The 131,476-nt window shown below is 39.3% G+C and overlaps 1 protein-coding gene and 2 pseudogenes across 1 annotated transcript; 2 read left to right on the forward strand and 1 right to left on the reverse strand.

Moving 5' to 3' along the window:
* Positions 1–13,479: 13,479 nt before the first annotated feature.
* Positions 13,480–68,477, forward strand: EDA2R (ectodysplasin A2 receptor). Its single transcript, XM_037045987.1, has 6 exons — positions 13,480–13,522; positions 29,657–29,753; positions 62,384–62,562; positions 63,117–63,202; positions 65,105–65,266; positions 67,989–68,477. The coding sequence occupies exons 2-6, from the start codon at positions 29,667–29,669 to the stop codon at positions 68,363–68,365; spliced, it is 891 nt and encodes a 296-aa protein (XP_036901882.1). The 5' UTR covers positions 13,480–13,522; positions 29,657–29,666; the 3' UTR covers positions 68,366–68,477.
* Positions 68,478–94,723: 26,246 nt separating this feature from the next.
* Positions 94,724–94,823, reverse strand: LOC118986954 (uncharacterized; annotated as a pseudogene).
* A 7,497-nt stretch (positions 94,824–102,320) lies between these two features.
* LOC118986936 (PDZ and LIM domain protein 1-like) lies at positions 102,321–103,351 on the forward strand (annotated as a pseudogene).
* The last annotated feature ends 28,125 nt before the right edge of the window (positions 103,352–131,476 follow it).

The following is a 131,476-nucleotide window of genomic DNA, read 5'->3' on the forward strand; positions in this document are numbered from 1 at the left end:
GACCTTACAGGCAAGAAGGGGCTGGAAAGAAGTATTCCAAGTCATGAAATCCAAAGACCTACAGCCAAGATTGCTTTATCCAGCAAAACTTTCATTTAGAATGGAAGGACAGATAAAGTGCTTCTCAGACAAGGTCAAGTTCAAGGAGTTCATCATCACCAAGCCCTTATTATATGAAATGCTAAAGGGACTTATATAAGAAAGAGATGATGAAAAATATCAACAGTGAAAGGACAGCAAACTCACAGTTATTACCAACCACACCCAAAACAAAAGCAAACCAAGAGGACAGCTAGATCAGGAGTGGAACCATAGAAATGAAGAACACATGGAGGGTTAGAAACAGGGGGGTGGGAGGAGGAGAAGGGGGGAGAAGGCACAGAAAATAGCATAGATGGTAGGTAGAAAATAGATAGGGGGAGGGCAAGAATAGTGGGGGAAATATAGAATCTAAAGAAGTTGAGACACGTGGTTATAAACTAAGGGGGGAGAAGGGTGGGGGAGGGAGTGTGCGGGTGGAGGGGAATGAAGGGGGGAATAGAACAACTGTAATGGTATAATCAATAAACTATATTTAAAAAAATGAAGAGATGGAGGCGAGAATAGGAAAGCAATGTTTGTGGAAACCCCTTTCCATAATCTTGGCCCAGGATGGAAAGACAGGGTTTAAGGGAGACAGGCGCAGGAAGATTGGGAAGATACAACATAAAGCAAAGCAAAGTAAACCCGGAGGAATGGACAGAGATAAGGAGATTAATCTGGGATTGTAAGAAACTGAGATAAGAGGCAAAGATAAGCTTGAAGTGGGGGGATCAGAAGTTGTTTAGAATGTTCTAGCCTGGTGCACTTTTATGGTCTCACTAAAACTGGGGGTGAAGTTGTCTATTACATTTCAGGGTAGGATGTATTCGTGTTGGATGATTGAAAATAAGAAATGAGTTTGAAATAACCACCTTAGGCAGATGGAAAGAAGATGATTAAGCATGAGAGACGGGATGGGAGTAATAGACAGAAAACTGTACTTGAAAAATAATTAAATAAAAAAATTGGGGAAAAAAAAAGCATGAGAGAAAAGACTATTGAAATAAGCTAAGATCCAAGTGAAGTTTGAAAACTCCCAGGATGGGAGCAACCCTTTCTTATATCTCAGTTTTCTAATCCAGAAGATCCAAGCTTGTATAAGCCATTGCCTTAGAAATATATGGCAAAGGTTATCCACACAAATTCCACAGGCTAACTAAAGGGTAACCAAGAGCTGATTTTGATCTTCAGGGACATTCCTAGAGATGATGGATTCCACAGGGACTGACACACAAGCTTCAGTATCCCCTGGTGCCTTCAGTTTCTGTTTCTTCTCTCTTTTCCAAGTTTCCAGAAAGACTGTAAGGGCTCCATTCTGCCTGGATAATGTGGAGGCTCTCCCATAAGAGGCCCTTCTGCCTGTGTTGTATTCTGAAATTAGAGGTTTTCAGGCTTCTCTAAGGCAGAGCCAAGGCCAATAGTCTCCTAAGTGACCCTAGGTGACCTGTGAGAGAGACATAAAGGTGACATCCGGGAGCTCTGAATGTTTTACTGGGCCTCAGAAGAACATCTCTGGCTCCAGAAATACGGGAGGTGGTGGTCGGGTAGGGCGGAGGAGGCTGACCTTATCTATCAAGCTGTCAGGTCAAGCTGATTCCAGCAGTGAAGTATAATCAGAGAAACCCTCTACCTGGGAGGGGGTGGGGAGAGCTCCCGATTAATGAGCTAATTCAACCTCACTTCAATTTCCCTGACACTTGAGGCCAGAATGGCTCTCCCACAGACAGCAGTGCTGAGAGCCTTAACTCTGCTAAACCACACATTGTACTTCAGGTCCTTAGGGCTGGTTTTCAGGAAAAGTCCAAAAGGCCCTGGTAATCCTAGTATCAGGTTAATTTAGGAAGTCCTCTTTGATGAGGTGAAATTTAAACTGAGGCATGGAGGAAGTGAGGGAAGGAGACATACAGATATCTGGGGGAAGAGTTGCCCAGGATGAAGGGACAGCAAGTGCAAAGACTGAATTTAAAGCATGCTTTGAGTGTTCGAAGAAACAGCAAGGATGCCAGTTCGATTGAATATGGTAGTCCAGTAGTAGTGTGGTAAGAGATAATATTAGAAGTACAGAGATAAAGTAGTTCGGAGTGGGATGGAGCAGATCAGAGTACACACTGATATAGACTGTTGTTAAAGATTTGGGCTTTTAATATGACTAAAAACCCAGCAATTGGAATGGTTCATACATACTTGGGCTGATTTACATTTTCAGAGGATCACTTTGGTCGCTCTGCTGAGAATTGACTGAAGTGACATGATAACAAGAGCAAGGAGACCCGTTGGAGACTATGACAATAATCCAGGTATAGAGTGACGGTGGCTTGCAATAGAGTAATTGCAGTGAAGGTGTAGAGAAGTTCTGGGATTCGTAATGTATTTTGAAGGCAAAGCTGATCAGTTTTACTGGTGGATTAGATGTGAAATGTGAAAAAAGTAGCTCTGACTGGTGTAGCTCAGTGGATTGAGCATGGGCTGTGAAACAAAAGATCGCCGATTCAATTCCCAGCCTAGGGCACATGCCTGGGTTACAGGCCAGGTCCCCAGTATGGGGTGCTTGAGAGGCAACCAAACATTGATATTTCTCTCTGTCTTTCTCCTTCCCTTCCTCTCTCTCTAAAAATGAATAAATAAAATCTTTTAAAAATGTGAGAAAAGAAGAGACATGGATGGTTCCAATGTTTTTGGCCACATAAAGTTTCTGTAAGGATGAGTTTAATTAATCCATGCAAAACACTTGGAACAGTGCTTAGCTTGTGTTTGTTGAGTTTTAGCCACTAGTATAGTGTTATTGGACAAGTTATGGTGGAGGATAGTAGTTTCATAGTTGCTGCTTGAGATTGTTTTCCCAATAATATGGCAATAGCTTTTGAACTTTGAATTTTCCTTGGTACCTTCACCTCAGGCTTCCTCCTGTCCTCAGGAAGCCCCATGGATTACAAGGAGCTCCTTCATCTGTAAGATGTGGGTAGTAATCCCCATCTCAAAGGGCTGCTGTAAGGTATGAAGGGAAACATTTGAATGATTTATAAATACTTATTCAATGTTGTTCCTTCCAATCTTTTCTTCAAACAAGAATTCTGATGGTGCTGTCCCCTTGCTTGCCAATACACCAGCAAATGCCTTTCCAATTTAGTGTAGTCAGATTAAGTGTTGTCAGTAGCATAGCATTGCTCTCTGTTCTTGCACTCAATTTGCTGAGCAGAATCAAAGGAGGTAAAACAGTGCATCTGAGAGCAGAAAATATTGATCGAGGCTGGGGTTGTGGGAAGGTTCCTAATCCTATCCTTAAAGGATGTCCCCATGTCAGTTGAAAAGGAACTGTTTTAAAAATAAAAGACGGTGTGGTTGTTCCAGGTGAGAGTGTCTATAGCCTAAAGGGTCCTTTTTATTTCAGTTTACATTTCTTTACCTGCAAAACATTTACTCATACAGGCTTTCTTGGCAACTTAAATTGAACATTCAAAGCCTTCCTGGTATTTCCCATTTTGTCCTTTGCACCCTGGTCCATTTGTTAATTTGTTTATTCTTTCAACTGTATACCTGAGACTCCTTCCCAGCCCTTCCACTTGCTAGCTTTTTGACATTGCACAAGTCAGTCTGTGTCTCAATTTTCTCATCCCTAAATTCTGAATGCTACTAGGGTAGTTAAAATGATTAAATAAGTTAATATGTGTAAAATATTGAGAAGAGTATCTGGCAGATAGCAAGTGCTTACCACTTTAGAAGTGGTAACTATTAAGTATTTGCTCATTGTGTTTGCCAATTAGTAGAAGGGAAATAACAGACATTAAACACGTAAGAAAATTAATTAATTAAATGATTACACATTGTAATTGAGTGCCAGTAAGGAAATAAACAGGGTATAGGGACAAGGGGGAGGACTGGATGAGTGAGGTTTATATGAGAAAGTGACTCTGCCATGAAGACAAAAAATCTTCCCTTGATACCACAAATGGTAACTTCACAATCTTAACTGCACAATCTCTCCCGCTTCCATTCCCTTTTTTCATCATCACAGATCAGCCCCTTATTACCTCTTGCTTTGATCCATAGCAGTAATCTACTAATCCGTATTTACCACCAATCTTCACCAATCTATTGCCTACCCTGCAGCCACAACCATCCTCCAGAACTCTAGGGACTAGAGTATCTTTTGAGCACCTACTCTATGCTACTGCTTTATGAACCTTAGGCTCTTCCACATTCACAACAACATGAGGAAAGTATAGTTATCTTCTATCTGCAGATGGGACAACGGAAGCTCAAAGAAAATAAGTCCTTTGCTGAAGAGCCAACAGCTAGTAGATATTATAGCCAGAGTTGGAGTAGAGGTCTCTGAATTCTAGAGTCTATATGCCTTCCATCTGTGTCCCTGGACATTTATTTTATTCATCATGTGATGAGAATAAAAATACCCAAAAGAATAATGATAGCAGATACTTATATAACATTTACCATATGCAAGACACTGTTACATGCATTCACTCATTCAATCCTCAAAACAAGTCTATGAATAGGTACTACTGTAATCTCTATTTTAGATATAAAAAAATTGATGTACAAAGAACTTTAAAAACTTGCCTAAAGTTCCACAAAGGGTTCAGGGAAATGACATAACCCACCACTTCCCTCTGATTCCTGTGTGCTTAAAATACATTATAATAATACATGTCATTGTAGACTGTTGCTATTATAAGTATAGTCTGTAGTCCAGCAGCAACAGCATCACCTGGGGATTTGTTAGAATGTCATAATCTTGGCTCTACACCAGACCTACTGAATCAGAATCTGGTCTTTAATGATATCCCTGGATGATTTATACACACATTAATATATGAGAAACATTGTTGTGGAGTTTCAAGGTCATCTAGTTTTTTTTTTTAAGATTTTATTTATTTATCTTTAGAGGAGAAAGGAAGGAGAGAGGGAGAGAAATATCAATGTATGGTTGCCTCTCATGAGTCCCCTGCTGGGAACTGGCCTGCAACCCAGGCATGTGCCCTGACTGGGAATTGAACCACGAGTGTGTGGTTCACAGGCTCGCACTCAATCCACTGAGCTACACCAGCCAGGGCTCAAGGTCATCTAGTTTAACAATCTCTTTAGGGACAGGGAAGAATGAAAAGGTACATAGATTAGCTATTTTCATTTTAGTGTCACAGATGACATAAAGGGCTACAAAGTGCCTCCTGGCATTTATTTATTTATCTATTTTTACATTTACTTAAATTCAATAAATACTTATGTTAGTATGTCCCAGACACTTTTAAAAAAGATTTTATTTATTTGTTTTTAGAGAGAGAGGAAGAGAAGGAAAAAGACAGGGAGAGAAACATCCATGTGTGGTTCGCTCACAAGTGCCCCTTACTGGGGACCTGGCCCACAACCCAGGCATGTACCCTGCCTGGGGATCAAACCAGTAATCTTTCAGTTCACAGGCCTGTGCTCAATCCACTTAGCTACACCAACCAGGGCCTGGACACTGTTTTAAGTTTCTTATACATAGTAACATTATTTTGTATATTATCTCATGTAGTCCTGAAAACAACCTCATAAGGAAGGGATTATTATTGTTCCTGTTTTACAGATGAGATTAGTGGATCTCAGAGTAGTTAAGTAACTTGCCCAAGGTCACGCAGCTAGCAGCCCAAGACAGAGGATTCCAGCTCATGCAGTTTTCTCTCCTTCTAGGCCTCAACTCATAGTAAAAGTGTCAGAGGTCTCATTCTGTGCCCAGATCTAACCAGGGACCATATATGGAGTTCACTTAAGACCTATTCAAAGTTATCTCATGACCTATTCGGCCTTTCCCCCCCCCCCACCAAAAACTGCTGCCCCTATACTGACACTCTACCCTAAACTCCTAGCATACAGTTTTTGCTCACACAAGGTGGGGAGTCTGATCATGGCACATTTCTTGGTCCCCTTCTCCACGTCTTAGCTGAAAACTTCCAGCTACCCATAATGCTGTTTGCTTTTCCATGTTGTTTTGGGGTTTTTTTTGCCCTCCCCCTACCTCCATCTATCAAACAGCATTTGCCTTGCCCGCATCTTACCATGCCTGGCTACATCTACATTCATATTCTCTCTCTCCCTCTCTCTCTCTCTCTCTCTCTCTCTCTCTTTCCCCCTCTCCCTGCCCATTCATGGCCCTTCTAGCCTGTACCCTGAAGTTTAGCTATAAACTATATTATTATATAATTATTATTGTATCATTATTCTCTACTGCATTCTGTTCTTTGACTATGCAGTTTGTCTTATCTCCCCAATTCCTCTGTAAATCCTTTAACATCAGGGCCTACTAATATTCCAAGACTTCTTTACTGCTGCCTCTGAGATAATAGACTCATAAATACCCAGAGTGTCATTGCTGGAAGAGCCTTAGGGGCTACCTAGTTCATTTACTTCTTTGATCAGAGACTCTGGGGCCCGCAGAAGGCGATTTCAATCCAATTCTCCTTTATTTTCAGTGGTCTTTTCTCTCCTTTATGTATCCTCTACTCCTCCTATATAAATCCTACCTACCCTTCTAAAAGGAAGAGTTTAGTTTTTTTTTTTTTAAGTCAAGACCAGACCTGAGAGGTGCTTTTTCCACAAGTCTGAAAATTGTTACTTTTTCAACACTAATTTTCCCTGTCAAACTCCAGTCCTGCTAACACCAATGAACAGACCTTTTTAGGAGCTGAGCTGCATCCTATTGTGAAATTGTCACAAGAAATGGAATCTGTGAGATGCCTCCAACCACTTGACCTTCCCTCTGTTTCTATAGACTAAGCAGGACCTGACTCTCTGCCCATCTACCTTCTCGCCCCTGCTTCTGACCTGGAACTTTTCAGTTCCTGCCATAGGAGTGGCTTGGTCACTATTTACCACCTCCCCTTTCCCACCCTCCCCACTGTGTTCCTCTCAGGGGCGGCACTTCTTTGCGAAGCCACGCCTAGACACTTGAGTAGTCCAATAGCTGCCTCCTGAGTCCCACAGAGGTGGAGAAGTAGGCATAACATGAAAGGAAAAGAGATGGGTTTGGGCTGTTGTTGCTACACGTGGATGTGAACTGAATCAGAGAGGAGCTTTGATTGCAACAGATTTCATCTACTGTGAGTGTTGTATGCAGGCTGGGGACTGAGGGGTGGGGGCTTGGTGGGATGGCTGGCCTGTCCTGAGGTACATTTGGCCAGGAATTCAGATTGTTGCAGCAAGATCCATCTATCCATCCATTTACAGGGTAAATATGGGAAAACCTCCTTGGCATGGCAGGGAAGTTCAGACCTGTGAGAAATAAGGGTGGAAGTTCAAGATCGAGTTAAGATGACTCTGTTTAGACTCTACAAAGTCAGAACGACTGGGAAAGCATCTGTAGCCATCTGTTAGTCTATCCATCTGTATCCAGAGAGTGCTGTTTCAGGTGACAGGGGCCTGCCGTAGTGTTCTGATGGCCTTGGCAGCAGGTTCTTTCCTGTTTAAGCTTTTGCTGGACTCCCGTGGCCTCTGGGAACATGCCTGGATATGCCCAACCACCCTGAGCATCTAAAGTTGGGAGATGAGGAAGAGAGGGAGTCTGAGAGCTTAGCAGAGGGAGGGAGAGGTTAGATCAGATATGTGAAACATTCAGAGGGAAGTTGAGCTGCCAGCCCACCCATGTGGCCCCTGGGCAAGTCAGGGCTTGTGGAAAGAGTACACAAGCTCTATTTGGGGGCTTTCAGTCTTCCCCCTCACCCAGCCGGCTGGGTTTCACTTGATCCCTCACTCCTGGCATCTAAGCCCAGGGCAGTGATATTTTGATCCTGCCTTACCCCAAACACTGGCCAAGGCTGAGGCAGCTGTGAGAACTGGGAAACAAGAAGAGACCTGCCAGAAACCGGGCTGAGAAAGCAAAGACATCCAGGTCTGATTTGAACAAGTGTTAGCATGTCATGCAGAGTGACTAAGGCAGAAAAGTGAGGAACATCTTCTCCTACATAACTTTCCTATTCCCTCCTTCACCTTAACGTACCTTTAATCCAACATAAGAGACTCACTGAACATCTATACTGTGTCATCCCTATGTGACACGGAGAAATGCTTAAGATATAGCCTGTGCTCATTAGGACCTGACAGTCTGGACATGAGTATAAGAAAAAATAAATAAATATAATATAAGATAGTCTTAAAACCTTCAGCCAAAATGTTTTGAGGTTATCAAGTAAGGAATATAACAAGTTGAACCAGGGAAAATCAGAAGGGGGTTTTGACTATTTTCTGAAATTGTAATACCTTTCAGGGCTCCAGAGCTAGACTACTTGAATTCATAGCTAATTTCCACCATTTATAAGCTTGTGTGACATTGGACAAGTAAAATTACTTCCCCCTTTCTGAACCCTGACTTACTCTAGGCTAAGATGAAGATAATAATAGAGCTTACTTCATCACATTTTTGTAAGGATTAAATTAGATAATCCATATAAAATACTTGTACACACTTAGCACACTGGCTGAACCAAAATAAACACTCAATAAATGTTAACTATTATTATTACTTAATATGGACCATAAAGCACAGATGGGATTTCAACAGGTGGAGATAGAACAGAAAGCAGTCTAAGCAGAAAAAAAAAAATGACAGGAACAACTGTTTGGAGGCAAGGAAGCTCAGGGCATGTGAAAACAATACTGGCTGAATGGAATTTTAAAGTACAATGAAGGAAAAAGTGGGAGTTAAAATTGCCATGGTTAGATTGAGGCAAACTAGAAAACTTGGGATGCTGTACTTTCTGTTTGATTTGGCAGTTAGTGGAAAGGCATTATAAGTATCTGAAAAAAAAAGTAAAATCTGTGTTTCAGGAAGAATAACCTGGTAAATGTGAGTGAACTGCATTAAAATAGGGAAACATGATAGATTTATAAACCAGAGGCAGAAAGAGAGTAAGTTCCTGGAACTGAAGTGGTGGCTATGGGAATAGAAAGACAGCAGTGTATTTAACAAGGCACTACAAAAGTCTAATCTACAAAACTTAGAAGTTGATAAATTATTTGAGACTGAAAAAGAAGGAATGAAAAATCTGAACCTCTTGGGATTGGCTTAGACTTTGAAAGGTTGTGCATTGCAATCACACTTTCATCCACTTCTGTGGATAGTGCAATAAAAAGGATATCCACCTTCCGAATTAGACAGAGCTATGTGTAAGTCCTGGGTCTGCTGCTTAGCTGCTGTTTGTGATCCTAAACACATTAATTATCTCTTATGCCCAACCAGCATTGCACTTCCATAGGGCATTTAGAAATATGTGTGAAAGTATGATTGATTTTTGCACAAATACTGAGATTCTACTGCATTTATTGCCAATGAACTTGATACAACAAACAGCTCTTCTTCCTACCCATTTATACCAGTAGTAAGCCCAGTGAAAAATACTGAACTTCTCTGATTCTTAGTTTTCTGTACTGAAAAACAGGGAGAGTAGTACCCATGTCATGGTGTTGATGGGAGGATTAAATGAAATAATCCCTGTAAAGTATCTAGCACAATATCTTACACATAGTAGGCTTTCATGAATCATAATATTCTTTCACTTTAACTGACTTCACCTTAAAAACACCCTTGATAATCTCTGCTTTGAACACTCCCAGTGGCAATGTTACTTACTGATCTCTGAAATCCATTCCCTTCATGGGAAGCCTTGGCTCTTCAAAAGTTCTTCCTATTGTTAAAGGGAAAACAGTCTTCCTGTGGCTTTTACCCAGAGATCCTAGTAATTCTCCATGGGGCCACTTACCATAGTTTAGAGACCTGAAGACCGGAGACCACATCTTCCTGCATCCTCCATTCTGAGGTTAAGCAGCCTAGCTCTTCCACTATTCCTCATATGGCACGGTGTCAACTCAAATAAGACTCTGAGGTTTTGAGCTATATGAATTGGGGTGATGGTCATGATTTCAAAATGATGGGAAACATTGCAAAAGGAACAGAATGAGCAAATGTGACAAGTTGCTTTGTAACATACCATTCTTTTTTGTAACATACTATTTCTTTTTAAAAATATTTTATTTACTTATTTTTAGAGAGGGGGGAAGGGAAGGAGAGAAACATCAATGTGTGGTTGCTTCTCATGCACCCCCTTCTCGGGGGAACAACTTGGGTCACAACCCAGGCATGTGCCCTGACTGGGAATCGAGCCAGCGACCCTTCCGTTCGCATGCCAGTGCTCAATCCACTGAGCCACACCAGCCAGGGCTTGTAATATACTATTTATTAAGTCCTATTATGTGCCAGTTTATTTCAAATCTAGCACCCAAATGACTCCTTACCCCAGCTCAGAAAGGTACAAGTGTTCTTGTCTTAACTTTACCAGTGGCAAAACAGGTCCAGAGAAGATGAAATTTGCTGGAGATTGTTTAGTTTAGATAGTGTTTGAACCAAAACTGGAAGCCATGTTTTTCTTACTCCCAGGTCAGTGGTTTTTGTTTTTTATTTTTTTCATTTTCTGTGGCTCCTTGGATTTAAGGTGCAGACTGGGCAATTATGCTAACTTTGGAAGTAGAGGAGAGATCCACTAATTACCTTATACTAATTATTCCTTCTTTGAGGGAACTCTTTTACAGAAGCTGTTTAAGGGGGACAAAAGGTCCTAGTTCCAGAGGACAGTCAAGCAATACCTCTCTACCAAAGAACACAAGCCAGGCCAAAAAAACCTACTTAAGATGTCTTCTTGAGCTGCTCCCACATGAATGCCTCCTGCAGAGAGAGAAACATCTTTTGTAGCTATTCCTCAGAACTGAAGCTTGATATTAAATGATAAGCACTTTTTTCTCTGTTTTTTTTTTTTCTGGAAACTAGTCCCATTCATCAGTTGTCCCTTTGAGGTCTTAAGAAGAGGGATGTGAGTCAATTTTACCACCATTCAGTAAAATGGAAGGAATATTCTTATGTGCTCATGTGAGATATGAGGATGGCTAAATTTTGTCTTGGATTACACAATTAACTGCATATGTTTTCTTATAAAACTATGATTTCCTAAAGGTAAAGAAGATGGTTTATTCAGCTCTGGTCTTTCCTCTTGTCACCAAGTCCCACTAGAATGACTAGAATAAAAGTTTCTTGCCAAGTTTTTTTTTTTTTTGAGTGCCCAGATAACCATTCTTTCTATCCCAGTGTGACTACAATTATGATATCTCTCAGGTACCCCATAATACATCATAATATTCTCAAAAATAAAGGAACTGTTGAGTAACATATGTGGGAGAATCAAAAAGTAAGTTGTTTTCACTTTTAGGAGGTTGTTAGTCACCATGCACATTAGCCAAAGTGAGTGGGCAGCACCACTTTCTTTCCATGGGCCACCTCTCCCTGACCCAGCCCACCCTTTAAAATTATTCCTGTTGAGGGTAAAATAAGCCAAGATTAGGCTTTATAAATGCAGAAAAAAAAGAGAGAGAGGAACTAGGGCCATGGCAATATACTCACTGAGTGATCAGTCCTGAACTTGGACCTACCCTCTCTTTAATTATAGAAAGTACACAATCCACTGGGCCCTGGATTTGGAAACTTGGATTCTAGTCCTGGCTCTGTCACTGACCAACTACATTACTTTAGGAAAATTCTAGTCTTTCCCTGGGCCTCAGTTTCCCCATCAGGATCATCAGGGAATAGGATTAGATTATCTTGAAGAATCAATCCTTTTGGGGTTTCATAGTAATATGTTTCCAATTATCTGGTGGTTTGAAGTTTTAAACAGTTCCTGAAGAGAAGAAAAATAAGTGATAATGAGTTGTCTTGTGATTTCTGATGTGGCAGTTACTGAAAGAGTTCAAGTAGAGCTGAGTGGTATTTTTTTAATTGGACAACAGGAAGCTGGGACTAAGATGAGTTTTCAACTCTCTTTTTAAATTTTTTAAAAGATTTTATTTATTTATTTTTAGAGAGAGGTTAAGAGAAAAAGAAAGAGAAGGAGAGAAACATCAGTATGTGGTTGCCTCTCAAACACCCCCTACTAGTGACCTGGCCTACAACCCAGGCCTGTGCCCTGACTGGGAATCGAACTTGCAACCCTTTGGTTCACAGTCCTACTCTTAGTCCAGTGAGCTACACCAGCCAGGGCTCAACTCCCTTCTAACTCCAAGATTGTAGGATTCTGTAAATTGTCTTACAGAATATGAACTTATATATGAGACCATAGGCTTTTTATTATATCAGTTTCACCCTTCCCCCACCATCCTCCAAGTATTATACCTTTTTTCTTGTTCATCAAAAAAAATGCAAGGATTATTTTAGTATCAGAATCCCATTATGTATAGGCAAGCTTCATTCTATGGACTGATTCTCACATTACAATTGTTTAACAATAATTGGTCCTGAACTATGTTTGCATTCATTTGAACATCTGCTTTGTTATAATATTTCATTTCCTGGCCTATGAGGCAGAAATGTTGTGCCTGGTAGAATTTAGATTGCTATGGAAGAAAAGGCACTGTTCATATTGACATCTTCAAAGAGATAGAGCTATTCCAGATTGCTTGATAAATTAGGGTGGAGAGAATGTGGGGCAAGACCAAAAAAACCTTTAATAGATGTCAGAAATTAGTACACATGACTGAGTTTTACCCAGTTCCAGCCCTGAAAAAAAGTTATACTATTAATTCAATTTCCAGCTGGGACAACTCAGCCAAAAGCATAACCATCTTGGGAAGTCAATTAATATCCACTCTCAGTGCTGCTAGTGGGATAACTAATTTTTGATGATACCATAATTTTATGGTATCTTATCATGCTTGATATGTGAACAAGTGAATCACTTTGGCAAGGGCCACAGCAGAGCAGTGAGTGCTTCAGTTATTGTCTGAGTGTTCATCTGGACTGTGGCTTATCTCCAATGTCCTTTGCTCTCCAGCTCTGGGTGGGATAATAACATCACAACAACCCCTTACATGTGTAGTACAACCCAGAGTTTCCAGTGCACTCTCACATACATTATCTCATTCTTCCCTTGAACATCATCCAGGGGAGTTTCTCTGCCTTTGCTCCCACTTGGGAAGACTATCGGCAATCACTAAAAGAATATTTTCCCATCATGTTCAGCCCAAAGTTTGCTTTTATTAATTATATCACTATTGTCTTGGCTACACAGTCTTTTTTCTCCTCACTTTCACAATTCCTCCTAAGCCATTGCCAGGCACTAACCAAATATTTATATACTTGGTAGCTCTTTGTCCTCCTCAATTTAGAGTCCTTTAAGTCATGTTTGCCTCTCTAAGTTTGTACTTTTTGTTGTGAATGTTTGTGCTCACACATGTTTTAAAGGAGAAAGAATGTAACTCATATGGTCAGCATTTGGTTTTGGCTGAATGTAAATGGCTCAGTTCAATTGGTTATTAATTGTATCTGTACAGTAACAACTGCTTTTAATATTCTTCTTTTTTCACCCCAGCACCTTTATCATTATCTGTTGTTCTGTACATTCAAATACAGAGCAAGGTAAGTAGGTGAAACTTCTTTAATTTTGCATGGCTTCCTTCATTCTCCTCTGCTGATATAGTAATCTTAATATTAGTAGAGTAGATGATACTATCACTATCATTTGACATTTTTGGGCCACTTTGGAAATGGAAAGAGAAGCCTGCTGTAAATTGTAATAACCATCTGTGGTTTCTTTTTTTAATTTTATACATTTAAGGTTTATTTAATTTTTGTTAAATCATTTTTATTGGTTTTCTATTACAGTTGTCCCAATTCTCTCCCTTTGCCCTCCTCTACCCATCCCACTCTCCCCTGCTCTCACATTCAATTCTCACACTGTTGTCCATGTCTGTGGGGCATTAATACATGTTCGTTGTCTACTGCCTTCCCCTTCTTTCCACCATTGTCCTCCTACCCCCTCCCCACTGGTCACAGTGATCCCACTGCTGGGATTATACCCTAAGAATCCTGAATCACCAATTCAAAAGAACCTATGCACCACTATACTCATACTGGCTCTATTTACAATAGCCAAGTGCTGGAAACAACTTAAGTGCCCATCAGTAAATGAGTGAATCAAAAAACTGGTACATTTGCAGAATGGAATACTATGCAGCACAAAGAAAGAAGGAATTCCTATGTTTGCAACAGCATGTACGGAACTGGAGAGTCCTGTGCTAAGTGAAATAAGGCAGTCTCTGAAAGCAAATACCATATGACCTCACCTGTAAAGAAGAATCCAATGAGCAAAATAAACTAGTAAACAAAATAGAAGCACAAACATGGAAACATGGATTAGACTTACAGTGGTAAGACGGAGGGGAAAGAGGAACAATAGTGGAAAGACATGGAAGGGACTAGACAAAGAACATGTATGAATGACCCACAGGCATGGATAACAGTGTGGGAACTGACTGTGGGAGTGGGGGTGTGTGTGTTGGAATGGACAGAGGAGGGCAAAGGGGGTAAATTGTGACATCCATGGTTTCTGAATTATTTCTATTCCACGAACATATAATATACTTGAATATTAAAAAACATTTTACTTTTATCACATGCCTACAAAGTAAAATTGAAGTAATGCATCCCTAATCCTGATGCCCATTCACCTCCCTGTACCAACAACTGACAGTGTTGCTTGCCCCCTTTTTTTAAAATCAAAGACATTCTCTTATATAACCACAATGCAAATGTGTCAAAATCAGGTAATTAATGTTGATAAAATACTTCTCCAACCCACAGACATTATTCAGATTTCACCCATTGTCTTACTTGTCCTCTGAAGTAGGAATATTTCAGGTCCAGGATCCAATCCAAGGTTACCTGTTACATTTTAGTTGTCATACCTCTTTAGCTTTCCTTCATCTGGATCAGTCTAAGCCTCTTTATTTTGTCCTCTCTACTTTGACATTTTGAAGAGAAGCGCCAGTTATTTTGTAGAACGTACCTCAATTTGGGTTTGTCAGATACTTCATTAGATTCAGGTTATGCGTAGATTGCAGGAATACTCCAGAGGTTATGTGACGTTCTTCTCATTGATCCTATCAGGTGTCAGGAGACTGACTTGTTCCCATATTGGTGATCTTATCTTTGATCACTAAATCAAGTTTTTCTAGTGTAAAATTACTATTTTCCCCTTTGTATTAAATAACTAACCTGTGGGGAGATTACTTGAAGTTATGTGAATATTGTGTTCCTTACAGTAATTGATGGCTCATGCCTGAATCAAATAATGATTGCCAAATAGTGATTTGTAAAGTCTATTATTCCTCCTGCATTTACCGTTGACATTTTACCATGTAGGTCCTTTCTTCTCCCATACTTATTTACTTCTGTCAATATGGATCTATGGATTCTGATTTTATTCAAGGGGTTATAATCCACTACTATCATTACTTATTTTGATGCTCAGATTGTCCTACATTTGACCAGTGGGAGTTCCTTCAGGCTGCCATCTTTGTCTGTCATTCTTTGAATACATTCTACTTCTGGCACAAGATGGTCTAGGCATACTCTCCCAGCCCCAGTCCTGAACTCAGCCATTTTGCTAAGCACCCCTGGATCTTTTTAGTGGGGAGTGTTGTTAGAATCCAACGTCTGGAAACTAGGTGTGCTCACTGCCACTGAACTGTTATCACTCATGTCCTTGCAGTGGGCAGATTGGAGAAAATAGCCATTTTATATTATCTTTGCCTCTCACCATTTTATATTTGTAGCTCCTTTCTCTTACCGCAAGAAGCCTGGCTCTCAAGAAAATCAATATATTTACTTCTTTGCTCAATTCTACAATATACATAAACTTTGTTTCAGAATTACTACACTCACACTGCTATTAACAATAAACCTGCCCTGGCTGGTGTAGCTCAGTGGATTGAGCGCAGGCCTGCAAACCAAAGGTCACAGTTCAATTCCCAGTCAGGCCACATGCCTGGGTTGCAGTCCAGTTCCCAGCAGGGGACGCACAAGAGGCAACCATACATTGATATTTCCTTCTCTCTTTCCCTTCCCCTCTAAAGATAAATTAATAAAATCTTTTTTTAAAAAAACAATAAACCTACTAAGCTGTTAAATCAAATTGAAGTTTTCTTTGTAGCTCTTTTGGTGCTCATATCTTCAAACTGAGAGGAGTGAAAGTACTGTAGCTAAAAGTTACTCAGATTCTTTCCCACTTTTTAAAATTATGGTTGCTATCCCCTTGGTGTATAGTTAAGTTTTTTTGTTTCTGTTTTTTTCCAACTTTTTAAAAAGATTTTATTTATTTATCTTTAGAGGGGAAGGGAAAGAGAGCGGGAGAGAAATTTCAATGTATGGTTGCCTCTTGTGGGTCCCCTGCTGGGAACTGGCCTGCAACCCAGGTATGTGCCCTGACTGGGAATTGAACCGTGATTCTCTGGTTCGCAGGCCTGTGCTCAATCCACTGAGCTACACTAGCCAGAGCTGTTTTTTTCCAACTTTGAAGTTAAAAAATCCTTTTTGATTTAACTTCTGACATTTTAATTATGATATGTCTTGGTGTGGGCCTCTTTGAGTTCATCTTGTTTGGGATACTCTGTACTTCCTGGACCTGGATGTCTGTTTCCTTCATCAGGTTGGGGAAGTTTTCAGCCATTACTTCTTTAAATAGGTTTTCTATCTCGTTCTTTGCCTCTTCTCCTTCTGAACTCTCTATGATTTGAGCATTGTTACTCCTATGTTGTTCCAGAGGTCCCTTAAATTATCCTCATTTTTAATTTTTTTTCTTTTTACTGTTTCAATTTGGTTTTTTATGCTACCTTGTCTTCCAAGTCACTGATTGGATCCTCTGCTTCATCTAATCTACTTCTGATTCCATCTAATGTTTTCTTTTTTAATATATTTTATTGATTATACCATTACAGTTGTTCTATTCCCCTCCCCTTCATTCCCCTCCACCCGCACACTCCCTCCCCTACCATTCCCCCCCTTAGTTTATAACCACGTGTCTCAAGTTCTTTAGATTCTATATTTCCCCCACTATTCTCACCCTCCCCCCTATCTATTTTCTACCTACCATCTATGCTATTTTCTGTGCCTTCTCCCCCCTCCTCCTCCTCCCACCCCCCTGTTGCTAACCCTCCATGTGTTCTTCATTTCTATGGTTCCACTCCTGATCTAGCTGTCCTCTTGGTTTGCTTTTGTTTTAGGTGTGGTTGTTAATAACTGTGTGTTTGCTGTCCTTTCACTGTTCATATTTTTCATCTTCTTTTTCTTATAAAAGTCCCTTTAGCATTTCATATAATAAGGGCTTGGTGATGATGAACTCCTTGAACTTGCCTTTATCTGAGAAGCACTTTATCTGTCCTTCCATTCTAAATGAAAGTTTTGCTGGATAGAGCAACCTTGGATGTAGGTCTTTGGATTTCATGACTTGGAATACTTCTTTCCAGCCCCTTCTTGCCTGTAAGGTCTCTTTTGAAAAATCCGCTGACAGTCTGATGGGAACTCTTTTGTAGGTGACTGTCCCCTTATCTCTTGCTGCTTCTAGGATTCTCTCCTTCATTTGAATCTTGGCTAATGTACTTATGATGTGCCTTGGTGTGTTCCTTCTTGGGTCCAACTTCTTTGGCACTCTCTGAGCTTCATGGATTTCCTGGAAGTCTATTTCCTTTGCCAGACTGGGAAAGTTCTCCTTTATTATTTGTTCAAATAAGTTTTCCACTTGTGACTGTTTCTTTCCCCCTTCTGGTACCCCTATAATTTGGATGTTGGAATGTTTAAAGATGTCCTGGAGGTTCCTAAGTCTCTCCTCATTTTTTTGAATTCTCATTTCTTCATTCCTTTCTGGTTGGATGTTTTGTTCTTCCTTCTGGTCCATTCCATTGATTTGGGTCCCAGTTTCCTTTCCATCGCTATTGGTTTCCTGGACATCTTCCTTCATTTCAATTAGTTTAGCCTTCATATGTTCTTCTCATTTGTGACTATAATCAACCAGTTCTGTGAGCATCCTGATAAACAGTGTCTTGAATTGTGCTTCTGAGAGGCTGGCAATTTCTCGGTCACTGAGAGCTATTGGCTCTGGGACTTTGAGTTCTTCTTGCGCCATCTTTTGGGCTGTTCGTGCCTGTTCTGTAGCAGGATCGGAGCCCTAAAGTGTTCAGTAGAGCAGGGCAACTAAGTCGCTGGGTTGTGACGTTGTATGTGGGGGTGGGGTCAAAGAGGAACACTGGTGTCTCATCTGCCGCCTGCTGCCACAGCCCCCACCGGCGCCACAGCCACCACCGTCCTCGGGCCCACGCGTTTCATTCCACAGCACGCGAGTGTGCCACCGCCGTCAGCCCTCGCCCCCTGGGACCTGCGTGGTCCATCTCACTGTGCGTGAATGTGCGACTGTGGTCAGTCTGCCCCACACCCCAACTGGTTCCGGGCTGCCTGCTCGCCTAGGTCGGGGGATCTGTCCTGTCCGACCCTTCTCCGCTGCTGGCTCCATCCCTCTTACCGTCCTCGTTGAACGGTTCGTAGTTGTCGGACTTCCGTATAATTCAATTTTATGGTCTTTGGGTGTGTCTTTGTTCTCCAAACCTTTGTTGTAGTCAAACTTGGTTGTGGGAGAAGGCACAGTGTTTCCACCTATGCTTCCATCTTGGCGGAAGTCTCCTAATGTTTTCTTTATTTCAGTTAGTGTTGTCTTCATTTCTGACTGGTTCTTTTTTAGTTTCTTATCTCCTGTTCTATGTTTCTTATCTTTTTGTTGCAATACCATTGAGATCATTGGGGATCCTTATAACCAGTGTTTTCGACTATTATCTGATAGATTCCTTGTCTCTGTTTAACTCAGTTCTTCTTCTGTGGTTTTGTCCTGGTGTTTCATTTGGAACATATTTTTCTGTGTGCTCATTTTGGCTGTCTCTTTGTTGGTTTTTATGAATTAGGCAAAACAGCAACCTCTCCCATTCTGGAAGAAGTGACCTTGTGTAGGAGTTACTCCTTTGTAGACTACATGTGTTAGGTGTCTTTGGCAGGCCATCTGAAATGTGCATGGGCCACAGGGAGTGGCGGGACGGAGGTGGATCTAAGTCTTACCAGGACCTAGAGCTGCAGGTAGAATGAGCTCAGGTTTCAGGTAATCCCAAGGGTAAGCCACACCAGAACCTGGAACCAAAGCTAGAGCAGGTGCAAGCTATAGGGATTCCTAGAGGTAAGCTGCTGGGGCTGTAGCTGACACTGGGTTTTATCTGCAGGAAGTCCTGGAGACAAGTCATACCAAGGTGGAAGCTGTAGCTAGGCCAGTGTGAGTTGGGGGATGTCCCAGGAGAAATCACATGGCTAGAAGCTAGAGCTGGAGCAGGCTACAGAGAGACCTGTTTCTGTGTGGTCTCTGTCCCTTTATTGTGCAGAAGCTATTAAGTCAGCCCTTAGTTCTTCAGGGGGAATTGCTCTGTCCGTAAGTGTAAATTTGATGTGTTTCTGGGAGGAGCTGAGTTCAGAGTCTTCTTATGCTACCATCTTTGACAACAAGCCAAGCAGTGGAGAAATGTGCTCCCAATATTGACCTCCCCACTGAAACACATGTTTAAATAGACACTTGCTTTGGGAGACTCAGATGGGCCTCACCCTTTAATTCTTAAAAGGTTGTCCTATATTATCCTATTTAAGCTCTGTTCTTCTTTCATAGGTTACCCTTCTTGGTTGCTGCTGCCTATTCTTTCTCTTCTAACTTCAAATATGGACGTCCCTCAATGTTTTGTTTGCTTTTGGCATTTTTCTCTGCTCTAGGCCAGCGATTTTGAAGTGGTATGCCACAGGACTTTTTAAAACATACCATACCTGTTTAGTCAGGAGCACTGACCTTTATTCCCCTAGATTATCAAATAAAAAAAATTAGTATAGCCAACACAACAGTAGCTGTCTGGTGTGAATGAATCAAAATCATACCTATTTTACTTTTCTAGAATTGGCAAAAAAAAATTTTGGTATGCCACAGAATTTTAATAACTAGTTTATGCGTATCATGAGATGAAAATGTTTAAAATTGCTGCTCTAGGCCAGTGGTTCTCAATTTCCCAGAAGTTTTAGTTTATTTGGTCTTAAGATATAGGTATTATTTTAAGGTTCCCCAGAGGATTCTGATGTACACCTATGACATAGACTTTTCATGCATTTGATTTGTCTTTAGCCCTGACCTATGTTCTATGTATTTTAATTGCCTGCTGGGCACCAGCACTGACATGCTGCAATTCTACATACTCAAAATAATTTGAGAAACTGAGCATGTTGTCTTTTCTTTTAATAAGCAACTTCTCTTTCATGCTCTTCATAGCCCTGAGGTTCTCCTGGTTTTCCAAGCAAAAAAAAACCTCTCAGAATCTTCTCTGATTCATGTCCTCCTTGGCTCTCATATCCATAGAATTGCAAGGTCCTATTGCCTTTCTTTGTAAGATCTGTATCTCTCATCATCCATTCCTTTTTATTCCTATTGCTACCACCTTTGTCCTGGCTTTTATCTCTTAAGGCTTGGGCAGCTACTCTGCATAGGCATTATTTAAAGCATACTCAGATTAATGTTCAGAAAATTCATTTTTCCTTCTTTTTACTTTTTTATTTATTAACATTTTAATTACTTTATTGTTGTTCAATTACAGTTGTTTGCATTTTTCCCCACCATTCCCCCACACCCCAGCCAAACCCACCTCCCTCCCTATTTTTTTAACATTTTTTGTTGTTCAAGAACAGTTTTCTTCCTTTCCCCCCACCCTCCCCCAACATAAAATGTTACTAATGAAAATGTTTTAATTTAATATTTTATTTATTTATTTTTAGAGAGAGAAAGAAATGGGGGAAGAGAGGGAAAAAACCATCAATGTCAGAGAAACATCAGTCAGCTGCCCCTCATAAGTGTACCAACCAGGGATAGGACTGGCAACCCAGGCATGTTCCCTGACTGGGAATTGAACCAGCAGCCTTTCATTTTTGTCGGACGACACCCATCCAACTGAGCCACATTTGATGTAGACACTAGCCCTCAGTGTCTGTGGCATTGTGGATAAGATACAAGACAAATTCACATGGACTACTGAGTCCTGTGGAGGAAGAGGGATGGCATAGCTGCTTTCTCAAGGGGAGAATGCCTTGGAGCATCTTGGCCACTCTCTTAAGAGGAGAGCACCCCGACCCTTGCCTTGACAGGCTTTTATTTTATACAGCCTTGACAGGCTTCTAATAGTATACATCAAAGAAAGTTTTCATTCATTATATTTAGGTTTGCTTTAGGTAATTACTTTTTACAGATAGCAACAGAAAGAATGATACTGATTACTTCTTACAGAGTAACAATGGAAAAATGCTGCAAATGCAAGGGAACGATAAGAGTAATTGGTCTGGTTACACTTTAGTTCTTGGGAGAATTAGCACAGACTTAAGGAAGTTACTTTAAAGATATGCAGTAAGCATTTCCTGCCTCAACTCAGGATGAGAGAGTTTTAGCAAGAGCAAGTCACAAAGCAGCCTAGGTATAATGCAGGTCTGGTTTCCCACGGGAGAACTGATCTGTGGGTTTGGCTCCTGCATGCCACAATGCACCTATTGGGCTTTTCAGTAGGGCTGAGCTACAATTGTCATTGCCAGGCAGATTGGTCCCCTACACACCCTGGTCAGGATGAAAAATTAAATATCAATGACAGGCTAGCAGTACCTCATTCCCTACTTTAGGGTTCACTACTACCTGAGAAATTACATTAAACTCATTGATCTTTTAAAAAAGTTTTTATTTATTTACTTCTTAGAGAGAGGTGGAGGGAGGGACACAGAGAAGGAAAGAAACATCAGTATATGAGAGATACATAGATTGGTTATCTCTTTCATGCCCTGAATTGGGCATCCTGGCCTGCAACCCAGGCATGTGCCGTGAATGGGAATCAAATCTGTGACTTTTTGGTTCCCAGGCTGGCCCCCAATCCACTGAGCCACACCAGCCAAGGCTAAACTCATGGATCTTAAATTACCTGTGAATTCTGGTTTTGTTTATTACTAGTTAAATAAATTTAGAGGAATCTTTTTCTCTTCAAATTTGTTTTTTTCCAATATCTATTAAGTGGTACTAATAATCTCTGACTTACTTTTAGGGTTATTCTAAGTATCCATTGGGCTAACTGATGTGAAACCCTTTAAAATGTGAAACCTTTCACTCAAGCAGAAGATTGTTACCATTATTTTGTATATTTTTTACCATCTACTCAACCAATGAATATTTATTTAGTGTCTATTATGAGGCAGGCACTCTTCTAAGCAGGGAAGATAAAGTAGTGAACATTACATAATAGTTGGGAGAGGAACCAACAATAAATAAATAAATATGATATATTATGTCACAATGTCATAAGTACTATTGAGAAAAATAAAATAGGAATGGGAGATAGGAAACATGGAAGAAAGTTGCAATTTTTTTCTATTTTATTTTTATGGTTTATTCTATTATAGTTATCCCAATTTTTTGCCCTTTTGCCCCCCTCCACCTAGCTTACTCCCTCCTCCCACAATTAATCCCTTCTCTGGTATCCATGTTCATGAATCATTCACACATGTTCTTTGACTAGTTCCTTCCTCTTCCTTCCACCATTCTTCCTTCCCTCCTCCCCTCCTGCAGCTATCAATCTGTTCCATATCTCTGGTACTATTTTTCTCATTAGTTTATTTTGTTCACTAGATTCCACTTTTAAATGAGATTATATGGTATATGTCTTTTGCCAACTGGCTTATTTCACTCAGCATAATACTCTCCAGTTCCACCCAGGCTGTCGCAAAAGGCAGGAATTCCTTCCTTGTTTCTGCTGTGTGGTATTTCATTATGTAAATGTACCACAGTTTTTGAATCCACTCATCTACTGATGGGCACTTAGGCTGTAGTTACAGCTTTAAAAGACTGATTAGAGAAGCCTCACTAAGACAATGGTATAATAACAAATACTAAAGAAGATGAGAGAGATAGCCATATGGATATCTGGAGAAAAAACATACCTGACTGAGGGAACAGTAGATGTGAAGGCTGAAAGTGGGAGCATTTCTGGTTAAGTTTGAAGAATAGCAAAAAGGTCAACATGGTTGGAGTTAGAAAAAGTAGAAGAAAAATACTATATCATGGGATCAAATGGTAATGGGTTAAGAGGAGATAAGAAAATCATATAAGGCCTCATTGGCCAGTATAAGATCTTTAGTTTTATTGAGTGAGGTGGAGAACCATCAATGGATTTTGAGGTTGGAAATGATATGATCTAACATGTTTTCAAAGAACCACTCCATCCTTAGCACCTTTATCACCCATTCTTTCTAGAAAAAAATGGAGGGGCCCCAGGTTACTTCCTTACCAAGTTCCTTCTGAATGTGGGGAAACAGAAAAGCCTTTTTCTGATTGTGTGGGGACTTTTCCTGCACATTCCCCTGACCACCACGGATGAAAGTAAACAAGACAGAGATATGATGTGATCTGCTTGGGGAGGAGGGGTGGCCAGTTTCTCAGGGGAGACAAAGGCCAGCAGCGAGGAGAAAAGGCCTTGAGCCCCTTGCTCCAGGGCCTTTCATTGGGTTCTAATACACAGGAATACAGGGTGGCAAGGATCAAACAGTAGATAACATTTCAAAGAAATCTGAGGGCTTAGTATGAGTCAGAGTCTGTCAGGAACAGAGTTTTAGGGTTTCCTGCTCAAACCCTTAACATATGAATGAAAGCACTCTTAGCAGAGCAGATTTCACAGGTTTATCAGCAAGTCTTTGTGATGCCAGATTTTTCCCCAGGACACCTCTATCAAGGCAAGGAGCTGCACCTCTCCCCATCAGGTATTCAGGCTTAAGGGGATTAGAGCCAGGAAGCGGTTCTCCCAGAGAACATGGGGACTTGGGCTTTGTCAAAGCTAGGGGTGAGAGTCCATTGCTCTTTGTTGCAGCCTCCCGAGTCCTTCCATGAAGGCCTCTCATGTGATAGAGTCTGGCTTAGGTTGCCTCCTGCTGTGAGGGGTCTTACCAGTCATTGACTTCCGACCAAGCTTTGGGGTCAGAGAGAGGAAGGGTCAGGGAGAGGAAACTGAGGCAGCGTTTGCTACCAGAGACAAGCTTTGTCTCCTGCGGCTCACATTCCAGTGGTAGTCGCTCACTCATCCTTAAGCCACAAGGGGTAGAGAGTTATAAGTCCTGAAACCAGGCAGAGTGGTCCACAACATGATTGTACCTTATATTCAGACAAAATAAACAGAGCCAAAAAGAGCCCTCAAAACGGTGATTTTAAAAGTTGGGTGCACATGAGAATAACCTGAATTTTAAGATTCCAAAGTTTCAGGTTACACCTCTAATTACATCAGAATATTGGTAATAGGTCCCCAAAATCAGTATTTTTGAGGGTCTCAATGTGCAGCCTATACTGAGAATTACTAGTCAGGAAAATTGGCCAAACCCTCATGGTACAAATGGGAACCTTGAGTCCACCACTGCAGAGGAACATGCTTCTAATAGCAGAATTGGGCCTGGGGCCACTCACCATACTGAAGAATGAAAAATTTACAAATACTGGGACATGGAGAAGGTAATGTTGTTTAATAGTTTGGAAGCAGGTTATGGGCAAGAGAAATCTAGGATAGGAATCTCCCTGAGGTAGGCCAGGGAAGGGAAAAATGAGAGAACAAGCACCAAATGACACAGCATCATTTGGACTATAGGCCAAACATCTATAAATAATGAGGGTGCTATACAGACAGAAGCTTGATTATGAAATAAAGTAGCATTTTCAATGTCAAGCTGAGCAACTGCTTTGATTTGTGCCAGTCCTGTATATGTAGGAAATTGAGTAGGCTCACAGGAGAGGAATGGGCAGGGCATGGGCCGGCCACTGTCTTTTTCACCCTGTTTAATCCGACACCTCCTGCACTGCCCAGGCAAAGCAAATATCTTCCCAAAGGCCCAAATTCTTAATTTAGCCCTGTCATCCTGTCCTGTCTACCCATTCTAGATAGAGAGAGCATGTTTCACCCCACTGGCATGTGCAAATTGAGAACAGCAGCAGCCGTAATGCAGCCAGAGGCAGCTGCACGACCAGCAGCCTAAGTACCTTACATCCAGCAGAAACTTGGCCAACATTGATTATTCAGGGCAGAGTGAGCTAATGTAGGGATTATTATTAAGGTCAGCCTCATTGCTTCTTCTCTTCCCAGTCTACTTGCATTCTTATTCTTCTAGGTTATATATTTTTGGGGCCAATCAGGACAGGTGGATGGGCAGGCAGAGCTGCCACATGACAGAGATAAATGAAATGAGCAGACACTAGTAATTTTGCCATTTGTCACCCTCTTTGGTTAAACCCAATGAGAATACCCAAATAGCACTTACTAGCATCCATGTTGTAGCATGTATCAAAACCTCATTCCTTTTTTCTGGTTGAATAGTATTTCACTCTATGAAAAGACCATATTTTGTTTATCCATTTATTAGTTGATGGATATTTGGGTTGTTTCTACTTTTTGGTTATTATGAGTAATGCTGCAAGGAATATTCATGTACACTTTTTTCAATATTTATTTAGTAGAGATATTAGTAAATTGAATTTTTGTATTTAATTATTGTTCAAGTACAGTTTTCTGTCTTTTACTCCCATCCCAGCCCACCCCCCAGGTGCTCCCCCACCTCTTTCCCATTTCCACCCTTCTTAGTTGTTGTCCATGTGTCCTTTATACTTGTTCCTGTGAATCCTTTCCCTTTTCCCCTAAAATTCCCTCCCCTCTCCCCTCTGGTCCCTGTCAGCCTGTTCTCTGTTTCAGTGTCTTTGGTTATATTTTGCTTGCTTGTTTGTTTTGTTGTTTAGGTTCCTGTTAAAGGTGAGATCATATGGTATTTGTCTTTCAACACCTGGCTTATTTCACTTTTTGTGTGGATATATATTTTCAGTTCTTTCGGGTATACACTTAAATGTGGAATTGCTGGGTCACATGGTAACATTTTCAGGAACTACAAAACCATTTTCCAAGGTGTAAACCACTTTACATTCTCACCAGCAATATACCCCAATTTCTCCACATGCCTGTTAACACTTAATCACCCCTTCTTTTTATTATAGCCATTCTAGTGAGTGTGAAGTGGGATTTTATTGTGATTTTGATTTGCATTCCCCTAATCATTAGTAAACTAATGCTATTGAGCATTGTTTCATGTGTATTGGCTAATTTTATATCTTCTTGGAGTAATGTATATTCACTTTGGCCATTTTTAATTGGGTTATGTGTACTTCTTATTGTTGAGTTATAAAATTTCTCTATCTATTCTATATGTTTGTTATCAGATGTCTATGACATACAGTTTTTTCTCCCATTGTGTTAGTTGTCTTTTTATTTTTTGATAGTATCTTTTGAAATGCAAAAGTTTTAAATTTTGATTAAGTATAATTTATCTATTTTTTCTTTTATTGGTTGTGCTTTTTTGGTATCTTTTTAAAAAGCACTACTTAATCCAAGGTCATAAAGATTTACACCTACATTTTCTTATAAGAAAAAATCTAAAATGTATGAAGATTTATATTTTCTTATAAGAAAATTCATAGGAAGTTTAACATGTAGGGCTTTGTTCCATTTGAAGTTAATTTTGTGTACAGTGTGACATAAAGGTCCAATTTGATTCTTTTTTTTAATGTGGATAGCCAAGTTATCACAATATCTTTTTTTTGAAAAGCCTATTCTTCCTCCATTATATTATCTTAGTACACTTTTTGAAAATCAATTGAACATAGCATAGCAACTTTATTTATAATGGCCATAAGTTGAAAATAGCCCAATGGTCACCAACAAAAAAAATGTATAAATATATTTTGGAATATTCATACAATAGGCTACCTAACAATGGTAAATAACAAATGTTGCTACACACACACAATAGATAAATCTCACAGATGTTACACTGAGCAAAGAAAGTCAGAAACAAAATGTGCTCTTATATATCTAATGTACATGAAGTATAAGGACAGGTAAAACTAATGGTGATAGAAGCCAGAATAGAAATTACTTAGGAGAATGTGATGGCATTGATTGGGAAGGGGCATAAGAGATATTTCTGAGGCAATGGAAAGGTTTTTATATCTTTATCTGGATAGTGTTTATATGAGTATAAACATATGTAAAAATTTTATGTCTGTGTATATTACAGACTTATCCAGCAGTTTGGAGGATTCAGCCACATCTCTGTGACACTACAGATGATTACCTAGCTCAGAGTAACTCTGATTTTCTTAATTTACTTATTATCTTAACATAAAAGGCAGTAATCTGCCAAATCACACTTCTGACCACAGGGAATAATTTGGCATGAGTTCCAAGACTGTCCCTGAATAATGACATTTAACCATTATTAGACAATTTTACCCCATATACCCAGGTTTCTTGAGAACATCCAGAGTCTATGTGATTTTTGTTCTCTTTAATAAAGGTAATTATTAACTTATAATGACAGACAATTTAATTTGTTTGCTTTATATCAACTTTTTGACCAAAAAAAGAGGGGAAAAAAGCCCTCTGTTCATTTCCTGGGTCATAATACAGGGATTTGGCAATAAGCCTACCTTGTTTAGATATAGGTCTCAAAGCTAGGGTTAAAGGGAATGTGTTAAGATTCATGCCACATGATGTTTATTAGACGAATGAGGCTCTGGAAACCAAAATAGGGTGCCTCAGACGCCCAAAGGCCAGAAGCAGCTGCTATGGAGACTTCAGATGCCTACATCAGAAGCTTATCTTAAGGGCAGGGCTGCACTTTGGCTTCTGTCAGTGTTTTTCTGTTTTGTTGGGGTTTTTTTGTGGGCAAGAAAAGGATACAGGGGAGTTGTTCAGGCCAGTATGCTGGACCTGTGCCCATGACACTTAATTCCCTTGTCATGAGGGCTGTGAGACCACTGACGGTTTTATTCCTTAATAAGAAGTGTGGTTAGAGAGGGGAACATGCCTACTAAGGCTAACACTGTAGGCCAATAATCAGAACAACACAGGAGGAAGCATCTTCGGCTTGTGAAAAAATGGGTTGTGTAGCCCATTTTCTTCTGAATAAAGAATGAAAAAGAAAGGCCCTATTGATGGTGGGAAAAGGTGCAAGCTTGCCAGACAGGGTGACTCACTCCATTGCCATTGGGGAGTTTTGAGGGGAGGAGTGATGGCCTCTCAAGGTCTACATGCACCCTATCCTATCTCCTGACTGGAAGTACACACTTAGGACATTCATACTTTGAGAAGCCACCTGAGGTTCACCTTGGTATGAGGTTAAAGAGTGAGCAAAGAGAATCTTGCCCCAACTTTCTCTTTGAGGAGCATATATTCTTTGTATCAATTACTTGAGTCTCCCTCATTAAAATTCATCTTTGTAGAGAACTCTCTCTGCATACCTAATTCAGTCTTATTTTGCATAGTTTTTCACAGCCTTCAGAATGGTTTGATGGGGTATAGGTCATTTAATTCTCCCAAGAGCTATATAAGTTAGGCAAGAAACATATTGTCTCCTTTTTTTCACATTAATTGAAGCCAGAAAAGATTAAGTAACTCATGCAAGGTTATAACTTGAAAGAAGAGCTATATAAGTTGACCAAACATTCCATGTTGCCAAATACTGTCCCACTTTTAGCACTGAAATTCCCATGTCCTTGGGTAGCCTTTTATTCCTGAACAAACCTGAGTGATTGGTCACACCTATAGCCAGGATTAGAACCCATATCTCCCAACTCTCAGACCAATACTAGTGCTACATCCCCATGCCATCTATATTCCAAGAACTTATCTGAGTAGTGATTCCCCATCTTTACACCTTGGTGCACCAGGACATTTATTCATGTTGGGTCTTTTTCCCCTTCTATTCTGCCTAGGACAGAAGCAATAGCAGTTAGGTGCCCTCAAAGGCACTTCACACAATTTTCATGAAAGAATCATGCTTCAGCTTTATCAGCCACAAATGAAAGATGATATTCCTATGTTGCTTAGTTCACATGGGTGTTGCATGGAACAAATAATATTGGATGCGAAAGTGCTTTCTAAACTCTTTTTTTAAAAGATTTTATTTATTTATATATCTTTAGAGGGGAAGGAGAGAGGGAGAGAAACATCAATGTATGGTTGCCTTTTGTGCGTCCCCTGCTGGTAGTTAGCCTGCAAGGAACCGGCCTGCAACCCAGGCATGTGCCCTGGCTGGGAATCGAACTGCGATCGTCTGGTTCACAGGCCCGCGCTCAATCCACTGAGCTATGCCAGCCAGGGCCTCTAAACTCTTAATAGTCACGTGAGAGATTGTGGTTATTTTCTGCGCCCCTCCTCCAGGTAGAAGCCAGCTTCTTGTTTTATCATTCTCTTTCCAGTCAACCAAGTGATGTAGCCACCAACTATGCGAACTTTGGCCAAGTATTTGGCCTCTCTGCTTTAATTTCTTCATATTCAAACTAAGGATAATAATCATCCCTTCTATGGTTGTTTTAATGATTTAATTAATTATTACACATAAAACACTGTACAAGGTTGCTGGCACATGGTCAGGACTATATAAGCATTAGCTGTCTTCAGTTGTCTTCCCCAATATTTCTACCTTAGAGAGAGACAAGATTAAGAGGACACATAAATCAAGTGACATGGAAGCAACTACTTATCTTGCAGTCTCTTTCCACTAGTTCCCTAGGTTTTTTTTTGTGTTCTGTACCCACAGTCCTCCCATCATGGATTGCCAAGAAAATGAGTACTGGGACCAATGGGGACGATGTGTCACTTGCCAACTGTGTGGGCCTGGACAAGAGCTATCCAAGGTAAGTCCCCATGGCCAGAACACTTTTTCTGTTATGTCTTGGAAACCATTTGGCAATTGAGAGTGTCCAAGATTAGGATAGCCCCACCTGTGGCTAATACAGTTCAAAGGGCAAAATATGGAATCCAAGGATTATGAAAATAGCAGTCACAGCTCCAACAATAAGTTGCCCTGGCAAGGGTCAGAGGAGTGTTCTGTGAGATAATGGAGTACCTCAAGAGGATATGTGAAATACAGAGGCCTAGGAAGACTATTTGGCATTAGGAAAATCTGTCAATAAAGCAGGGCCCATCCACTTGAGGTTCAGGAGCCAAATATCAGGTCTTGGGAATAGGAGAGAACTAAGACTGAGGAAGTTGTTCAAAGGAGGATTAAGGAATAGGGAACTAGGGATGGTCTAGAATCTCAATTGGTAGAAAGGGTAGAACAAAATGACCAGCAAGTCGGGCGCCTTTTGCTGAGCCCTAGTTTGGAAAGATACAGCTGCTTTTTTTTTTTGGCCTCAGGCCTCCGTTGGTTCCAGAACCTGGGGGTGATGTTAAATTTAGGCTGCAGTTGGGCCCAAAAATGTAGAAGTAGACAGCTAACAGATGTTTTCTTCACACATATCTTTTTTTTAAACTTTTTAAAAAGATTTTTATTTATTTATCTTTAGAGGGGAAGGGAAGGAGAGAGGGAGAGAAATATCAATGTATGGTTGCCTCTCATGCGTCCACTGCCGGGAACCGGGAACTGGCCTGCAACCCAGGCATGTGCCCTAACTGGGAATCGAACTGCAGTCATGTGGTTCACAGGCCCATGCTCAATCCACTGAGCTACACCAGCCAGGGCCACACATATCTTTTTATATATTTTATTGAATTTGTCAGGGTTACATTGGTTAATGAAATTATATAGTCATCAAGTCTACAATTATATAAGAGATCATCTGTACAAGGCATGGACAAAGTATGTTTACAGTTGTTCAAATGGAAAATGATACGCTAATTAATAAATAATAATATCAGAATAAGCATTGTGTTTTACATACAACTGTAGACCTACTTTTCTCCCACCCTGTATATTGTATTGTGTGTTCACCACCCAAATTCTGGTCTCTTTTTGTCATCATTTATTACCCCTTTACCCTCTTCTACCTGCCCCCCTTTCTCTCTCGTGATCACCATACTGATGTCTTTCACGCTCACATCTTATTTTCTGCCATCATTCAAAATTCAGCCATCACTTATTGAACACCTCCAAAGTGGCACATATTATTGTAGGCATAGTACATATGGTAAAACAGATTCAAACCTTTGCCCTGATGGACCTTGCCCTTTATTTAGTGAAACAAACAACAAATAAGACACATATATAAATAAATAATTTAGATATGGAGGTATGATGCGAATTAAATTAGGATGATCTGATACAGAGTGATTCGATGGCTACTTTAGATATAGTAGCAGGGAAAGGCATCTCTAAAGGCATCTCCAACATCCCTTCTAGGGAAAGGATACAGCTAATGCAGATGTCCAAGGTGAGAATGAACTAGGCATGTTGAAGGAAGAGGAAGAAGATTAGTGCAGCTGATGAGTGAGAGGTTAGTGAGAGGGAGAGTGGTACACAATGAGATCACAGAGAGAGGTGTGGGCCAAACCATGTATAGTGTTAAAACTATTATTAGACTTTTACATTTTTTTTCTCTTTTTTAAAAAGAAATATTTGTGTCATCATTTGGACCCTTGCATTTTTATTAGAATGCTTTACAGATATGCACAGCATATCAATTATTTTTGGAGGAAATGTTCTGTATTTATTTATTTATTTATTTTTAATTTATTTAATTATTTTTCAAGTACAGTTTTCTGTTTATTACTCCCATCCCATCCCACCTCCCTGTGCTCCCCCTTCCCTCCCACTTCCACCCTTCTTAGTTGTTATCCATGTATCCTTTATATTTGTTCCTCTAAATCCCTCCCCTATTTCCCCTGAAATTCCCTCCCCTCTCCCCTCTGGTCGCTGTCCCCCTGTTCTCTATTTCAGTGTCTTTGGTTATATTTTGCACTTTTTTAAGTGTGCAAGGAATGCCTTAAAAGGTTCGGGGTAGGAGAGTGATATAATTTGGACATAATCCTCTGGTTGAAGGAAAATAAAACTATTATTTAGTCCACCTCTTTCTACCTATTTGTTTCACCTATGAAGAGACTGAAGCTTAGGGATGTCAACAGATTCAAGCCCTAACTCTAATTTTAACCCTTTACACATAACATTCTGTACCACAGTGGGGTGCTGACATGGTTGAAAAGGGATCCCAGGACCAAGGAAACATCATCAGAGGTTAGGTCATGCTGGACATTAGGATGGACCTGATGAAATCTTTTTTTTTCTTTTTGCTTTAACTTTATAATTTTAAAATGTATTTAAAGCTTTCCACTTAAGATCAGAAACAAGACAAGGGTGTCTGCTTTCACTACTCTTATTCAACATAGTACTGGAAGTTCTAGCCACAGTGATAAGACAAGAAAACAAAATAAAATGCATTCAAATTGGAAATGAGGGAGTAAAACTGTCGTTTTTTGCAGATGAAATGATAGTATACATAGAAAACCTTATAATCTCCACCAAAAAACTACTTCATCTATGTTTTTCAATTATTGTTTACACTCAATATTATCTTGTATTACTTTCAGATACACAGCATAGTAGCCAGACAATCATGTACTTTACAAACTATTCCCACTGATATTTTCAGTACCACCTGGCAACATACATAATTATTATAATATTATTTTTAAGATTTATTTATTTATTTTTAGAGAGAGGGGAAAGGGGGAGAAAGAGAGGGAGAGACACATCAATATGTGGTTGCTTCTTGTGTTCCCCCTACTGGGGACCTTGCCCACAACCCAGGCATGTGCTCTACTTAAGAATCAAACTGGCAACCCCTTGGTTTCCAGGCCCACACTCAATTCACTGAGCCATACCGGTCAGGCTGTTATTATAATATTATTATTCACTATAATCCCTATACTGTATTTTACATTCCCATGACTATTCTAAAACACCAATCTGTACTTTTCAATCCCTTCACACTTTTCACCTATTCCCCCAATTCCCCCTGCGCTGGCAATCATTCTTGCTCTCTGCATCTATAGATGCATCTTATTCTGTTTTGGTTTATTTATATACTTCTTTAAATTCCACATACATAAGTGAAATCATATGGTATTTGTTTTTTTCTTTTACTGACTTATTTCATGTAGCATACTACCTTTTAGTTTCATTCATGCTATTACAAATGGTCAGATTTCATTATTTTTATGGCTAATATACAATTGTATATATGTACCACCACTTTTTTTATCCACTTGTCTATGGATGGGCACTTGGGTTGCTTCCATATCTTGGCTATTGGAAATAAAGCTACAGTGAATATGGAGTTGCATACATTCTTTCAAATTAGCATTTTGGGTTTCTTTAGTTATATACCTGGAAGTGTAATCACTGGATCATAAGGCAGCTCCCTTGTGAATTTTTTGATGAACCTCCACACTGTTTTCCATAGTGTCTGCAAAAACCTGCATTCCCACCAACAATGTACAAGGGTTCCCTTTTCTTCACATCCTCCCCAACACTTGTAGTTTGTTGACTTATTGAGAATAGCTAGTCAGACAGATGTGAAGTGATACTTTCTTGTGGTTTTAATTTGCATTTCTCTGATGATTAATGATGTTGAGCATCTTTTCATGTGTCAATTGGCCATTTTTATGTTCTCATTGGAGAAATGCATATTCAGGTATTTTGCCCATTTTTAATTGGGTTTTGTTGTTGTTGTTGTTGACTTGTATAAGTTCTTTATAAATTTGGGATATTAAACTTTTACCAGATATATCACTGGCAAATATGTTCTCCCATACATTGGGTTGTCTTTTCATTTTGTTGATGGTTTCTTTCACCATGCAAAATCTTTTTAGTTTGATGTAATCCCATTTGTGTAGTTTTTTTATCTTTGCCAAGGAGATATATCAAAATAATATTTCTATAAGAAATGTTCAATATGTTACTTCCCAAAATAATTTACTGAAATAAAAAAACATTATTTCAATGTTTTATTCTGGGAGTTTTATGGTTTTGAGTCTTACATTTAGGTCTTTAATTCACTTTGAGCTTATTCTTTTATATGATGTATAAAAGTGATTTGGATTCTTATTTTTGCATGTATCTGCTCTATTTTTCAAACACCAATTATTGAATACACTGTCATTACCCCATTGTATGTTCTTGCCTCCATTGTCAAAGGTCAATTGATCATATAGGCAAGGGATTCTTTCAGGGCTGTATATATCTTGTTCCATTTAATTACATCTCAGTTTTTATGCCAATGTCATGTTGTTTTGGTTACTGTAGCCTTGTAATATAGTTTGACATAGAGGGAGAAGAAGGGAGAGAAAAATTGATGTGTGATATATCCAACATAGTTATTTTTCAAAATTGCTGTGTCTATTAGAGGTCTTTTGTGGTTCCATATAATTTTTTTTTATACTTAGCCTATTTTTTTCAGTGTCTTTCATGCACCTGTGTTTTCATTTCTTTTTTTAAAATATATTTTATTGGTTATACCATTACAGTTGTTCTATTCCCCCCTTCATTCCCCTCCACCCTGCACACCCCTCCCCCACCATTCCCCCCTTTAGTTTATGACCACGTGTCTCAAGTTCTTTAGATTCTATATTTCCCACACTATTCTTACCCTCTCCCCTGTCTATTTTCTACCTACTGTCTATGCTACTTATTTTCTGTACCTTCTCCCCCTTCTCCTCCTCCCACTCCCCTGTTGCTAACCCTCCATGTGTTCTTCATTTCTATGGTTCTGCTCCTGATCTAGCTGTCCTCTTGGTTTGCTTTTGTTTTAGGTGTGGTTGTAGATAACTGTGAGTTTTCTGTCCTTTCACTATACATATTTTTTATCTTCTTTTCCTTAGGTAAGTCCCTTTAACATTTCATATAATAAGGTCTTGGTGATGATGAACTCCTTGAATTTGATCTTATCTGAGAAGCACTTTATCTGCCCTTCCATTCTAAATGAAAGCTTTGCTGGATAAAGCAATTTTGGCTGTAGGTCCTTGCCTTTCATGACTTGGAATACTTCTTTCCAGCCCCTTCTTGCCTGGAAGGTCTCTTTTGAGAAATCCACTGACAGTCTGATGGGTACTCCTTTGTAGGTGACTGTCCCCTTATCTCTTGCTGCTTCTAGGATTCTCTCCTTCATTTTCATCTTGGCAATTGTCATTATGATGTGCCTTGGTGTGTTCCTTCTTGGATCCAACTTCTTTGGGACTCTCTGAGCTTCCTGGATTTCCTGGAAGTCTATTTCCTTTGCCAGACTGGGGAAGTTCTTTATTATTTGTTCAAATAAGTTTTCCACTTGTGGCTGTTTCTTTTCTCCTTCTGGTACCCCTATACTTCAGATGTTGGAACGTTTAAAGATGTCCTGGAGGTTCCTAAGCCTCTCCTTATTTTTTTGAATTCTTGTTTCTTCATTCTTTTCTGGTTGGATGTTTTGTTCTTCCTTCTAGTCCATTCCATTGATTTGAGTCCCAGTTTCCTTTCCATCGCTATTGGTTTCCTGTGCATTTCCCTTCATTTCAATTAGTTTAGCCTTCATATGTTCTTCTCATTTGTGACTATAATCAACCAGTTCTGTGAGCATTTGATCACCAGTATTTTGAACTGTTATCTGAGAGGTTCACTATTTCTTTTTCACTTAGAATTATTCGCTCTGGGACTTTGAGTTCTTCTTTAGCCATATTTTGGACTGTTCATGCCTGTTATGTATGAGGAGCGGAGCCCTAGGTGTTCACCAGGGCAGGGTAACTCAGTGGCTTGGTTGTGATCCTGTATGTGGGGACAGGGTCAAAGGAAAGCAATGGTGGTTCCCTCTGCCACCTCCCGCTGCTGGGGCCATGCGGTCTGTCCCACTGCATGCAAACGTGCGACCATGGTCAGCCCACCGCCTTGTGCACTCACTGGGTTTGCTGCTGGAACCTGCGCGGTCCATCTCACTGTTCACTCCTCTGCTGTTTTATCTGTACTCGAATGTGTGACTACGGTTAGCCTGCCCCGCACCCTCACTGGGTCCACACTGCTACCCTCGCTGCCTGCGCACCTGGGTTGGGGGATCTTTCCTGCGCAACCCTGCTCCGCTACTGGCTCCACCCCTCTTACCGTCCCAGTTGAATGGTTTGTTGTTGTTGGACTTCCATATAGTTCAATTTTCTGTTCTTTGGCTGCATCTTTGTTTACTAAACCTTTGTTGTATTCAAACTTTGTTGTGGGAGAAGGCACAGTGTTTCCACCTACGCCTCCATCTTGGTGGAAGTCCTCTCCATATAAGTTTTTGGATTATTTGTTCTAGTTCTGCAATATGTACTATTTGTATTTTGACAAGAATTGCCTTAAATCTATAGCTTGTTTTGGGTCCTTTGGATACTTTAATGATGTTAATTTGTCTACTCATGAGCATGTTATATATTTCCACTTATTGGTATCATTTTCAATTTCTTCAGTGTCTTACAATTTCTCAAGTACAGGTCTTTTTAAAAAGATTTTATTTATTTATTTTCAAAGAGAGAGGAAGATAGGGAAAAAGAGGGAGAAAAACATTGATGTGCAAAGATAAATACTAATCAATTGCCTATTGCACATCCCCAACTGAGGAACTGTCCTGCAACCCAGGCATGTGTCTCAAAGGGAATCAAACCAGCAGCCTTTTGCTTTGTAAATCAGCACTCAATGCACTGAGCCAAACCAGCCAGGGCTCAAGTACAGGTTTTTTAACATCTTTGGTTAAATTTATTCCTAGGCATTTTATTTTATTTTATTTATCTTGTGGTTTTTGTTTTTTTTTTCGTAGAGAGAAAGGAAGGGAGAGAGAGAGAAATTGATGCAAGAGAGAAACATTAATTGGTTACCTTCCCATTCACACCTGGACCAAGGATCTTACATGCCTGGACTGGGACCAAACCCACAATCCAGGTATGTGACCTGACTGGGAATGGAACCCACAACCTTTTGGCTATGAGACAATGCTACAATCAGCTGAGCCACACCAGCCAGGGCTTAATTGTACTTTCTTTGATGCAATTGTAAATGGGATGGTTTTTTTATTTTGCCTTTCTGATAGTTCATTTTTTAGTATGAAATGCAACTATTTGTTTATTTTCTGCTTTGTTTCCAGTGTCTTAGGAGATATATTGGCAAAAATACTTGTACATTCAATATTTGAGATATTACTCTTATTCTTCTAGAAAATCCTAGAAGTAAAATCCTTTTCTTCTAGGATTTTTATGGTTTTGTGATTTACATTTAAGTCTTTTATTCATTTTGAGTTTATTCTTGTGTATGATGTAAGTTGGTGGTCTAGTTTCATTTCTTTGCATGCACTAGTCCAGTTTCCCAACACCATTTATTGAAGAGACAGTCTTTGCTCCATTGTATGGTCTTGCCACGTTTGTCAAATATCAATTGCTCATATAGACATGGCTTTATTCCTGGGCTCTCTGTTCTATACCATTTTATCTGTACATCTGTTCTTGTGCCAGTACCAGGTTCTTTTTATTACAGTAGCCTTATACAAGGTCTGTCTGGAAGGTTTCTAGCCATGCAATATGAAAAATTGAGACATTTATTGAAAAAAGATAAAAGATAGAAGAAACTTTGTACATAGGACAATGATGCCTCAATCTCCTTCAAGATAGGCATCTTGGGACCTCACACAATTCTTTCCCAATCACCATCAGCTGTCCTGTTGTATTTTCCTGAATCTCATCAATAGTCTGAAATCTCTTCCTTTCAAAGGTGATTTTAATCTTGGGAAAAGCAGAATTTGCTAGGTGCCAAAACTGGACTGCAGGGGGCAGAAATGTGATGCGAGAGTGGGCACACTGTCATGATGAAACTGCAATGACCAGTTGCCCATAGCTACAGCCCTTTGAATCAGCTGAATAGTTTCCACAGAGGAATGATCAAGCTTAAAGCAAAAATTTGATGCAGATTCATTGCTCTACTTGCTCAGTCATTTTGTTTGAGACAGCCACAGAGTTCACATGCTCACTCAATGGCACCTAATGCCCTCCCTGACTAGTAGTACAGTGAATTTGTCAGTGTTCATGCATGTGCATTCCAGTCTACTCTTCTTGGCTGCCAGGTTACATTGATATCATGCAAACCATTCTCATTATATATTAATAATGGCTGGACATTTTCTGGACGTATCTGGTAATGTAGTTTAACATCAGAAGTTGTGATACCTTCAGCTTTGTTCTTCTTTTGTAAGATTGCTGAGGCTCTTCACATCTTTTTTGGTTCTGCATACATTTTTGGAATATTTGTTCTTTGGTATTTTAATAAGAATTGTATTGAATGTATAGATTGCTTTGAGTGGAATAGCCATTTTAAGGATTTTCATTCTTCCAATCCATTAACATAGTATATGCTTCCACTTATTTGTATCTTACTCAATTTCTTTCTTCAGTGGCCCATGGTTTTCAGAGTACAGGTCTTTTACTTCCTTGGTTAAATTAATTCCTAGGGACTTTATTTTTGGTTGCAATAATAAATGAAATTGTTTTCTTAGTTTCTCCTACTGATAGCTTATTTATTACTGGTGTATAAAAATGCCATCAATTTCTGGGTATTAAATATATATCCTGCTATTCTGCCAAATTCATTTATTAGGACTGGTAATTTTTTGGTGGAGTTTTTTAAGGCCTTCTATGTACAATATCATGTCATCTTTGAATAATGACAGCTTTACCTACTCCTTTCCAATTTGGATGCCTTTTATTTCTTCTTCTCTGACCCCTGTGGCTAGGACTTCCAAAACTAAAATAGGACTACATCAAATTAAGTTTCTCTGCCCTGACTGGTGTGGCTCAGTGGGTTTTCCTGCAAACCAAAGTGTCACAATTTTGATTCCTTGTCAGGGCACATGCCTGGGTTATGAGCCAGGTCCCTGGTTGGGGGTGTGCAAGAGGCAACCAACTGATGTTTCTCTTGCACATCAATGTTTCTCTCCCTCTTTCTCCCTCCCTTCCCCTCTCTCTAGAAATAAATAAAGAAAATCTTTTAAAAAGCATCTCTACAGCAACACAAATAAGGAACTCACTGTATGGAAGAACATTTTACCAATGATACATCTGACAAGAGTTTAATCTCCAAAGTATACAAAGAAATAATACAACTCAATGTTGTGAATACAAACAACCTAATTAAGAAATGGGCAGCCCTGGCTGGCATAGCTCAGTGGATTGAGTGTGGACCTGCAAATCACATGATCGCACTTTGATTCCCAGTCAGGGCACATGCCTGGGTTGCAGGCCAGTTCCCAGCAGGGGACTCACGAGAGGCAACCATACATTGATATTTCTCTCCTTCTTTCCTTCCCTCTAAAGATAAATAAATTTTAAAAATCTTAAAAAAAAGAAATGGGCAAAACACCTGAATCAACACTTCTCCAAAGAGGACATACAGACGGTTCATAGACATATGAAAAGATGCTCAACATCAGTAATCATCAGAGAAATGCAAATTAAAACCACATCAAGATATCACCTCTCACCTCTCAGAATGACTACTATCAATAAATCAACAAACAACAGGTGTTGGCAAGGTTGTGGAGAAAAGGGAACCCTAATGCACTGTTGCTGGGCATACAGTCTACTGCAGCCACTGTGGAAAACAATATGGAATATCCTTAAAAAATTAAAAATAGAACTCCCTTTTAACCCAGTAATTCCACTTCTGGGAGTATACCTCAAGGATCCTGAAACACCGATACAGAAAAATACATGCATCCCTATGTTTATCACAGCACTATTTACAATAGTCAAGCTTTGCAAACAGCATAAGTGCCCATCAAAGGATGAGTGGATTAAAAAGCTGTGATACATTTACAAAATGGAATATTATGCAACAGTAAAAAATAAGAAATTCTTACATTTTGCAACAACATGAATGGATTGGAGAAAACTATGCTAAATGATTAAGCTAGTCAGTGAAAGGAAAATACCACATGATCTCACTTATATGTGGAAACTAATAAACACAACAAACCATGAAAAAAAATAGTAACAGAAGCTTAAGTACATAAGACAGACTGACAACTGCCAGAGAGATGGGGGTGTAGACATGAAAGATGGTGAAGTGATTAACCAAAGAACATGTATGCACAACCCACGGACATGGACAATAATATGGGGATTGACTTGGGGTAGTAAGAAGGTGGGGCTGGGTGGAGGTAGGGAAGGGAAAAAAGTGGGAACAACTGTAATGGCATAAACAATAAAAATAAAAATGCAGCCAAACTCTGGATATTTATTTTGTATCCTGCTACTTTACTGAATTTATTAGTCCTAGTAGTTTTTTGTTGGAATTTTTTTTTCAGTTTTTTTTTAAATAATGTATTTATTGATTATGCCATTACTGTTGTCTCCTCCCCCACCTTCATTCTCCTCCACCCTGCATGCCCCCTCATGTTTTGTTTTGCTTTGTTTGACACTATTTTGTTTATTTCTGATCTGATCTTTATTATTCCCTTTCCTTTACTCACTTTGGGCTTTGTTGTTCTTTTTTTAGTTCCTTTAGGTGTAACGTTAGATTGTTAGAGATTTTTTTTTATTTTGTTTCTTGACATAGGCCTCTAATGCTATGATTTTTTTCACTTAGGAATTCTTTCACTGTTCCCATAGATTTTTATCTTAATATGGCTTATTCCGTAAATTCTTGGTTATAAGACTTCTGTCCAAGTAGTCTTCACTTGATCCGTTAGGTTGATTTTTCTGTTGTAATTACAGTTTGGTCCTGAGGGGAGATGATTATAACTTCCACCTATTCCTTAGCCATTTTGGATCTCTGACAAAATCTATTTTCAATATTACATTGATCTTTGTGATAAAAATTATCTAACTTCCATAAGAACAATCTCTTACAAATGTTTCTATGTTTCTGTCCTGTACATGGTCATTACCTATAAAGCTGCCTGAACTTCTCTAAGGGAGAAAAATAAGTTTTTTATTTGTCAAACTACTATTATCAAGCTCCCAAAAAATGGTCCATGATGAAATGTACATTTGTTTATGCAACTCTCTGGTTGCCATTTTTCTCTGCACCACTAGAAAGCTCAGAGAAAATGAATAAATTGCATTATGCCCCTGCAAAATCTTTATATATAAACAGGTTATACTTACATACAATCTGTACTTTCTAATAAGCTTTAATGTGCATTATTTCATTTAGCTCTCAGTCCAATCAAGGAGATATTATTAGCCTCAAAGGTTTTAGATAAGGAGACTAAAACTCAAAGAGAATACGTGACTTACTCCAAATAAATATGAAATATAAAACACGAACATAAACCAGATACACATGGATTTGAGTCCCGAGTTTGCTGGGGGCAAATTAGTTCATCATTGACTCAATTAGAATATACAAAGTTAAAAGCAACATAGCACATTTATTTATATAAAGAAGTTTAAAGACGGGGAGCTTTGTGGTTGGTTGGACAGGTCAACACTTTGTGAGAGATCCAGGCTGTTTTTTTTTTAAATATTTTATTTATTTATTTATCTTTAGAGGGGAAGGAGAGAGGGAGCAAAACATCAATGTATGGTTGCCTTTTGTGCATCCCCTGCTGGGAGTTGGCCTTGCAGGGAACTGGCCTGCAACCCAGGCATGTGCCCTGACTGGGAATTGAACCGCGATCCTCTGGTTTGCAGGCCTGTGCTCAATCCACTAAGCTACACCAGCCAGGGCTAGGCTCTTTTTATACTTAATCTTGAGCACTTTGCTGTTTTGTCCTCATGCTTGTGGACTCTTGGTTGCTACAACTCCAAGCATTTCATCTTCATATCACAATCAAAGTCAGGAAGAACATGCAGGGAGAAAGTAGCTTGACTTATACTAGGGAATAAGGGTTTTTCTATGAGCTTCCAGAAGATTCCCATTTTTATCTTATTGGCCAGGACTGAGTGCTGTTAGTATCTTTACTCTGCAAGGGAGACTAGTATATGAATACCTGCCAAACAGAAATGGAATTTTTATGATTGACTAAAAACAATCAGGAATCAGTTCTCGAGGTTGGTCATCTTGACACCCAGAATGAAATCAATGTTCTGTTAGTAAAGAAAACAATGGGCAGTGACTTTTGAATAACCAGCTAACAACATCTGACACAGCCTTGGTTTTTATAGTCACTTTTATTTGGTTTTAACGTACACTCATTTGGTTGCACCATAGTGGTTAACAGTATGGAACTTCCTCAGAAAACTAAAAATAGAACTGCCTTTTGACCCAGCAATTCCACTCTTAGGAGTATATCCTAAGAACCCTGAAACACCAATCCAGAAGAACCTGTGCACCCCAATGTTCATAGCAGCACAATTTACGATAGGCAACTGTTGGAAGCAACCTAGGTGCCCATCAGTAAATGAATGTATCCAAAAACAATGGTAAATTTACACGATGGAATACTATGCAGCAGAAAGAAAGAAGGAGCTCCTACCCTTTGCAACAGCATGGATGGAACTGGAAAGTATTATGCTGAGTGAAATAAGCCAGACGGTTAAAGACAAGTACCATATGATCTCACCATTAACCGGAACCTAAACAACATGATGAACAAGCAAGCAAATTATAGCCAAAGACATTGAAGTTGAAAACAGGCTGACAGTGATCAGAGGAGAGAGGGTAGAGGATAATGGGGGAGAAAGGGTGAAGGGTTTACAGAAACAATTTTAAAGGATATATGGACAATAACTAGGCAGGGTGAGAAGGAGGGAAGGAGGCAGGGAGGGCTGGGGTGGTGGGTAGGGGTAGGGGGAGGCAGAAAACTGTACTTGAACAACAATTTGTAAGAATTTTTTGAAAGATTTTATTTATTTATTTTTAGAGAGGAAGGGAAGGAGAGAAATATCAATGTATGGTTGCCTCTCGTGAGTCCCCTCCTGGGAACTGGCCTGCAACCCAGGCATGTGCACTGACTGGGAATTGAACCAGGATCATGTGGTTCGTAGGCCCATGCTCAATCCACTGAGCTACACCAGCCAGGGCAACAATTAAAAATTTCTGAAAGGCAAATAAGGAAAAAACAACAAAGTATACTCATGTGAATTGTAAATATCAATGTAAATAAGTATTTGCAGAAAAATCAACAATATTTCCTCAAGACATATTTCTAGAAGCATAATTACCAAGCTAAATAATGCATACAGTCTTAAGATTCTTAAAATATATTAGCAGATAACACTTCTGATTTTTTACTAATTTCAATTGCAATTACATTTATTTTCAACAGTGCATAGGACTCTTAAATCCCAGAACCCTAACCACACATGAATAATGCATGTTTTTGTCACCTGTTAAATTTATGCTTCATAAATTAAATTACTAATTGATGAAGACTTTATGAATTTTTTAAACTTTTTTTCTCTTTAATGTATTTTCTTGATTATGCCGTTATAGTTGTCCCATTCCCTGCCCTTCGTTCCCCTCCACCCTACACACCTCATCCCCACCATTCCCCCCCTTTAGTTTATGTCCATGTGTCATAAGTTCTTTAGATTCTATATTTCCTATACTATTCTTGCCCTCCCCCTGTCTATTTTCTACCTATGCTACTTATTCTCTGTACCTTCTCCCCGCTTCTCCTCCTCCCACTCCCCTGTTACTAACCCTCCATGTGTTCTTCATTTCTATGGTTCCACTCCTGATCTAGCTGTCCTCTTAGTTGGCTTTTGTTTTAGGTGTGGTTGTTAGTAACTGTGAGTTTGCTGTCCTTTCACTGTTCATATTTTTTGTCTCCTTTTTCTTAGATAAGTCCCTTTAACACTTCATATAATAAGGGCTTGGTGATGATGAACTCCTTGAATTTGATGTTATCTGTGAAGCACTTTATCTGCCCTTCCATTTTAAATGAAAGCTTTACTTGATAGAGCAATCTTGGCTGTAGGTCTTTGGATTTCATGACTTAGAATACTTCTTTTCAGCCTTCTTGCCTGTAGGGTGTCTGTTGAGAAATCAGCTGACAGTCTGATGGGAACTCCTTTGTAGGTGACTGTCCCCTTATCTCTTGCTGCTTCTAGGATTCTCTCCTTCATTTTCATCTTGGCTAATGTAAGTATGATGTGCCTTGGTGTGTTCCTTCTTGGGTCCAACTTCTTTGGGACTCTCTGAGCTTCCTGGATTTCCTGGAAGTCTATTTTCTTTGCCAGAATGGGGAAGTTCTCCTTTATTATTTCGTCAAATAAGTTTCCCACTTGTTGCTGTTCCTTTTTCCCTTCTGGTACCCCTATAATTCAGATGTTGGGACGTTTAAAGATGTCCTGGAGGTTCCTAAGCCTCTTCTCATTTTTTTGAATTCTTGTTTCTTCATTCTTTTCTGTTTGGTTGTTTCGTTCTTCCTTCCACTCCACTCCCTTGATTTGAATCCCAGTTTCCTTTCCATCACTATTGGTACCCTGTGCATTTCCCTTTATTTCAATTAGTTTAGCCTTCATTTGTTCCTCTAATTTGTGACTGTGAACATTCTGATCACCAGTTCTGTGAACATTCTGATCACCAGTATTTTGAATTGTGCATCTGATTGGTTGGCTATCTCTTGATTGCTTAAAAGTATTGGCTCTGGAGCTTTCAGCTGTTCTTCTTGAGCCATAATGTTTTGGTCTGTTCGGGCCTGTTATGTATGAGGGGCAGAGCCTTAGGTGCTCACCAGGGTGGGGCGATTGAGTCACTGGGTTTTGATGCTGTATGTGGGGGCAGGGTCAGAGAGGGGCAGTGGCATTTTTTTCACTCTCTCGGATTTCGCTCCCTTCTGCTGCTTCCCGCAAGCAAACCAGGCCCTTTTGTTGCCGGCTCCCCAGTGTGTGGGCCTGTGCACCCTGCAGGACCCTGTGGGGCTCTCCAACACACTCTCTGTGAGCCTGGGAGCTTCTCCCGGCACATCGATCCTGAGAGTTTTTCCAATTGGTGCTTTTAGGCTTTAATTCCTGTCGCTGGGGCACTAGCCTGTGCGGTATGTCTCACTGCTTACTCCTTCACCTCATTTATCTGCGCGCAAATGTGTGACCGTGGTCAGCCAGCTGCGTTGCACCCCCACTGGGTCCACCTGTTGCCACTCCACCCCTGGGATCTGCCAACGGTTGCCTGTGGTCCTGGGTCAGTCCAGTCCGGCTGCTTTTTCCTGTTCGACCTCACTTCACTAGCAGCTGACTCTGCCCCTCTTACCAGTCTGGCTGAATGGTTCGTTGTTGTCGGATTTTGGTACAGTTCAATTTTCTGTGTTTTGGTTGCATTTTTGTTACTAAAACTGTTGCCTTTAAACTTGGTTGTTTTAGGAGGCACAGTGTTTCTACCTATGCCTCCATCTTGGCCAGAAGTCCTTTTTTTAACTTTTTGATAGAAAAAAATCTCAACATTTTTGTATTTGTCTACTTGTGTTTTCAGCTTTGTGAACTCTTTCTGATTAGTTGCTTTTCTCAGTTTTTATTGTTTATTTCTGACCCATTTAAGGCATCTGGGTAGACAGAATGAGACAGACTAAAGACTATTTTTTAAGATTTTATTTATTTATCTTTAGAGGGGAAGGAAAGGAGAGAAGGAGAGAGCTATCAATGTATGGTTGCTTCTCGTGCGTCCCTGCTGGGGACTGGCCTGCAACCCAGGCATGTGTCCTGACTGGGAATTGTCAAGCCCATGCTCAATCCACTGAGCTATGCCAGCCAGGGCAAGAGTATATTTTAAATAATTTATATAATGTATAAGAATTTTAAAAATCAGACATAGTTTTGAATTTTGTTTCATTTTATCATTTTTTACTATTTAATAAATTTTCCATTTGACATATTAATTAAATGACATATATTACTACATTCCAAAAATGAAAATATCTTACATTCCCAGGATAAAATATTTTTATTGTCATTTGAATTAAATACCCTTCTATGTTTTGAAAAATTAATATTTTTATTATAAATAAATACTTTTATAGTACTATAGGCATCAAAATTTGTACCACAATTGTGCTAACTTTGTAAAATTAACTAAGAAGATCAATATTTTTCTGGTTAGAGACTGGTTACTAGCAAAAGAATTTTCCCTGGCTGGTGTGGCTGAGTGGATTGAGTGCTGGCCTGCAAACCAAAGGGTCACTGGTTCAATTCCCAGTCAGAGCCCTTTCCTGGCTTGTGGGCCATGACCTCAGTAGGGTGCACATGAGGGACAACCACACATTGATGTTTCTCTCCATTTCTCCCTCCCTTCTCCTTTCTAAAACTAAATAAATTCTTTAAAAATTTTTTTTCTGAGGGCTTTATTTGTGAGAATTGCCATTGCCTCCTGATTGGGAAAGATGATTTTCAATATAATACTTTCATGATAATTTGTTCCTTTTTAATTTTTTAAAGAAATGATTAATCCATTTATTCAAGTGACTATTATTGAGGACAACTTGTTGCTGTTTATTTTATCCAATATGCAAATCTCTGCTTTTAATTGTGTATATGGACCTTCTATATTTAAAGGTAAATATTGATATATTACAGGTTATTTCTGCTACTTTATTACTCTTTTGTTTTTTGTTAGTTTGTCTTTTCTTGACTTCCTGCAGGGTACATGAACATTATTTTAAGATTCCATTTTGATTTATTTGTAGTGTTTTTTTATAGTATTTTTAAGTGGTAATTAATATTCCTATTCCTTTTATATCATTTCTTTTATTTTTATTCATAATTTTTATTGAATTTACTGGGGTAAAATTAGTTAACAAAAGTTACCTAGGTTTCAAGTGTACAATTCTATAATCCATCATCTTTATATTTTATTTCTCCACCCTAAGACAAGTTTCCTTCCAACACCATTTGTACCACTATAACCTCTTCTACCTACCACCACCCACTTTCCCTCCGGTAATTATTGTACCATTGTCTGTATGTAGAATTTTTTTTCCTAATCCCTTCACCTATTTCACCCAGTCTCCCACCATCCTCCCCCTGAGAACTGTCAGTCTGTTCTCTGTATCTATGACTTTGTTTCTATTTTGTTTGTTTCCTTATTTTGTCTAGTAGATTCCACATATAGGTGAAATCATATGGTATTTGTCTTTCTATGACTGTTGTTTTTGTTTGTGTTCCTTGTTAGTTCACTTCTTGCTTTCAATTTTATATTTCACATATAACTGAAAGCACATAGTTTGTAACTTTTTCTATCTGATTTACTTTATTTAGCATGATATTCTCAAGGTCCATCCATGTTGCACAAAGTGACAGTATTTCATCCTTGCCTGTGGTTGAGTAGTGTCCATTGTATAGATAGACCACATCTTCTTTATCCAGTCATCTATTAAAGGAAACCAGTTGTTTTCATGTCTTGGCCACTATAAATAATGCTGCAATGAACATAAGGATGCATATATCTTTGCAAATAAATGTTTTTAATTTTTTTGAAAGATAATCAGAAGAGGGGCTGTTGGTCATATGGTAACTCCATGCTTAATTTTTTGACATATCACAAATGAAGCCAGAAGTATTAAACTCCCTGACTTCAAATTATACTACAAAGCAACAATAATCAAAACAGCATGGTATTGGGGATCCAAGATGGCAGAGGATTAGGTGGAAGCTACACTAACTTCCTCCCAGGACCAAGCTGAAATAACAACTAAATTATAGAAAAATCATCCTGAATCACCAACTGGAGATTAGCTGGAGAGAAGTCTTATAACCAAGGTCTTACAGAAGAAACAGCATCACCACATCAAGACTAATAGGAAGTGAGGAGGTGCAAGAGGGCCAGCTGGACTCTCACAAAAGGCAGCTGAAATTCCACAGAGATATTTCGGTGGCTGGGGAGTTCCCCAAGAAGTGTGAGGTCTAAGCCCCAAGTTTGACTCTTTATCCTAGAGTACCAGAAGGTGAAAAGGTGCCCACATAACATTCAGCTATGAAAAATAACCAGTTTCATAAAATGGGTTTTGGTCCACCAGTGAAAGGCAGCTAGAGATGCAGCCACTCTCTTAAGGGACCAAGACACAGATTTCATTTGTAGCCATTTACCCTGGAATCTGATGGAGGAAGGACAGAGAAGACTGCCCTTCCAGAGCAGAGCCAGGTGAGGAGATTCTGGGGTTGGTGGCTCCGGAGGCAGAGCTGAAAGTTTAGTCTCCAGAATCACTGTGTTCACTTGTACCGCATATTGCAGAAGCCATCTTTCTCTGGCAGAGCATATACCTCCACGTGGCATCAGTTTGAGGGGAAGCAATAGTCCCACCCACAGGAATCCCTCTTGCTCCACCCTGTGGAGCTTAAGTCCTCCTGAGGAGTACAGCTGAAGGCTCTTTCAGTTACTTGGTCTAATAGGCATCCTGCAGGTGGAAACAGATCTCTAGGTATTTTGATGCTTTAGGTGGCCCTCCAACAGGCCAGGTGCTGGAAAAAGTCAGTTTGGCTCTTTCCACACACACCCAAGTCCAGCAGAGGGAGCTACAAGCTCTGGATGCCTAATAACTCCAAACAGGTTACCCAGGGCTAGCCACAAAAAGCATTTGACATACTCCTGCACCAGCGTCTTTGCAGATCTGCCCAATACATTGATATAAACACAAAGAGGTAGCCAAAATGTGAAAACAAAGAAACAATCCCCAAATCAAAGAACAAGAGAATTCTCCACAACAAGAGCTACATAAAATGGAGGAAAGCAGTCTTTCAGGTGCAGAGTTCAAAACACTGGCCATAAAGATGCTCAAGGAACTTAGCAAGGACTTCATTAAAAAGACCCAGTCAGAAACAAAGGATGCACTAATTGAAATAAAGAACACTTTACAGGGAAACAACAGTAGAGTGGATGAAACCAAGAATCAAATCAATGATTTGGAACATAAGGAAGCAAAAACAACCACACAGAACAATAAGAAGAAAAAAGAATAAAAAAATTAAGATAGTATAATTAGCCTCTGGAGCAACTTCAAGAGGTCCAACATTCACATCATAAGGGTGCCAGAAGGAGGAGAGAAAGAGCAAGAAATTGGAAGTCTAACTGAAAAAATAATGAAAGAAAACTTCCTTCATTTTGTTAAGGAAATAAACATGCAAGTTCAGGAAGCACAGAGAGTTTCAAACTAGATGTATGCAAAGAGGCTCACTCCAAGACACATAATAATTAAAAGGCCAAAAGTTAAAGATAAAGAGAGAATCTTAAAAGCAGCAAGAGAAAAGAAGTTAGTTAACAGGTGGGAAAGAAGTTAGTTAACAGTTAGTTCCAGATGGGCTGGGGATGGAGGAGAATGGGTGTAGAGGTGAAGTGATTTAGAAGTACAAATAGGTAGTTACAGAATAGCCATGGGTTGAAAAGTACAGTATGGGAAATATACTAGCCAACAAACTTATACACATGACCCATGGACATGAACAAAGGTGGGGGGATTGCTTGATAGAATAGGTGGTACAGGGTTGGGGGGAGGAGAAAAATCAAGACAACTGTAATAGCATAATCAATAAAATGTTAAAAAATTTATGCACACAACAGAGGAGTAGCCAAATATATAAAGGAAATCTTGTTGGCCATAAAAGGAGAGACTGACAAAAATACAGTCATAGGATATTTTAACACCCCATTGACATCAATGGCTATATCTTCAAAGCAGAAAATAAGCAAGGAGAAAATGGCCTTAAATGACATACTACATCAAACGGCTTTAACTGATGTCTTCATAGCATTGCACCCTAAAGCAGCAAAATGTATATACTTTTCAAGTGCTCATGAAACATTTTTTAGGATAGGCCACATGTTAGGACACAAATCAAGTCTCAATAAATTTAAGAACATGGAAATCATATCAAACATCTTCTCTGACCATAATGCTATGAAAGTAGATATTAATCACAAGAAGAAAACTGAAAACTACACAAACACATAGAAGCTAAATAATGTGTTATTAAACAATGAATGGGTTAACAATAAGATCCAGGAAGAAATTAAAAATATCTTGAAACAAATGAAAATGAGAACACAACAACCCCAAATCTGTGGGACACAGGGAAAGAGTCCAAAGAGTGAAATTCATAGCATTACAGGCCTATCTCAAGAAACAAGAAAAGGATCAAATAAACAATCTAACTTTACACTAAAAGGAACTTGAAAAAGAAAAACAAAGTCCAAAGTGAGTACAATAAAGGAAGTAATAAAGATCAAAATTAAATGGAGTGTAAAAAACTACAAAAGATAATGAAACCATGAGCTGGTTCTTTGAAAAGATAAGCAAGATTGATGAACTTTTAACTAGACTCATAAAAGAGAGAGAGAGAGGACTCAAACAAATAAAATAAAAAAACAAAAACAAGGAATAATTAACACCAAAGAAATAAAGGATTGTAAGAAAATATTACAAAAAACTAACTATATGTCAAAAAAATGATAAATTCCTAGAAACAAACAATCTTCCAAAATTAGGAAGAATCAGAACATCTTAATACACAGATTATAACTAGTGAAGTTAAAGCAGTAATCAAAAATTTCCAAACAAACAAAGGCACTGGACAGGATGGCGTCACAGATGAATTTTACCAGACATCCTGAGAAGAACTAAAACCACTCCTTCTCATACTGTTCCAAAAAATTCAACAGGAAGTCAGACTCCCATGCTCACTTTACAAGGCAAACATTATCTTAATTCCAAAACCAGATAAAGACACTACAGAGAAAGAAAATTACAGGCTCATCCCTGATGAGCATAGATACTAAAATCCTCAATAAAGTATTAGCAAACCGAATATAGCAGTACATCAAAAAAATCATAAACCCAGATCAAGTGGGATTTATTCCAAGGATGCAAGACTGATACAATATCTGAAAATCAATAAATGTGATACCACATAAACAAAATGAAAGATAAAAACATCATAATCATATCAATATACACAAAAAAGCATTCAATAAAATCCAACACCCATTTATTATAAGAGGTCGCAGCAAAGTAGGAATAGAGAGAACATAACTCAATGTAATAAAGGCCACGTGTGACAAACTGACTGCCAACATTATATTCAATGGGCAAAACTAAAAATATTCTCCTTAAGATTGGGAACAAGGAAAAGATACCTGTTTTAACCACTCTTATTCAACATAGTACTGGAAATGCTAGCCACAGCAATCAGGCAAGAAGAAGAAATAAAAGGCACCTAGGTTGGAAAGGAAGAATTAAAATTCATTACTTGCAGATGACATGATATTATACATAGAAAACCCTAAGGATTCCACCAAGAAGCTACTAGAACTGATCAATGAATTCAGTAAGGTAGCAGGAGACAAAATTAATATCCAGAAATGAATTGGATTTTATATGGCAATAATAAACTATCAGAAAGGGAGTTTAACAAAACAATCCCATTTACAACTGCTTCAAAGGTATAAAATACCTAGGAATAAATTTAACCAAGAATATGAAAGATCTGTACTTGGATAATTATAAGACACTGAAGAAATTGAAGAAGATACAAATAAGCGGAAGCATATACCATGTTCATGGATAGTAAGAATTAATATCATTAATGTTCATCCTACCTAGAGCAATTTATAGATTCAACACAATTACTATCAAGATAACAATGATGTATTTTAAAGAACTAAAACAAGTATTCCAAAAATTTATATGAAACCACAAAAAGCCCCTCATAGCAACAGTGATCCTGAGAAAGAACAAAGTTGGAGGACTCATGCTACCTAATATGAAACTATACTATAAAGCCACAGTAATGAAAACAACATGGTTCTGGCATTAAAACAGACATACAGATCAATGGGAAATAATAGAAAGCCCAAAAATAAACCTGCACATATAGTCAGCTAATATTTGACAGGAGGCAAAAACACAATGGTCTAAAGATAGTTTATTAAATAAATGGTACTGGGAATACAGGACAAATATGTGCAAAAAATGAAACTAGACCCCTCACAAGAATAAACTCAAAATGAGCCCTGGCTGGTGTGGCTCAATAGATTGAGTACTGGCCTACAAATGAAAAGGTCACCAATTCAATTCCCAGTCAGGGCACAGGTCTGGGTTTTAAGTCCATTTGGGGGTGAGTGAGAGGCAACCAATTGATGTATCTCTCACACATCAATGTTCCTCTCCCTCTCTTTCTCCCTGCCTTCCCATCTCTGTAAAAACAAATAAATAGCCCTGGCTGGTGTAGCTCAGTGGACTGAGCGTGGGCCTGCGAACCACAGGATCACAGTTTGATTCCCAGTCAGGGCACATGCCTGGGTTGCAGGCCAGTTCCCAGCAGGGGACTCGTGAGAGGAAACCATACATTGTGATAAGGGGTTAATATCCAAAATTTATAAAGGATTTTTAAAAAACAAGTAATCCAATTTAAAAATGGGCAAAATACCTGAATAGATACTTCAAAGATGACATACAGATGGCCAATAAATATATGAAAAGATGCCCAATGTCACGAATTGTCAGAGAAATGTAAATAAATGCCACAATGAAATATTACCCCATACCTGTCAGAATGGCTATCATCAATAAATTAACAAACACCAAACACCATGTGAGGATGTGTAGAAAAAAGAACACTCGTGTACTGTTGTTGGAAATGCCTCATAGTGGAATTACCTCATAAATTAAAAACTGGAACTGCCTAATGACCCAGTGATGCCTCTTCTGGGAATTTATTTGTAGAAACTGGAAACATTAACTTGAAAGAATATATATATATATATATATATATATATATATATATATATATATATAACTTGTCCATCAGTAGACAAGTGTACAAAACAGTAAGGGTATATTTACAGAATGGAACTACTCAGCCATAAAAAAGAAGAAAATTTTATTTTGGCACAGCATGGGTAGACCTGAAGATCATTATTCTAAGTGCAATAATCTAGTTAGAGAAAGATAAGTACCATATTATTTTACTCATGTGTGAAATTTAATGAGCAAATTGAACTAATTAACAAAACAGAGACAGACTCATAGAAAGCAGGCTGACAGTTCTGGAAGAGTGTTGGCATGGTTGGGGGATAGAACAAAAAAATAAAATTAACTCCTGGACACATACAACAGTGTGGTGCTGTGGAAGGGTGGTGTAAGTGGAGGTGGAAAGCCTATAGGAAGATAAATGGTAATGGAAAAATTACAATATTAAATGAACTATTTAAAAAAACATGGACAAAAGTGTGGTGATTGCTGAGGGGAGGGGGTATAAGGAGACTAAATGGTAATGGGAAAAATATAATAAATATTACATTTTAAAAAACAGCATGGTATTGGCAGAAAAACAGACACATACTCCAACAGAAGAGAATTGAATACCCAGAGAAAAACACACATGTACATGGGAAATTATTTTTTACAAAAGAGCCAAAAACATACAACAGAGAAAAGAAATCCTCTTCAATATATAATGCTGGAAAAATTGGAAAGCCACATGCAAGAGAATAAAATTAGTCTACTTTATTACCCATATATAAAAATTAACTCAAAATGGACAAAAATCTATATGTAAGCCCTGAACAATAAATTACATAGAAGAAAACATAAGTATTAAACCTATGGACCTTGGTCTTAATCTTACCCCAAAGGTATGGGAAGTGAAAATATAAATAAATGGATGGGACTATGTCAAACTGAAAAGTTTCTGCACAGCAAAAGAAACCACCAATAACACAAAAAGGCAACATAATTATTTTGGATTTGATTTGCATTTCCCTAATAACTAATGATGATGAGCATCCTTTCTAGTACTTATTGGCCATTTGCATATCTTCTTCATGGAAAGTTCTGTTCCATTTTTTTGTCCATTTTTAGTCGGGTTGTTTGTCTTTTTGTTTTGAGTTTTAGGAGATCTTTATACATTTTGGATTAAGCACTTATAGGATATATGATTTACAAATATTTTCTCCCATTCTGTGGATCTTTTTATTCTCAATAATGTCTTTTGATACACAAAAGTTCTTTTTTTAAAATTTTATTTATTTATCTTTAGAGGGGAAGGGAAGGAGAGAAGGAGAGAAATATCAGTGTATGGTTGCCTCTGCCAGGGACACACAATGTATCGTGTGTCCCCTGCCTGGAACTGGCCTGCAACCCAGGCATGTGCCCTGACTGGGAATCAAACTGTGATCCTCTGGTTCACAGGCCTGCGCTCAATCCACTGAGCTACACCAGCCAGGGCAGTACACAAAAGTTCTTTTATGAACTCCGATATATCTATTTTTTTCTTTTGTTGCTTGTGCTTTTGGTATTATTTCTAAAAAGCACTGCCAAATTTAAGATCATGAAGATTTCTTTGTTTTCTTTTGAGATTTTTATGGTTTTAGCTCTTCTAACTAGGCCATTTATTTATTTTGATTCTAAACTTTTGCATGTAGAAATGTGGTTGTCCCTGCACTGTTTATCAAAGAGACTGTTCTATCTCATTAAACAGACTTGGAATCTGCAAAAAAATGGATTGACCATTGATGTATGGGTTTACTCCAGGACTCTACTCTATTCCATTGTTCTATAGGTGCAATATACTGCTACCAAACTGTTTTGACCAATATAGCTTTGTGGTAATTTTTGAAATACAAAAATGTGAGTCCTCCAAATTTTGTAATTTTTTTCAAGATTTTTTTTTGACTACTTGGGGCCCTGTGCAATTCTCTATGAATTTAAGGCTTGGATTCTCAATTTCTGCATGGATGGAATTTCTATGGAGATTCTGTTGAATCCACATGTGTTTTCATTAATTTTGACATCTTAGCAATATTAAGTCTACCTATACACAGACACAGGATGTTGTTCCATTTATTTAGGCCATATTTAATTTCTTTCAAAGAGATTTTGTTGTATTCAGTGCACAATCTTCTCATCCCCTTGGTTGTATTTATTACCAGGGTGATTTTTTAGATGCTATAAAATGTAATTGCTTTCTTTTTCGGTGTAAATGGATTAAATGCTCCAATCAAAAGACATAGGATAGTTGAATGCATAAGGAAACAGGACCCATATATATGTTGTCTACCAGAGACCAACCTTAGAACAAAAAAATACGCACAGACTGAAAGGGAAGGGATGAAAATATATTGTATGCAAATGGAAACATAAAAAGCTGGGATAACAATACTTATATCAGAAAAAGTAAACTTCAAAATGAAGGCTATAACAAGAGACAAAGAAGGTCACTACATAATACTAAACAGATTGATCCAGTAATAGGATATAACCCTTGTAAACATATATGTACCAAATATTGGAGTACCTAAATATTTATGAAGAGAACTAAAAAACCCCCAAGAATTATCTTCTGGAGGGCAGGCTCCTTGTAGTAAAGGCTTTCTGTGCTAGGTGAATGTTCTAGGAAATTATCTGTATCAGTGTACCAGCTGGTGTTGTTGTGAGAGTTTGAATTAATCTTCAGTGAATTTTTTTGAAGACTCTTTCAATGTGTTTGCCCATTTCATGATGGGTGATTAATGAGTGCATTTGCCCACATCATGCTGATTGTTCATCAGGTTTTGACCCTCATGCCCCACCCTCCCTATTTAGTTGATCTCGCCCGAAGCAACTTTTTTTTTGTTTCCTCAGATGAAAAAAATCCTCAAAGGGAAACATTTTGCAGATGTGGAAGAGATGAAACAAAAAACATCAGAAGCACTAAAAGACATCAAAATTGACAAGTTCAAAAACTGTTTTGAGCAGTGAAAAAAATGTCTTGATAGATGTATTGCATTAAATGGAGACTAAAGTTTAAATATGTAAGAATAAACACACAATATTTTACAAATAAATTCTGGGTTTGTTGGCTCCCCCCTCTTAAAGAAAATGTTGATAGACATAAGGGAGAAATTGACTGCAATATCATACTAAAATGAATGGATAGATCTTTCAGCAAAAAAAGGCAACAGTGACCTCAAATGATACACTGGATTAGATGGATTTAATTAATATTTACATAACATTTTATCCCAAAGCAGCAGAATATACATTCTTCTGAAGCGCATATGGAACATTCTCAAAGATAGATCATGTGATATGATACAAAATACATCTTAACAAATCCAAAAATATCGAAATTATATTGAGCATCTTCTCTATCCACAACAGTATGCAACTAGAAATCAACAAAATTAAAAAAAAAAAACTAGGGGGAGGATGGGGGGTGGGACGGGATGGGAGTAATAGACAGAAAACTGTACTTGAAAAATAATTAAATAAAAAAATTGAAAAAAAAACTAAAAAAAATTCAAACACATAGAGGCAAAATAACATTTTAGGAAGCAATTAATGGGTTAACAATGAGATCAAGAAACAAACCAAAACTAACCTGGAAACATGTTAAAATAAACACACCACAACCCAAAATCTATGGGAAACAGTGAAAGCAGTCTTGAGAAAGAAGTTTATAGCATTACAGGCATACCCAAAGAAGCAAGAAAATTCACAAATAATCTATTTAACATAACGCCTCAAAGAATTAGAAAAAGAACAACAAACAAAACCCAGAGAAAGTAGAAAGAAAGAAATGATATAGAGACTTAAAAATATAAAATATCAATAAAACCAAGAGCTATTTTTTAAATCATAACAATATTGATGAACCTTTAACCAGACTCATCAAAAGACAGAGAGAGAGAGATAGAGAGAGAGAACCCAAATGAATAAAATTCAAATGAAATGAAAGAGAAGTAACAACTGACATCACAGAACTTCAAAGGATTGTAAGAAAATGCTATGAACCACTATATATAAAAAAAAATTGGAAAACTGGGCAAAATGGATTAATTCCTAGGAAAATACAATCTTCCAAAACTGAATCAAGAGTAATCAGAAAACCTGAAGAGACCAATAACGAAACTAATGAAACTGAATCAGTACTCAAAATGAAGTGCTTAAGTCCTGGACTCCATGGCTTCACAGGCAAATTTCACCAAACACTCAAAGAAGAATAACATCCATCCTCTTCAAACTATTCCCCCAAAAAATCAAGAGGAAGGAAGACTGCAAATCTGTTTTTATGAGACCAGCATTTTTCTAATTCCAAAACTTGATAAAAAAAAAAAAACTACAGAGGAAGAAAACTGTAGCCAATATCCCTGATGAACATAGATGCTAAAATCCTCGACAAAATGTTACCAAACCAGATCCAGCAATACATTAAAAAGATCATACACTATGATCAAATGGGATTTATTCTGGGAATGTGAGTTTGGTACAACTCACATTGGTACAACCATCAAATCAATAAACATGATACACCACATAAACAAAATGAAGGATAAAAGTCACATGATTCTAACAATACAAAAGCATTTGATAAAATCCAGTGCTCATTTTTGACAAAAACTCTCAGCAAAATGGGAATAGAAGAAACATTTCTCAACACAGTAAATGTTGTATATGACAAACCCACAGCCAACACCATACTCAATGGGAAAAAACTACAAGTGTTTCCCTTAAGAACAGGAGCAAGAAAAGGATGTCCTCTTTCACTGCTCTTATTCAACATAGTACTAGAAATCCTAGTCACAACAGTCAGACAAGAAGAAGAAATAAAATACACACATATAGAAAAATGGAAAACTCATTGTTTGCAGATAACATGATAGTGTATATAGAAAACTGAAAAGATTCCACCAAAAACTACTAGAATGGATCAATGAAATCTGTAAAGTAGCAAGATCCAAAATAAATATCCAGAAATCAGTTGCATTTTATACACCAATAATTAAATACCATAAAGGAAAACTAAAAAAAACCCAGGCCTATTTACAATTACATAAAAAATAATGCCCCTAGGAATAAAATAACCAAGGATGTAAAAGATCTTTATTTAGAAAACTATAAAACACCGAAGATATTGAAGAAGATACAAATAGGTGGAAGCATATACCATGTTCATGGATAGGAAGAATTAACATCATTAAAATGTCCATGTTACCCAAAGCAATGATTCATTGCTATTCCTATCAAGTTACCAATGACACATTTCACAGAACTAGAACAAGTATCCTAAAAATTTACATGAAACCATAAAAGGCTCTGAATAGCCACAGCAATTTTAAGAAAGAAGAACAAAGTGGACGGAATCACACTACCTGATATCAAACTATAAGGCCAAGATAATCAAAACAGTCTGGTACTGGCATAAGAATAGACACATAGATCAATGGAACAGAATAGAGAGCCCAGAAATAAACCCATGCCTTTATGGTCAATTAATATTTGACAAAGGAAGTAAGAACATACCATGGTGGGGTAAAGATAGTCTAGTCAATAAATGGTGTTTGGAAAATTGGGCAGATGAGTGCAAAAAAAAACAAAACAAAACCCGAGACTAGACAACCTTGTTTCACCATACACAAAATGAAGCTCAAAATGGATTAGAGACTTAAATGTTAAAAAAGACTCAAACTAACAAATAAAATAGAGATAGACTCATAGATACATAGAACAGACTGACAGTTTGTTCTATGTATCAGAGCAGAGTGGGGTTGTGTGGTTGCATCAAAAAGGTAAAGAGATTAAGCAAATAAAACCTTATCAATACAAAACAGGAAGGTGACTACCTGAGGGAAAGGGCTCTGGGGGGAGGTAGAAGAGTGTAAAGGGGGGATAAATGGTGATGGGAGGAGACTTGACTTGGGGTGGTGAACACACAGTGCAATATACAGATGATGTATTATAGATTCATACACCTGAAACCTATATAATTTTATGAATGAATGTCACCCCAATAAATTCAATAAAAAGAAAGTAAAGGAGACAAATTAAAAAATGCTTGCACTTGGAAAAATAAGTAAAATTAATTGAGACTTGTAACCTAATATAGCCTATCCTAGATTACTATGCAATTAATTGAGAAGGATGTATATTCTTCTTTTGTTGGGTATAGTATTCTATATATGTCAGTTATATTTAGTTGGTTTATGGTGTTTTTAAAACCCTCTGTGTCATTGTTGAGCTATGTAGATATTCAACTCATTATTGAAAGTAGGATATTGAAGTCTACAACTAGTTTTGTAGAATTGTTGCTGACTTAAGTTCTGTCAAGTCTTGCTTCATAGGTTTCAGGGCTCTGTTACTGGTGTATATGTTTTTATATAATTTTTATATTTTTAATGTAGTTACCCTTTTTGTATTTTTATATTTTGCATTTTTATGTGTTGATGCATTTTTATATTTTTCAGGTATTGACGCTTTATTAATATATAATGTTTGTCCTTGCCTCTTGTAGAAGTTTTTACTTAAAGTCTATTTTGTTTTACATTAGTATAGATACCCCAGCTGTCTTTTTGGTACTGTTTGCATGGAATATGTTTTTCACCCTTTTACTTTCAACCTATTTGTGTCTTTGGATCTAAAGTGGCGCTTTTGTAGACAAGATGTAAATGAATCATATATATATATATATATATATATAATATCGTACAATATATAATATATTATATTGTAATATAATACAATATATTATATTATATGTATATTATATAATATATTAATAATTAATATATTAATTAATAATTTATTATAATATATTATATCATAATTAATATAATATATTATATAATGTATATTATATATTATAATATTTTATAATATATAATATAATATAATATAATATAATATAATATAATGTATGTAATATATATTATATATATTAATATATATTAATTTCAGTCTGCAAAATTGCCTTTGAAGAGTTTAATCTATTGGCATTAGGAATAATACTATAAGGAAATACTTCTGACATTTCACTGTCTTATGTCATTTTGTATCACTTATTTTTTACATCATTGCATTTTTTGTGCTAGTTGATTTTTATTGCAGTGAGAAGCATTAATTTCCCTATCATTTTTGTTGTGTATATTTTAGATATTTTCTTTGTGGTTACACGTGGTTTCCATTTAGCATCCTAAATTTTAACAATGTAGTTTGATCTAATACTAGCTCCAATAACACACAAAAAAACTATACTCTTATTCAGTTCTGTCTCACCTCCCTTTATGTTATTGTTGTCACTTTTTTTGTTATCTTAATCCTTATGTGCCCCATAACAAATTTATAACTATTATTATTTATTTTTCTTTTAAATCATATAGGAAATAAAAGGTATATTTAAAAACCAAATATACAATAATGCTACATTTGTCCATATATTTGTTCATATATTTATCATTACTGGAGATATTTCTTTCTTTCTATAGCTTTGAGTTACTGTTTATTAATAATCAGAAAACTGCCTTTAGCATTTCTTGTAGAACAGGTGTAGTGGTATCAAACTCCCTCAGCTTCTGTTTATCTAAGAATGTTTTAATGTTTTCATTTTTAAAGAATATTTTTGCTGTATATAAAACTCTTGGTTAACAATTTATATTTTTTACTTAAATATGCCACCTTATTGCCTTCTAGCCTCCACAGTTTCTGAAGGAAAATTGACTTTTTAACTTATTAAGGATTCTTCATACTTGACAAGTTGTTTCTCTCTTGCTGCTTCAAGATACTGTCTTTGTCTTTAGCTACCCATGTTTTGTTTATGTCTCAGCATGGGTCTCTATGACTCAGGATGTGTTTATAAACACATCCATAATCCATTGAGCATTGTGGATGTGTTTATGCATTTCATCAAATTTTCAAGCATTATTTTTTTCAAACATTATTTCTTCTCTTGTGTCTCTCTTTTTCCTCGGGAACTCCTGTAGTGTGCATGTTAGTTAATACACCTAACAATGTCTCTTATAGATTATTTACTTTATTTACTATTGTCTTGATCCTTGTGACAACTTTCCTGCCTCCTGCCTCAAAAAATGAGCTTGCTCATTTTTTGTTCTGCCTTCAGATATGCTATTGAATAAATCCAGTGAAATTTTTAAGATTTTGTTTATTTTTAGAAATAGCGGAAGGGAGGGAGAAAGACAGGAAGAGAAACACCAATGTGAGAGAAAAACATCAATCAGTTGCCTCTTGTGCACACCACAACCAGGGACCATGCTCCAACTGGGGACCAAACCTGCAACCCAGACATGTACCCTGACTAGGAATCGAACAGGCACACTTTCACTTTGTGGGATGACACCCAACCAAGTGAGCCACATTGGTCAGGGAAGTGCTGTGAATTTTTAATTTCAGTTATTTTACTTTTCAGCTCCTGTATTTCTGTTTGGTTTCTTTCTATATTTTCTTCTTTATTTATATTTCTATTATGTTTATGCATTTATTTCTTGATTTTCTTTAGTTCTTTGCATTTTTTTTACCATATTTAAGATAGCACTTTCAGTCATTGTCTACTAATTTCAATATCTTGACTTCCTTGGGAACAGTTTCTGTCAATTTTACTGGTTTCTTCAAATGAGCCATATATTCCTGCTTCCTTTTATGCCTTGATTTTGCTATGGTTGACAACTAGTCATATTTTATTATAGTATGGTAACCCTCGAAATCATATTTTCCTTCTTCCTCACATTTAGCTGTTTTTAAAACGAGTTTATTTGTTAAATGCTATAGTAATCTATTTGTTGAGATGTTTGCCCAAACTATAGTTGCAAAGACTGCCATATGTGGTCACTTAAGTCTGTGTTCCTTTAGATTGTGTTCAGCTAATATTTTGACAGAGGTTTCCTTGAGTTCCAAGAGTTAAAAAATCAAACAATGACAACTTAAAAAAAGGACACACACACCTTTCCCAGTCTTTTTAGATTAGTTATGTGCTGAACTGCTCCTTCAACACTTAGCCAAACTTGCAATTAATCGATGGATCAGCCCAGTGTGTAAGTTTTGAGTTTTGTCTGGTATTTTCTAAGCGTATGTCTTGCCTTAGGCATGCATGTGCCTTTCTAAATCATCCCATATGTATGAGCACTTTTAAATGTCTTAAATCCCTAAAGGATTTCCTCCATTTCTAGCTCCCAGGATTAGGCACTCTATTGTGTGTCTTCACCCATTATTTGTTGCCCCAGGCATCTGTGCTTTGTTAGTTTGCTTTGTAACATTTTTTTAAACAAATGCCCAGCCCCTTTTCAATCTGCATTCTGAATTGAGTGAAACAGAAGTAAACACCATATATCACTCCTTCAGGCAGCCCCCAGACAGGTTAGACCACACATACACAATAGTTTGTGAATAAATTTTGCTAAACTCACTGGGAAACAAGGGATAAAGATCTCACACTAAGAACATGGGCTGGCCCTGTCTAGTGTGGCTCAGTGAATTGAGTACTGGCCTGCAAATCAGAGGGTTGCCAGTTTGATTCCCAGTCAGGGCACTTGCCTGGGTTGCGGGCCAGGTCCCCAGTAGGGGGCACATGAGAGGCAACCACACAGTGATGTTTCTCTACATCTCTTTCTCCCTCCCTTCCCTTCTCTCTAAAAGTAAATAAATAAAATAATTTAAAAAATACATGCTACGCACTCTGGTATTTAATATTATTATTTCATTTTGTCTTATTTCAATTTTCAGTGCTGGTTGCAATGTAGTAAATTTATTTGATTACTGGGTAATGGGTTGAAACTTGCTGTTTGTAAACTCTATAAGATTCCCACTTGTCCCAAAGCTGATCTTCTTTCCAAAGTTCCTATACAGCAGTGGTAGTGACTCCCATTTCTCTGCAGGACTGTGGTTACGGAGAGGGGGGAGATGCATACTGCACAGCCTGCCCTCCTCGCAGATATAAAAGCAGTTGGGGCCACCATAGATGTCAGATTTGTATCACCTGTGCTGTTATCAATCGTGTCCAGAAGGCCAACTGCACAGCTACCTCTAATGCAGTCTGTGGGGACTGTCTACCCAGGTGAGCCTGCTGTATGAAATCAAACCATTCTGGGCCTTCTCCAGCCCTTGGAACTCTCTCTTAACATTATCTCTCAGAGCCTAGTTGAAATGTTCTAACTGTCCATATCATGATGACTTCAAGCTCCCACTAGAGAGAAGCAGTGCACTACCAAGATCCCCCTATAAAGTGCCTACGGCATGGTCAGCCACAGATGAGTATTTAACAGCTTTATTATCATGCTAGCATGCTTAATGTGGGCCCAAGCTTCAAGATACAGCTCACTGCAGACACAAAAGAGATTAGAAAGAAGTTGGTATCAAAGTATAACTGCCTTTTCTTGTGATACTAGCTCTCCTTTTGGTTACAGGGTATGTCAAATGGGGGAATACGTTTAGTATCTGGGTCTCTGAGTCAGAATCAGACATAGGGACACAGAACTCATGAGGGATGGTGGTGGGTACTGGCTTCCAGGAGGACAAGACTTCTAAAATCTGCCTATGGTCCCAGGAAGGATCAATCCAGGGGCATTGATTATTTGATCACCTTGCAATTGCTTATTGCCCTGACCACAGGTTCTACCAAAAGACACGCATTGGAGGCCTGCAGGACCAAGAATGCATCCCGTGCACGAAACAGACCCCCACTTCTGAGGTTCAATGTTTGTATCCAGTTCTCTTTTTTAATTTTCCAACCCACTGGGTGACAACAAGACAGAGTAGTAAAGACTTCTACTACCTGCCCATACTCTTTCCTGTAGGGTAGATTGGCAAGTGAATCAGATTTTGAATCTTGGTTACACAATGTATCTGTGTAACCGTCTTCAAATCATTGAAATTTATTGACCCTCATTTTTATCACCTGAAAAAAAATATGAGTCATGACTATCATGATTTTTCATACCTTATTGAATGGCTGTCTAGGTATAATGAAATAATAGATTTAGAAATAGCTTATAAATTATAACATGTGTATACTTGTGGATGATGATGATCATATGAGGTATACAGGAGTCCCTAGTGCTTAAGACTAGTAAAGGTTGAATGAAGTACTAGGATCTAGTCTATGCCTATATCACTATCTGTCCATCTATTGTTTTTGTCTATCTACCATCTACATATCTAATCATGTATTCTTTTAAATTATTGATGTCTTTTAAAATCATAAAATATTTCAAATATGCAGAAATATTTAAACACAGAAAATATAAAATAAAAATACCCAGCAATTAATATCCATAATTAATCGATCTTAACATTTTGTGTATTTGCTTAAGATTCTTTTCAAGAACAAAGATTCTGGAGAGCATTATGCTGAGTGAAATAAGCCAGTCAGAGAAAGACAAATACCAAATGATTTCACTCATGTGAAAACTAATGAACAAACTGAATTAACAAGCAAAATAGAGACGAACTCATAGATACAGAGCAGTATGACAGCTAAAGGGTGGTGTTTAGGGGGTGAAGGGATTGAGCAAAAAGGAAAAGGACTCATGGACATGGATGACAGTGTGATAATCACCATGGGTGGGGGGAGAAATGTTTAAGGGGGCTAAATGGTAATGGGAAAAACACAATTTAAAATAATTTAAAAAGCAAAACTAGAAAAGTAAAGTAAATAAACAAATGAAGATTCCACAGATTTAATGAAATTCCCTTTTTCATGCTCTCTAAGTTACATTCTCTTTCTACTTCCTAAAAGGCAACCAGTATCATGAAATTGTATGTACCTTGGCAATAGGCTATACTACAGTAACAAACCTCAAAATCTCAGTGACTTAATACAGTAGAAGTCTGTTTTTCCACTATGCAGAGATCTTCCTCCATCTTATATCTATATCATCTAGATTATGTGGCTTCCAGATTAATTGGACATGGAAAGAGATAGAGCAGTCATACTGGCTTTTAATTACTTCAGTCTACAAGTATCACACATTACTTCTACTTACAGTCCATTGGCCAGAAGTACTCTGATGGCCCTACTATAAAACTGTATGGGAAATGCAGGGAAGCATATGAATAATTGGTGAGCATTATGACTCTGCCATCTCTCTACCCATGTTTCAATACTTGTATTCTTTTGTGACATATGTATATATTTATAGGCAATAAACATTGAGATTTATATTTTATAATGTTTTATATAAAGGATATCAAGCTACATACTCTTTTTCCAATTTGTTTTCTCCATCTAAATTATTTTAAGTGCTATATAATATTATATCATAGGACTAATCATGATTTATTTATCCTGTGTCCTACAGATGAGCACTTTAGTTTGTTTCTATTTTTCTAGCTTATATAACTAGTAATAACATGGAAATACCATAGAATATGTGAATCTTCAAATAATTGTAGTAATTTATACCATATTAGCAGTTTATTTCAGTTTCTCTGCTTCTTTACACTTTTGCTTTATCTACAGATAAGTAAAACCAGCTTAGCAACCCTAATTGGAAAAGGCCCTAAGGAGAGACCAATGATCTGAGGAAGTTCAGGACCAGTGGCAGGGTGACTGTTGACTGCCCACAATGACTAACCTCCTCTAATTTCTCATCTCACAGGTGCCTTCCAGTTGAGTTTAGTGAAGGCAGATCTACCCACAGTGCCCCCTCAGGAGGCCACACTTGTACTGGTGAGCAGTCTGCTCATGATGTTTACTCTGGCCTTCCTGGGGCTCTTCTTCCTTTATTGCAAGCAGTTCTTCAACAGATATTGCCGACATGGTAAGTATAGCTGCTTCACATATTGCATAAATCAAGAACAAGGCTATAATTAGCAGAAAAGAGGAATTCTGTGGGCTAAGAGCTAATAGGCCTTCCATAGAGTGCTGGAAAACCCCAGAGGTGGACTACCTGGGGGTGACAGGACAAGACTTCAGAGATGCTCGAGGCCAACCCTACCCATTCATGGGACCTGTTTCATTAAAATATAGGTGTTACTTAAGGAATACAACACCATAGGAAGACCTTTAGGAATAAAATTTGCAGACTTAGGTTTTAAATCTACTTCTAAATCACTTTGTAACTTTAGACAAATCATCTAACTTCTTTGGGCCTCTTTCTCCCTAATATTTAAAATAACAGATGGAATTAGATTAGTTGGTTTTGTTATTTTATGATTTTTCATTTCTACTAATAGCTATAGATTTGGTAACACGTCAAAAATGAAGGCAGGCTGGCTGGATTTGAGATATGACTATAATAAAAGTAAAGGAGGCAGTCTTGGGTAACTTATTGGTATAGTATTAACCCAAATGTGGATGGATAGCTGACAGCCCAGTGTCCAGAAGAGCTGGCAAACATAGACTTTTCTCCCAGATAATAAAGATATCCAGAAAAGTCTGCCAGCCAGTAGGAAATAGCCATGTGAAATTCCAGATGGAAGGTCATGTTTAAATCAGGAGTAACACTGTGATCTGTTTTCAGCACAACTCTAGCCATCAACAAAAATGGGGGACAAAATCTAGGTCACTGAGGGCAAAGATAGAGGTGGGGTGGTGGCTGGCCAGGACCAGGCAGAGTGTTAAACCTCCAGCCAAGGGTACTGGAGCTCAGTACAGCTTAAGTTTCATTGAGGGAATGGAAAGCTATGTAGAGATACCAAAGCAGAAACACAGACTAATGAGTGGTGTTGATTTAATAAGGAAGGGCGAGGATAAAATTTATAGGATAGTTGGGTGCTTAAGACTCCTCCTTAGCCCACTGGATACAGGATCCAAAGCAATACAACTTTTACCTGTCTCTGTTTGTATGATAAGATCCTCTTAAATGGATCTACCTTGTTCAGTTTGGCTCTAGAGCCTGCTAGATGATCTTCAAAAAATCTAAGGGATATATTTGACCACATCCCTGGCTTAACTGGAGATTAATATAGCATTTCATGGGCTTCTGGGACATAAGGGGAACACTGTTGTATTATGACCCTTATCAAACTCTATTTCTATTTCTTCTACTCTTTAAAAACTGTGGGTCAAGGTAGATTTATCCTGTATTTGACTTTGGAGGTTAGTTTCTCAGATAGGAGCTGTTGTCCAGTCGTTAGGCATTGGTATGAAACATGGATAATGAAGCATTTGGGCCACAGGGCCCAGAAAGTTGAAGGACCACCTGAGAACTGCCTGTCTACCTTTTCCTGACTCAGAGAAAAGAAATAGTAACCTTTATATGCTTTTTCTGTCCTCAATGTCATGATGTAGTACCCCTCTATGGGAATATGAGGACAGGCAACTCCATCAAGGTGTCATAGGAGAAAGAGGGTTAGACATGTTTTCCATTGGGAAAGGTGTTTATTAGGAGTCACTGTGGTTATATAGGCAAGATTAGTGTGTGAATTAGATCCAATATTAGGTACAATAGAGATTAGTAGGGTTTGTGACAAACTAAAGAATTCATCTCCTCTATGGAAATTTACTTCTCAGCTCCAGTTGTTTGTTACCATGCAGGAATATTCTGTGTTTCAAGATCTCCTGGATTTTCAAGAGAAGCCAAAAATATGGATTTTTGAAATAGTTTTAAGCTCTGATGAGCTCTAATAAACAATAAAAACAAAGCTGCAATGTGCAGATCAAGAAAACATACATAGGTTCTCAGTTTGTCACCTGATGTCAGACCAGACTTAAACATAAAGTACCACAAATTCGATGGCTTCAAATGATTCCCATTTACAATGTCACTATTTTCATAGATCAGAAGTTTTGTAGGTTCAGCTGAATCTCTGTTCAGAGTCTCACAAGGCTGAAATCAAGGAGAGTTGTGTTCCTTTCTGGAGGCTCCAGAGAAGAATGCATTTCCTTGATCACTCAGGAAGATGGAAAAATTCAGTTCCTTGCATTTTGGGGCTGGGGTCTCATTTATCTGTTGACTGTCAGTGGAGGGTCATTCCCAGTTACTAGAGACCACCCACATTCTCTAGCTTATGACCCCGTTTCTTTTTCAAAAAGAGCAAAAATGAATTGAGCCTTTTTGATAACTCATCTTTCGCATACTCTCTCCAATTCTTCTGCCTTCTTCTACTTTTAAGGACACATGTGATTACATTGGGCCCACTTGGGTAATCCAGGGTAATCTCCCTATTTTAAGTCCCACGATCTTAATGCTATCTGCAAAGTGCTTTTGCTGTATAACATACACACAGGCATAACGCCAGAGTGTTGAAGATCATGGGGTTGGGTGTCAAAATCTTGCTTCCCACAGAGGATTATTCTTTCTCTGAAGAAATTGACTCTTTTCCTTGCTTTATCTCCAGGTAGCCTCAATATAAAACCCCACTTTAAGTGTGTTTCTCAACTGTGACACCTCAGCCTGGTGCTAGGTGCTCTGGTTCCCAGGATGAAAATGGGGAGTGCTAGCTCCAGACCCTTTCCTATCTTGTACTCAAGACCAGGTGCCCTGCTGAAAAGAGGCCCTGCCTTTGGATGACCCAGTGGCTTTCTGCTTCGAGTTGCAGGAGGTTCGCTGCAGTTTGAGGCTGATGAGGCAGCGGAAGAGGAATCTCTCTTCCCCATGCCACCTGGCCAGGAGACCAGTCCTGAGTCTCCACTGAGTGAAAGCATCTTTGAGACGCAGCCACTTAACCCCATCCTGGATGACGACCGCAGCTCAACTCGTGGCTTCCCCACCCAGGAGTCTTTTACCATGGCCTCCTGTGCCTCAGAGGGCCACTCCCACTGGGTCCACACACCCATCGAATGCACAGAGCTGGACCTGCAAAAGTTTTCCAGCTCTGCGTCCTATACTGGAGCTGAGACCTTGTGGGGGAACACAGCTGAAAGCTCTGGAGAGAGCCTGGAACTCAATGTGCCCTTTGAAGTCCCCAGCCCTTAACTCTACTGAGGTGAGCTGTAAAGGTGGGGAAGACCAGAAATTGGGACCACCCCAAAGGAATCCTTCTCTGGAGTACTGTTGTTCAGTAGGGCTAGCAGTAAAGGAACAGTAAGCTAGGATCACTGGTGGATGTTAGAACAACAGTAGTGATGCTAATCTTTAGAGCAAGACAGATATCACATTTCTGGGCCTTTAAGGAACTGGCTAGGTTTATGTGGCACTAGTATCTGGCCTTTTGCATGGTCTCTCAGGGTCCCACTATCTAATACTTAGTTATTCAGTGATCTCTCATGTATACATGACAGCAGAGAAATACATAGGTCTTGACCTCTGGGAGCCTTATATTTCAAATCTACCTCCATTCATTAATAGCTATGTGAACCTTGTGTAAATCCCTTTATCTCTCTGAGTCTCCGGCTCTTTATCTGTAAAATGTAGAAAGCACTATTCACCTCATAAGTTCTTGTGAGGGTTGAATGGAAATGCATGTACAAGTGCCTTTTACAGTATCTGGTACATTAGAGATGCTTAGACTATATTAGTTTTTCTTTCCTTCCTCCACCCCCAGTCACAATTTACACATTCCTTCACATCCACTACACTCATATTATAACATCCCTTTAAGGTAAGAAGATCAAGGTTTGTTAGCAGGAACTGAGACACAGAGAACTAAAGTGATTTGCTCCAAGTCAGTCACAGAGCAAATCTGGCAGAACTAAGCTCAAGCCCATGTTTGGGGGCTCCAATTCAGAGGTTTTCCAACTATATCAGTAAGACTATTCCATAGACGATGTTGCTTTCTCAAAGTGTTAAGTAGTGTGAGGCAATATGAGGCAGGCACCTTGGTAGATTCTTACTTTTCAAATAACCAGCTATCTTTCACCACCCATTTCCATATTTTTCCAACTAAGATATTGTCCATGTCCTTCAATGACATGCTCTTTCCTACATTGTACCTGAGAAAATGTTGACAACATGTGGATGAATGTCAAGATTGCTATCAAAACAGTCAAGTCTAACATACCCTCCAAGTCCTCCAATCCATGCTTCCCTTTATAACATCCCACCAAGTTTCTGTGTCATTCTTGCTCACATACTTGCAGTGTAAGTAAGCTCACCACTGCTCAACATATATTGCCACTATGATGAGTGGACTTGAACTCAACATAAAGAAAAACTTTCTGTCTCCCTTTAGTAACCACCATTGGGTCCTGGCTCTGTTCCTTGGCCTGCACAGACCTCATCTGCTTTCTCTGCCTTGTGATAGTCCCAAAGAAGTATGAAGATAACCTCTCCTCTCTGAAAAGTGTTTTTGGTTCCTCTAAAGTATTTGGAGCCTAGAACTGAACTCAGTTTCACGAGGCATGGTCTCATCAGTGTAGAATAGGATAGAACTATCATCTTTTTAGCTAGGTGATGTATTTCTGCTATTACATCCTAAACCATTGGTCTAAACCATATTAGTTAGTTTTTATTTTTGAGGGATGGGGAGAAGAGGAAGCTAGCAAGATTGTGCTGACAGTTTTCTAACTTGCTCTACTCCCTCCCTAGGTCTCTTGGGCCCCTGGCAGCCTTGCTCAGTCATTCTCCCTGGACTCTCCTGCCTTGTTTCTATACCACAACAGCAGCAGAGGCCTAAGATGTGCTGTCCTCAACAGCCACTGCTCTACAATGGGGCACAAATTATCCCATCCACCAGAGAATTAATTCTTCATCACTTTCCCAAGACTGATCTGCATTTCTTCCTTAACTATTCTAGCTAGCCTGGAAAGCTGGATTCCCCAGCCATGGGACTACCAACCATGTTTCTAGCTCAGCTTGATTATAGAGAAGAGGGGAGGAGATGACAATTAATGGGAAACAATTTTACTCTGTGCATCTTTGATTAAGTGGACCTGAAAGAATGATCTCTCAGTACTTTATTGATACATCTATCTAGCACTTTAAGCACAAAATCAAACCCTCTCCCCTTTAGGTTCTCTGCACTGCCCCTCTTCCTAACACACACACAGACATATACACACATCTTAGGAGAATCCTGACATCTTGATACCCCATTCATCCCTTAAACTTCTTTGACTGTGACAGCTCTGGAGTGAGCCCATTTCCCAGGGTCTTTCTCTCCATATATAGGTCTCTACCCTTCTTCAGTGGGAAGTTAACTCAACTCAGTGTCTTTATCTTTAAAATGGTAGTTTCTTTTATTTTTATTTCTCTTCAACTCTTGCTTCTTTTGTCTCTTCTTGGTGATTAGTCTTCTCAAAACTAGAGTTGAATTTCTAGATCCCCAGGGCCAAACTCAGAGGTCAGAACTTTGGTCTTTGGAGATACAGTGAAACTCTTGAGATCTAAGGGGGCATTGAAAACCTACAGTCCTCAATGAGGCCTTACTCCAGGGCAACTCAAAGACTATAGGTACTTTCTTGGTTTAGAAAAAAAAAGTCAATTTCTAATCCCTACCATCAGTTTTACATACTTCTCAGAATGAAATAATGGAACTTTTTTATTTCCATGACTGATTTCAGAGAGAACTTTGGGGCTCAAATTTAGGCATCATAGATTGTTTTTAAGTCTACTTTATGTCCATAATGGAATATTGGGCTGATGCCCACTCCCTCACAGAGGGTCAGATTTGGAAGGAAAAAGTGTTCAATTGAATGGATCAACCATCCCTTTTGTTTGGGAGCAGCCTATATAGTCCAGAATGCTAAATATGACTTAATTTGTAGAAAACCATCACTGGAGATAGAGGACTGTTATCTTGGGATGGAGAGGCTGCAATTTACTACAAATATGGATGCTGCACTTTACAGTTTGCAATATGCCCTCATAGCCATCACTTCATTGAATCTTTACACAGACCCTAAAGTAGATAAGGCAAGGGTTACCATCCCCAGTTTATAGATGAGAGATGGAAAATAACTGGCTTTAAGTTACTCAGTGATATACGGGTAAATAGCAAGGCTAGGGGCTCCCCAATCTTGAAATCTTCATTTTCTTGAAGACAGTGTTCTGAAGTAGGAGTATTTTGGTTTTCTGACATGTCTGTTCCAGAAAACAACTCTCTTGGAAGGAAAAATGTTAGAGACTAATAAGGTCGTTATGCCTGGATGTGAATAAGGCAATGTCCTTTCCCATTGCACCAAGCCTATCCTTTTCCCTTCCCACCCCACCTTGCAGTCAGCCTGGATATACATTCTCTGCAATGTCTGACCCCAATGGGAAGCTAAAAGATTTTCCTTTCAACACTTTCAAAAGGTCGAAAAGAAGGGCTGCAAGGTTAGACATGACTCTTTCTACTCATCTCTCTCTCTCCTTTTACCCTTGTAGTATGAAAAGATAAAGGCTGGAGTGATTAGGAGCCTTCATCCTACTTGACCCTTACCTCCATATATTCCTCAGTTCAATTTAAAAGTCTCTGATACTAGTTTGGGGGAAACTTGAGACTTTAACTTTATTTGCAGGTAGGCAAGGAGCAATTATTCTATCTTTAAAAGCCTTCTCCAGGCAATATTTGAGCAAATATGTCAATTATAACCTTCAGTGCTTTACAGTCTAGAAGTTTATTCATACATTTTGCCTATCTTAAAGATGAGTATCACTTCTTGGCCTTTTGGCTAAGATCAAGTGTAAAGATGAGGAAACTGAGGTACAGATAGTAGTAACTTACCCAAAGCAGTTCATATTTGTGAAAGTCAGCCTGCCTCACATGCCCACCTCCAGAATCAAATGTGGATCCCATAGCTAATAGTAGAGGCCAGGAAAGGGAAAGTAGAGCAGAAACTACTCTTTATAAGGCAGAGGGACAGGAAGAGGTATTGGATGGCACTGGTTATTTTTCTCCACTGCCTACATAACCCTTAAAAGAACACTAAGGAACATAGAAAAGAGCAGGAGACTTAGGAGATTGATTAAGGAGTTCACCCCAATACCAGGAAAAGCAGCCAGTTCGATAATCAAGTGTTGATGAAGAAGTCTTCCACTGAAAGAGAGCACATGATGTCGTCTGCATCCAAAATGGAAAGGGCTTTGTTTGTTTTTGTTTTGTTTGTTTCATTTTTGTTTTTCTCTCCTTGTAACCCTTACCTTATATGATATGCAAGGTTTCTTCTCCCTTTTTCCAAGTCCCTCTAAACTCACTACACTCCCTGGGTCAACAGGAAGGTCTTACACATGTTTGAAAAAGTCCTGCATTGCACCATAGGGCAGGGCAAGCAATTTCCTTATGGATCTCATGGGCCTCAACCCTTTATTTGAGGTGCTATATCTCTCTGCCTCCAGCAAAGAGCAGGGCTGGGGCTTGCTCTCTTGAAACCTTACAGAACATTTCTGAGCCAAGATGACCTTCCCATTGGGGCTTGATTTCCACAAACTACCTTTCAGAAGTCCCCCAAATATACTTCCTAATTGATTTAGGGGCAGCTGAATGGAGTGAAGAAAGGAGCCATACTTCTTCTTTCTATGTACATGTTAATTGGATCCCAGCTCTCCCACCACCGTCTTCCATTTCATTTTTTCTGAAGGTTTTTGGCTTCAGCTCTTACCTACACATCCCAATACCAGGGAGAAACAAGCTCCATGGAGGATATTCTTCTTCATTATTTGATTATTTTTCTGAAGACTGTGCAGCTAGTCCCTGCTCCACACATACCTGTTGGTTAATTAAGTACATGAGCCATCACAAGGTTATAGCCATGGAAAAGAAATGCTCTCTACAGCAAGACCTCTGCTTTCACAACTATATTAAATACATCTTTGGGGAAGTCTCTCTATAAATGCTGATTAAGGGTCCTTGGGACAACCCATTGATCAGGGTGCTAAAAGCACCCTGAGAGAAAGTTGAAAGACTGCAGTGTACTTGCCTAAGGATTAGAAGCAATTGAATAACAAGTCTGCATCAAGCAGCCTGGCCTCACGCATGTATTAGCAAATATGTGTCAGCCAAGGGTTCAGGCCTTGGCCTTTGAGTTCTCTGTTCCTTTCTTTCTGGGACACTTTATTCTTATCTTACTGGCTTTAATTAGTCATTTCTACACCTTCTGGTAGGGTAAAAGCTAGTATCCAAACAGATGATTCAGCTTGAGCAGGCCTTGGTTGTTGAAAGGTCACAATGTTCCTGGCAGTGGTTTAGGTCCAAATCTAACACCGCTGCTCTACGGGAAGAATAGTGATTGTAACACAGTAATAATGACAATAATATAATGATAAACTGACACAGTCAGCCTTCCCTCTTCACTGCCTGCTGTAGACTTTATAATTTAAAAACTCCTTGACACCCATAGTCTCATTTCATCTTCACAAATCCCTGAATTTGGGGTTATTATATCCCCTTAAAGAAGAGGAAACCAGCTCATATTAGACACATGGCTTGTCAGGCTAGAGGTCAGTCTGGCCTAGGTCTCCTGATTTATAGTTCAGGACTTTCCCCACTGCTAAAGGCTTCCCCTTAACAACTAATTTAGGATGATAGTTACCATAGTGGCAATGGGAACATCATTGCAGAAAAGCCAGCAGTCATGTAGCAAAATCCCCTAACAGAGTGTCCATAAGCACAATCACTACAAAATTCAGTATGAATCCCACCCAAGAGAGCAAAGTTCCTGGATAGAATACCCAGACTTAAATAGCTTCTTAGCACTGACTTTTGTTACAGCAATGAAGATATCAGCCCCAGCTTTCTGGGGCTACCTCAGTCCACAGTTGAGCCAGCCAGGAACAATATCCTTAATAATGAGCATTGCATGGCCATTCCAAGCCAATCAGAATCATATTGGTTCTAACTTTCTTTCTGAAGTTGAAAAGTTGGAGTGGGCAATTAGAATAGAGAAATAAAGTTTTATTTGCTTTTTAAGATATATTGGGCAGCGGTAAGGTAAAGCATGCATTTCTTCTTTAAAATTACTCTTTGGCCATGGCAAATATTACACTCAAGTGTTTACTCCTGGAGAGTGCTTTTAAAGATTTCTTTCCATTGCTTTTAAAGTTTGTGCATCTTTGTTTGAGCACTTTGCTTTTATGTGCCTTTTCTGCTTGGGAGTTATTAGTGGAAACAAAAGACACTTCATAGAAATGTTTTGAACATACCACTGAGCCTAGGTAATAGTTGAGTTGTCTATGTTTGAACTAGCAAAAGAAAGTTGTTTTTGTTTGTAAGGAAGTGGAAGTGTTTTCTGGGGATGAGGTTTTTTGGGGGGGTTGGATTGTTTTTGGTTTTTGATTCACTATTTTCCCCTCTGTACACCTTCATTTGAATTCTGACAGGGATAAGTCTGGGACAGCATCTTGCTCCTCTAAGGTTCTCAAACCAGTCTGGGTAAGAGTATCAATACTGTAGCACTCTCTCTTCAACATACCACCCTGCTATACTGGAAGTACAATCTCTTATACCCCCAAATCCCTGCCTGCCTCACTAACAAGGTCTTTGGCATTTTACATTGAATGTAGATAAATCTTAATTATTTTTCCCTTGCAAATTGGATATTTACAGAGATATTGTTGAATCTTGAACCATATGCATGTGTAGCTACTCACAGAGTTGTGTTTTATTTCTGATGCTCTGGAAATATTTTATATTAGCCAATAAACACATATACATCCAAATACTGTGTTTAATCCTCTACTTTCAAAGAATCAAGCTTCCTCATTTGAATACTGTGTCTTTCTCAGTGAGTATAACAAGGAAATGTTTTTCTTGTCAGCATATACAGCACAAGAAGTGGGATTCACTGACTTGTCAACCAAGAGATCTGGGTTATATCCAAGCTCTTCTTCTATATTTTTTATTGTTTATGACATTTATCTTCTCATCTGGGCTACAGATATACTAGAAATTTTTGTGTTCTAAACTACCTCTTTTTTTAATTTTTTTTTTCAGAGAGAAGGGAAGTGAGGGAGAGAGGGAGAGGAACATTGACAGGCCAGAGAAGCATCAGTCAGTTGCCTCTTACATGCCCCCAACCAGGAACTCGACCCACAACCCAGGCATGTGCCCTGATCAGGAATTGAACCAGGAACTTTTTGCTTTATGGGTGGATACCCAACTCACTGAGCTACACTGGTCAGGACTAAACTAATACCTCTTTTTATTAAAGATTTTATTTATTTTTAGAGAGAGAGGAGGGAAGGGAGAAAGAGAGGGAGAGAAACATCTTGTGTGGTTGCCTCTCACACGTCCCCTACTGGAGACCTGGCCCACAACCCAGGCATGTGCCCTGACTGAGAATCAAAGCAGCAACCCTGCCCTGGCTGGTGTAGCTCAGTGGATTGAGCGCCGGCCTGCGAACCACAGGATTGCGGTTCGGTTCCCAGTCAGGGCACATGCCTGGGTTGCAGGCCAGTTCCTAGTGGGGGACTCACAAGAGGCAACCATACATTGATGGTTCTCTACTTCTCTCCTTCCCTTCCTCTCTAAAGATAAATAAATAAAATCTTTAAAAAAAAAGCAGCAACCCTTTGCTTCACAGGCCAGCACTCAACCCATTGAGCCACACCAGCCAGGGCTAAACTACTACCTCTTAGACAGAGTTCCACAGCCCTAAGAAGACTGTGCACATGTCATCTGAAGTCTGTAGAATCTCTAGAAATTTGTGCATGTATGTTTTCATTGGGATCATAATATTCTTTAAAATATAATCATATTCTAACCTGGAGGGCTACTTCAGAGAGTCTTCCTAGGAGTTTCTAAATATCACATAATAGTATAAAATTATCAGCTCATGATATAATAATCATTCCCATATAACCAGAATAACCACATTGATCATATCATCTCCTTATCCACAATGGTACCTTTGAAGGAGCATGGTGAAGATCTGCATTCTTACTCAATATCTTACCTCCATCATTCATTAGCTGGCATAAGACCTATCCCCTTTTCTTGACCCCAGTTTCCCCTTTGGTGCACAAGGAAGATTGAACTCAATGAACTGTAAGAATGTTCCAACACTGATGTGCAATAAACATGCAAGACCTAACTTTATTGTAAACTCACTCTTGGTACAAGAGAGCTCAAAGAAGAGAAAGAACAAAGAACACAACTAGAAATGGTGACTAGAACATAAATGAATAAATAAAAATGGCTTGTTTATTTTTTTTATCCTATGGACTTTATTAATGTTTTCCCCCACTTTTGAAATCAGTTCTTTTTAATACCTTGCCATTTTAAATAAATTTTGACTAAGTGTGACTTTGGTAATTATTTTCATATTCTTTAGCTGTACCTGAGAAAGTAAGTTGCTAAGTAAAAACAAAGAGACATAGGTCACAATGTACTTTTCTGCTCATTAGATCTCTTGGTTAAAGTGGTAAATTAGTAGCAATATTAAACGATATTGTATTATACTAAACAACACATATAGACAAAGGTTAAAAGACTGGAGCTTGATTAGGAACTCTTTTTCCATGAAGCCATAATTGTTAACAATCACTGATCAGTCTCTTTTTAATTATACCTCCACACTGTCTTATATGTTTCTTATTTACATTAATTAAACCTTACTTCTCTAGTGAAAAACTTCTATAGCAGTGATTATTTTTAAAGGTTTTATTTATTTATTTTTAGAGGGAGGGATGGAGAGAGAGAGAAGGAGACAAACATCAGTGTGTAGTTGCCTCTCATGCAACCCAAACCAGGGACCTGACTGGGAACCAAACCAGTGACCCTCTTGATTTACAGCCAGCACTCAATCCACTGAGCCACACCAGTAAAGGGTATAGCAGTGATTTTTTAACTTTGGCTTTATACTTGAATCACCTGGAGAGTTATAAAAACACTAATACCTAGATTTTGTCCTTAGAGATTTTGACTTAATTGTTCTAGAGTCCATCCTGGACATTGGATTTTTAGAATCTCACCAAGTGATGAAAATGAGTAGTCAGGATTGAGAGTATCTTCCATATAGAAACATCCTTCCGCTAATGGTTTTCCTTATCATAGTCACACGTAATCTATTTACTCTGTTAAAATGCCCTTTAAAAACTCCCCAACTGCTTGTTTTCTGCTTCTCCATCTGTAGGCAGAAGCCCAGAGATGAGTCTCCATGGGACTATCAGTTTTCCCTTTCTTATACTTAACTCTTTTCTTTTTGAGGTTGAGACTGGTGTTCTTCCTAATCTATATTAAATAATCTCCTACTAATTATTCCAATTATGGATTTAGGTATTAATTTGTACTCAAATATGCTTCCTGGGCAGAGCCTGAGGGCTGTGAAATCAACCCACATTCTTAGAAAACAATAAAGGCTTAAAGTTCCACATCAAGGAGGAATAGATGCATTTCTCTATTCCTTCCAGTAAGTACAGCCAATATTCCTGAACATTCCTGAACATATGTGGCCCTGAGTTGTGGAGAGAAGAATTCAGACCATCTAAGGCTTACATAAACTGATGAACAATACAGCAGTGAGTTCTTTGGGTTTTCTTCTTGTTGCATGTATCTCAGACTGGGTGACAGAAGAGCCAGAAATATAGAAACACCAATGAGCACAGAAACACCAATAACCATCTCCCAACACACAGATCCTACTCCCTCCAGCCGAAAGACAAGGAAAGAGGTGACCTAGCAAGACAGAAACTTTCTAGATAATAACTGCTCTACATCATGGAAATCACTGTGGTCCCATACCCATTCTTGTCAGTAAGGACAGTGTGGGGAAACAAAGACTTCTGCCTTCACAACCTGTTGCAATTAGGCCAGGATGGTATCAGAGAGCATCAAATGGAGACTGGGGACTTTTATCAATGTCTTGTGGTAATAAGCATTCCCTTATAATTAGAGGCGTAGGGAAGAGGGCATGGAATTATTTTACTTAGCATAACACCCTCTACATCCATCTATGTTGTCAGAAAAGGCAATATTTATCTTTTTTATTGCAGAGTAATATTCCAGTGTTTATATACAACACATCTCTTTTTTTTGTAGTTGCTAGTATCTTTTTTTTTTTTTTTAGAAAATCAGTCATGTTATTAAGAAAGATAAAAACAAATGGAAGCATGGGCCATGTTCACGGATTGGAAGAATTAACATCATCAAAATGTCCATACTACCCAAAGCAATGTACAGATTCAATGCAATACCTATTAAAGTACCAATGACATATTTCACAGACATAGAACAAACACTTCAAAAATTTATATGGAACCATAAAAGACCCCGAATAGCAGCTGCAATTTTGAGAAAGAAGAACAAAGTAGGAGGGATCACAATACCTGATATCAAACTGTATTACAAGGCCACTGTAATCAAAACAGCCTGGTACTGGCATTAGAACAGACACATAGACAAATGGAACAGAACAGAGAGCCCACAAGTAAACCCAAGTCGCTATGATCAATTAATATTTGACAAGAAGGAAGAAGCATAAAATGGAGTAAAAATAGCCCATTCAAAAAATGGTGTTGGTATATATGGACAGCTACATGCAAAATAATGAAACTCGATCACCAACTTACACCATACACAAAAATAAATTCAAGGTGAATAAAAGACTCAAATATAGCTTATGACACCATAAAAGTACTAGAGGAAAACATGCAGGAAAATCTCAAATATTCTATGCAGCAATATTTTTACCAATATATCCCCTAGAGCAAGGGACATAAAAGAAAGAACAAACAGGTGGGATTTCAGCAAAATTTAAAAAAAAAAAAACTTCTACACAGCTAAAGAAAACAGCATTAAGCCAGTACCAGGCTATTTTGATTACAGTGGCCTTGTAATACAGTTTGATATCAGGTATTGTGATCTCTCCTACTTTGTTCTTCTTTCTCAACATTGCAGCTGCTATTTGGGGTCGTTTATGGTTCCATATAAATTTTTGAAGGGTTTGTTCTATGTCTGTGAAATACGCAATTGATACTTTAATAGGTATTGCATTGAATCTGTAAATTGCTTTGGGTAGCATGGAAATTTTGATGATGTTAATTCTTCCAATCCATGAACACGGCATATGTTTCCATTTGTTTGTGTCTTCCTCAATTTCTTTCTTCAGTGTTGTGTAGTTTTCTGCACACAGGTCTTTTACCTCCTTGGTTAGTTTTATTCCTAGGACATAAAAACAGGCACATAGACCAATGGAACAGAATAGAGAACCCAGAAACAAACCCAACTCTCTACAGTCAATTAATATTTGACAAAGGGGGCAGTAACATAAAATGGGGTAAAGATAGCCTCTTCAACAAATGGTGTTGGGAGAACTGGACAGCTACATGCAAACAAATGAAACTCGAGCAACAACTTACACCATACACCAAAATAAATTCAAGGTGGATAAAAGACTAAAATACAAGCCATGGCACCATTAAAGTCCTAGAGGAGAACATTGGCAGGAAAATATCAGATATTTCACGCAGCAACATTTTTACTGATATGTCCCCTAGAGCAAGAAATATAAAGGAAAAAATAAACAAATGGGATCTCATCAAAATAAAAAGCTTCTGCGTGGCTCAAGAAAACAGCATTAAAATAAAAAGACAACCAACTGTATGGGAAAACATAGTTGCCAATGAAACCTCAGACAAAGGTTTAATCTCCAAAATATACAAAGAACTCACATGACTTCATTCTAAGAAGACAACTAACCCAATTTAAAAAATGGGGAAAGGACTTGAACAGACACTTCTCCAAGGAGAACATACAGAGGATCCAGAGACACATGAAGAGATGCTCAATATCGCTTGCTATCAGAGAGATGCAAATTAAAACCACAATGAGATACCACTTTACACCAGTGAGAATGGCTATCATAAACAAAGCAATAAACAACAAATGTTGGAGAGGGTGTGGGGAAAAGGGGACTCTGGTTCACTGTTGGTGGGATTGCAGACTGGTACAACCATTATGGAAAACAGTATAGAATTTTCTCAGAAAACTAAAATTGGACCTACCTTTTGACCCAGCAATTTCACTGCTGGGATTATATGCTAAGAACTCTAAAACACCAATCACAAAGAACCTATGCACCCCAATGTTCATAGCAGCACAATTTACAATAGCCAAGAGTTGGAAGCAACCTAGATGCCTGTCAGTAAATGAATGGATCAAAAAACTCTGGTACATATACACAATGGAATTCTATGCTGCAGAAAGAAAGAAGGAGCTACTACCTTTTGCAACATCATGGATGAAACTGGAAAGCATTATACTGAGTGAAATAAGCCAGGTGTTGAAGGACAAATACCATATGATCTCACCTTTAACAGGAAGCTAAACAACAAAACAAGCAAGCAAGCAAAATATAACCAAAGACACTGAAATAGAGAACAGGCTGACAATGACCAGAGGTAAGAGGGGAGGGAATTTCAGGGGAAATAAGGAAGGGATTTAGAGGAACATGTATAAAGGATACAGGGACAACAACTGAGAAAGGTGGAAATGGGAGGGAGGGGAAGCACGGGGGGTGGAATAGGATGGGAATAATAGAAAACTGTACTTGAAAAATAAATAAATTTTTAAAAAAGGAAAAAAGAAAACAGTATTAAAATGAAAAGACAACCAATTATATTAGAAAACATATTTGTCAGTCATACCCTGGACAAGGGTTTAATCTCCAAAATATATAAAGAACTCACACAAGTCCACACCAGGAAAACAAAAGGTCCAATTAAAAAATGGGCAAAAGACCCCAACAGACATGTCTCTAAGGAGGGTTCAGAGACATATGAAAAAATGCTGAGCATCACTAGCAATCAGAGAGGTGCAAATTGAAACCACAATGAGATACTACTTCACACCCGTCAAAATGGCCATCATAGACAAATCAACAAACAACAAGTGTTAGAGAGCATGTGGAGAAAAGGGAACCCTAGTGCACTGTTGGTGGGAATGCAGACTGGTGCAGCCACTGTGGAAAACAGTATGGAATTTCCTCAGAAAACTAAAAATTGAGCTGCCTTTTGACCCAGCAATTCCACCACTGGGATTATATCCTGAGAATCCTAAAACACCAATCCATAAGAACCTATGCACCCCAGTTTTCATAGCAGTGCAATTTGTAATAGCCAAGTTATGGAAGCAACCTAAGTGCCCATCGGTAAATAAATGGATTTTAAAAACCATGGTACCTTTACATAATGGAATACTATACAACAGAAAGAAGGAGCTCCTACCCTTTGCAACAGCATGGATGAAACTGGAGAACATTATGCTAAGTGAAATAAGCCAGGCAGTGAAAGACAAATACCATTTGATCTCACTTTTAAGTGGAACTTAATTGACAAAAGAAACAAGCAAGAAAAATATGACCAGAGACATTGAAAGTAAGAACAATCTAACAGTAACCAGAGAGGAGGTGGGAGGGAATTGTTGCATCCACCAACCGTGAGAACAAATGTCAGAGACTTTCAGGGTTTCAAAGATGTTACTTTATTGGCCAAGTTTAACCTGTGCAGGGGCAAACTCTCAAAGTGTCCAGAGACATGGTGCCCACAGGGGCTGCAAACGAGAGTCACGCGCAGCGCTTACAGCTAAGTCCTTATATAGAGACAGGCAAGCAAGCGTTGAACAGAAGCAGATGTGGTGGTTAGCTATTGGCTTACAGAGCCCATGCGCAGGAACAGGGTGGGGTCTGTCTCAACTGAAAGGAAAATTTTTAAAGTAAACAGATTGCAATCAACTTACAGGACGTTTGCTAGGGACGCAGGCTCCTTTGGGGCTATTTTTCTTGTTCCCAACATTCCCCCGTTTTCTTTGGGAGTATATCAAACCCTTAACTTTTCTTTATTTGGGATGATCAGGGGTCCTAGGACGGGGGCTAGGAAGGAGAAAAGAGTGTCCTGCCACTAGGAGGACGCTCCTGTCCTGGCCCTGGGCCATAGTCCGTTTTTAACAAAATAGCAACACTCTTCTCCTAGGAATATACAGGTCCCCCCTGTTCTTGGATTCAGAGTATTAATGAGGTTTCTTTCCTCATCATTTTTCTCCTCCTGTGATTAACTATTAGGAGGGGTTCTGAGATTCCTTTCTCTTTCTGGAACCATATAAAGGACAATGGACGAAGGTCTCATCTTCTTATAACTACTTCAGGCTGGACATGGATGTCGTCCTACCTACCCTTGGGTCAGGGGTACCCTGAAAGAGGAGGAGGTGGGTGCAGCACAGAGGGAGTCCTTCCTGCAAGGGGAAGGACCCTACAGGGTCCTGGTCAGTTGGCTGTCACCAGGAAGTCGCAGGCTTGGTGTCCAAAGGCTGGCATTACTGGACTATTGGCCTTCTGGTCAGGTCATATTCTGGAGGTGACAGATTAAGCAGGTCATAGGCATACAACCTATGTAAACAGAAGAACACACAGGTTAATTCACACAATAATTCCCAAACCAGTTGCTGTGTCTGTGAGACTGTCTTTTGGGATGACATTCCATTGCAAGGTCCTTCCTGAAATTAACAGTGGCAATTTGACAGGTCCTTTGCACCTGTAAATTGTACATCTTTGGTGATATCACAAACCTGGTTTCAACTCTTAAATGAAAATAAGACAGTTTTAAGACAGTTAGCTGCGCCATTCTGATATCCAATACTGAGTATAGTGATTTTCCTAGAACCATAAGTTTTCTCCTTAAGATCACCCTCACTGTTATTACAGGGACTACTTTGGGTCCCACTTTTGATTTTCACTGTTCATTTGCATAAACACACCAAGAGAAGCCTGGATCACTTATGATCCTTAAGTCCGCTTTGCTGAAACTCACACAGGGAACCTTCAGATTGACTTCTCAGTCTGCCCCTCAGGGCACAGAAGCAGAGCCACACATTCGTCATCTGACTTCACCTGTACCAGTCATTTTACTCAAATCCTTGAGCCTCTATTGTGCCTATAGGTTCCTTTTAGCCATCTTTCAGGAAGGCAACCTTCATTCCTACCCCAGAAAGACTGGCATGAACCGCACAACCAACCAATGTACCAGGCTTTTCTCGTGGGATTTTGCTAGCTTCACAGGTCAATCCCAGTTCCTCTGAGCTCTCTGGTAACGACCAGAACCCATACATGCCTCCTTCAGGTCTGACATTCCAGTCAAAGTCTTGGTTAACAAAACTACTATTAATGACTGATTGTATTGGTTTTATGCAAAGAAACCTCACATCATCATTCATTCCTTCAGAATGCCAAATTCTGGAGGGATCAGGTAGGGAGAAAAACACAAAGCTTGAAGGAAAATCTTTCTCCTAATACCTATCAAGATGCAGCTCTATGCCTTATACCTTCTATTACTAATACCACATAATTTCTTTCTAAAACTTTTAAATTTCTATTTATTTTTATAACTTCCCACAGACTTTCTGCAATATTCGAAAACCTTCTATAGCCTTTTTACCTATCCAGATTTATCTATAATTCTCTTTTAATCCTTGTTCCTTTCCTACACTGGGAAGGACTGTACTTAAACTCAGTATCTGGCAGCTAAAAGTCCCTAGATTCGCAAGGACATTTTTCACCTTTCTGAAGCTTAGACCTTGCAAACACCCTATAAATCAGATGGTCAGCCTTGGACCTCAGTTCATGACCTTCAAAACCAGAGCCATTCCTATCAGAACCAGTTACACAGAGAATTTTGACTGCTGCAGGGTCCACACAGCAGCAGCACAGAGCTAAGCAGGTTTACAGAAGCAAGAAAGCAGGGCTACTGATAGGGTAATGTTCTTTTGTTCTTACTTCTTAGTTACTTAGTTGTTTACCCCCCCTATCTTAGTGGCTCAGCAAACTGACCCAGTCTCTCTGACTTGTCTGGACTTGTCTAAACAGGTCTCCTGCTACATCGCTCCCCTTTATCTATTCTGAGGATGGGAGGAGGTCTCCTGAAGACTTAGGGGCATTCCTAATTCTAAGCAGTGCCAGTGGCAGCAAAACTGTCCAAGGTCATCCAGTCTCCTTCTCAGTGAATGATTTTAGATCTCTGGCCAGGGCCTCTCCGAGGGGAGTGGGAGTTTCTGAAGCTCTGTGGCAGCCTGGTCTGGGTCTAAGCCAGCTAGGCTGAGGGCTGTAGGTGCCTGTAACTCTGGTCTTTGTTGCCTGCCAGTGGGCTTTTTCTCTTCCCTTTTCAGATACGGATACAGAACAAAATCCAAAACACAGAGTTCCGAAATAACACACAGGCATTCTCTTGCACCAGTGTGTCCACTGGTGCCTCACAGAGACATGGTCCTTTGCCTCAGGCTGAAGCACTCGTCAGCCCCAATTGACCCTTCCTGGGTCCCAGGTGGCAAAGGCATTTTCCCCAACTGGCTACAGGTGACCTTTCCTAGGTCTTACAATACAGGTTTCTGATCAGAAACAGAACCACGTGTGAGAAATTTGCTCTTTTCCCACGAAACCAGAAAACAAGTAGTTGAGGTTTCCTTTACTCCAGGTTTAAAACTTTCACATCCTTTATACATATTTCTACTTATCTAGATTTATCTATCATTTTTTTTACTCTTGGTTCCTCTGCCTCGGGATCGAGGGGTGTATATACCCTATATGCTTCCACAAGCCCCTCCAGTAATGCTGCCGGGGATTCCCCTCTGCCCTGGATGACTTCACTGACCTTACTAAAGTTGGTAGGCTTTCCCACAGCTGCCCCGAGCCCCCCTAGCAGAGCCCAGCGACACTGAAGGAGCGCATCCCTTCCCCTGGTAGCATCAGGATCCCAGGCCGGAGGCCGAGAAGGGAGATCAGCCCTTGGGGTTTTTCAGAGAACGGGGGACTCCGATGTTTCCAATTACATAAGTCACCAGTGGAAAAGGGCACATAAACCAGACGGAGAGACGCCCGCAGAGGAGCATTCGGCGCCGGCGGTGCTTCCCGGAGAGACAAAATGGTGGCGTCTCTCGTCCCTCCAGCAAGGGGGGGTGTCACTCTTGCTCCATAGGTTTTTCACCCGCGGAACTACAAGCACAGTCACCCTTACAAACACACAGACAAACATTCAAACAAATAACACAGTTCCACGAACACACGGACCATCAGACACACCCGGCACACAAACTGAGACTAAACTCGGCACAGCGCGGTGCGGGGGAAGGAAAACCTAACGTGACCGGTCACAATCCAAATTACCAAAACCACATTTCAGAGGGCAGCGTCCCGCCTCTGAAAATCCCTGAGTAGGTCACAGGCGGCGTCCCATCTACTACCTCAGGGGTTATTTGCTCCGGAGCACCAAAATCAAAAGAGGATCCTCACCAAATACTTACTCAGCTCGAGCTGCCCATTCAGTCTCCGAACCGAAACTCCGCCGGGGGAGATCTCGCTTGGGCCTCCAAATGTTGCATCCACCAACCTCGAGAACAAATGTCAGAGACTTTCAGGGTTTCAAAGATGTTACTTTATTGGCCAAGTTTAACCTGTGCAGGGGCAAACTCTCAAAGTGTCCAGAGACATGGTGCCCACAGAGGCTGCAAACGAGAGTCACGCGCAGCGCTTACAACTAAGTCCTTATATAGAGACAGGCAAGCAAGCGTTGAACAGAAGCAGATGTGGTGGTTAGCTATTGGCTTACAGAGCCTGCGCGTGGGAACAGGGTGGAGTCTATCTCAACTGAAAGGAAAATTTTGAAAGTAAACAGATTGCAATCAACTTACAGGATGTTTGCTAGGGATGCAAGCTCCTTGGGGCTGAGACTATTTTTCTTGTTCCCAACAGGAATGATAGGGGGAAAGGGAGGAAGGGATTTCAGGAACATATATAAAGGACACATGGACATAACCAAAGGAGGGGTGGAATTTTGGGAGGGAGATGAGGATGGATGGGGTGGGGTGGAGTGGTGGGGGGGAAATGCAGACAACTGTACTTAAATGATAAAATTAAATAAATTTAAAAAAAGAGAAAAGCAGTCACTTTATTTTTTTAATATTTTATTTACTTTTTTAGAGAGAGGGGAAAGGAGGGAGAGAGGGAGAGCAACATCAATGTGTAAGAGATAAATTGATCACTTGCTTCTCACACGCCCCCACCTGGAGACCTGGCCCATAACCCAGGCATGTGCCCTGACTGGGAATTGAAACTGTGACCTTTTAGTTTGCAGGCCAGTACTCAACCCCTGAGCTATACCAGCCAGGGCAGTATGTTCTTTTTTAATTTTACCTTTTTATTGAATTTATTAGGGTGACATCGATTCACAAAATCAGATGGTTTTCCCCTGACCAGTGTGGCTCTGTGGGTTGGGCAGCATCTTGCACAGCAAAATATCACCAGTTGATCCCCAGTGAGGGCACATGCCTGGGTTGTAGGTTTGGTCCCTGCTTGGGGCATGTACAGGAGACAATTAATTGGTGTTTCTCTCTCACATCATTGTTTCTCTCCCACTCTTTCTCCCTTCTCCTCTCACTAAAAACAAAAAAAATATTTTTAAAAATCAGACTTTAAGTGTACAACTCAACAAAATATCTGCACACAGTATTGTGCATCTATCACCCCAGGCAAAGTCTCTTTCCACTCCCAAATTCCTCCCTTTTATCTAGCTCCACATAATGCCCAGAAAGGGCATGTAGCTGTCACACAGAACATTAGTGGTCTTCTTCATGATATCTAAGCCCCTCGATGATGAGAGCCATGTTTGCCCTTACATTTCTTATATTTCATACGTTTTTGCTTAATCTATTCACCTTCTTTCATCCAGGCTCCTTTCCAGTGCCCCCCACCAAATAGTTGTCAGTTTGTTTCACATATCCATGCTTCTGTTTCTATTTTGTTTGTCACTTTATTTTGTTCATTAGATTCCCTACATAATTGAGATCATATGGTATTTGTATTTCTCTGGGTGACTTATTTCACTTAGCATAATACTCTCCAGGTCTTTCCATGCTGTCACAAAAGGTATGATTTCCTTCTTTTTCACAGCCACATAGTATTCCATTGTGTGAATATGCCACAGCTTTTTTATCCACTCAACTACTGATGGGCACTTGGGCTGTTTGCAGATATTGGCTATTGTAAATAATGCTGCAAGGAATACAGGGGTGCATATATTTTTTCAAATTACTGTTTCAGGTTCCTTCAGATGTACTTCCGGAAGTGGAATTGCTGGGGGGAAAGGCAGTTCTATTTTTATTTTTTTTTAGGAAACTCCATACTGTTTGCATAGTGGCTACACCATTCTGTACTCCCACCAACAGTGTGTGAGGGTTCCCCTTTTCTCCGCATCCTTGCCAGCACTTTTTTGTTGATTTATTGATAGTCATCTGACAGGTGTGAGGTCATACTTCATTGTGGTTTTAATTTGCACCTCTCTGATGATTAGTAATATTGAACATTTTCCATAAATGTATAACCCATCTGTATGTCCTCTCTGAAAAATGGCCTGTTCAGGTCCTTTGCCCATTTTATAATTGGGTTGATTGTATCCTTGGTGTTGACCAGTATAAGTTTTCTATATATTTTGAAAATTGACCCCCTATCAGATGTATCATAGATGGATATGTTCTTCCATACAGAGGGTTCCCTTTTCATTTGATAGTTGCTTTTGCTATGCTGAAACTTTTTAGTTTTATGTAGTCCCATTTGTTTATCTTTCCCATATTTCCCTCTCCCAAGGATACACATAAACAAAAATATTGCTGCAAGAGATGTCTGAGATTGTATTAATATGTTTTCTCCTAAGATTATTATGGTTTTGCAACTTACATTTAAGTCTTTTATCCATTTTGAGTTAATTATGGTATCTGGTGTAAATTGGTGGTCTAGTTGCATTTTTGGCATGTATGCACCTGTCCAATTTTTACAACACCGTTTATTGAACAGATCACTTTTATTCCACTGTATGTTCTTGTCTCCTCTGTCAAATACTAATTGCCCATAAAGGCATGGTTTTACCTCTGTACTCTCTGTTCTGCTCCATTGATCTCTATGCCTGTTTTTGTGTCAGTACCATGCTGTTTTTATTACAGCGGCCTTGTAGTATAGTTTAATATCTGGTATTGTGATCTCTCCAATTTTGTTCCTTTTTTTTGAGATTGCTGAGATTATTCGGGGTCTTATTTTGTTCCATATCAATTTTTGGAATATTTGTTCTAGATATTCCAATTTTTGGAATACTTTGTGAAATACACCATTGATATTTTAAGAGGAATTGCATTGAATCTATAGATTGCTTTAGGCAGTGTAGTATAGACACTATGATGATGTTAATTCTTCTGATCCATGAACATTATATGTTTCCACTTGGTTGTATCTTTCTCAATTTCTTTCTTTAATGTCCTATAGTTTTCTGAGCACAGGTCTTTGACCTCCTTGTTTAAGTTTATTCCTATGTACCTTATTTTTTGTTGCTGTTTCAATAGCAAATAGGATTTTTTCCTTAGTTTCTTTTTCTCAGAATTCATTATTGGCATATAAAAATGTCATTGATTTCTGGATAGTAATTTTGTATCCTGCTAGTTTGCTCAATACATTTATTAAATCTAATAGGTTTTTGGTTTTGAAAACCCATAGACGCTAAGGGTTTTCTATGTATAGTACCAAGTAAGTAGGAAATAATGATAGTTTTACTTGCTTCTTTCCAATTTGAAAGCCTTTTATTTCTTCTTCTTGTCTGATCACTGTGGCTAAGACTTCCAGTACTATGTTGAATAAGAGTGATAAAAGCAGATATCCTTGTCTTGTTCATGATCTTAAGGGAAATGATTTTAGATTTTGTACATTAAATATAATGTTGGCTATAGGTTTTTGATATATGGCCTTTATTATGTTCAGGTATGATCTCTCTATTTCTACTTTGCTGAGAGATTTTCTTATAAATGAGAGCTGGATTTTATCAAATGTATTTTCTGCATCTACTGATATCATCGTGTGATTTTTTAATTTTCATTTGGTTTATGTGATATATCATGTTTATTGATTTGCAGGTAGTGCATCAGACTTGTATCTGTGGGATGAATCCCACTTGATCATGTTGTGTGATCTTTTTAATGTGTTGTTGGATTTGGTTTGCTACTATTTTGTTGAGGATTTTAGCATTTATGTTTTTCAGGGATACTGGCCTATAATTTTCTTTGACTATAGTGTCTTTATCTGGTTTTGCAATTAGAATAAGACTGACCTCATAGAAAGAGCTTGGAAGTCTTCTGTCCTCTTCAATTTTATGAAATAGGTTAAGGAGGATAGGTATTACTTCTTTGAATATTTCATAAAATTTGCCTGTGAAACCATCTGATCCAAGACTTTGGTCTTCTGGGAGTTTTTAAATACTGCTTCAATTTCATTACATGTTATCACTCTATTCCAGTTTTCTGCTTTTTACTGACTCAATTTTGGTAGCTTTTATGTTTCTAGAAATTTGTCCATTTCAGCCAGGTTGTCCAATTTTTTGGTATATAATTCTTCATAATATTTTCTTATACTACTTTGTATTTCTATAATGTCAGTTGTTACTTCTCTTCTCTCATTTGTGATTTTATTTATTTAGGTCTTTCTCTCTTTGTTTCTTTTTTTGAATATATTTTATTGATTATACCATTACAGTTGTTCTATTCCCCCCTTCATTCCCCTCCACCTGCACACTCCCTCCCCCACCCTTCTCCCCCCTTAGTTTATAACCACGTGTCTCAAGTTCTTTAGATTCTATATTTCCCCTACTATTCTTGCCCTCCCCCCATCTATTTTCTACCTACTGTCTATGCTATTTTCTGTACCTTCTCCCCTCTTCTCCTCCTCCCACTCCCCTGTTGCTAACCCTCCATGTGTTCTTCATTTCTATGGTTCCACTCCTGATCTAGCTGTCCTCTTGGTTTGCTTTTGTTTAAGGTGTGGTTGGTAATAACTGTGAGTTTGCTGTCCTTTCACTGTTCATATTTTTCATCTTCTTTTTCTCACATAAGTCCCTTTAGCATTTCATATAATAAGGGCTTGGTGATGACGAACTCCTTGAACTTGACCTTATCTGAGAAGCACTTTATCTGTCCTTCCATTCTAAATGAAAGTATTGCTGGATAAAGCAATCTTGGCTGTAGGTCTTTGGATTTCATGACTTGGAATACTTCTTTCCAGCCCCTTCTTGCCTGGAAGGTCTCTTTTGAGAAATCTGCTGATAGTCTGATGGGTACTCCTTTGTAGGTGACTGTCCCCTTATCTCTTGCTGCTTCTAGGATTCTCTCCTTCATTTGAATCTTGGCTAATGTAATTATGGTGTGTCTTGGTGTGTTCCTCCTTGGGTCCACCTTCTTTGGGACTCTCTGAGCTTCCTGGATTTCCTGGAAGTCTATTTCCTTTGCCAGGCTGGGGAAGTTCTCCTTTATTATTTATTCAAATAAGTGTTCCACTCGTGGCTGTTTCTTTTCCCCTTCTGGTACCCCTATAATCCGGATGTTGGAATGTTTAAAGATGTCTTGGAGGTTCCTAAGCCTCTCCTTGTTTTTTTGAATTATCATTTCTTCATTCCTTTCTGGTCAGATGTTTCGTTCTTCCTTCTGGTCCATTCCGTTGATTTGAGTCCCAGTTTCCTTTCCATCGCTATTGGTTTCCTGGACATCTCCCTTCATTTCAATTAGTTTAGCCTTCATATGTTCCTCTAATTTGTGACTATAATCAACCAGTTCTGTGAGCATCCTGATAAACAGTGTCTTGAACTGTGCTTCTGAGAGGCTGGCAATCTCTTGGTCGCTTAGAGTTATCGGCTCTGGGACTTTGAGTTCTTCTTGCGCCATCTTTTGGGCTGTTGGTGCCTGTTCTGTAGCAGGATCGGAGCCCTAAGGTGTTCAGTAGAGCAGGGCAACTCAGCCACTGGGTTGTTACGCTGTATGTGGGGGCGGGGTCAAAGAGGAGCAACGGCTTCCCATCTGCCGCCTCCTGCCACGGCCCCCACAGGTGCCGCAGCTGCCACCGTCACCGGGGCCTGCGCGTTTTGTCCCACTGCACGCGAGTGTGCCACGGCCGTCAGCCCTCCACCACTGGGTTCGCCCCCTGGGGCCTGCGTGGTTTGTCTCACAGTGTGTAAATGTGCGACTGCGGTCAGTCTGCCCTGCACCCCAACTGGGTCCAGGCTACTTGCGTGCCTAGGTCTGGGGATCTTTTCTGCCTGACCCTGCTCCACTGCTGGCTCCACCCCTCTTACCGTTCCCGGTTGAATGGTTCATTGTTGTCGGACTTCCATATAATTCAATTTTCTGTTCTTTGGCTGTGTTTTTGTTCCCCAAACCTTTGTTTAATTCAAACTTGGTTGTGGGAGAAGGCACAGTGTTTCCACCTATGCCTCCATCTTGGCGGATGTCCACAGTCCTCTCTTTGTTTCTTGGTGAGCCTGGCTAAAGGTTCATAATCTTGTTTATCTTTTCAAAGAATCAGCTCTTGAATGTATTGATCCTTTGTACTTTGGGTTTTGGGGGGGGTTTTGTGTGTGTGTGTGTCATTTAGTCCCACTCTGACATTTATTCTTTCCTCTCTTCTACCTACTCTGGCCCTTTGTTCTTGTTGGTTTTTTATTTTTCTTTTTATGTGTAGGGTTAGATTATTTATATTAGATTGTTCTTGCTTCTTGAGTTAGGCTTGTCCCATAGATTTTGGGGTTTTGTGTGTTCATTTCTTTTTTTTAAAGATTTTATTTATTTATCTTTAGAGGGGAAGGGGAGAGGGAGAGAAACATCAATGTATGGTTGCCTTTTGTGTGTCCCCTGCTGGGAGTTGCCTGCAGGGAACCGGCCTGCAACCCAGGCATGTGCCCTGACTGGGAATCGAACCGCAATCCTCTGGTTCGCAGGCCCAAGTTCAATCCACTGAGCTACACCAGCCAGGGCTGTGTGTTCATTTCTGATTGTTTCCAGAAAATTTTTTATTTCTTCCTTGATCTCATTGGTAACCTATTCATTGTTTAATAATATGTGATTTAGCCTCAATGTGTTTGAACATTTTTTGAGATTTAGTTGTACTTGATTTTTAGTTTCACACCATTGTGATCCAAAAGTATACTTGATATGATTTCAATCTTCTTGAATTTATTAAGAATTATTTTGTGTCCTAACATGTGCTCTATCTTTGAGAATGTTCTATATGTAGTTGGCCATGTATATTCTGCTGCTTTGAGATGAAATATTCTGTAAATATCAATTAAATCCATCTAATCTAGCATGTCATTTAAGGTCACTATTGCCTTGTTGATACTTTGTCTGGAAGATCTTTCTAGTGATGACAATAGGGTATTGAAATAACCTACTGTGACTTTATTGCTCTTGATCTCTCCTTTGAAGTTCACAAAGAGTTTTTCATAAACATTGAGGAGCTCCTATATTGGATGCATATATGTTTACAAGGGTTATATTCTCTTGATAGATTAATCTTTAATAATAATAGTGACCTTCTTTGTCTCTTGTGATGGCCTTTGTTTTGAAGTCTATTGAGTTGGATATAAGCATTGCAACCCCAGCTTTTTTCCATTTTCATTTGCATGGAATCTTTTTTCCATCACTTCACTTTCATTCTTTGTATATCTTTGGTTCTGAGTTGGGTTTCTTGTATATAGCATACATGTGGGTCATGTTTTTTTATCTATTCAGCTAACCTTTGTCTGTAGATTGGAGCACTTAATCCATTTACACTTAAGTTTATTATTGACAGGAACTTATTTATTGACATTTTATTGTACCCATGTTCCTCTCTCTATTTCTTCTTCTTAAAGTAATCCCTTTAACAGTTCTTACAATGAAGGTTTGGTGCTAATAAACTCCTTTAGACATTTTTTGGTCTAGAAAGCTCTTTATTTCACCTACAATTTTACATAATAGCCTTGCTGGATAGTCTTGGTTTCAGGTCCTTGATTTTTACTATTTTGTTTGTTTGTTTGTTTTTAAATTGTTGTTCAAGTAAAGTTGTCACCATTTTCCCCCCACCACTCTCCCACCCCAGCCATCCTTGCCTCCCCCCTCAATCCTACCCCGCTTTGGCTTTGTCTATGTGGTTTTCATTATTGTCAATACTTCATGCCAATCCCTTCTGGCCTGGAGTTTCCAGTTGATAACAGCGTTATGGGAACTCCCTCATAGGTAACTGTTTCTCTCTTGCTGTCTTTAAGACTCTCTCTTTAAACTCATATGACTCAACTCCAAAAAGACAAATGACCCAATTAAAATATGGGCAAAGGACCTGAACAGACACTTCCCCAAGGAGGACCAGAGACATATGAAAGAATGCTCAGCATCACTAGCCATCAGAGAGGTGCAAATTAAAACCACAATAAAGTACCACTTCACACCATCCAGAATGGCCATCCTAAACAAAACAATAAACAACAAGTGCTGACAAGGTTCTGGAGAAAAGGGAACCCTAGTACACTGTTAATAGGAATGCAGACTGTTGCTGCGACTGTGGAAAACAGTATGAAATTTCCTCAAAAAGTTAAAAATAAAACTGTCATTTCACTCAGCAATTCCACTGCTGGCCTTATACTCAAAGAATCCTGAAACATCAATTCAAAATAACTATGCACCCCAGTTTTCATAGCAGCACAATTTACAATAGCCAAGTGTTGGAACCAACATAAGTGGCCATCAGTGAATGAGTGGGTAAAAAACTGTGGTACATTTACACAATGGAATACTACATAGCTGAGAGAAAGCAGGAACTCCTATCCTTAGTGACAGCATGGATGGAACTGGAGAGCATTGTGCTAACTGAAATAAGCCAGGGAGTGAAAGACAAATACCATATGATCTCAATTGTAAGGGGACCCTAATCCACAAAACAAACAAGAGAGCAAAATACAACTAGAGACACGGAAATAAAGAACAAACTGCTCTGGCTGGTGTGGCTCAGTGAATTGGGTGCTAGCCTGTGAACCAAAAGCTTGCTTGTTCTATTTTCAGTCAGGACACATGCCTGGGTTGTGGGCCCCAGTTGGGGGTGCATGGGAACCAACCACACATTGATGTTTCCCTCTTTCTCTTTCTCCTTCCGGTCCCCTCTCTCTAAAAATAAGTAAATACAATATTTTTTAAAAGAACAAACTGACAGTGACCAGAGGGGAGGGGGAGGGAGATAACAGGGGGAAAGAAGGAGAAGAGTCAAGGAACATGTATAAAGGATCCATGGGCAAGGACAGCAGGGGAGGCTTGAATATAGGAGAGCGGTTTTGGGCAGGACAGGAGAGAGTATTGGGATAAAGTGGGGATAAATTTAATTAAACAACAATAAAAAAATTTTAAGGTTTTCTATTTCTTCCTGATTCAATTTTGGAAGAGTATATATTTTTAAAAATTGATTTTTTTTCTTCTAAATTGTACAATTTTTTGGCATATAGTTCATAATATTTTCTTACAATGTGTTATATTTTTTGCTGTCAGTTGGTATTTCTCTTTTATTTATTTGGGTCCTCTCACTTTGTTTATTGATGAGTCTGTTTAAAGGGTTGTTAAACTTATTTATCTTTTCAAAGAACCAGCTCTTGGTTTTATTTATTTTTAATTTAAAAAATATGGAACTCTTCACGAATTTGCACGTCATTCTTGCATAGGGGCCATGCTAATCTCTGTATCACTCCAATTTTAGTATATGTGCTGCTGAAGCACCAGCTCTTGGTTGTATTATCCTTTTGTATTCTTTTTTAAATCTCGGTGTCATATATTTCTACTCTGATCTTTATTATTTCCTTACATCTACTTATTCTGGGATTTCCCTTTTGTCCTTTTTCTAGTTCTCTTCAATGTCATGTTAAATTGTTTTTTATTATATTTTATTGATAATGCTATTACATTGTCCCAATTTCTCCCCTTTGTTCCCCTGCACCTGGTACCCCCAATCCCTCCAGCAATCCTCTCCTTTAGTTCATGTCCATCGGTCATGCATACATGTTCTTTGACTACTCCATTTTTATACCATTCTTAAAATCCACCTGCCTATTTTTTACCTACATATTTGTACTTCTTAATGCCCTCACCTCTTCACTCATTCCCCCATATGCACTCCCAACTGGAAACCATCAAAATGCTCTTCATATCCATGATTCTGTCTCTGTTCTTCTTGTTTGCTTAGTTGGTTTTTTAGATTCAGTTGTTGATAGATATGTATTTGTTGCCATTTTATTGTTTATAGTTTTGATCCTCTTCTTTTTCTTAAGTAAGTCCCTTTGACATTTCATACAATAAGGGCTTGATGATAATAAACTCCTTTATTTTTTTCTTGTCTGCCCTTTGATTCTAAATGGTAGCTTTGCTGGGTAGAGCAATCTTGGCTGTAGATCTCTATTTTTCATGACTTTGAATATTTCTTGCCAGTTCCTTCTAGTCTGCAAAGTTTCTTTTGAGAAATCAGCTGATAATCTTATAGGAACTCCCCTGTAGGTAATTAACTTCTTTTTTCTTGCTGCTTTTAAGATGTTCTCTTTATTGGTTTTTAAAGGTTTTATTTATTTATTTTAGAAAGGGGAAGGGAGGGAGAGAGTGAAAGAAACATCAATGTGAGGTTGCCTCTCATGCACCCCCTGTTGGGGACCTGGCCTGCAACCCCCAAGCCTATGGCCCGACTGGGAATTGAACCGGTGACCCTTTGGTTTGCAGGCCAGCACTCAATCCACTGAGCCACACCAGCCACACCAGCCACATCTCTATTCATCTTTAACTTTTGGCATTTTAATTATTGTGTGTCTTCAAGTGAGCCTCTTTTCATCCATCTTGTTTGGTACTCTCTGTGCTTCCTGAACTTGCATGTCTATTTCCTTCACCAATTAGGGAAGTTTTCTTTCACTATTTTTCAAATAGATTTCCATTTTCTTGCTCTTTCTCTTCTCCTTCTTGTACCCTTATGAATTGAGTGTTGGACCTCTTGAAATCATCCCAGAGGCTACTTACACTATCCTCATTTTTTTTAGGTTCTTTTTTCTTCATGCTATTCTGATTGGATGTTTTCTGCCTCCTTATGTTCCAAATCATTCATTTGATTCTTGGCTTCATCCACTCTATGTTTTTTCCTTGTAGTTTGTTATTTATTTCAATTAGCATTCCCCTTGTTTCTGACTGGATCTTTTTTATGCTCCTGAGGTCCTCTAAATTCCTTGAGCATTCTTATAAATAGTGTTTTAACTTTTCATCTGATAGATTGCTTATCTCCATTTCATTTAGCTCTTTTTCTGGAGTTTCAATCTATTATTTCATTTGGGCCGTGTTTCTTTGTCTCCTCATTTTGGCAGCCTCCTTGTGTTTGTTTCTATGTATTAGGTAGAGCTGCTTTGACTCCGTGTCTTAGTGGTGTGGGGTAATGTAGTAGGTGTCCTGTAGGGTACAGTGGCATAGCCTCCCTATCACCCAAATTGGGTACTCGATGTGTGCCCTTTGTGTGGACTGAGTACACCCTCATCTGTGTGAGCCTTGGTTGCTGTTTGCAGATCAATGGGAGAGCTTTACCCAGGCCAGTCAGCTGCAAGAATTGGCTGTGACTGCTGATCACCAACCTCCACCCTCCATGGAGGATCAGCTGTGCAGCAGCATGGTGGTGGTGCTCACCATGGTCTATAGCTGTCCACTTCATGTGCTTGCACTAGATTTTCCAGTCTGGATGGATGTGGTTTATTTAATTCCATAGTTGTCTGAAGTCCATTCAACTTGATTTCTAGTGGTTTTCAGTGACGATTGTTCTATATTTTAGTTGTAATTTTGAGAATTTGTGTGCACAAGTGACCAATGTCAGCCTATACTGCCATTGTGACCAGAAAATCCCTTAAAATTGTTTATTTGAGATATTTCTTGTCTTTTGAGATAGTCCTTTAGTGCTATGAACTTCCCTCTCAGTACTGCTCTTGTTGTGTCTCATAAATTTGAGGTTGTGGTATTTTCATTTTCTTTTATTTCCAAGTAACCTTTGATTTCTTCCTTGATCTCACTGTTATCCCATTCATTTTTCAATAAAATGTTATTTAGCTTCCATGTGTTTCAATGTTTTTCATTTTTTTAATTATTTGATTTCTAGTTTCATACCATTTTGATCAGAGTAGATGCTTGATATGATTTCAATCTTCTTGAATTTATTAAGACTTATTTTGTGTCCTAACATGTGGTTTATCTTTGAGAATTTCCATGTGCACTTGAGAAGAATGTGTAGTCTGCTTCTTTGGGATAAAATGTTCTGTAATTATCAATTAAATCCATCTGATCCAGTGTGTTGTTTAAGGTCACTGTTGCCATGTTAATTTTTTGTCTGGAAGATCTATTCATTGTTGTCAGTGGGTGTTACAATCCCCTACTATTGCTCTGTCAATTTCTCCCTTAATGTCCACCAAGATTTTTTGGCTCCAACGTTGGATGCATATATGTTTAGCAGGGTTATATCCTTTAGTTGGATCAGTCATTTTAGTATTATGTAATGACCTTTTTTGTCTCTTTTTATGGCCTTTGTTTTGAAGTTTATTTAGTCAGGTATAAATATTTTACCTCAGGGTTTTTTCATTTCCATTTGCATGGAGAATTTTTTCCAGCCTTTCACTTTCATTCTGTGTGTATCTTTTGTTCTGAGGTGGGTCTCTTGCAGAGAGCATATATATGGGTCATGATTTCTTTTTTAAAAAGTATATTGTATTGATTATGCTATTACAGTTGTCCCATTTTCTTTCTCTCCTTTATCCTCTTCTGCCCAGTAACACCATTCCCTCCAGCATCCCCCCCTTAGTTCATATCTATGGATTGTACATATAAGTTCTTTGGCTTCTCTATTTCCCATACTATTCTTAATCCCTCCTGTCTATTTTGTACATATCAATTATGCTTCTTCCCTGTATGTTTTCCTCATTCTTCCTCTCCCCCTCCCCATTGATAACCCTCCATTTGATCTCCATTTCTGTGTTTCTGTTCCTGGTCTAATTGTTTCCTTAGTTTGTTTTTGTTTTTGATTTTTAGGTTTGATTGCTCATAGTTGTGAGTTTGTTGTCATTTCACTGCTCATACCTTTGATGCTCTTATTTTTATAGATATGTCCCTTTAACATTTCATAGACTAAAGGCTTAGTGATGATGAACTCCTTTAACTTGACCTTATCTGGGAAGCATTTTATCTTTCCTTCCATTCTAAATGAAAGCTTTTCTGGATAGAGTCATCTTGGATCAGGGTCCTTGCCTTTCATGACTTGGAATACTTCTTTCCAGCCCCTTCTTGCTTGTAAGGTCTCTTTTGAGAAAACAGCTGACAGTCTGATGGGAACTACTGGTTGGTAACTCTCTTGTCTTGCTGCTTTTTAGATTCTCTCCTTATCTTTAATCTTGGGTAATGTAATTATTATGTGCCTTGGTGTGTTCCTTGGCTCCAACTTCTTTGGGACTCTCTGAGCTGCCTGGACTTCCTGGAAGTCTATTTCCTTTGCTAGATTAGGGATGTTTTCTTTAATTGTTTTTTCAAATAAATTTTCAGTTTTTTTCCTCTTTCTCTTCTCCTTCTGGCACCTCTATGATTCTAGTGTTGGAATGTTTAAAGTTGTCCCAGAGGTTCCTAAGCCTCTCCTCATTTTTTTTGAATTCTTGTTTCTTCACTCTGTTCCAGTTTGTGTCTTAAACTGGTTTGTTTCTTCCTTATAGCCCAAAACATTAAATTGAATCCTGGTTTCCTTCTCTTCACTATTGTTTCCCTGTATGTTCTTCTTTATTTCACTTTGTATAGCCTTCACTTCTTCCTTTATTTTGCATCCTTACTGAATCATTTCTGTGAGCATCCTGATTACCAGTGTTTTGAACTCTGCAACTGATAAGTGAGCTATGTCCTTGTTGCTTACTTCTTTTTCTGGAGTTTTGATCTGTTCTTTCATTTGGGCCATATTTTTTTTGTACTGGCACCCCTATTACATTTCTAAGGGGTGGATCCTTAGGGATTTCCCAGGGCAGGGCGATCCACATCACTGAGTTGTGATGCTGTATATGGAGGAGGAGTCAGAAAGAGAATAATACTGGATGCTCAGCTATTTCTCCACTGTCAAGAGAATAGCAGTTTCTCCTGCCACCACAACTTTCATGCAGCTTGATTTTCTGGCAGTTCTAGTTGGTTTTTGTTTTAAAATTGGTTATTTCCTTTTTTAGTTGTGTGATGAGGTGAAGTATATCTACCTACTCCTCCATCTTGGCTGGAAGCCCCCAGGTCATGTTTTTCTCATATATCCAGCTTCCCTTTGCATTTTGACTGGATCATTTAATCTGTTTACATTTAATGTTAATATTTATAGGTACTTATTTGTTGCCAATATTCTTTACATTATGTTCTTGTCCCCATTTCTTCCTCTTCTTCTTAAATCAGGGTCTTCAGAATTTTTGGCAATACTAGTCTGGTTGTAATGAACTTCTTTAGCATCACTTTTTTTGGCCTGGCAAGCACTTTATTTCCCTTACAATTTTAAATGATAGCCTTGCTGGATAGAGTAATCTTAGTCGTAGGTTCTTGCTTTTCATCACTTTAAATATTTTGTGTCAATCCATTCTGGCTTGAGTGCTTCTGTGAAGAAATCAGCTGACATGTTTATGGACACTTTCTTGTAGATAACTACCTGTTCATTGCTTGCTGCTTTTAAGATTCTCTCTGTCTTTAACCTTTGCCATTTTAAGTATGATGTGTCTTGGTGAAGCTCTCTTTGGGTTCATCTTGATTGGGATCTCTGTGTTTCCTGAACTTTTGTGACTTTTTCTTTTACCATGTTAGGGAAGTTTTCAGCCATTATTTCTTCAAACAAGTTTTGTATCCCTTGCTCACTCTCTTCTCCTTGTGGTAATCCTATGATGCAAATGTTATTATACTTGATATTGTCCCATATGTCCCTTAGACTTTCTTAATTTTTTTTAATTATCTTGTTTTTGGTTTTTTATTCTTTCTTTCTTTTTTTAAATGTATTTTATTGATTATGCCATTACAGTTGTCCCATTTCCCCCCTTCATTCCCCTCCACCCTGCACACCCCCTCCCCCACCATCCCCCCTTTAGTTTATGACCATGTGTCATAAGTTTCTTAGATTCTATATTTCCCATACTGTTCTTGCCCCCCGATCTATTTTCTAGCTACCATCTATGCTACTTATTCTCTGTACCTTCTCCCCTCTTCTCCTCCTCACACTCCCCTGTTGCTAATCATCCATGTGATCTCCATTTCTATGGTTCTGCTCCTGATCTAGCTGTCCTCTTGGTTTGCATTTGTTTTAGGTGTGGTTGTTAATAACTGTGAGTTTGCTGTCCTTTCACTGTTCCTATTTTTATCTTCTCTTTCTTAGATAAGTCCCTTTAACATTTCATATAATAAGGGCTTGGTGATGATGAACTCCTTGAATTTGATCTTATCTGAGAAGCACTTTATCTGTCCTTCCATTCTAAATGAAAGCTATGCTGTATAAAGCAATCTTGGCTGTAGGTCTTTGGATTTCATGACTTGGAATACTTCTTTCCAGCCCCTTCTTGCCTGGAAGATCTCTTTTGAGAAATCTGCTGACAGTCTGATGGGAACTCCTTTGTAGGTGACTGTCCCCTTCTCTCTTGCTGCTTCTAGGATTCTCTCTTTCATTTTCATCTTGGCTAATGTAATTATGATGTGCTTTGGTGTGTTCCTTCTTGGGTCCACCTTCTTTGGGACTGTCTGAGCTTCCTGGATTTCCTGGAAGTCTATTTCCTTTGCCAGATTGGGGAAGTTCTCCTTTATTATTTGTTCAAATAAGTTTTCCACTTGTTGCTCTTCCTCTTCCCCTTCTGGTACCCCTATAATTCAGATGGTGGAACATTTAAAGATGTCCTGAAGGTTCCTAAGCCTCTCCTCATTTTTTGAATTCTCATTTCTTCATTCCTTTCTGGTTCGATGTTTTGTTCTTCTTCTGGTCCATTCCATTGATTTGAGTCCCAGTTTCCTTTCCATCACTATTGGTCTCCTGTGCATTTTCCTCCATTTCAATTAGTTTAGCCTTCATTTGTTCCTCTAATTTGTGACTAAAATCAACCAGTTCTGTGAGTCACCTGATCACCAGTGTTTTGAACTGTGCATCTGAAAGTTTGGCTATCTCTTGGTCACTTAGAGTTATTGGCTCTGGGGCTTTGAGTTCTTCTTGAGCCATAATGTTTTGGTCTGTTCTCACCTGTTATGTGTGAGGGTCAGAGCCATAGGTGTTCACCAGGGTGGGGCAACTCTGTTACTGGGTTGTGATGCTGTATGTAGGGGCGGGGTCAAAGAGGTGCAATGGTGGTCCCCTCTGCTGCTTCCTGCCGCTGGGGCCTGTGTGGTCTGTCTCACTGCTTGCTCCTTCGCCTGGTTTATCTGTGCACAAATGTGTGACCATGGTCAGCCAGCTGCCTTGCACCCTCACTGGGTTTGCCTGTCACAACCCCACACCTGGGATCTGCCAACCGCTGCCTGCCTGCCTGGGTGGGTCTGGCCGAGTTTTCCTGCGCAACCCGACTCCACCAGCCGCTTGCTCTGCCCCTCTTACTGGTCTGGCTGAATGGTTTGTTGTTGTCAGACTTCTGTATAGTTCAATTTTTTGTGTTTTGGTTGCATTTTTGTTACTAAAACTTTCTTGTCTTTAAATTTGGTTGTACAAGGAGGCACAGTGTTTCCACCTATGCCTCCATCTTGTCCGGGAGTCTCTATGTCCTTTCTAATGCTTACTATATCTTTGCTTAAGTTCTCAATGGGATCATCCATTCTTCCTGTAAGATCTTTGAGTATCCTTATAACCATTGTTTTAAAACCCACATCTGATATCCTGGTTATTTCCATTTCGTTTCTTTCCTCTTCAAGATTTCTCTTGGGTTTTTTTTTTTGTTTTTTGTTTTCCATTCAGGACATATTTCTTTGTCTTTCTATTTTTTGTCTCTGTGCATTATGCAGATCTGCTATGACTCCAGAGCTTCTTATGATGTATTTATGATATAGATGTCTTATGGAGCTCAGTGGCACAATCTTGCAGATCACCTGAGCTCAGTGCTCCAAAAATGTTTTCTATGGACTTTATCTGATAGCTGCCAGTGAAGGCCAGCATGATGCACTGCATCCTGTCATATCTGTCCCTGTGGGTCACCACTCACATGGTGGATCTCTATTTGCTTTGTGTCAGCAAATACCCACACCATGACAACCCAGCAAATAGTCCTCCAGAGCCAGGGGCCATGTGGTTTTCACCCTATTTGCGGCAAGTACTTCAAGCAGCCTTTTACCATTTTCTGGGGCACTCCTGGAAGCAAGGCTGCTGTAGCTGATTTGTTTTAGAGATGTAATCACAGCCATCAATGGGGAAAATACCAGCAATATGATGCACTTGGAAGCTCAGAAGAAAATCAAGGGCTGCATGGACTGCATGGCTCTCACAGTATCCTGATCTCAACATAAAGTCTGGCCTCCTCTAGTGACAGAGGAAGGAAAATGTCATAGTATAAGATGAATTTAGCCTTTAAGCCACAAGAGGTCTTGCACACAGAAAGTGCTCACAATCAGTGTGCCATGATTTCTACTGCCTCACCTGCCTCCAGCTTTGCCCTCAGTTCTGTCCTGAGTCATCACAAACCTGTACCACAACCCCCTCACCTCTAGTCTTCTAAAAGCATCTCCAACTGCAACAATGCTTTGGAATCAAAGACATCAGCCAGTGGACCAGAGATTAATGGAGAGCCTTAGAGCATTCTGTCTCCAAGTGAACTCATCATTGACAAAGAATCTAAAGTTTACAAGATAATTCAGGAGACACAGTGTTTTAATGAGCCCCCCAAATGGTCTATTTCATTCCTGTTTTTGCAGTTAATCCTGGAATCTGAAGAGAAAGGGGATCCCAAGAAGCTTTCAAGATTCCAAATTATTAAGGCTCTGGTTATCACAATGGCTGCATCAACTGGAAATGACCAGAAATTACCCATGTGTGACAAATGTGTCAGCAGCCTTGTCAGTGTGAGCAGCTGCTCACAAGTGTTCCTTCTTGGGTCCACCTTCTGAACCTGTGGGACCATCACTGCCACCCTGAGTGTTAAGTGTGCACTGACTGTGGCACAAACCTGAAACAGAAAGGCCAATTTCTTTGTGGAAGGTACAATCTACCATGAAAAGCATACAATCTACAGTGGGTCACCCCACCTGAAGGTTACAACATGGTCACTGTGTTCCCCAAGTGAACCAGAAGATCTGCATTGAACACTATTCTCCAAGTAGCCCCTGTTGTTCTCTCAATGCTCTGGCCCTCTCCTCTCTTGGAAGTTCTTGCTTACTTTGGTTTTTTCCTCTACTCATTAAATGTGGCATTCCCTTGTCCTTGACAACTGATTTGCACTGCCACGTGATGCCTGTTTTCATAATAAATGGAAGATTGTTTTGTTCAGTGTCCACTTGCCAGCATCACTGTGTCTTCTCTTAACCTCAATTCATATCTGCTGCAAATGGGCAGTAGCCAAATTTGCACAAAACCAAATTTAATATGTCTTCCATTGATTTTGTTTTTACTCTATAAATTTATAGACTAAAAAAGAATGTTTATTATAGATTATGTGCACCCTCCTGTTTTAGTTATGTGTTGAATGTTGTTTTCCTTTTTCTGGGTTAGCTAACTCTTTAGGTTGGCCAAGTATAAGAATAAACCTTGATCATCACATACGTGTCACTGTGCAAGGGCTACCCCTCAAGGCATAGTTGTTCCCAGCAGGGTTTAGTGTTTGCTGGAATCCCTGTTTGGATGTGTTGCTTGTGTGGCTAGTTGAGTCAAAATCTAATGTGGTCTGAAGCCCACTACTGATCATGTTGCTTCTGGTTCCACTTGGGCAGAGTTCAGGTACCAGTTGAAGTCAGATGTGTATAACCAGTCTTGGGCTACCTGTGTGGAGCTACTGTGCTATTCACTGTTTGTGGATGCATCTTCTTGACCTGGGTATGTGTATGAAGGGCCAATCTACATACAAAAATCGGCTTCTTCCAGCTTAGAGTTGGAGGCAGATTTATAAAGAGTAAGAGATACTCTGAGGTTTGCCTCCACCTGTCAATTACTCTGCCTCCTTCAAAGGCTGCCTGGTCTTCCAAAGACTGTAGAGTAGCCTCAGGCTGGCTGTGATATGATGCACAGATCCTTCCACCAGTCATGAACTCGATAGGTTGTGCTGACCAGAGTCAGAGGAATGGGGCTAGTGGGTCCCCTACTTGGAGGTCACATGGTCAGTCACTCAATGAGAGGAAAGTGGCTCCTATTCCAGAGCCAAACCACTCAGTATCTCCCAGAGTCTCCAACACTAGTTCCTCCAGGATTCTCATGTCACAGGTTCAGGTTAAGGTGCAGCCAGCTTTCCCCTCTGGAAGAGCAAGCTCAGTAGGAAGGAGCCACCAGGACTCAGGAGGACAGATCAAGAGTCTCCCATTAAGGGTGGAGGTGGCCAAGCTTTAAGAAGGAGGCCAAGTCCTTTGTCTTGGCATTTTAATTATGCCTCCAGGCACAATTAATTATTATCCAGACAATTATTATTCAGACAATAGCCTCCAGAAATACACACTCTGAATGTCCAAGCTCTAAGCAGTACACCCTTTTGTCCATGACACTGAGCTCAGCTGGTTGTGGCCACGGGGACTTGGGAAGAATGATACAGTCTCCTCTTTGGGGGTGGTACCAATAATCCTGTAGGAGGAGGTAGGGAATTCTCTCTAGATAGCATTGGCTGAGCTCATAGGAGTCATAGGGGTTCCCCCCCACCACAATGTAGCCATACAACCCAGCGCCTACTCACATGATTCCCAAACAAAAGCCTCCCCAAGAGACACTCCGAAAGTCCCAGCTCTGTGCAGTACTCTGATCCCCCTGTGTGACTGAACTTAGCAGGGTAAGGCCACAGAGTATCAGGGCAGGCCCAGCGATTCAACATGTGGGAGAGTGGCATCAGCTGTGCATTCGAAGTGCGAAAGAATGGTCCCCTTTCCAAAGCTACACAGTTCAATCACCATCTGAGTCTCTGCCAAGAGCTTCTCTAGAAAAAGAGGACCCTTAAGGTCCCTGCAAGGTGCAGCCAGCAAAACCCTCCTCAGAACCCCAGCACAGCAGAATGCTGTCACCAGTATTTGGGGTACCGATGCAGTGCACTCCCCAGACTGGTGCTGTAACAAGGAGTGTCAGTCCCTGGGAAGGTGGCATCTGGGTGTCTAGCAGACACTTTTCTCTCACGGATGGACTGAATATCCACTGATTTTCACCACCAGTCATTATGTGGGCTCCTCTTCTCATCTCTGTTGCTTTGGGTTGGGGATTCCAGCATGGGGTTGAGACCCCATGCTCCTCAGAGGAGTCTTTTGCAGCTGAGATATCCCTCTTCCTTCTCAGCTACCACATGTGGGTGCAGGGGGCAGCCCTTTCTGTGTCTCTGCCCTTTTCACCAGTTTCTATGAGGCTTTTTTGTAAAGCCTTGCTTATAGTACTTCAGTTCAGCTAGCCTTCAGTTGGTAATTCAGATTGATTGCTCTTTAATTTAGCTGTAAATCTGGTTTGGTACCTGGAGCAGGTCAGTGTAGCCTCCCGCCATCTTGGAATCCCTCACCACATCTTCTTTATCCATTCATCTATTGATGGACATCTAAGTTGTTTTCATACATGAGCTATAGTAAAATAATGCTGCAATGAAGATAAAGGTGCACAACAGTTCCAGAAAGTATCTATAATGCAAGCAAAGGCCTCTTCTAAGTTCCTTTTAGAAAACTACTTTATACAACTAAGCTCAGGAAGTAGGCAGACTAAAAGGCTGGCCCTGGCCAGTCTGGAGTTGAATAGTGAAACATGGTATCTCTGACTGGGACATATGCTTGGAAAATGTACAGTAAGTAGCACAACCACTGCCCCAGAGTAGAGACCACAAGTGCCCTCACTGTTATTGTTATCATGTTAATTGTTGACTATTAACTATCCTTTACTCACCTATGTAAAAGAAGTATGTCTCTACTGTTTTACTTTTTATCCAACTCCAGAGGTTTCCCTGCTTTGCTTTCTCCTGCCTCTCTTATTTATCACCAGCAGATTTTATGTAACACTTTATACCTTTATCTTTGATAGTAATATATAAAATAAGATACAAAACTGCCATTTTCCAGGGTATTTTCTCAATTCATTGAAATTTTTCATCCTGACAGTTGTCATAAGTTTGGTTCAAATGAACTCATAAAAATTCTTATAGGTTTGGACATTTCCTATGTTGAGAAATTTTAACATCTCTCTTATACACTGTATCCAGTTCACTAGCAAATCCTGTTAACTATTTCTTCAAAATGTATCTTGGATCAGGACACTTTGTTTCACTTCCACTACTATCAGTGTAGATTTAATCATCATTTTTCTCGCCTAGACTACAACCATAGTCTGATAAATCATCTCTTTTTTTTATTACCCTAAATCTTCACCAAATGGTGACTATAGTGGTGTTTTAAAGATATAAATCAAATTACATCACTCTTTTGTTCAGAAACTTCAGGTGGCTCCCATTTCTCTTAGAATTAAATTAAATCTGAATCTTTTACTGTGACTTATAAATCTCTGCATGATCTGGTCCTTAGCATCACCTCCTTTACTCACTCTGTGCCAACCACCCTGGCCTCCCTTGGTTTTTTATTGAATATTTCAGGTATGCTACCACTTCAAGGCCTTTGCAGTTACCTTTCCCTCTGTATGGCATGATTTTCCCCCAGACATCACTATGACTCAATTTACTTACCTCCTCACTTCTTTCAGATCTCTGCTTAAATATGACCAGCTCATAAAGGTAATTCTCCACCATCTTATCTAAAATAGAAGCTTTTCTTTTGTCACACTCTATCCTCTTCTTCTATATTATTTTCATCAGTGCTTATTACTACCTGACATTGTGTTGTATGTCTATTTATTTTCTGTCTTCTTCCACTATCAATAAATGATAAGCCTCATTAGGACAGAGGTTTTGTCTGATTTATTCGATGCTGTAACCCCCAAACCCAGAATAGTACGCAACAAAAATTCCTCAATAAATATTTGTTGGCTGAATATGTTGAGTGACCAAATCAGCAACATATTTGCTGATGATGGCCATGTTTACCTTAGAGAAATTCATATAGTACTCAAGAGAAGTTTTCATTATGCCCACTGTAGGTAAGTTATAGAGGAAACAAAAAAGATAAAGTTTGTCTCAGGATACTCAGTCGGTCTTTAAGGGACCCAACATAGAATTCCTGTCCCCTAAAACATACTTAAGCATTTGCCACAGAGGATCACTACTGCATAGTGTTTTTGAGGGACATCTTCACTTGGGCACCAAGACTGATGTCCACAATTGAAATGAACTTGTTGAGATGTTATGAACTTTGCATGTTTGTTCACAGAAATAGACAAAACACATCTTAGTTAGTCAACAACAAAATTCTGGCGACTGAAAGTGGAAATAATACAAATGGGCCCTACATTTGTTCACCAAGTTCCTTACAGATAAGAGAAATGACTATTTTGCATTATTGAAAACATGAAAGTGTCTCCCACTGAAATGGAACCACTTTCAAAAATAAGACTTCTTTCTCAATAAAAGCATGTGTGGTGAGCACCATTATGGGTATGAATAAATTACATGAAAAAATCAAAACACCATAAAGCTAGTTTTGCCTTGAATTATTCATCTAGTGTCTTTCTTTTCAACATCATTTCATTCATCCTCCTAAACCATCTCCCTCGTGTCCCCCTCTAAGCCTAGCACAAGAAGGACAGAACAAACTTTCTGCATTAGAGAACTTACTATCCCTAAAGCAGAATAGTTAAACAACTGCTCTTGGGTCATACAGCATGCCAGTGGCCAAAACAGAGGGACCAAAACTGGTTTCCAATCCACCATTAGAAGGCTCTTTGTATGAACTTCCACTCCAATTTCACCATGCTCACCCCACCCCCACATCAAGCAATAGAGTAACTATCCAACAATCAGAAAGTCTTGAATAGAGCAGCTAAAAGCACAGCTGCTTTACCAATAGACTGGGTTTGAACCTCAGCTCTGCTTCTAAGATATAAACTTCCTCAAATTGCACTACCTCTTTGTGCCTGCATCCTTCATCAGTAAAACAAGGATAATAACATGAGATAATATGAGATGATACATGTCAAACAATTAGCAAAGTAACTGTCATATCATATATATTTTAATGTTTGTAATATTAATAATAATAGCATTTTTCTGATGGAGCATCCATTTTGTGTCTGATGTCACACTAGGGGTTGGGATAAAAATAGAAGAGAGTACATGGGTTGCTGTTGATTATACATACCACATACTTCCTGCTTCCTGTTTTTTTACTCTCACCTTCTCTAGCCTTTCTCCACTTGGGACAACTCATATCCAGAGTAGAGGAATATAGTGTCTGTCTGACAGTTTCTAATAGGAAGGGAGCTAAAAAGAAGCCAGGTCAGCCTGTGTTTGTGACTTCAGGCTTGCCATACCTCCAGGATCAGAGACACTGACTTGGCCACCAACCCATCTGACTTTTCTTTTCAACCTATCTGACTTTTCTCCAGACTAGCCATTTGGACTAGCTTGGTTACCTGGAATTTTTGCTTCCATTTTAGCTCATATCTTACTGAGGACCCTTACTTTATCTCCCTGTCCCACCTCCTTCACCTCACCTTTCCAGCTCAGGTTCTCCTGAGACTGAGCTTTTAACTGATTGCCCTGGATTTATCTTTGCTTCTTTCTACCTTATGCTCATTTCTCCTTGACATTTTCTCTGTGAGGGAAAACAACAACTACTACAGATTTCTAAATGACGACTCCAGGGGCTGTGCAGGTGAGCTGATGGGGGACAGATCAAGGAAATCAGAGGCCTAGCTTAGGACTTCCTCATGGAAGCACCCTATCATAGATGAGGAGCCCAGCAATTTCAAAATGAAAATCCTTAAGTTAAAAATATAAGTTCTAGCCCTGGCTGGTGTAGCTCAGTGGATTGAGCAAGAGCCTGCGAACCACACGATCACGGTTCGATTCCCAGTCAGGGCACATGCCTGGGTTGCGGGCCAGTTCCCAGCAGGGGACGCATGAAAGGCAACCATACATTGATATTTCTCTCCCTCTCTCCTTCCCTTCCCCTCTAAAGATAAATAAATAAAATCTTTTTTAAAAAGTTTAAACTCAAAAATACTTTTTGGTGCATAGGAAACATTCAATACATTTTAATTACTATCATTATTATTATTACAGTGGTATTAGTTTCTTATTGTTGCTATAAAAAAAGTCCCAGGTACATAATGTTTTATGTCAAGAAAGAAAATCCAACTACCAATCTTGCCAAGTGAGTAAGTATTCCCACAGCATGGAGGACAGCAAAAATCATAACAATGACAACCACCAGAAATAGGAGCTCAGAGACCTTGGTCCATTGCATCTTCTACAGATTCAGAGATATCAAAGAGGACTCATAATACAAAGACACTGGTTGTAACAACACTTTCTTCACAGAAAGAAGAAACCCAGCAAAATCACTCACTTTAGTGTGCCCTGGTTTCCCATTGCCAGTGGGTCCCTCCTGATAGCTGCTTATTTAGGGTAATAGACTGCATACACACATTTCATGCTGCAAGTGAAGACTCTATTCTGTTTTTGCAAAGGATAGAAATAGTGGTGAAGTTTGCCAGGTGCCATATGATGCACACAAAAAAGTAATACCAGTAAATTTATTGTGTATCCAGAATAGAGGAAAGGTTTTTTTTCTAGTAAGGAGTAAGGGGCCAAGAGACAAGTTAACACCTGGTTTCCATATAAGTGAATGTTCCAGGCCCAAGGCTCTGACTGGGCAGTTCTGAAAAGATTGCACAATAGCTGCTTACACAACAGCTTAAAATGCAAATTTATTATCTTTCAGTTCTGTAGGTCAAAAGTCTGACACAGTTCCCGCTGGGCTACAATTAAGGTGTTGACGAGTTGCATTCCTTTCTTGAAGTTCTAGAGAAGAATCAGTTCCTTGCCTTTTTCAACCTTTGGAGGATGCTTCCATTCCATGGCTCGTGGTTTCCTCTTCCATCTTCAAAACCAGCAAAAATGGGTGGAGTCCTTCTTACACCTCATCACCCTGAACTTTTCTGCTCTCTCTTCCAATATTTTTTTGTTGTAGCAAATACACATAATATAAAATTTATCATTTTAACAAATTTTAATTATAAATTTCAGTGGCATTAAGTCAAACACATTATCATACAACTATCATTACTAGCCATCTCCAAACTATTTCATGTTTTCAAACAGAACCTCTGTAGGATTAAACAATCTCCAGATCTCCCTCCCACCAGTACCTAGTAATCTCTAGTCTATTTTCTGATGCTATGAATTTGACTATTATATGTACTTCATATAAATGTAATTATATAGTATTTGTCCTTTTTGTCTGTCTTATCTCAATTAGCAAAAGGTCTTCAATGTTCATTTATGTTATAGCATGTGTTAGAATTGTAATGGAAAATATTTCATTGAATGTGTACACCACATTTTGTTTACCCATTTATACAGTGATGCATATTTAGGCTGTTTTCACCTTTTAACTGTTGTGAATAATGTTGCTATTAATGTGGGCTTACACATGTTTGTTCCAGTATTTTATTTAAATTCTTTCATGCCATTGTCCAGAGCGAATAGCTGGGTTATATGGTAAATTGTATCTTTTAGTTTTTGAAGACCTATCATGCTGTTTTTTAACAATGACTGTACTCTTTTATATTCCCACCAGCAATGAACAAGGGTTTCAATTTACCTACATACCCACCAACACTTGTCTTTTCTTTTTTTGATAATAGCCATCCTAATGTATTTTCAGAGGTATTTACTTGTGGTGTTGATTTGTATATCTCTGATGACATAATGATAAACATCATTGCATGTGTGTATTAGTCATTTTCATAAACTTCTTTGAAGAAACATCCAAGATGGCAGCAGAGTAGGTATGAAGGACTTGATGAAATATATGTACACCCTTTGCCTTAGCAGCATTATTCAAAATAACAAAAAAAGATTTAAACAAAATGTGGTATCTAAATATAATGGAATATTATTCATTAAAGTTTTAACACATGCTACATCAATGAACCTTAAAGATGTGATGCTAAGTAAAATAAGACAAACAGAAAATGGCAAATATTGTATGATTCCATTTATGAGTTACTTAGGTACATAGAAGAGTCACATATATAAAAACAGAAAGCAAAATAGGGGTTAGCATGGGTTGGAGGGGATGGTGAGAAGGCAACAGGAATTTATTGTTTAATGGGTATAGAGTTTCAGTTTGAAAAAATTAAAATATTTGAAGGTAGTGGTGATTGCACAATGTACTTAATGCCACTTAATTATGCATTTAAAATGATTACAATGGTAAATTTTAGGTTATGTATATTTCACTGCAATTAAAAATACTGCAGAGTTGTCCTGGCTGGGTTGCTTAGTTGGTTGGAGTGTCAACCCATACATCAAGTATTGTGGGTTTGATCCCTGGTCAGGACACATACCTAGGTTGCAGGTTTGATCCCCAGTTGGAACACATGCAGGAGGTATCTGATTGATGTTTCTCTCTCACAACTCTCTCTCTCCCCCTCTCTCAAATCAATAAACATCCTTGAGTGAAGATTTTTTAAAAGTTTAAAAAAATAAAGTACTGCAGAGTTACATTAACATCATGGGGAGTAATAAGACCTCTTTATTTATCCCCTCAAAGTTACAACAAGTCAGACAACTCTATGCAAAAATGATCCCGTTTATGACAAAACATAATGGAGAGATTCACACATTGAAACATCTGTAAATTCCATATCAGAACAAGTAGAGGAGGCAACATAGACAAAAGACAGACAGGGACTGTAGTGCTTGGCATTTGCAGCCTCCTCAGGATGAGAAGACTCAGGCTGCAACTATCACATCGCAGTTCAGAGGGTAGGAAGGACGGAGGCAACATTCTGGCTTGAGTAACAGTATGCATTGTGACTAAACCCAGTGACAAGGGTAGAGATGCAACACAGCAGAGTGGTAGCTGCAGACTAGAAGTTAACATCACTAGTAAGAAGGCATGACTGCAGACTCACAAACCCACCTCCATTTTCTTCTTCCTTGTTTACCCATGTGGTGGGACCCAGTAAAAGCTAAACCCAGGAGAGGCAGCAGAGATGCCTTGTATAGCACAGTGTGGCTGGCAGCCTGTGGCTAAAAGAAGGCAGCACTGAGAACTCACAGGCCTGGAATGTTGTTGCTTGCCACAGTTTACCATGGGCACGGTGCTCTGAAACAAGGCAACCTGGACACAGAGGGGACACCCACCACCTTGGGAATTTCCAAATGGGACATTTGGAAATTTCTATGGGGCATTTTCCTAAACAAAGGCCACACCACCCCACTAAGATCCTGGAACTGCCAGTACTGCAGGTGAGAAAACAAAAACCTATGCTATACCACCATCTACTGGAAAAGAAAATAAAGACATCTACTTATGAACCTAATTAATTAAGAGCAAAAGCACTTAAAAAATTTTTTACCATTGTTCAATTTATCATTGTTCAAGTACAGTTGTCTCCATTTTCCCACCACCAGGTGGTGAAAGATAAATACCATATGATGTCACCTATAAGTGAAACCTAATCAACAAAACTACTTTTAAAAGAGTTTATTACTTCAAATTCACAGGCACAGAAATAATCCATCAAGTGCAATAAATAACCAAGGTAAAAACATAGCTTAGAAAAAAATGAAGAGTCCAAAAATAAAATTCAAAGACATGGGAGACTGTAATTTAAGTAACAGAGCATTCAAGACTGCCTCAACAATATACAAAATACCTCACAAAAGAAGTTTAATGAGCTCAGGAATAAAATTAGTATACAAAAGGAGCACTGCACTGAAAAGATTAAAGCTATTTAAAAGAACGAAACAGATTCTTCCCTTGAGTAATATGAAATGACCTTCTGGGTCTCTCTTTATGGCCCTGTTTTTGAAGTCTATTTTGTCTGATATGAGAATTGCTACTCCAGCTTTTTTTTTCTTGTCCATTTGCTTGGAAAATTTGTTTCCATCCTTTCACTTTTAGTCTGTGGTGGTCTTTTGACCTGAGGTGGGTCTCTTGTAGGCAGCATATGTGTGGGTCATGCTTTCTTATCCATTCAGCTATTCTATGTCTTTTAATTGGTGCATTTAATCCATTTACATTTAAGGTTATTATTGAAAGGTATTTGTTCATTGCCAGTTATGTACCTACGTTCCTCTCCATCTCTTTCTTTTCCTTCCTTTCCTTAAAGCAGCAATTTTGAGAAAGAAGAACAAAGTAGGAGGGATTATAATACCTGATATCAAACTGTATTACAGGGCCACTGTAATCAAAACAGCCTGGTACTGGCATCAAAACAGGCACATAGACCAATGGAACAGAACAGAGAACCCAGAAATTAACCCAACTCTCTACAGTCAGTTAATATTCGACAAAGGGAGCAGTAACATAAAATGGGGTAAAGATAGCCTCTTCAACAAATGGTGGTGGGAGAACTGGACAGCTACATGCAAACAAATGAAACTCGAGCACCAACTTACACCATACACCAAAATAAATTCAAGGTGGATAAAAGACTTAAATATAAGCCATGACACCATTAAAGTCCTAGAGGAGAACATTGGCAGGAAAATATCAGATATTTCACGCAGCAACATTTTTACTGATATGTCCACTAGAGCGAGAGACATAAAGAATAAACAAATGAGATCTCATCAAAATAAAAAGCTTCTGCACGGTTAAAGAAAATAGTATTAAGATAAAAAGAGAACCAACTGTTTGAGAAAACTTATTTTCCAATGATACCTCAGAGAAGGATTTAATCTCCAAAATATACAAAGAACTTACACGACTCCACTCAAGGAGGACGAGCAACCCAATGACAAAATGGGCGAAGGACTTGAACAGACATTTCTCCAAGGAGGACATACAGAAGATCCAGAGACACATGCAAAGATGCACAATATCACTAGCTATCAGAGAGATGCAAATTAAAACCACAATGAGATACCACTTTACACCAGTCAGAATGGCCATCATAAACAAAATAACAAACAACAAATGTTGGGAAGGTTGTGGGGGAAAGGGGACCCTAGTTCACTGTTGGTGGGATTGCACACTGGTACAACCACTATGGAAAACAGTATGGAATTTTCTCAGAGAAGTAAAAATGGGCCTGACTTTTGACCCAGCAATTTCACTCTTGGGATTATATGCTAAGAACTCTAAAACACCAATCCAAAAGAACCTATGCACCCCAATGTTCATAGCAGCACAATTTACAAGAGCCAAGAGTTGGAAGCAACCTAGGTGCCCATCAGTAAATGAATGGATCCAAAAACTATGGCACATTTACACAATGGAATTCTATGCAGCAGAAAGAAAGGAGCTCCTACCCTTTGCAACAGTGTGGATGGAACTGGAAAGCATTATGCTGAGTGAAATAAGCCAAGCAGTGAAAGACAAATACCATATGATCTCACCTTTAACAGGAAGCTAAACAACAAAACAAACAAGCAAGCAAAATATGACCAAAGACACTAAAATACAGAACAGGCTGACATGGACCAGAGGGGAGAGGGGAGAGAATTTCAAGGGAAAAGGGGAAGGATTCACAGGAACAAGTATAAAGGACACATGGACAAAAACTAAGGTGGGGGGGAATGGGAGGGAGGTGGGGAGCACTGGGGTGGGTGGGCTGGGATGGGAGTATAAGACAGAAAACTGTACTTTAACAATAATTAAATAAATTAAAAATATTAATAATTAAAAATAAAGAAAGAAAAATGACAAAAACAAAAAGAGCCAAATCCACAGAAAGAAGGAGCGCCTATCCTTCACAACAGCATGGATGGAACTGAAGAGCATTATACTAAGTGAAATTAGCCAGGCAGTGAAAGACAAATACCATATGCTCTCACTTTTAAGTGGAACCTAATCAACAAAACAAACAAGCAAGCAAAATACAACCAAAGACATTGAAATAAAGAACAAACTTACAGCAACCAGAGAAGAGGAAGAAGAGAGGGGATTAGGGGATCATAGGGGGAGGGCCATCAAAAATATGTATAAGGACTCCCCACACATGGACAAAACCAAAGGGGGTAGTTTTGAGGGTTGGAGGTGGGAACGGGTGGGACCAGGGTGCATGCTGGGGAGAAAATGGAGACAACTCTACTTGAACAATAGCAAAATAAATAAATAAACACACACACAAAAGAATATATTATGAACAATTATATGCCAACAAACTGACATCTAGAGGAAATGGATAAATTCCCAGAAATATACAGTCTTCCAAAAATAAATCAAGAAATATCAGAGAATCTGGATAGGCAGGTTATACTTAACGAAATTGAAGCAGTAATAAAAAAACTCCCAACAAACAAAAGTCCTGGCTTCACAGGTGAATTTTACCAAACATTCTGAAAAGAACTAATACTCCTCCTTCTCAAACTATTTCACAAAATTCGAGAAGAAGGAAGGCTCCCAAACCCATTTTATGTGGCCAGCATTATCCTAATTCTAAAACCAGATAAAGACACTACAAAGAAAGATAACTATAGGCCAATTTTCCTGATGAACATAGATGATAAAAGCCTCACCAAAATATTAGAAAACTGAATAGAGCAATGCATCAAAAAGATCCTAGAACCCTGGCTAGCTAGTGTGCTTCAGTGAATTTAGCACCAGCCGGCAAACCAAAGAGTCAACAGTTCAGTTCCCAGTCAGGGCACATGCCTGGATTGCAGGCCAGCTCCCCAGTAGGAGGTACACAAGAGGCAGCCACACATTGATGTTTCTCTTCCTCTCTTCTCCTCTGTCTAACAATAAATATAAAATATCTTTAAAAAATAAAAAATAGAAAATAAAAAAACTTATCAAAATTGGTGAATGTGTAGTCAATTTAATATTGAAGATGGAAGAAAATAGGCAACATTTTGGCATCAATAATAATACTTTATTATTTCAAGAAAGGTAAAAACACAGGTGAAACTCAAAGATTTGCGCAGTGTACAGAGAAGGTGTTGTGACTGATTGAACATGTCAAAAGTGGTTTGTGAAGTTTCATGCTGGAGATTTCTCGCTGGACAATGCTCCACAGTCAGGTAGACCAGATGAAGGTGATAGTGATCAAATTGAGAAATTCATTGAAAACAATCAAGATCATACCATGGGAGATATAGCCAACATACCCAGAATGTCCAAATCAGTAAAGCCATTGGTGAAAATGAAAAAATGTGTCTTTTTATTTTGCAAATGAACTAAATGGATTTTTTTGGCCAACCCAATAATTAACAAGAACTTCACAAACCTATGGCAAGAACTGGACATTCTAATTTAAGAGCTAACAGAACACCTGATTATTTTAATGAAAGAAGGCCATCTCCAAAACACATCATAGTAAAACTTTCAAAAGTCAAGACAAAGAAAGAATGTTGAAGGTTCCCAAGAAAAAAGAAACTATCTTACAAAGGAAACTCTATTAGATTATCATCAGGTTTTTCAGGGAAAACCTTACATGCCAGGAGACAGTGGAATGAAAATTCAAAATATTGAAAGAGCGAAACCACCACTCAAGAATAATATATCCAGCAAAGTTATCCTTTAGCTATAAAATTAAAATTAAGACTATTGAAGACAAACAATAGCTGAGGGAATTTACCGCCACAAGGCCTGCATTACAAGAAATGTTGAAAGAAACATTTGTAGCCAAAACAAAAAGACAAAAACATACAAAACTTTGAGTAAGATAAAAAATAGACTGAAGTAGGAAATTTCAACTTTTTTTCAGAATAAGGTATTAAATACTTAATTATAACATAAAGAGGAAAGGGGGAAACATTTTGAAAGACCAACTTCTGCCATTTGTATATGTACAGCATAAAAAGGATGATTTGTGACAAAAACATAAACAGGGAGGGGGAAAGAATGGCTATATGTATGCTCAAGGAACTCAGTGACAACTATGAGGAACTGAGTTGGAATTACAACAATATGAAAAAGAAAATAGAAACTATCAGCAAGAACCAGTAAGAAATGAAGAATACAATATCTGAAATAAAAAAAATACACTAGAAGGAATTACAAACAGTCTGGATAAAACACTTGACTGGATTAGTGACCTGGACAGCAAGGTAGAAAGCAATACCCAGGTGGAGGAGCAGCATGAAAAGAGACTAAAAAAAATATGAAGATAGCTTAAGGGAACTGCAGGACAACATGAAGCACAACAACATTCAAATTATAGGATTAGCCAAAGCAAAAGGAAAGAAGCAAGGGATAGAAACCCTGTTTCAAAAATAATGATGGAAAACTTCCCTAGCCTGGAGAGGAGAAAAGCTGCATGAGCTCAGGAAGCACAGAGGGCCCCAATCAATATGAACCCGAAGAGATCCACTCTAAGACACATCGTGATTAAAATGCCAACTGTTAAATACAAGGAGAGACTCTTAAAGGCAACAAGAGAGACATAGGAAGTAACATAAAAGGGAGCCCCAATAAGGCTAGCAGCTGATTTCTCAACAGAAACACTACAAGCCAGAAGGGAATGGCAAGAAATATTCCAAATAATAAGAACCAAAGGTCTGCAACCAAGACTACTCTACCCTGCAAGGCACTCAATTAAAATGGAATGCCAAATAAGGAGTTTCCCAGACAAAAGAAGGCTAATAGTATACACCTCCATGAAACCAGCACTGCAAGATATGCTAAAGGGACTGTTTTGACAAGAGGAAGAAAAAGAGCGACAGACAGGAACACAGGTACAAAAGGGGTAAAATGACAATAAATAAGTACCTATCAATAATAACCTTCAAAAAATAATAACCTTCAGTATAAATGTATTGAATGCTCTAATCAAATGACATAGGGTAGGTGAATGCATAAGAACACATGACCCTGACATATGCTGCCTACAAGAGACCCACCTCAGAACAAAAGACCTCCACAGACTGAAAGTAGAGGGTTGAAAGAAAATATTCCAAGCAAACAGACAGAAAAAAAAGCCAGGGTATCAGTATTTATATCCAACAAAATAATAGACTTAAAAACAAAGGCCATAAAAAGAGACACAGAAGGACACTTTAATACTCAAGGGAAGAATTCATTAAGAAGGCATAAATATTATAAACATATATGCGCCCAACATAAGGACATCCCAAATATACAAGGAAAATCTTGGAGGACTTCCAGAAAGACATAGATAGCAACACACTTATAGTACGGAATTTTAACAATTCACTGTCAACAATAAACAGATCTTCCAAACAATCAACAAAAATATTATGGCACTGAACTACACCCTGTATCAAATAGACGTAACTGATATATACAGAACCTTTCACCCCAAAAGAGCAAAATACCCAGTCTTTTCAAATGTGCATGGAACATTTTCAAAGATTGACCGCATGATAGGACATAAAACAAGCAAATTCAAGAAAATTGAAATCATATTAAGCATTTTCTCTCACTGCAAAGGCTCAAAACTAGAAACCAATCTTAAGGGAAAAATCCAAAAATACTCAAACTCAAGGATACTGAATAGCATGCTATTAAGTAATGAATGGGTTAAGAATGAGATCAAGGAAGAAATCAAAAAGTTTCTGGAAACAAGTGAAAATGAACACACAACAGTCCAAAACTTATGGGACACAGTGAAGGCAGTCCTGAGAGGGAAGATCGTAGCAATACAGGGTTACCTAAAGAAGATAGAAACATTTCAAACAAACAACCTAACTCTACGCCTGGAAGAACTCCAGGAACAACAACAAAAAAAGCCCAGAGCAAGTAGAAAGGAGGAAATAAGCAAGATCAGAGCAGAATTAAATGACATAGAGACTAAAACAACATTTCAAATGATCAATAAATCCAGGAGCTGGTTCTTTACAAAGATAAACAAAATCCACAAGCCTTTAACCAGATTCATCAAGGAAAAAAGATCTAGTGCCCAAATAAATAAAATCAGAAATGAAAGAGGAGAAATTACAACTGATACCACAAACATACAAAGGACTGTAAGAAATTACTATAAACAACTATATGCCAAAACATTGAAAAATCTGGGTGAAATGGATGAATTTCTAGAAAAATACAATATTTCAAAACTGAATCAAGAAGTAGTAGAAAGCCTGAACATACTGATAACAGATGGTGAAACTGACGCAGTAATCAAAAAACTTCCAGCACACAAAAGCCACAGACCACACAGTTTCACAGAACTTTACAAAACTTTTCAGGAAAAGCTAACCTCTATCATTCTCAGACTATACCAAAAAAATCCAAGAGAGGGAAGACAATCAAATTCTTTTTTTAAATATATTTTATTGATTATACCATTACAGTTGTTCTATTCCCCCCCTTCATTCCCCTCCACCCGCACACTCCCTCCCCCACCATTCTCCCCCCTTAGTTTATAACCACGTGTCTCAAGTTCTTTAGATTCTGTATTTCCCCCACTATTCTCGCCCTCCCCCTATCTATTTTCTACCTACTGTCTATGCTATTTTCTGTGCCTTCTCCCCACTTCTCCTCCTCCCACCCCCCTGTTGCTAACCCTCCATGTGTTCTTCATTTCTATGGTTCCACTCCTGATCTAGCTGTCCTCTTGGTTTGCTTTTGTTTTAGGTGTGGTTGTTAATAACTGTGTGTTTGCTGTCCTTTCACTGTTAATATTTTTCATCTTCTTTTTCTTATATAAGCCCCTTTAGCATTTCATATAATAAGGGCTTGGTGATGATGAACTCCTTGAACTTGACCTTTTCTGAGAAGCACTTTATCTGTCCTTCCATTCTAAATGAAGGCTTTGCTGGATAAAGCAATCTTAGCTGTAGGTCTTTGGATTTCATGACTTGGAATACTTCTTTCCAGCCCCTTCTTGCCTGGAAGGTCTCTTTTGAGAAATCTGCTGACAGTCTGATAGGTACTCCTTTGTAGGTGACTGTCCCCTTATCTCTTGCTGCTTCTAGGATTCTCTCCTTCATTTGAATCTTGGCTAATGTAATTATGATGTGCCTTGGTGTGTTCCTTCTTGGGTCCAACTTCTTTGGCACTCTCTGAGCTTCCTGGATTTCCTGGAAGTCTATTTCCTTTGCCAGACTGGGGAAGTTCTCCGTTATTATTTGTTCAAATAAGTGTTCCACTCGTGGCTGTTTCTTTCCCCCTTCTGGTACCCCTATAATCCGGATGTTGGAATGTTTAAAGATGTCTTGGAGGTTCCTAAGCCTCTCCTCATTTTTTTGAATTCTCATTTCTTCATTCTTTCTGGTCGGATGTTTTGTTCTTCCTTCTAGTCCATTCCATTGATTTGAGTCCCAGTTTCCTTTCCATCCCTATTGGTTTCCTGGACATCTCCCTTCATTTCAATTAGTTTAGCCTTCATATGTTCCTCTAATTTGTGACTATAATCAACCAGTTCTGTGAGCATCCTGATAAACAGTGTCTTGAATTGTGCTTCTGAGAGGCTGGCAATTTCTCGGTCACTTAGAGTTATTGGCTCTGGGACTTTGAGTTCTTCTTGTGCCATCTTTTGGGCTGTTGGTGCCTGTTCTGTAGCAGGATCGGAGCCCTAACGTGTTCACCTGATCAGGGCAACTCAGTCGCTGGGTTGTGATGTTGTATGTGGGGGCGGGGTCAAAGAGGAACTATGGGGTCCCATCTGCCGCCTGCCTCCACTGCCCCCAACGGCGCCTCAGCCACCACCGTCCCCGGGCCCACGCGTTTCATTCCACTGCACTCGAGTGTGCCACTGCCGTCAGCCCTCCACCACTGGGTTTGCCCCCTGGGGCCTGCGCGGTCCGTCTCACTATGAGCGAATGTGCGACCACGGTCAATCTGCCCCACACCCCAACTGGTTCTGGGCTGCCTGCTCGCCTAGGTTTGGGGATCTTTCCTGCCTGACCCTGCTCCGCTGCTGGCTCTGTCCCTCTTACCGTTCCCGTTGAACGGTTCGTAGTTGTCAGACTTCCGTATAATTCAATTTTCTGGTCTTTGGGTGTGGCTTTGTTCTCCAAACCTTTGTTGTATTCAAACTTGGCTGTGGGAGAAGGCACAGTGTTTCCACCTATGCCTCCATCTTAGCGGAAGTCCCAAATTCTTTTAATGAGTCAGCATTATCCGAATCCCAAAACAATACAAAGACACAAGGAAAGAGAACTGTAGGCCAATATCACTGATGAACATAGACGCTAAAATCCTCAACAAAATAATGGCAAACCTCATCCAACAATATATCAAAAAGATCATACAGCATAATCAATAGGGATTCACCCCAGGGATGCAAGGTTGGTACAATATTTCAAAATCAATAAATGTAATATAGCACATAAACAAAAGGAAAGACAAAAACCACATTATCATATCAATAGATGTGGAAAAGCATTTGATGTGATACAGCACCCATTTATGATAAAAACACTCAGCAAAGCCCTGACTAGTGTGCCTCAGTGGATTGAGTGCTGGCCTGTGAAGCAAAGGGTTGCTGGTTCGATTCCCAGTCAGGGCACATGCCTGGGTTGCAGACCAGGTCCTCGGTAAGGGGCACAAGAGAAGCAACCACGCATTGATATTTCTCACCCTTTCTTCTTCCCTTTCCCTCTCTCTAAAAAAATAAATAAAATCTTAAAAAAAGAAAACAGAAAAGTGGCAGTAGAGGGAGCATACCTCAACCTAATCAAGGCCATATATGAAAAATCTACAGCCAAGATTATACCCAATAAGCAAAAACTAAAAGCTTTCCCACTATCATGAGGAGCAAGACAAACATATGCACTTTCACCACATATTTTGAACATAGTATTGGAAGTCCTAGCCCCAGCGATCAGGCAAGAAAACCAAATAAAAGTCATCCAATCTGGAAAGGAGGAAGTAAAACTGTCATTGTTAGCAGATGATGTGATGGTATACCTAGATACCCTATAGACTCCACCAAAACACTAATCAATCTAAGAAATGAATTTGGCAAAACAGAGGGGTATAAAGTCAATATTAAGAAGTTGAAGGTATTTTTGTACACCAACAATGAAATGCCAGAGACAGAAATCAGGATAAAATTTCTATTTTCTAGGAAAAAGCACCTAGTAATAAACCTGACCAAAAAGAGAAAAGACCTGTACTCAGAAAACTACACAACACTGAAGAAAGAAATGAAGGAAGACACAAATAAATGGGAGCATATAGTGTGTTCCTGGATTGGAAGAATTAATATAATCAAAATGTCCATTCTACCCAAAGCAATTTATAGATTCAACGCAATCCCTATGAAAATACCAAGGACATATTTCACAGATATAGAACAAACATTTCAAAAATTTATATGGAACCATAAATGACCCCTAATAGCTACAGAAATTTTAAGAAAGAAGAACATAGAAGGAGGGATCAACATACATGACATGAAACTATATTATAAGGCCATGGTAATCAAAACAGTCTGGTACTGGCATAAGAACAGACACACAGATCAATGGAACAGAATAGAAAGCCCAGAAATAAAGCCATGTCTCTAAGGTCAATTAATATTCAACAAAGAGGCAGAAGCATAAAATGGAGTAAAAATAGCATCTTCAGCAAATGGTGTTGGGAGATCTGGACAGCTACATGCAAAAAACATGAAACTTGACAACCAACTTACACCATACACATAAATAAACTCAAGATGGTTAAAAGTCCTAAATATATGTCATGATACTATAAAAGTCCTAGAAGAGAATATAGGGAGGAAAATCTCAGATATTCCACACAGCAATGTTTTCAACAATATGTTTTCTAAAGCAACAGACATAAAGGAAAGAATAAACAATGGTACTTTCTCAAAATATAAATGTTCTGCCCTGGCTGGTGTAGCTCAGTAGATTGAGTGTGGAACTGTGAACCAGAGGGTCATGGGTTTGATTCCCTGTTAGGGCACATCCTTCGGTTGAGGGCCAGGTCCCCAGTAAGGGGCATGCAAGAGGCAACCATACACTGATGTTTTCCTCCCTCTCTTTATCCTTCCTTTCCCCTCTCTCTAAAAATAAATAAATAAAATCTTTTAGAATAATAAAAAGCTTCTGTGTGGCTAAAGAAAACATCAGCAAAATGAAAAGAGAACCAACTGTATGGGAAAATATATTTGCCAATGATATCTCGGGCACAGGTTTTATCTCCAAAATATATAAAGAACTCACATGGTTCCACCCCAGAAAAACAATCCAGTTAGAAAATGGGGAAAGGACCTGAACAGACACTTCTCCAAGGAGGACATATAGTGGGCCAAGAGACACATGAAAAGATGCTCAATATCACTAGCTATCAGAGAGCTGCAAATTAAAACCACAGTAAAGTACCACTTCATGCCAGTCAGAATGGCTATCATAAACAAAACAACAAACAAGTGCAGGCAAGGTTGTGGAGAAAAGGGAACCCTAGTACATATTGTTGCTAGGAATGCAGACTGGTGCAGTCACTGTAGAAAACTGTATAGAATTTCCTCAGAAAACTAAAACTGGAACTGCCTTGTGACCCAGCTATTCCACTGCTGGGATTATATCCTAAGAATACTGAAACACCAATCCAAAAGAACCTATGCACCCCAATGTTCATAGAAGCACAATTTATAATAGCCAACTGCTGGAAACAGCATAAGTGCCAGTCAGTAAGTGAGTGGATCAAAAATCTGTGGTATATTTACACAGTGGAATACTATGCAGCAGAAATAAAGAAGGAGCTCCTATCCTTTGCAACAGCATGGATGATCCTGGAGAGCATTATGCCATTGAGTGACCATGTGTATTGTGTGGCCACTGCATTCAAAGTGACAGAGAGTAGAGCAACAAATCTGCATCATATTTTGTGTTAAGTTTAAATGTTCCTCCACACAAACTATTCAGATGATTTAGAAGTCCACAGCTATGGGCAACTAGTGATTGGCAGCTTCATTGCTCCGTGCACCCACTCCTGCGTTCCATCTCATACAGAGTTTTTTGGGGGAACCATCAAATTACCCAGGTGACTCACCCCTCCTACAGCCCAGATTTGACACCCTGAAACTTCTGGCTTTTCCCAAAACTAAAATCACCTTTGAAAGGGAAGAGATTTCAGACCATCAGTGAAATTCAGGAAAATACAATGGGTCAGCTGATGGCAATTGGGAGGACTGTGTGAGGTCCCAAAAGTGTCTACTTTGAAGGGGATCAAGATATGATTGTCCTATGTACAATGCTTCCTATATCTTCTTCTATAACTAGCTCTATTTTTCATATTATGTGGCTGGATACCTTCTGGACAGACCTTGTATTTCTTTAGTAAAAGGTTTACCTTTGCCTTAAGCAAATCCTGTCCATTGTTTCTCTGCATCTAGGTTAACACACATTTTAAGTGCCCCCTTTCAGACTGCTCTTTTTAAAGCATGACCATCCTTAAAAAACAATATTAACTATCTTTTAACCCAGTTCCCCCTTGCTTTTTCCCACCTCCATGTAATCTTTCTTACCTTCCCTCCTTCATTTCAAATCACATAAAAGATGATACAAACTGTCATTTCTCAAAAAAATTTATCTCAGTCAGATTCCAGGGATATCCTGTTTGGCTTAAATAAATTGTTATAGAAATTCTCTACAGGTTTGGACTTTTTTACCTCTACATAACTCACACAGTGGGGCACAGGTGGCTCACAGGGGTCAGAAGGCAAGCCAATAGTCCCGATGCCAACAGGCACTCTATTTGTTTGTATCAAAGCATGATTTCAGGGGCCAGAGTACATGGAGCATTTGACTGGGCAGAGGATTTGTTGTCAGAAGGGCCTGTTGATTACTTTCTAACCTGGACATCTAAATGTGCCCAATTCAGGATAAAAATGAAGAGACGATTAACGTATAGCCCCTACAGCTCCCCTTCTTTTATCCTTATCTCCTGTACCCACCCTCCCTAAGGTATCTCTGCCTTCAAATCTGTTTTCTCAGACCACCAGCTCAAGAGTTCCTCCGGCTGGTTCTTTTGAGCCCTCTGGATGGCTGGAGCTTGGAATCAAGATTGAGTGTGGCCTATGGAGGGGGAAAGAGGCAGTTTAGAAAAAGGAAATTTTAGGAACTTTTTGAAAACCTGTGTGATTGAAAAAGGGGTTCTATGAAAAGTAACCTCACAGGGTGATCTGATTAAAACGTTCTACCTAGGCTTGTCATGGTGGATACTCATGTTAGGTAGATAGGATAGATAGCAAACAAAGGCAGGGAGAAGGAGGGATACATGTCCCACCCACTGACTCAGCAGTCCTGACTGGTGTAGCTCAGTGGATTTAGTGCCAACATGCGAACCAAAATGTCACTGGTTTGATTCCCAGTCAGGGTATATGCCTGGGTTGTAGGCCAGGCCCTTAGTAGGGGGCGTGCAAGAGGTAACCACACACTGAGGCTTCTCTCCCTCTGTCCCTTCTCCTCTCTTTAAAAATAAATAAATAAAATATTTAAAAAAATAAATTATATGTATCTTTCCCATTATCTGGGGAAGAAAGCCTTTGAAACTGTGCTTTCATCCCAAGGTCTTAAAGGAGAAAGGGCCATAGTGTTACAGAACAGAGGTCCAAGGGGGGCAATATTTGGCCCACTCAGGGATGCCAAAAACTGTTACAGAACAACAGGGACCCCTCCCAAGGATGGTATACTAATACCATCCTGACCACCTACTGGGCTTGTCTGTCTGCCACCACAGGATAGACGTCTCTCAATGCCAGAGATTTGTGAAAAGGAAAGGAAAGGTTTATTCAAAGCTATACAGACTTAAAGTAGTGACCCAATGTCCCCATTAAAATATCAAAGTCCTTTTGGATACCCACAGATGCCCACATAGCTCCCTCTCCCCCTGCCCTAATTCGGGGTACCATAACTCTGGAAAAGAAGCACACGTCTGTGTTTCAGGTTGCTGTCATTCTCAGCTGTGTCACCATCCAGGCAGGATCTCTAATTACTCCAAAGCCATGTGGCACCTCCTCATGGTCTACTGGCAAAGAGTTCTTTCACCCTTCTTCCAGGCAAAGTCTCTCCTGCTTCCCAGGCCATGTGGCCAAATGGAGCATCCCAAAGCTGTGTGGTCCTTTTCTACCAGAGCTGCAGGGGTCTGCACTCTGGTCAAAACCTCATGGTTCTTTCCTCCACCAGAACTGTGGAGAGGGTAGGGTCGACACTCTGGCAAAGCCAAGTGGTGGTTCTCTCTTTTCACATGGCTGTTGGGGTCCCCATTCTGGCCGAAAGAACATGGTTCTCTTCCTTCTCACATGGCTGTGTGGGTCCCCTCTCTGGCAAAGCTGTGTGGTACTCCTCCTTCTTGTTACATGGCTGCGCGGGTCCCCACTCTGGCAAAGCCATGTGGTACTCCTCCAATGGCTGCTGTGTCTGGGTTTTAAATCCCTGTGCCAGTCCTCCTTTGCAGCCCCATTTCCGACTCCTCCTACAATCGGCTACACTTGCCAGCATTCCTGTATTATTCCAAGTTTACTGGGCTGCCACTGTGAGTCTGGGCAGGTGTAGTCCCATGTCCTGGAGTCAATCAACTCCAAGCTCTCACACAGGCACTGTAACTCAGGGGACCTGCCCCAAGTTAAGTCTTGGGTGGAAGTCACTTCCACCCCCCTGGCTCAGAGCATGGCCACAGCTATTTAACATATCTATTCAGCCAGTTAAAGGTTATAGATTAGCTACACAGCTTTTGCTGTACAAAACAGCTCTCAATGGCCCTGCTCCATTTGTCCCTTCCCCAACTTACACCTGTCATGGTGTTACCGAACAAGGGTCCGAGGGGGGGCGATACTTGGCCTACCCAGGGATGCCAAAAACTGCTTCAGAAAACAGGGGCCCCTCCCAAGGACGATACACTAATATCTATAGGGCTCTTCTGTCCGCCGCCAATTGGAAAGACATCTCTCAATGCCAGAGATTTGTGAAAAGGAAACAAAATGTTTATTTAATGCTATTCAGACCTAATGCCTTCCTTAAAATATTAAAGTCTTTAAGGGTATACACCTATACACACACACACACACACACACACACACACAGCGCTCCCTTCTCCCACTGTCCCAACTCCGGGTACCGTAAATCAGGAAAAGAGCACACGTCCGTTTTTTTCAGGTTGCTGGCACTGTGAGCTGTGTCGGCTGTCCAGGCAGGATCTCCAATTAATCCAAAGTCATGCGGCACCTTCCACTGGCAAGAGTTCTTTGTACCAAGTTCTAGTCAAAGTCTCTCCTGCTTTCCAGGCCCACCGAAAGCGTGCGTCTTTCTTCTTCACCTAGCCGCAGGCATCTCCATTCTGGCAAAGCTGCGTGGTTTTCCCTTTCACCTGGCCAAGAGGGGGGTCTGTACTCTGCTAAAGCCACATGCCTCTCAAGCAGGCACTCTCTCAGAGAAGCAGCCATCAAATTCCAGCCTGGTTAGCCGCCACTCACTTCTCCCTGGCCCAACACTTGGGCACAGCTATTTAACATATCTATGAAACCAGTTAAAGGTTATAGATATGTTAAAAGACCATTCCAGAGGTTAGCTGCAAAACTGTTGCTATGCAAAACAGCTCTCAATGGCCCTGCTCCATTTGTCCCTTCCCCCAACTGACACCTTGCAGGGGCGGGGGGTGGGGGGGGAAATATCTTAATATTTCCTCCAATATTCCTGTACACTTTGAGTTCTGGACACCATTCCAAATCTTTTCTGGCCCCCCCCCTTGGCTGCACCCTGTATCAATGGGGCTGGGGGAGGGACTGTTGAATCCACCAACCACGAGAACAAACGTCGGAGACTTTCAGGGTTCCAAAGATGTTACTTTATTGGCCAAGTTTAACCTGCGCAGGGGTGAACTCTCAAAGTGTCCAGCGACACAGTGCCCACAAGGGCTGCAAATGAGAGTCACACCCAGCGCTTACAGCTAAGTCCTTATATAGAGGCAAGCAAGCAAGCGTTGCACAGAAGCAGATGTGGCGGTTAGCTATTGGCTTACAGAGCCTGTGGGCGGGAACAGAGTGGGGTCTGTCTCAACTGAGAGGAAAATTTTGAAACTAAACAGATGGCAATCAACTTACAGAATGTTTGCTAGGGACGCAGGCTCCTTGGGGCTGAGACTATTTTTCTTGTTCCCAACAGGGACATCTTAATATTTCCTGGACACCTTGAGCTCTGGACCCTGGACCCCATTCCAAATCCCTTTTTAGGGGCCCCCCTTGGCTGCACCCTGTTACAATAGTGCTTAAAGGAAGAAGCCCATTAATACCTTTGGGTATTCACAAACTGTCTTGGAAACTTAGCACCACCTTTGCTTGTCAATCAATATATAACTTCGTCCCCCTCACCTCTCCTTCTGCTCACTATATAAGTCCTCAGAACAAAGGCTTTCAGGGGCTGGTGCCCTTGGCTTTCTGGCTGCTTGGCCTCAGGCCATTTGGCTTCATACCTCCTGGCCTCTGGCCACATGCATGCTGGTCCACCCCCGCCCTGGCTGCCCTTACCGTGCTTCACGCTAAACCTGTGCTTTTCAGCCCCCCAACCTGTACCTTAGCTAGGCTCATTCTCTTCCATGAGAATGGATCTCCAACAAAATGTTTGCATGCTAACATACCCGCCAATCTCTAATTCTTTATTGCACTGGTGAGAAGAATGGAGTTTCTGGGACCTTCTCCCATAACAGTCACACCCCAGGCATAAAACTTTCTTAGTAAGAGGTTTATATTTGCTCTATGCAAGCCTTGTCCAATTTTTCTGTCCATCTAGTTAACACACCTTTGAAATGTCCCCTTTCAGACTCTTCTAAAGCATCACCATCCTCAAGAGAACAAGCACAGAATCTGAACTATGTCGTAATGCAATCCCTGCCTTGTTTTCTGCCACCTTCAAGTAATCTTCCTTATGTTCCCTCCTTAATATCAAATACATAAAAGAAGTTGCAAAACTGTTATTTGTCAAAACATATGGGATTTTGCTTTCCAGCAGTTGCCATCAGTTTTGGCTCAAATAAACTCATAAAAATTCTCTACAGGTTTGGACATTTCTTATGTTGACAGCTGCATACAACTAAGATTCCAGTGATGCAAAACGTAATATGTGGAATCAGGAGAGTATGTGTTGACTTTTGCAGAAATGGTTTGGTCAGTATTTCCTGTGGTTCATATTTTCTCCTGAAAAAAAAAAAGAAAGTAGAAGTTGATTGGGGAAATGTAAGGAAGACGGGATCAGGGAAGAAAAAAATCAGAAAAGCAGGAAATTTCCTACTTTAAATTATACCACAGAGTCTTATTTATTGGAATTCCTGAGATTTGGTTATTATTGTTGTTACATAGCTGAGATGGCTAAGAAAGGAACTGGAGCCAGAAAAGTCCAATTAAGGGCTTTTATTCAAGGTGGGACACTGATCAGGCAGGCTAGGTCCAAACGAATGACAGCTTCAAGGGAAAGGGTAGAAAGGCTTTTAAGGTGTGTAGCAGATCCCCGGGGGATGGCGAGTCACCCTCCTAATCTGCTCTAGGTGTTTCGGGTATATGATCAGGGAGGGCTGATTTTGTAGAAAGCTTTGGGGGAGGCAAAGGGGCAGTAAGAATTCAATCGGTCTCCAGCAGGATGCCAGCAGTTATGCCTCAGTTGCTTCTGATATAGGGAATCTCGAGGTCAGGTATATAGCCAGTGGCATATACCTTCTTTGTTCCAGCATAGGTGGTGGCTTAGGTCCATGTCCCAGTACATTATAACAATTGTTTTTAATTTTCTTACCTGTGAGTCCTTATGGAGAAAATAATCTCTCAAGCTATCTTTTATTTTCTCAAATGGATTCCTCATTTCTTCAGCATCTTGAATCTTCAAAGGGATGTGTAAACACACCAAAAGCTCTTATGTTCATCGATGCACAAACTTCCCCCTAAGTAGATTGGGGGCACCTCAGTCTTCATTGGCACATCTAATTTTCCCCAATGTCAATGTAAGAACTGTTCAAACTTGTAAAGAATTTTTTATGAGTTTATTTGAGACAACTGACAACAATTGCTGGAAAGCAAAATCTCAATGGATTGAAAAAAAAGCTATTGAAAATGGCAGGTTTACCACTTATTTTCTACATCAGAATCAAAGGAAAAATGTAAGGAAGTTACATGAAATTCATTGGTGATAGATTAGGGAGGTGGGAGAAAGCAAAGGAGGGGTAAGTCTCTGGAACTGGAAGGTAAAAGGAATAGACTCTGTGCTGCAGCCAGTCAAGGCCTGGTACATCTACCCTGGATTCGAGCAGAGAGAATATTCACAGAGCCATGGAATGCTTCACTTGCCTTTATTCATCAGTGGGTGAGCCACACACACTGCAAGCTGTGCATCTGCCCGCATGTCTCTGGGTGTCATACTGCATACCACCTGGCCCCTTGTATGGCAAATGTCATAGCACCCAGTAGGGAGACCCTATATGCTTAAGTACTAGAACACAGACAAAGCCAGCAGGATGCCAACAGATCTATGGGAAAAGTTTATCAGACCCAGTTTCAAGGCTATGAGAACACTGCTTATCAGGCCCATTCTAGGTTATGAGAACACTGCTTCCCTTAGCTACCCAGACACCTGGGTGAGGAAGGCAGACTGCCTCCATTTTCTTTAAAGACACATACTTCTTTTATATAGGTGGATGCAGGATAGTCAATGGTTAACAATTAACATGAAAACAATAACAATGAGAGGATTTGTGGTCTCAGCTGTGGCTTGGTGGTTGTTCTTTGAGGGGTGGGGTGGGAGGAAGTAAATTAGTTGATATTCCAAAGGTATGTTATGAGATAGGTAAGGTCTAGTAGATGTAAAAAAAGAACAGACTGGCTCAGTTAAGGTCAAGAGTGACATTTGTTCGCGGTTCGATTCCCAGTCAGGGCACATGCCAGGGTTGCAGGTCGGTTCCCTGCAGGCCAACTCCCAGCAGGGGACGCACAAAAAGCAACCATACATTGATGTTTCTCTCCCTCTCTCCTTCCCTCTAAAGATAAATAAACAAATAAAAAAATATTAAAAAATAAAAAAATAAAAAAAAGAGTGACATTTGTTGAGGAACAGAGCAGAGATGTGGCTACCTACCATGACACATTTTTAGTTAGAAATTTTCATAAGAGCATCCTAGGTGGTTACTTTCAGTCTCTTGAATTTGCAGGCCTCCTCTGAACTGGTCAGATTTAGTATGTGACCTCTTTTTCATCCACACCAATAATACCTGACAGCACTGCGGGTATTTTTCATCAGGCTTCATTTTTTCAAGGACAATACAAGAACCTGGTTTTCCCCTTGTATCCT

This window comes from Sturnira hondurensis, unplaced genomic scaffold (assembly GCF_014824575.4).
Source record: "Sturnira hondurensis isolate 20B ecotype Veracruz unplaced genomic scaffold, ASM1482457v3 Scaffold0004711, whole genome shotgun sequence".
Classification (NCBI taxonomy): Eukaryota; Metazoa; Chordata; class Mammalia; order Chiroptera; family Phyllostomidae; genus Sturnira; species Sturnira hondurensis.

Coding starts and splice junctions, on each gene's coding strand:
- EDA2R (XM_037045987.1), top strand. CDS start 29,667: ATGGATTGCCAAGAAAATGAGTACTGGGACCAATGGGGACGATGTGTC. Junction 29,754..62,383: donor CTGGACAAGAGCTATCCAAG/GTAAGTCCCCAT, acceptor ATTTCTCTGCAG/GACTGTGGTTACGGAGAGGG. Junction 62,563..63,116: donor TGTGGGGACTGTCTACCCAG/GTGAGCCTGCTG, acceptor CCCTGACCACAG/GTTCTACCAAAAGACACGCA.